General features: G+C 40.4%; 12 protein-coding genes, 1 long non-coding RNA gene and 1 other non-coding gene across 15 annotated transcripts; 7 read left to right on the top strand and 7 right to left on the bottom strand.

Annotated features, from left to right (window-relative positions):
• The first annotated feature begins 19,771 nt into the window (after nt 1-19,771).
• LOC145443841 (uncharacterized) lies at nt 19,772-21,049 on the top strand. Its single transcript, XR_013916555.1, has 3 exons — nt 19,772-19,944; nt 20,261-20,391; nt 20,714-21,049. It is a non-coding gene; the product is annotated as an uncharacterized LOC145443841 (long non-coding RNA).
• Nucleotides 21,050-30,927: 9,878 nt separating this feature from the next.
• On the top strand, nt 30,928-33,745 carry LOC145442319 (tRNA pseudouridine synthase Pus10-like). Its single transcript, XM_080320213.1, has one exon. It carries the CDS (start codon nt 31,166-31,168, stop codon nt 32,876-32,878), a length of 1,713 nt encoding a protein of 570 aa, XP_080176339.1. The 5' UTR covers nt 30,928-31,165; the 3' UTR covers nt 32,879-33,745.
• Nucleotides 33,717-35,072, top strand: LOC145442322 (uncharacterized). Its single transcript, XM_080320215.1, has 2 exons — nt 33,717-34,092; nt 34,312-35,072. The coding sequence occupies exons 1-2, from the start codon at nt 33,717-33,719 to the stop codon at nt 34,905-34,907; spliced, it is 972 nt and encodes a 323-aa protein (XP_080176341.1). The 3' UTR covers nt 34,908-35,072.
• Nucleotides 35,014-56,182, top strand: LOC145442321 (sorting nexin-8-like). Its single transcript, XM_080320214.1, has 13 exons — nt 35,014-35,154; nt 35,219-35,346; nt 36,105-36,237; nt 37,935-38,122; nt 38,991-39,108; nt 39,920-40,041; nt 44,490-44,570; nt 44,632-44,792; nt 51,646-51,778; nt 53,283-53,351; nt 53,414-53,563; nt 54,307-54,456; nt 54,882-56,182. The coding sequence occupies exons 1-13, from the start codon at nt 35,139-35,141 to the stop codon at nt 54,981-54,983; spliced, it is 1,551 nt and encodes a 516-aa protein (XP_080176340.1). The 5' UTR covers nt 35,014-35,138; the 3' UTR covers nt 54,984-56,182.
• Nucleotides 50,320-51,594, bottom strand: LOC145442323 (uncharacterized). 2 transcript variants are annotated; one of them, XM_080320216.1, is made up of 4 exons: nt 51,516-51,594; nt 51,361-51,459; nt 50,533-50,644; nt 50,320-50,470 (listed from the first exon to the last, which is right to left on the bottom strand). In XM_080320216.1, the coding sequence occupies exons 1-4, from the start codon at nt 51,516-51,518 to the stop codon at nt 50,394-50,396; spliced, it is 291 nt and encodes a 96-aa protein (XP_080176342.1). In that variant the 5' UTR covers nt 51,519-51,594; the 3' UTR covers nt 50,320-50,393. The 2 variants fall into 2 exon arrangements, with proteins under 2 accessions (XP_080176342.1, XP_080176343.1); XM_080320217.1 differs by having other exon boundaries at nt 51,529-51,546.
• Nucleotides 56,183-58,715: 2,533 nt separating the features above from the next.
• On the bottom strand, nt 58,716-63,333 carry LOC145442359 (uncharacterized). Its single transcript, XM_080320258.1, has one exon. It carries the CDS (start codon nt 60,969-60,971, stop codon nt 59,262-59,264), a length of 1,710 nt encoding a protein of 569 aa, XP_080176384.1. The 5' UTR covers nt 60,972-63,333; the 3' UTR covers nt 58,716-59,261.
• An 842-nt stretch (nt 63,334-64,175) lies between these two features.
• Nucleotides 64,176-69,524, bottom strand: LOC145443190 (matrix metalloproteinase-14-like). The gene is made up of 10 exons (XM_080321180.1): nt 69,351-69,524; nt 68,278-68,464; nt 68,064-68,206; nt 67,216-67,426; nt 67,023-67,154; nt 66,787-66,955; nt 66,079-66,259; nt 65,840-65,981; nt 65,402-65,558; nt 64,176-64,591 (listed from the first exon to the last, which is right to left on the bottom strand). Exons 1-10 carry the CDS (start codon nt 69,450-69,452, stop codon nt 64,351-64,353), a joined length of 1,665 nt encoding a protein of 554 aa, XP_080177306.1. The 5' UTR covers nt 69,453-69,524; the 3' UTR covers nt 64,176-64,350.
• A 6,537-nt stretch (nt 69,525-76,061) lies between these two features.
• Nucleotides 76,062-83,690, bottom strand: LOC145443618 (acyloxyacyl hydrolase-like). The gene is made up of 11 exons (XM_080321555.1): nt 83,449-83,690; nt 82,610-82,806; nt 82,373-82,551; nt 80,839-81,019; nt 80,631-80,774; nt 79,058-79,127; nt 78,077-78,308; nt 77,730-77,891; nt 77,533-77,665; nt 77,157-77,253; nt 76,062-76,351 (listed from the first exon to the last, which is right to left on the bottom strand). The coding sequence occupies exons 1-11, from the start codon at nt 83,546-83,548 to the stop codon at nt 76,149-76,151; spliced, it is 1,698 nt and encodes a 565-aa protein (XP_080177681.1). The 5' UTR covers nt 83,549-83,690; the 3' UTR covers nt 76,062-76,148.
• Nucleotides 81,437-81,508, top strand: Trnap-cgg (transfer RNA proline (anticodon CGG)). Its single transcript has one exon. It is a non-coding gene; the product is annotated as a tRNA-Pro (tRNA).
• A 272-nt stretch (nt 83,691-83,962) lies between the features above and the next one.
• Nucleotides 83,963-94,246, top strand: LOC145443617 (2-hydroxyacyl-CoA lyase 1-like). The gene is made up of 12 exons (XM_080321554.1): nt 83,963-84,210; nt 85,239-85,389; nt 85,981-86,129; nt 87,115-87,287; nt 88,422-88,670; nt 88,728-88,796; nt 89,361-89,481; nt 90,108-90,221; nt 90,599-90,753; nt 90,822-90,930; nt 92,144-92,313; nt 93,915-94,246. Exons 1-12 carry the CDS (start codon nt 84,157-84,159, stop codon nt 94,138-94,140), a joined length of 1,740 nt encoding a protein of 579 aa, XP_080177680.1. The 5' UTR covers nt 83,963-84,156; the 3' UTR covers nt 94,141-94,246.
• A 510-nt stretch (nt 94,247-94,756) lies between these two features.
• On the bottom strand, nt 94,757-98,348 carry LOC145443615 (ubiquitin conjugation factor E4 A-like). The gene has a single exon (XM_080321551.1). The coding sequence runs from the start codon at nt 98,083-98,085 to the stop codon at nt 94,924-94,926; it is 3,162 nt and encodes a 1,053-aa protein (XP_080177677.1). The 5' UTR covers nt 98,086-98,348; the 3' UTR covers nt 94,757-94,923.
• A 1,473-nt stretch (nt 98,349-99,821) lies between these two features.
• LOC145443619 (phosphoglycolate phosphatase-like) lies at nt 99,822-104,415 on the bottom strand. Its single transcript, XM_080321556.1, has 4 exons — nt 104,196-104,415; nt 103,897-104,038; nt 102,077-102,162; nt 99,822-100,518 (listed from the first exon to the last, which is right to left on the bottom strand). Exons 1-4 carry the CDS (start codon nt 104,413-104,415, stop codon nt 100,136-100,138), a joined length of 831 nt encoding a protein of 276 aa, XP_080177682.1. The 3' UTR covers nt 99,822-100,135.
• Nucleotide 104,416: 1 nt separating this feature from the next.
• On the top strand, nt 104,417-118,461 carry LOC145443616 (uncharacterized). The gene is made up of 15 exons (XM_080321552.1): nt 104,417-104,726; nt 105,724-105,821; nt 105,904-106,001; nt 106,876-107,106; nt 107,672-107,792; nt 108,670-108,747; nt 109,560-109,736; nt 109,807-109,879; nt 110,001-110,120; nt 110,619-110,752; nt 110,821-110,960; nt 111,668-111,767; nt 111,831-111,976; nt 116,475-116,594; nt 117,793-118,461. The coding sequence occupies exons 1-15, from the start codon at nt 104,680-104,682 to the stop codon at nt 118,225-118,227; spliced, it is 2,118 nt and encodes a 705-aa protein (XP_080177678.1). The 5' UTR covers nt 104,417-104,679; the 3' UTR covers nt 118,228-118,461.
• A 2,026-nt stretch (nt 118,462-120,487) lies between these two features.
• LOC145443297 (uncharacterized) lies at nt 120,488-124,961 on the bottom strand. The gene is made up of 3 exons (XM_080321284.1): nt 124,849-124,961; nt 124,286-124,429; nt 120,488-121,446 (listed from the first exon to the last, which is right to left on the bottom strand). The coding sequence occupies exons 1-3, from the start codon at nt 124,917-124,919 to the stop codon at nt 121,293-121,295; spliced, it is 369 nt and encodes a 122-aa protein (XP_080177410.1). The 5' UTR covers nt 124,920-124,961; the 3' UTR covers nt 120,488-121,292.
• Nucleotides 124,962-125,334: the final 373 nt, after the last annotated feature.

The raw sequence follows: 125,334 nt of genomic DNA, 5'->3' as shown, positions 1-125,334 counted from the left end.
TTGAATTGGAAGAAAATCGCGCGTAGCGCGAAAATTTTTTTCAGTCGAGCTCAGCTTCGCGCCCGTTTCAGATGCTTTCACGCCCCCAAGGGGGTGCGCCCACCAGTTTGAAAACCACTGTCCTAGAATTATCATGGTGACATATAATAAGAAAAGTTAATCAAATCCCTGCATTAATTCAATTTTTAGTACGCATTTTATCAAAATTTTGAAAAAGTTTATTTAGACTCTCGCGGGCCGCACAAAACGGCTTGGCGGGCCGCATGCGGCCCGCGGGCCGTAGTTTGCCCACCCCTGGAATAGTGGAAAGCTTACTGCCCCCACGTAATCTCAGGATATATTTAGAGAGTACTTGAGTGTCAGTGCTAGAATTTTGAAATATTCGTGTGGCTGTCTTGCAATGACGGCAATAAATATAGCGAATAAACATTGGATGTTTATTTTAGGGATAGAATCTATCATACCTATTCAGTGATATCGACAGTGCTAATAATCCATACTACAGATACTTCGAAATTGACCTTGGGATTGGTCATCGCTCGAGAGCTGGAGTGCAGACCTCCGCCAAGTTATCTTGTTATTTGTATACCAAGGGAACCGCATAGCATCAGTTCAACCGAAATACACAGTATTGCTCATTCGAAACACACAAACTTCTTACTTAATTACAGTTACACCCACTTCCAATACTAAACGCGACAAGAGATTCAGTTGCGGTCGCCTTGAAAAGTTATTGAAGTGGACTCTGATTTACAATTCATTATTTGCTCGACAAGAATTTGCCAGTAAAAGGGATCTTTTTGCGGGACTTAGAAATTTCATTTGTATAATGCGTCTAGTTGCACTGAAATCGAAAAATTATTTTCGAGATTTACAGCATATCAGGGTGATGGGTCCATGGATCCCTCGTCCATGGCATTGGCTCTTGATGATTTCAAAAAAAGTTACTAAATGTAAGCAATTATTACAAGGAATTATGACGTCTACTTTACATTCCAGTGTCTGTTCAAAGTACAATTTTGGAGAATGCTAATTCTTCTCTTTTTATATGAAGGTGCCAAATCAAGGAAGACTTATAAAAGACGATAAGCAGCCATTACATCGTATAGTTGTCGATTGCAAGCTTGTTGCGATTTACCGTTTTCATCGAAGAGAAGGACCATAATCCTATACTTCCCAAAAGCATTGTGAAGAATACTGAGGTTAAAATCTTGACGCTTTTCAGAAAAGGATTGTACAGTATATTAATATACAGTATCTTCACTTGGGAATCCATTCTTTGTTTCACGGTGCGGTATCATGTATTCCTGACTCAGCGTTATACGCTTTAGCAAAATGAACTGGGAATATTATATGATTGTTTAAAAAGTAAACTGATATTCTATACACATTTCGAACGAAAATCCGACTGCTCTGTTGTTTTCAAAATATGATACAGTTCAGTTTTGCTCTGTTTATTGAAATTTCATCAATTCAAAACACCACAAGATTGCGATTAAATGCGATTGGAATAAATCGAAACGGTTTGGAATGGTGAATGAAATCAAACACCCACCTTAAACATGACTAAAAAATAAAAAGTTAAATATCAGGCATCATGCCGCACACCGAATGAAAAATGACAATAGTAAACATATGATGGTCAAGCAATGAAAATGAAGTGACATGTATTAGTAGGCCGAATCGATTTATGTGATCGTGATCAGGTAATCCCAAGCAGGTAATCCCAAGTTATTTGCTTCAAAACAAGTCGCAAACGAAACCCAACTCAAAATTCTATAGCAGCACTGTTTCATGCGTTGGTGCAGACCTGGGTATTGTGCGGCCCGCGAAACGTTCGTGGGAATTTAGACCAGAAAACATATTCATTAATGTTAATGCCCGGACAAAAAATATACTGTATAAACTGATCCAGAACTGCATTTAGAATGAAGTCTAATTTATTTAAGTAACGCGATTACGTAGCCTACGTAAACGTCGTGGGAGTAGGCTAATCCAGGTTCACAATAAAGCCAATACAGCAAACTATGCCGTAAAGATTAAAATTAAAATTCACTGTTTCCATATTCAGGCTCAAATCTTGTTTGTTGCCATGTCTATGCTTTTGTAGAATCCACCAAGGATGGTTTGTGAACGCGAACCTCCAAATTTCTGCGGTTCGCACACCGAACGCGAACGTCAACCATGCCCACACCATCCTTATTATTTACTGTCATCACCCCAGCTGTATCTCTGTTTCCAGCAAGTGACTTTTTCCGAACAGTATGGCCTGCGCGATGAATGCGATGAAAGCTAGAATCTGGCAGAAAATTTTGATTGACGAATAATGAATTTACTCGGTTTAGCGAGATAGCTGACCATCTGAAATTTTCCGTCATGTCGCTACGACGACGTGAGCGCAACAGGGCTGCATAGTCACTATAATTGTCGGAGTCGGGATTCGGGTCATTTTCGGTTACTTGAGTGGCAATCAAATTTTCACGATAAGCAATTGGATAGTTTTCTAATACAGCTCGTATTGGAATTTTGAGTCAGAATTTTGAGTAAGAGTCGAAGTGGCAATTACGCTTACAGAATTAGTACAGAGTTGTTATCTTAAAACTGAAAACTGGGTCGTTAGTCGGAGTCAGACCCGATTTCGGTATAGCGTAACCGTCGTAACCGTCGTGACCGACATCCTGACAAATCGCGATTCAAGGGACATCTACAGCACCACTGATACTGCGCTGTAATGTCTGTAAACTGGGGTGATTATAAATTGACAATGTCAGCATATACGTTGGTTATATCATCAATGTAATCACTATTCGATTAAGTCATGCTCTTTAGCCATACCGCGATATACGTGTCAGGCATGGATTTTGCTCCGTAGAAAATAATGATCGCCGCTTTTTTGTAAACTGTTTCAGGGTGGTCCGAGACAAATAAGAAATTTTAAACGACATATTAACATCAAGCGCGATTATCAACGCAACGTATCTTCGAGCTTATTTTTTCATTCCGTACTTTTATCATATTATTTGTGTGGGGTTGGAAGTATTTTACGAGAATAGCAGATAGCATGCAAAACACATACAACAAGTAATACTCAGGAAAGTGAAATCACCGGCAAGTTGTCAAATTTCTACTTTGGGCGGGGCCGTTCACAATTCCATTTGTGTGCCTTGGAGTCGACTTTTATCAAAAGACACCAACCAAAACTCTGTCAACAAAAGGAGTTCGTGAATCACCTAAAAATAGTACATTGAACGCTCTCTCAATCGAAATTTCTTGCTGGTGACGTCATATTTTGTGTTACGTGATATACAATGTTCTTTCCAATTCTCTACTAGTTGCTGACGATTACCCCTGACGAGTGTCAGCCGAAAATATTCGGGTTCATTTCAATATGAATATACTATTCAAATTTCTACTTTATACAATGGTCCATAAAAATATCTTTCTTACTTCACGGGAAAAAATATAATAGCTAATACACCAGTCTACGAAGCGCGTTAGTGACGTACTTAGTATTCTGATTGCGTGGTGGATGATGAATATTTACTTGGTGCTAGAATTTATCGTTACATAAGGAAACGATTTATGAGATAGTTACATGGAGTAACAGATTGAGACATTGACAGAACAGAGATGTTGAAATTGTGTGGTGGTGGATGATGATGGTGTGCGAGACGGGTTGGTTGAATTATTGTTACATAACCAAATCCTTTTTGAGTTATTTGTCACGAGAAACAGATTTACACGCTAAGAAAAACAAATATATTGAGTTAGTTTGGTCGGAATATTTTGACATTCCGGCACGGTATTGGGTATTTACGTAACGTGATAACGTGTGGCATCGTAACTAATGTCAGGGGTCACCAAACCTTTCCTTTTGGATGGCGAAATATTTTTGACTTATCTTGTATTTTTGCAGCAATGATCTTTTCAACCCTCTTATAGTGTTGAACATTGTTGCATAACTAAAACGGGGCTTGGGATTTCAAAATCCTGCTGAGCCATATTTTTGCGATCATCAGACTAGGAAATTTGCCCTAGAGACTGAATGCTTCGGGGAATGGGTAAAGTGCTATTTAGCAGTGCCAATAATCGACCGATTATCGACATGGTCGATTATTATCAATGCAACATATCTTGGACTTCTTTTTGTCATTCCTTGTCCACCGTATTATTAGTGTGGGACGAAAGTATTTTAGGAGAATAGCAGATAGCATGCAAAACACAAACAACGAGCATATAATGAGGAAAGTGAATTCTTCGACTTTAAAAATTCATCCATAAAAAAATTCTCCATGGGGAGAAGTATAATCGCAAATACACATGTCTACGAGGCGCGTTAGGGATGCGCTTGGTATTCTGATTGTGTGGTGGATGATGAATATTTACTATATTCGGGTGCTAGAATTTATCGTTACATAAGGAAAAAAATTAGGAGATAGTTGTCTGGAGAAACAGAGATCTTGACATTGTGCGGTGGTCGATGATGATGGCTTACGAGACGGGGTGGTTTGTTTGTTTGTTTGTTTTGTTAACACATACAACGGTGGTGTTTATCGCCTATCAAGGTCATGTACCCCACGACAATGATATTTGTAATGTTCAGGATCTTTGCTTTCGTATTCTTCCCAGACGGCTTCCACACTCATCGCGGGCTCCTAACTTCAGTCTCTCTCTCTTTCATACATCCGGATTTGTTCTTTACTGCCGACTTCTTCCTGGAACGGCTCACCATGATACTGGGCTTTTTGAGACACTGCTTTGGCAGTGAGGTTAGCGATGAGGAGACGGGTGGTTGAATTATTGTTACATAACAAAATAATTTACGAGTTATTTACCAACAGATTTACACACTGAGATAACAGTGTTTTGGCATTCCGGCACGACAACGGGTATTTATGAAGCGTGACAACGTGTGGCAACGTAGCTAATGGCAGGGATCACGAGACCTTTCAAATTTTCAAATATTTTTGACTTGACATGTATTTTTGTATAGCAATTGCAGGATGGAGATCGGTCTGTCAGTCTGCGATTGTATACGGCAAGTCCGTGCTCTACGGATAACAGCTTACAGTATATACTTAACTGGCAGTAGCTGACACGAACGTCCTGTGTAGTTCTTGACTGTATAGTTCAATAGACACAAACAATTGCCTTTTCCAGATATATTGTACGGACGGTTGTATCAATTCGGGTATAAGCAGAAGGTTAGCGTACATGAGTCTCACTGAGTCAATCTTTGATATGCACTGGGTTATAACTATGCGATAAGTCACGTGATGTAGTATTATACCATAACAGATATAGGAGAGAGAAGGGGCCAGAGCACCACACTGTCCCATCAAACTTTTCAACTCTATAATTAATATCGCACCCCTGTAGTGTTAAATATTATTGTACGAATAAAACGGGGCTTGGGATTTCAAAGTCGGCTATCCTTATTTTTGCGATCGTCAGACTAGGAGCTTTGCGCTAGAGCAGTGGTTCTTAAACTGGGGTCGGGGAAGCATCTAAAGGGGACACGAAATCATCTGAGAGAAATAAAGTTTATGAGCTAGGAATGAGTTTCATTTTGCTGAAACTTTCTGGTTTCAACAACGGCAATAACCTGTATTATAATGTGATTGTAAATGTCATAGTAGCATCGTAGTATCCTCACTGTAAAAATGATAACCTCGATTTACTGCGAAATGTTTGAAAGCACGGTATAGACACTAGACAGACACTTCGCGGTGATATAGCATAACCGTCAGTAAATGTAAATTTAACTTACACCCATATCTTAATCTCACTGTACACGACAAACGGTAATGTCACAGCCCCCGTTAGATCCAATCTACATGTTCTCCTGTACATTCGCGACCGAGACTAATTTTACCTGTTACTCGGCAGGCCTACACGCTGTCCGTGTAAATCAAGGATTACATGCCTGCATGTAAATTAACGTACATCCGTACCTATCGCAAAGCAACGCGATGCTAAACTATAGAAAAAATTCCTACACACTCACAACATGACATAGGAACAAACTCTATATTCATTCATTATTCAATATGAAATTACTTATTGCAATACAGAACTGGGTATACATTAAGGCTGTTCACATATGCGGCTACACTGGAATCATAATTCGGTGGCGTTGAGCATGAAATGATAATACAAGAAATAAGATATTTACTCGTAAGGTCATGACATATTCCATGTATAATATGCCTTTTGACTCTAAGAAGCAAGGATTTTTCAGGATTTTCAGACTTAGAATAGAAATGCTCCGAGTCTAGTCTGGATTTCATATTCGAGAGTCTCTCGACAGTGATAACCTTCCATGCCATCTAACTGTTAGTTTGGATTGCAAACATTCTGAAAGCTATTTTTAATAGTTTTTGATATGGCGATAAGACGGGAAGCGAAATTTTTTGCTGTCATCGAGGGGGGCGTGTCGAAAAAAGTTTGAGAATCACTACTCTTGTGGTCGATTGCCACGGGAATGACTTAAGCGCCCTTTAACATCGTCAATAGCCAAGATCCATCCTCGCGGCACATATGCGAGATTTACCAGAATGAATAAGTTTGTATCATCCCAATGTAGGGCAAGGCTACTGCTGAATTTGTTACGGTTCGGGTATGATATATCTATGTGGAGTTACGTTTTCTGCGCCGTCTTACTAAAATGCAAATGCAGATCAAAACCATAAATAAAAGTCGATCTTTGGATTGCCATATAGCTGGCGGTAGACATTCGTTTCAATTCGTCAAGCTTCATTCATTCAATCATTTGAATTTTTATCAGTTCAAGACACCATTTGATGATAAAACACTTGTTCTCACTATATGTTTATTAGGAAAATAGTAAGTGACAAGAGCAATACTTTGATACGACACCTGGCACCTGACAAAATCGAGTGTCAAAATAGCGCGTATCAGAATAGCGAAGCATTCAAAATAGCGAGTGGCGTTCCGTTGGATGCCCCGATGAATAATTGTCAGGCTGGTTTTCTTGTGATCATAGCATATATTCGTGTGTTGCACCTGTAATATGAACATATTCCCGTAGCAAGTTCCACGCCAACGTCGCCTGATTCGCAACATTATCCGGAAGAGGTCGCTACGAGGCAGCGGAGCAGATATCGTTGAGTGAAGCTTGGTTGGTATACCTCCTGTATGATGATCTATAGCAGGGGTAGGGAACTTCTCTGGTCGGTGGGCCGGATATAGGAAAATGAAGTACTTAACGGGCCGGATTGCAGAATGTATTCATGAATCGCGTATTTATCCACCTATACAAGGAATAAATCGTATTTAAAGTAAACTTTAAGTTTGAAGCATAGAGACTAAAAACAGTATTTAATGATTTTATCAGCAGTAGCCTATAGCTGTTGAAGTCAATCAGGCATCTGTGGTCGGTCAAAGTTGTCAACGAATTCTTTGAACTCTGGCTGCATGTAGTATGTAGAAACCCTTAGTAACGACTACACGTGAACAGCAGTTCGCCTATATTGTAACAGCCTTGTCTCGTTAATGTTCAATGGTCGAATATGTATGTAGACCCGAACAGAGCAAGTAGTTTCATGACCATCTTTGTCGGGTTGGCAAACTTGGATTCATTCTGTGACGCATAAAATTTGTCAATACTTTCAAATTAGAATTTCACTTTCAGGGTAGAAACTCTCTGCGGTCCGCTCAAAATTCATTCACGGGCCGGATCCGGCCCGTCGCTGATTTATAGTTTTGGCCGAGTTGTTTCGTTATTAAATATCACAGCGCATATTACCTGTGCTTCAATGGGATGACTGTGTGACGCAAGAGATCGATGATAACTTGCTAATGACCGTAATATACCGTAATATGCAGAAGTGACAAATACGTATCTCAGAAAGAGTACGAAGATCATAAAATTATAAAATCCAGGAGAATTCTGAACAAGTAAAAAAATGCCTATCGGGAGGCGTTTTAGGCGAAAATCATAAAGTTAGCTAATCCGGAAGAATGCTAATCGTGTGAATAAAAACTGCTTATCCCCACGCATACAGTTGAATAAGGTTACGCGCCATAATTACTCGTGGCGTCCTGAGTTTTTTATTAAGTGGTGTTAACTATATTTCATCATAAAGTGAAAACGCGGTTTTGGATGCTAGTTGTCAAATTGTTAGAATGAAACGGCAGTCTGCTGATAATACTGTGACTATATATAGGTAGAATAATCAGCATCGCGAAATGAAAGTGGTGTGTTATCAGTAATGTACAGCGAAGAAACGGATTATAGATTTAGAATATTGATAGATATATCGCTATGCAATGGTGTAGGTGGGTATATAGTTCGTTGATTTTTCTTATCATAGTATCCTACATGGTGTGGACACAAGCAAATCTCGCGGATTGGTCTACGTCACACTTCACATTTGGCTAAAGGCAATTTGACGGTAATTTTTGACCGGCTCGCCGTGTTCAAAATTTGATAAAACGGATATCAATCGAAAGCTACCGCGGTACTGATTGCAAAAATATAAATTTTATTCTGCTCGTGATCCTGGAAACCCCCCAAAATCAGCCTCGAATATTGCATTGTAACGGAGTTTCAACTGCGGCAGTTGTTGGCTGACAACACTGAAGTTGTGCGTACACTGCTGGTGACAAACCGTGTTGCTTCATTCTGGCAATGGTGTCTACATCACAATTTTTCATCACGCGCTTCTTGATATAAGAACCATGCAATGCCCACACCGTCTTGCTTCAGTTGGGATATTGTGGTACGTTGAGCTTAACGCCATGTCAACCTATTTGTTTCATTTGAATTTTTATGATTTACATGAGCAGTCAATGGGCCGTCTACAACGGTAGGACTATAAAGTAGACTGTAAAATGTCAGATGATATGTTCACCAACAGTGCAAAATCTACTATACAAACGAAATGCAGGTTGCAAAAAAGTTTTAACTTTGTAAACAATTTTGACATTTTTTGATCTAACGCTATAATTTTGGCCTAATTTTGATTTTTTTTGACAAGTCAAAAAAATCGCCCTAATGATCAGTCATTATCACTGCGTTACGTTGTGTTAGACGCCACCTGCCCAAATGTGGTAGGATATGTTGAAGTCGCACATCTACATTCTACAAATGCCCATAATGCGGAAAAACCATACCGCGTACATTTATCTTATACAGAATTTGTACGTATGCAGCAATCAAATCGGAAAGCAAAATCCATTTTTCTGCTTTGATAAAAAATCCCGTTTTGTGCATGGCCATGACCAATGAACAATAACCATGGAATGGAAAAATGAATGGAAATACAGACTATAGGGGCATGTGCACATTCCAATTTCATTACGGGATCCAATAAATACTAAATAACTTTACCTAGACCGCATTTTAACATTATATTTCTTTTTACAATCCGACGACGACGATGATGATGCTGAAGGCTATGAAGTGGGGGCTAAAATAGGGAATGGAGTCATTTATCGGCCTCTATTCAATTGTCAACTTTGTCTCTGTATTCGTCAACAATAATGAACATATTTTCCCGCGCTGAGAAAGCTCAATATCGGCGACACTTCGAATATATCAAGCAAAAAATTAGCGAAAACGAAACCGGCCACGGATTGTTGCTGGCATCTCACCAGACGTATGATGATTCACCAGATGTGATATGTTTATTCATCGCGGTAGTATCATGATATGGTTCTTGTCTAATCCCTCATCAGTACCACCGTTCGACGAGAACCGCATTGCGATGCAAATGACTAAGAAAAGCCAGACGGCAACAGTCCCAACATCACGATAAACCTGTATATTGTTGTGTATGTGGTGGGGTGGTTAATGCCGTTTTAAGCTTATAGTCTCGGCAGAAAATTACAGAAATATACGCACAACAATGAGTTCGGAAATACGAATTTTAGGGGAATTGAAATCGCCAGGCGTGCTAATATTGCTTTAAATAAGTAAATATGTTTGCGGAAATCAATATTCATGTATTTCCGAATGTATAACGGGATCTTATGTGATGCAGACTGATATGCTAATTAATTTACTAATAACAAGAAGCCTTATTACCAAATATTCATCCAAATCCCTTTTGCAATTTATTTGTCATTTAAACAATAACAGTTCTTAAAGTAAACGAACTTATCCAACTACATTAATTTTTACTTTTGAAGTTGTCATTTTTTATTTTGGGTGTGTGTTGTGTATATCTGAACAGGGTGCAGCGTGTGGACCGATTTTTTAACATACGTTAGGAATGATTTCTTATAAAGTAAAAATAGCATGCTATCGTACAACGCCATCGGCCGTTTTGCGTTGTTGCAGATATGCATATCATATTTTGAAAGTCGTGCAGAAAAAATGCGGATCGCATTGCCCCAAAGTACGCAACTGTACACATAATCTTGTTACTTTATTATACGGACAATTGCAGTGGACCTGGTGCAACTTGAAAAGCACGCTATTAAGCTACAATTTCTGTAATGCTAGAAAATCCCCAATCAATAACTGGATTTTACCATTTATGTGACGACTTTCGATATTTGCTTCTCGTATTGAGAAGACAAAATGGTATCATTACACGTGAAATATGCATTTATTCATTTTTCTGACACTATTTCCACCTATCTGTCACTTGAAATCGGATTTTCTATATTCATTCCCGTTTTATATTTCGAAAATACGAGAAGATTTCCTGTCATACTTGGAAACATCACACATGACAGAGTTATATTTCTTAATCCGGAATGCGGATACGGAGATTTTGTCTTCATAAGCGCGTTTTTTTTTTATTAATAACCTCCCAGTCAACAAAAGTGTATATTAGGGCTGTTCAAAAATAACTTTTTTTCCTGAATCTTGCTGGTTACTTGATTAAATCGTTAGGTTGCCTTAAAAAACGACGCATACCAAATTTGAATTCATTCCGACAAATATTCGCGGGTTACGTAGAGTTTGAAAATTTTGGATTTGCCCAAAAACGCAAAAAAAATTTTTTCTCAAATTTTTTTGCCAACCCCATGAAATTGTTGGGCTGTCTTCAAAAACTATGCAAAACAAATTTGACTCAATTCCAAGCTGTAGAACCGGAGTTTTTTAAGTTTTTATTCGATAATTCTGGTATTATCCTCGATTGGTGGATAATCCAAGAATTATCACCGAAAAACTGGAATAACTCCGCTTCTACGGCTTGGAATTGAGTCAAATTTGTTTTGCATAGTTTTTGAAGACAGCCCAACAATTTCATGGGGCTGGCAAAAAAATTTGAGAAAAAAATTTTTTTGCGTTTTTGGGCAAATCCAAAATTTTCAAACTCTACGTAACCCGCGAATATTTGTCGGAATGAATTCAAATTTGGTATGCGTCGTTTTTTAAGGCAACCTAACGATTTAATCAAGTAACCAGCAAGATTCAGGAAAAAAAGTTATTTTTGAACAGCCCTAGTGTATATATTCAATGCCGAACCAGGCGAAGACAGTGCAGGAGAGAAGTGAACGCAACCGTTTGGACACTACAGTGAGGCGGCACCTTTGATGTACAAAAACTGATCGCTCTCGAACTCAAAAGATCGATTGTTCTCCTTTCGATCTGTCAGCCAGGCAGATTGGTGTCAGCGTTATTAACCAATCAAATTGCGCATGATCATCACGCGGCTTCACCGTGACGTCTCTGCTGCCTAGCTTTGCCCAAAGAATGTAGAAGGATATGTGCGCATACTGTTTATGCTCAAATCCTATCCTTAACGTCAACGCAATTCTTTGAAACTGGACGGGAGCCGATATTGAATCGAAGACCGGCCCAAATGTAACAGTCAAACGAATTATGCTCTAAGTTTGACACAGGCATGACAGGAAGAGTAGAGCGTCTATAGCCTATAGCCCCTCGATAGGTATATACCAGTTGTTCCCAACCTTTTTCGACTCATCGCCCCCTTTTCAAGCTCAACACCGATCATCGCCCCCAAATTTTGTGAACCGAAAAATGGGCATGCAAACTGCAATCACCGGCGGGTTGACTAAAAAAAAAAGGGTCAACTTTTCGGCTCGTTGTCGAATTTTACACTTTTGCAATTAAATTTTCGTGGGTTGACTAAAAAAAGTTCATTTCTCCAATACAATAATATAATATTATTATATTATGGTAATATAATATAATATTGACTCCAATATATCGCCCACGTTGGGAACCGCTGGTATAGACCGTTGATTCCTGCCCTGGTCGGGTCAGGCCAAATACTTGCTTGCAAGACTGTTATTTATGGCTTTCGCACAAGACGCTCGGCACTATAGGATGCCTTGGACAGAGAAATGTTGGTGCATGCGAGATTACGCAACCCTCATTGCTTACTTCAGATCTAAAATCACGATGATTACATTTACAGACCTAGCATGCATTTTTGTTATTGAAAATCTATTGTGTCTAGAAAGAGACGTGCAGTGTAGGCCCCAAATACTATACGCTATCAGCAAAGTGAAGCTGTACATAAGAACCGTACACGGTAGGTTTAATTGGTTCTTACCCTCAGGGGGTCAAGTAAGCAATAAGTCTACTCAAGTAGAAATAGAAGTAGCGACGCAGAATTCTATCAAAGTACAAGTACAACTAGTGCCTTTCGAAGCACCCCAAAACTATTTAAAGTAGGAGTATACTTTCCTCTCTTTGCAAACTATACTCAAGTAAGTTAATAAATTTGAAAAGCAGTCATAAATACGCTCTCATATACCATAAAAATCTGGAAACCGACATATGCGGACGGTGCTAAGAGATGAGTTTGAATTTCTCCGTCTTGGTCTCCTGTCTCCTACTGGAAGAAGAAAATACCTCTACTTGACAAACTGTAAATAGCGAAATATAAGTAAGTCAGTCACAAGAGTTGATGCAGTAGAAGTAGCGGAAGGTTAGCTTTACTTGAATGAGTACTGCAAGTAGAAGAAAACTACTTGATTATTTCTGAAAAGTAGGAATATTTCGTTACTTATCACCTCTGTTTTTACCAATCTAGGAATCTTCCACTATTTAACTCTATATACATTCATTCAATACGTAATACATGAGGCAACTATGTGCATCGTTGGGCTGTGAAACCCGGAGGTAGCGCAGGACACGGTCATGTCATGCTGTTGCGAGTCAAGTATCTATATTTGTAATGAATTTGGACTCGGTGTGCTATCGCAGGTCGTGCGACACAACGAAAAACTATCAACGATGCCGTGAACATTGCATATTCTAGCGAGAACCAATTTCTATCGACGGACATCAATTCTGTAATCCGCATTTCATCAAATTAGCCGCAAACTTGTTCATAAGTCAAGTTTCGTACCAGTACAGCCTCGGGTATAGTTTCTAGCATATTCAGACTATGCATCACCAAAGATTGTGAAATTTAAGTCCGGGATCCTGATATACTCGAGAATCATGATCGGTAAGTAAGGAAGACTATAAGCGCTTACAACATTGCAATTTGCAATTTGTAGAAGCCACCATCACACACCATTCTCAGAAATCAAATGCGTTAAGACATGTCGGATCAGGTTGTTGTCGTTTTGTGGTATTCCTGGTTCTTTGCGACTAAAATGTTCATTTACACCGGGCTCAGGTAATCAGGTAATCTTTACACAGGTGCAGGTTCACGTGGTTCCCAACTCAGGCCTTGCTCTGGAGAACACAACCTTCATTTTTTTTATATATTATTCCAAGCGATGCTTTTGAACATTAACAAATCATCGTATATGTTGATAACCACATTCGATCTTCGACCAAAACTATTCAATGATGACATCAATTTAATTTTTCGCTTTGCCAACATATGTTTATGGTATGACTGTAACTGTGGCTATAATCAAAGACCCTAAAGCTAAACAGTGTTTCTCAAACTTCTGTCGATTCGGTTCCACATATTTTTGTTTCACTACACTACGTATACCACCGGGCTCCTGAACTACTTGCTTTACCCAAATGTACCGGTATTTGTTAGTTATTGAAGTTATTACTAACACCAATGAATAGCAATAAGGAAAGACAATATAAAATATGACATATACAACTGTTTCTTCTGTTATCTATCTGGGATATAACATTACAGCACATCGGACGGAGATCATGTCCAGAATGAAACAGACGGTTCCGGATCTTCCACCCAATGGCCATCAAGGCTGAGAATGAGAATCCATGCTTACACTCCCATGTCAAGACAGGGATCTCGATTTTTTTTCTGTATGATTCTAATTTTAAGGTGCCATTTTACCATTCTGGACTTTGTAGCCGCGTTAGAATTGGTTTCATCGAACGCACACGCTGTACCAAATGTTAGCCTCCGTATTCGATTGCGATCGATCGATACTTCATTTATTCTGGATTATAGTTTCGTTTCGACATGATAAAATTTCTCATGTTAGTGTACTGATGAATAAGTCTTCCCGAGTTAGCCAATTTCACCAGCTCATTGGTTGTGAGTGAATATATACTGGTACGCAATAATTACAAGACGAAATAGCTGCACAGCTGAAGCAATTATGGCGTCGTGTATTTAAAGTGGTTTCAGTTACTGCAAAGGGCATCAAATTGCACATTAAATACAATTAAAAGCCGCCAAACTTTCCCCAGTGGTACCAGTGGTACGCGTAGGGTTGCATTTAAAACACAAATCAACTTAAAACAAACATGTTTAAAAGATTAGGGCCCTTGTTTAAAACATGTTTTTTATTGCTTTATATGTTTTTTTAAGCCATCACGTCATAAATATTCAATTGTGACGTCATAGTGGATTGACATTGACAATCGAAAATATAGGGTAAATATAGCTCCTTTGAAGAAATATCTGTACTATTGCTGTTGAACCGACTAATTTGAGGGTTCCAACCATCCCATATCGATACACATCGGCTATATCGGGTGACCTTTGTTTAAAACACTGTTTTGTAACATGTGTGTTTCCGTGTTTAAAGACACCGTTTGTTTTAAATGCAACCCTATAGGTACGCGTACCACAGTTTGAGAACCACTTCCCTTCGTGTCGTGTTCTATAGCTACAAAACATTGAAAACAACATATAGATTTTACTTTTCCTGTGTTGCGGCTATCGAGCATGCAATAATTTTCAATCGTATATCTATTATATTACTACACCGGGAGTTGAACTTGGTAATTTGAAAACAGGTGTCCGGTGGTAGTAATTAGTCTTATACTCTCTCCAGACATATGCTTTGAATTAGCCACCGGCTGATTATTCGTGAATGATTTCCTCGGTATTTCAAATCGAAAGGGAAAGTAGTACGTCGTGATTTCATCAAGTTTATATTACACATAAACTTGAAGCAATCTCTTTGTAAATGCTATACGACCAGATGTACGTGTTTATTAGGACGTCTGAATTCTTTTTTTTCGGTACTTTCAATCTTTAGACGACCGATTTGCATAAGGGGTACCAAGAATATATTTTACCTTGAAATTGTAATGTCTATAATGGACGATCTTTAACGTTTCCATGGTATAGTCAACAGTGTGGCTCGTATTTAAAGTCACTGCGATGCGATGATGTGATCGTCAGAAATGTGTCAATCACTGGAATTGCACTCCAACAGTGTATCAGGACAGGTACTACCTCACCCCCACCCCCATTGTGTGAGATCATCGGGCAAGGCGGACAGAAATTGTATCGGTGATCAACATAAAGTAGAGCATTTTTGGAACATTTTTCAATTTTAATTTTTTTTTTTGCGAATCGCTAGATTTCTTGATTATATTATATGCATCCCCCCTCCCCCCCGAGAAACAATATATAGGGTGTTCATCACTGTTCAACCAAACATCAATCCCAAGAACCCCCTTCTATCTACTGGGCATTTCCTGATTGACGTTGATACAGGCTCGACTCAAGTCACGATTTTCTGATGACTCGGATTGACTCGAGTCATTTTCTAAAAATGCAGAAATGACTCGACTCGACTCGAGTCAATCTGTGTATTGACTCGACTTGGACTCAAGTCATTGTGCATGACTCGAACCATGTCATATGACTCGAGACTCAGACCGCCAAGACCGACATTTCATTGTAATTTTGAAGAATAGTAAAGTAACCACCCTTTTGGAATTACGTCTATTGGTACTGGTACTTAAAAATGTGACCAGAAACTGCTAAAAGTAAGGGAAATTAGTATATTATAAATGCAAACCATTCGATATCACCAAATAGAGTTATAAAAGTGGGTTTAATAAGACTTCAACTGGGAATTGAGCAGTCAACACATTGACTTGGACTCGAACTCGAGTCATAATACCATGACTCGGACTCGACCATCTGCTCGATGACTTGGACTCGGCTTGACTCGGTGGTGAATTGAAAATGACTTGACTTGATTCGAGTCAAAACTATAAAAGTGAGATTGACTTATGACTCGGAGCCTTGTAACTTGGTTACAACCCTGCCTTGATACATATACTATAGTCACGTATACAAGCATCACATAATAGATTCTATAAAACTTAGCACTCAATAAGCGACATTCACACAGCGTCGTTGCTGGAAGATCGGTCATTGATTGTGCCCAATTCGCGCCATGCCCATTTGTAGCTATCAGGCAGTTCATTATTTAGACCACATTGATGTTACCAACTGATGGCGATAGGCGTATGTGATGATCTTACTGTGATCCTCTTCATCATTGCGAAAACTGAAATTTATATCAGCTATAATGCATTCTGTGGACCAAGTCCTACCCTCGCAAGTCTAGGAACGGCTGGTAATGTGTGCTCGCTCGGTCGCTCCTTGACTGAAGTGCCTACAGACAGTATAAATATCACAACGTTTCTATGCGGAGTGATTGCATTTCGAACCACCAGCTCATTGTCCATTACCGCGTCCACGATTGAGCTCTCTCACCCTCGCCGCGTAGTCGCTCACTTGCTCCTGAGCTACGGTTTCGTTCTGCCAGACAGCATGGTTGCGTCATAATGCAAAATTTGTGGCTAATTGTGGGGGGTTCCAGGGCCATGAGCGGAGTAAAATATATATTTTCGTAATCAGTACAGCGTCAGCTTTCGATTGATACATGTTTTATCAAATTTAGCGCTCGGCAAGCCGGTTACAAATTGCCGTGAAATTGCCTTTGACCAAATGGAAAGTGTGACGTAACCTAATCGCAGTGAGCCGTGCGATTTCGCTGTGTCTACACCAGCGGTTCCCAACCTTTTTCAACTCATCGCCTCCTTATCAATCTCGACACAAGATTTCGCCCTCCATATTTATGGATCCGGAAAATAGGACCTATAATCGGGAAATTTAAACACCTAGCTCTGATCGCTGGAGAATTTACTAAAAAAGAAGCCATTTTCCGAAATGATATGTGCTCGGAGAATCGGTTTCCGCGTCTACTTTCCGTTGAGTTGACCTTTTTTCGCGTCAAATGCTGAATAAGCCGTCTCGCGTGCATTTTTACCGTGTTAATTAAATATATCTCACTGAACGTACTAACATCTTTGCCCCTTACCGCGCACTCTGTTATTTGCGCCCCTTTGTTTCACAAAATCGCGCACGTTGGGAACCACTGGTCTACATCATTGTAGGACACCATGATTGCACACTTGACAGTGCAGAATGCAGATGCATACCAATAGTTGATCGTCACGCCTTTGGGTGTCGTAGACAGGATTTTCTCTCAAATTTACTCTCGAAATGATCTGATCAGTGATCAGATCACGCGTCGGGCTCAGGAATGAACACAATCGATACTTTTATAGCACTCTGGCTCTTAACACTCCGCTACCCAAGTCTCAAACACCAAAAAGAATGCAGCTATTTTGCATTCATGTATGACATAGAGAACGTGCAGACAACAGTTGTATGCAACGCAGTTCCATGAAACATGTCTGGCGTACGCGATTTCATATTGGGTATGGCCGCGGGCATGGCCGCGGTTGAAATTCGATATCTTTTCTTGCCAAAATATTACCTACATTTCTACCAGAACTTGCGTTTCTGAAAGCCGTTCTTGTACGGATACGCGATACACAATTCTTCTCGGTGGATTGATGAATTGTTTCAACGAATCCCGCGCTCAGGATATGTAAACCTACACTCCGTTTCCATACTTCTCCTATCTGTTCAATGCATTTTTTGGGAAGCACGAAACTTGATATTGAAAGTTGCACTTGCGTGCTCAACACGCGTGTGTCGTCCAATTATTATCTTGAAATTGCATGTTAGTGCCGCACGATGCATCCATTTACATCGTCCTTTAAGAAAGTATTCGATTATATGCGCAAACCGATCGATAACGATAATGATTATTTAGATTTTTCAAATGTAATCGATGACGATTACGATAACGTGAAACTGCTGTGATCATTGTAATCGATTATATTGGAAAAAAATCCGAAGAAATCGTATTCTTAGTCGATGCATTTATAATCGATTACTTTATAAAGGGACGATTATACTCGAACTTTTCGTTAAAACGAAAATTAGTGTCATCGACATATTTACGCAACAAGCAAATGACGTCACAAATTTCAACGCTGTGTTCCCTCCTTTGTTATATTGTCTTCAAAGATTCCAGAGATTTGAAAGCTCCCACGATGGGAAGTATGAGTAATGAGTATGTATGTTGCATCGACGTCGACTCTCACTATACTCGACTTGAATTACCAAAATTGACAATCGATTGCGATTCGGGCACTCGAATCGTTGTGTCCAGTTGGAGCACCGATCTAAGCCTTAAGAAAAATTACCGCAGTTATAATGAAGCAACACTGTATTATATGTATAGCTGGCTATAGATTTTGTTCCCACAGTCAATAATGACGTCAGTAAATATCATTTTGGATTTCCATCTCCATATATTTGCTGGTTTTCGCTCCAGTTGAGGGACATTCGAAATGACTCGATCCAATTCGTACATACAGCGCAGCACACAGGATTCTTGGCGATGAACGACACGCTCCGAGTGCATAACAATCAAGAGGAAGGCAAGATCTAAAATTAATAAATAGTGACTTGGCCCCCTCATTGATGCGGGTTTCATGTAAACTGGAACGTAGATGAAGAAGAGATACACGTAGCCTATATTATTCGCGGCACTACACTGATATTGGTATCGTTTCAGAAACGCGGTCCCGTACATGGGATGGTGTTGGGCGGATCGACAAATTCTCTGGTCCTACTCCGATCCACTTTTTAAAGCTCTGGCCCGACTGCGGTCTGACTCTTAGGCCGGATTCTAGAAATGACCGAGATCCGGTCCGAAAACCTCCGATAATAATTATCTACTCACGGGATAATATTGAATATTGATTGAAACAAAGCAAACAGGAAATTAAAAACTCAAAGATCAAGCCCAATCTTTGTTTTCCATTAATGTTTCACTTTAACTATTGATTCGAGGGTGGAAGAGGGTAAGGCTGTCCTTTTCCTAGTGAAAAGTACTGATCCGGATCCGGCCAAAAATAAGAAAATCCGGGGATATCCAATCCGGCACCGGTCCATGTCCAGCTCTAATATGAGAGTCTGGATAGCGTCTGCTGATCGCATATAGTCCATCTCAATGATGACGATAGTATTATCAAAAATAGTCGACATGAAAGTGTGAAGTTCCTGTTTTGCAACAACAAACAGTTCATCCAGGAAAGGCCTGACACTATAGTTCACGTGCATGAGACGTAATTCATCCGTGAATCACACCTCTTTCAACGACGTACAACGCACCAATAATAGTCTCTTGTATGGAAAGACATTTCGAGAAAGGACTATGCAATCGTATCTCACTTGATCGGCCGCCAGCTTCATAAACAGAAGGCTACTATATAAGTACGACCGACTGTCAGTTACATCAGAATAGAGCAAAGAGTCGACAGAGACATTTTCAATTCAACATGAAGATGGTATTTTACTTCGCACTGTTATCCATGACATTGCTAATGGCGACAAAAGCCGAACGACATAGCGACACTGGACGTTACAAAGTCGCAAGGTAAGATTCGTTAGGACATCATTTATTTTTGTCAGTTGCGTTAAATTCTTCATTAATTCATGTTGCCTTATATAGCATTTAAAGTTTACCTCTAATTAAATAAAATGGAATAACTTATGATCATCGTATCTCAATGGGTTTTTGGCATGAAATATTGTTATTCTATAACCAATTCTATTTATTGGTAAAATTCGATATAAATCGCGATAGCATATTAGTAGTTTCGTTCCGACAAGTTCCGTTGAGATGAGAGCGATTTGTTGCTCGGCCATCGCCTTTACATTATGAAATTATTCATGTGTGCCTGTTTTTTCAGAGCTTGGATAAACATGATGAAAAACTGTCAACCGCGATGGAGAGCCTTCTGTCAGCCCATATTGAAGAAATGCTTAAGTAGTGTATTCCGGGGAAAGCGCAGCTTGCCGAATCCAATATTAAACGCACGAGGTACAGTCGATAATTTGATCTTGTCAGTACATAAACTTAGCTTGTGAACATATATTATAAATAGTTTTTGATATGTATACAATCGTCTCTATCTCGATTTCTTCACATCGGGTAACTATGACATTGTTTATGCATTGGTATATTTGTACCTGAATCAGCAGTGATCCAACATTCAAACTGAACTCACCATCAAGCTATCTGCTGTTAATTTTAGTTTTATACGCTCACAAGGTTAGTGTGACGCACCTGGCCTTACAGGCGAAAAGCGTCACTCATCTTTTCATCAATAATAATAATAACATAGATTCTATTTCGATTACAGAACGACGATACGTAAGACGGATTCGAATATCTGCCGATTGTAAGACTTGCTCAAGCTGCCTGTATTGACAAAGTCGCTGAGACCTTCCAATAGGTGACAAAGCAAAGTCAAGAAAAAGATGGTCATCGTGGATATAACTGCATACGTAAACGCAGAAAAATCCCGAGTATATTCTTCGGCAAAGTGGAATAGTGAATGCGACGAGGAACGCCACTAACCGACAGCGAATGAAGATTTCGATTTTATTATGTGACAGTCAACATATTGTGCAATAAACATCTCAGATTAAAATGAATATTTATATCACATATACGAATATATATACAAATGAAGTTGCACGTTATTAAATTTTATTACGGCGTGCGCACCTACAGTAATATCAAGACGTCCACATATAAATTCATACGGTCCAGAGAGAAATATCAGGTACATGAAAATCGAGGAAAATAACAAGTTGACATCTATAAAAATGCTCTGGTATATACCCAAGCTATGAGGGGGGATCATCCGCGACGCGCAAACACACCATCTCTACTGTATTCGACACATATAGATAGATCGAGAAGATAAAGCGTCACTGTGAAATATTCCTCCAGCACTCAATATCATTGACGAAATTTGTGAGGTTTTACAACGATATCCGATTGACAAATATCACCATCATCGCTAGTTCACTATGTTATTTGTATTGCCTATCGTGAATTGATTATAAATAGGGTTGCATGTAAAACAAACGGTGTTTTAAAACACTTTGTTTAAAACATGTTTAATACAGTGTTATAAACAAATTTCTTTTTTTTCAAGCGTTGTATACTCATGCCATAACTGTGTTAATACTTTCGTAAAACCATGTAGTATCAGCCTACGGACGATTTGCACCCAACATAGTCGACTTATACAATGTGGAGTGGCTGGAACTCTCGAAATCGTCGTCGGTTCAACAGTTATAGCAGATTAGACAAAGATAATTGGTACGGAATGGGAGTTTTGATGATGAAAAACGCCGACCGAAAACTACTGCATAACGATGTAGTCCTGCATGGTTAAAGATATTTTTGGTCTGTTTATGACAGTGGTCGGAAGACCTTTTCGTTGAAGGAGCCATGTTTACCCTATGTTTTCAATTGCCAATTCAATGTGACGTCACAATTAAAGATGTCAATATCAGTGTTGGGCGTAGGCATGCCCAGGGCCCACGGTGTGACCTAGTGGTTCTCAAGCTTTGTGACATCGCGGCATCTTCTGAAAGAGATATGTAGTTCGCGACACCCTTGCACTTTCAGAACCATGAGTGCGAGATTTTGGAAGCTGATGACTCCAAACAAAAAAAAAGTTCCCAACCCGGTCATATATCACTCACTATTAAGCCCTGATTCTGATTATGGCTTCCCAAATGTCATTCATAATCTGGATGATGACAAGCGCAATGACCGCAATTTTTCGTAACACCAGTCCTCAGTTCAAACAACAACATGGTTGAGAACGACTGTTGACCTATAACCCTATAACTGAGTAGCATTCCCTGTCAAATTATAGGACAATACCGAAATACCACCATGGCGGAAAGAATTCGTTATCCGCTAACACTAATTCCACTTGATTTGAGGGGAATCATTATTAAGAATAGCTTGAGAGATGAAATCCAAAATGGCTGCAATGTTTTTCAGATCGACCTATCTATAGCAGCAAAACGTTCCGGTCCAACACGTAGATTATGGCAATATTTACATGGAATGTCAAAATGATATCGTTCCGGTTACAGTATTTGTCTTCAAAACATCATTGAGAGTCGAAAATTCCTAATTCTGTGAAATCCTCGCATTAACTTTGATCACACTTTTCGATACCATCACCACGGGGTACAGTTTACAAATGTAGTATATTTTCGAAAAAGCGTACAAGTCGTTCTTTGTTAGGCTAAGAAGTGTTATCAGGTTTAGCTAATCCGCTGCAATAACCGTGATTAAACTGTTGATTCGGCGCTGTATATTGCTCCTTCAGCTTAGGTTTCAGACATGGAGTCATACTTTGATTATGAGGCTTTCGCAGTGGCCGACATCAAGGTAAACGGTAGATTTGAGTCCTCACTACCAGTTATGTCGAACATGATATGATTGCCAGTGTAGTTTACATACCGCAAGTTATTTAGTGAGCACACACTAACAGATCTAAATGATAAAATTACAGCGACCTGTCTAGTTTTCGGCCGCATAGCAATGTCACGTATAAATAAAGTGCGAGCCATAATTCCGATCAAACTCTGATGCCCGTGGCCCATGTCGTTCACATTTGATAACCGTTTCACGAAAACTATTTATAATGGTAGCTTGGATGGGTTTCAGAAGTGAGGTCAATCATTGAATCGGCGTCCCTTTTATGGTTATACCAGCAGCACAAGACATTGACATATTGCTTCAGACGTGAAACGATTATTCCTTCCATGTAATCCATTACAATTACTTTGGGATACCGCAATTACCATTACGATTACGATAAATGTATCTCGCAATAACTGATTATGATTTGATTACCTTACTTGAATCTTGAAAATCTATTCGGAGACAACACTGCGTCATAACGAAGCGAAACGAATTTTCGAAATTTGTGTAAATATATATCTTGTGACGTAAAAGCACATCATGTTACAAGATATTCATTTACTTAACTTTAACGCTGTCGCATGTCGTTCAATCTATACGACCCTCCCCCTGCAGGCCCCGCTGGAATTCATGCTGACATGCTACATGTGACGGCAGTTTGAAATGGGTGGAAAATGGCGAAACAACGATTGGAACCGGTAGGCACATATGCAATTAAGGCGTAATGGACACGAAATTCTGTCATAACGAATAGCATACATGTGTAATTGTGTAATGTATACATACAATCAACATATAGGGAATGGCTCTAATAGCGAAGCTAGAGATTTCAGTTGGAGTCATTCATGCTCTTTGCGATTTGTTAATCCTGTATAGAACGCGCGGTTATGCATTCACGTGCTAGTTATGCTTCTTATCGGATTATTAAATTCCATAGTACACAAGGCGGGTAAGTTTGTCAAAGCACAAAAAATTCCCGATTTACCACAGGTATAGCTAGTGTTCGCCGCGCGTCATAATTTGTTATCTCTCCTCTATCTTTTCGTGCATCTGGTATCTACGCGGTAAAATCAAATCGAATGCGACACATTGAATGCTGCAAAAAATCCATACGGCGCTGAGTCTGTGCGCATGACGTCAAATAAGTTGCAGTGGCATTCTCGACTTATTATTGTATATACATTAGTGACACTTATACTCATGAATGAATGATTCAGTGACATCAATATGTAAATATGGGTTACATACGTCATAAAACGTACTCATAAACAATGGTTCTGTAATAATCCTTCCTTGATATATGTGATACAGTTAATCCATATGCCGCGCGGCATCAACGGCAATTGTGGTGGCCGAAGTTATTCTTACTCGTGACCAACTCCAACAAATGTACGTCACAGTCGTAAAAGTGCATTTTACCGAAATAGATTCGAAGTTACTGCGATTCGGAGCAGAGTAAAAGTGTGGACAGGAAGGGCCCTCTTGCTAGAACACTACTCAAGTAGTTGAGACGGAAAGTTATGGCGGATGCGACATTGCGACATAAAGTCTTTGCACGATTAGGAAGGCATCTGGAAATGTGGGTAGATCGTATATGATTCCAAACGTTTTCCTGAGCTCTATTTGCTGTGATGAAACTGCCATATGGGCGACTGTGTGGTCTGAAACTGCGAACGTGAACCACGCAGCCGCTATACATAAGGTATATTGATCGAGACTTTCGTGGAAACATATATGTTTCCAGCAAAGAACGACGAAAACCCGGGACTCTTCGCAAAATGGCCCCTGAGTATTTCCGGCGTGGTATCTTTCTCTCTGCTATTGGACGAGCATAATACTTCTATACTCGGCAAACTGTAATTATAGCGAATTAAGTCACAACTTATGACGAAGTAGCGGGCGTGTGTGCGTGTGTTGCGTATATTTGTGTACTGTTATAGATATTAATTGGCACTCGAAGGACTCTAGCCTCTTATGCGGCATATCGTGATCGCAATCGTTATATAATTTCACGGATTAGCTGCAGCACGCGTTTAGTGGCGAGATAGCCTATAGTGGCATAATCCACAGCTGCAACACCAATGGGTTGCGGGTACGAGTCCGACCGAGGTCGACTCCAGAATTCCTACCTCAGAGTTGGAGGTTTATCTAGGCTCCTCCTCGCCATATCATCAGTGTAAGCGGTGTCTTATAAAAAGCCTAGAAGTGGGCCGTGCTACATATCGGCAGCTGCGGAACAAAAGTGAAGAAAATTGGCCTGCTGTAAATGACCATAGTATTCGACAAACACCATGAATACCACAACAAACAAACAGCACGCGTTTTCGTACAACAGTTTGCAGCGGCGTGGTGCGTGGAGTAGGATTTCTTCAAACTGCATGTGTCGAAGAAGAAGATCTTCATGACGGTCAAAGAACATCGAATTCTGTGAAATTTCAGTCGAAACTCCGTTTACTTCTTCTGCGCAAATTATATGGAAATATAAACAACAACAGTTCACACATATCCGATTATGAACGATTCAATGTTAAGCAGAAAGACATGGTGACGCACGTGCATACAGCCGGCATTTTAATTTATAGGTTAACAATCACGATGGTGACGAGAATCCTTTGAAAATAGCTCACGACCATCATAAGCAAGATGGTAAGCGTTTTATCAAATGTCAAATCTGACAGATATTCAACCGTGGGTCAACAACTCCATGCTACAGTCGCAGGATCTCGGTCAGGATCTCGGGCAATAATAGCGCGAAAATGTCCGGGCACGCAGTGGGGTCGCTGACGTTGTTGCGCAATAATACGAGAGAATCACGGAAAACAATTCACAGCACACCAGCATCGCCGATCATCACGATTTTGACAGTCGCTACTTTGTCGGCGACTCAACAGTAGGGCTGAACTAAATCGAGTATCAGGATTCGAGTCCAGTCGAGCATTTGTCATAACAGTATGAATGATGGGAAAAGTTCAAATGTATACCTTTATGCTACCGCAATGAATGTAATGCCAAATTTACATCACATGAAAGATACTTTGGTATATTCCGACTAGGGTTGCATTTAAAACAAAAATATATTTAAAACAATCATGTATAAAACAAGGACCTTGTTTAAAACATGTTATTTAATGTGTTTTTTTTTTGTTGTTTTTTAAGCCATGGCGTCACGAATATTTAGTTGTGTTGTCATAGTCGATCATTGAAAATGTAGGGTAAATATTGCTCCTTTGACGAAATAGGCTTCCAACCCCGGTCGGCAGTCATCATCATCACAACATTCATCCCGTACCAATGATCTATATCTACGTACTATAGCTGTTGAACTGACTATTTCGAGGGTTCCAACCATTCCATATCGCATATGTCGGCTTTTATCCAGTGTAGATCGTCCGTAGGCTAACAAGGTGTTTTAAACAACCATTTGTTTAAAATGAAACCCTAATTCCGACCATTCCTATTTCGTTGAACTTTGTGACAATGCTGTGGGTTAATCACTACGTCGCAGATACGCCATTTCCACTAGCTTTATCGTGTGTCGTATAGGCTATATGCTTTGATACGACATATCGAGGTTTCCACAGTGAAAAACACTATCGAAACATAGTTTTCGTTGGTAAATTACGGGCACGAAACATTAAAATTAATACTCGATTGATTCAGAATCGAGTGTTCAAATCGTTGTGACAAGCCCTATAGTCAGCAATAGCTACGTATTTCATAGCTTTGCTAACCGACTACTACCAGTGAATATGTTGCCTGCTTTTTTCCATTTCGAGTGTTCAATGCAGCTGAGATAGTTGTTATAAAATGAAAATTCAGTACCATCCTCGTTTTCAGTAGCAATATCAGTATATTAAATGAATATTCAGTACCATCCCCATTTTCGGTAGCAATATCAGTATATTCGAACGCCTGGTATGTATTACATAGCGTTAAAATGATATAACTTGTCCATTGATCAAGGAATTCAATTTTTCATTCAAATATATTTATACCGAACACTTTTGGGAATGTCGCACATGTATTTTGAAGGCAAATATACATATCCATTATCCACACTACACAAACCATAGTCATTGGCTTCAGCAAAGGAGACCGGCATGACATCCACTTCTATAGAAACTTACTTATAGAATTCTAATTTCATGAGAAAATGCGACTCATTCACGCCAAGACTATAGGTGTTACTTTGCCTGCATCCGTAAATTGCACTGCATCAATCAACCCAAAATAGGCCCAGACAACAAATTATAATGTCGCATCGCAAACATACCGAACTATCGGCAATGCTGGACGCACATCCATTTGGGGCCTGGCTATGATGCGGAGGTTCTAATGTTGTAGTTCTTGCAGTGGCTTCAGGGCGCTAACACTATCAGCCCCCCAGGACCGTAGCTGACACACCCCAAATCCCTAAGTGAGGGTGGGGCGAGCTCAAAGTGGGCCAAAATTATTTCGTATATAGAGTATTTTTTGAAAATTATTGCTTCTTCAAAATTTTTTTCAAGTTGCCAAATTTCTTGATTATTGGGTACCCTTCCCCAAGAAACAAACGCGTGATTTATAGAAATGAAATGGGCATTTCGTCGTCGGCCATTACCGCACCAAGACATGAAGTCTTAGGACATGTAGCATGCGACTCCGAAAAGTGTGCCAGAACGATCAGTAGCGAGAAAACCTTGGTCGAAAAGGACTACCCTTAAAAGCTGACCGAAAACTTCGATATGTTTAATTGTCCATAGGCGCCTAACTAAATAGCTGGCGCCGAATGTTCATGACCTGACAATCTGAACCCCACAAGACAAATGCCATCCAGAAGCAGAGAAAAATTATTTCCCAGTGAAGAAATACCAATTTGAATTCGTGTGCGTCTTTTAGTTTAGTACAATTGGGCGATTTCAATATATTTTGACATAGCAGACAGGAGGTCACAAAATAACATCATGTAACGAAGTCATTATACCAACGGGTCTGCCCGAATATGTTTAATTATTGTCTACGGCGGGGGTGTCAAACATACGGCCCACGGGCCGCATCCGGCCCGTCACACGATTTCATTCGGCCCGCGAAGCTATTATGAAAAATGGCTGTATTATCCAGCACATGCACTTCTGAAAAATGTTAAGATTATAAGAACGAAATACTTTCATTTAATAATCCCTCAAGACAGAAAATGTTGAGTATGTTCATATGCCACATTATAACCATCCAACAGTGGTGTTGTGTAATCAGCATCAGCAACAAGTCGCTGCCATTGACACACAATTCCGAGAAGAAATAACGTGCACACTGACCTCAGAGTTTTGTGGAAAATGGACAAAAATGTTCATATTTAAAATATCTGTCGACGCACTTCATTTACGCTTATGATTTAACAGCTCCTCGGTTTCCTGAAACACCCGAATCGCAATATAATAATATAGGACCAAATTTGAACGTCTCGTGTATTCGTCACAACGCACACACGGGACTATTGTTAGATTATGACTAGAACAAAGCAATCAAAATAATATATCAATGTATATTGTCGTTAAAGTCACTGTTTTAGCAATTTTTATAACTGTATTCAACCGACCATTCGTGGAAAATTTGCCAATTCCATCGTTTGCGAATAAAGGCGTTGATAGAATAGAACCATATGATCCGTCGGCTGGATAATCGAGTATTCAAGTGGACAACTCGGGCATGGATTTTGAGGTAACATTTGGGAATAATTTGACTGGTGCGGCCCGCGAGCGAATTGAAGGTTTGAATCTGGCCCGCGACGCAACGTGAGTTTGACACCCCTGGTCTATACGAATCCTACATTTTGCAAGACACCAAACTCATCTCTACAGGTAAATCTGATTACGTGAGCGGAGAGAGGATAAAAATTTATAGCAGTATCTATATATGCAATTCCCGGTCATATTGAACGATTTAAACATTAATTATATAAGTCTTAGATCACACACACTTACTCACTAGTGAGTTCAACGTAACTTTGGTGATACTATAGATATAGAATGTAAACGTGGAATGACAACGATCGATTTTGCAGCTTCGTTCCGCTTCGCTGAAGCTTTACTCAGACTTATTTTACGGCAGCCGCTGTAGGATTTCTGGCAATCCAAAAGCTATCTTCAAGAGCTCAGAATCTACTGAATCTGGTCTTGATCGAAAGCTACTGTCACACTGATTCTGAAAATATCAATCAAAATACTATCAGGCTCCGTACTTAGATGAAAAATCACCCACAACATCTAAAATATGCATTGTTCAGAACAATCGGATGACTCTCTCTCTCTCTCTCTCTGCAAAACAATGACCATAACAATGACCCATTGCGGCTCTTCGATTGTTCGGACAATGCCGATAATTCAGACTTGGAGGGCGAATTCTAAGCGGTTCAGTGCCTGATCATATTTTCATTTACATTTTCGGGGTCAGTGTGACAGTAGCTTTCGATCAAGACCAGATTCAGTAAATTCTGCGTTCTGGAAGACGACTTTTGGATTGCCAGAAATCCTACAGTAGCTGCCGTAAAATAAGTCTGAGTAAAGCTTCAGCGAAGCGGAACGAAGCTACAAAATCGGTCGTTGCCATTCCACGTTTACATTCTATAGTGATACACATCGACCAAAACGTACATCCCGAAGGGGGGTCTGGGGTTTATCCCCCAGGGTGGCTCATGACTATAGGGCTGGGCACAATGATTCGAATACTCGAATCTGATTTTCTCTACTTCTACTTCGTAATATTTTGTGATCTAGTTACTTACTTTTCGCTATTTTCAGTTTGTCAAGTAGAAGTAGTTTAATCCCCAAATACGAAAGACAGCCTGAGGAATTTTGAGGCTGTTTTCACGGAGTACCAACATTTCATATTCCTAAAATTCAAGTAAAGCCCAGAAATTTTGTTGCCCGTCGCGCACAGTAGTTATGGAGTTTTCACGAAAGTATCAGTGAACATAATTTAGGTACCGGATTGCTCGGTTCCGCTCACACCGCATTGTCGCCCATATCAAATGTTTCATCACAGCAAATACGGTCAACCATAACGTTTGAAACTACCGTTTCGCAATCTAGCAATTACCTATTATCATATCGTAATCTAGCAGCCCATGACGTGTCCTGCTAATCTGGAAAATCCGGCTTTTTTAACGTTACACCTGTTTTAGCAAATCACTTTTGAATTTTCATGGACAAAAGACATGACATATATTTTCCGATTTTTAGAAGTGGTATTTGTATTTCACTTTCAATTCCGAGTATCATACTCTGAGTTCTATAATTACTTTCAGTTCTTTTGTCTGCAGAACATAAATGTTGAAGCATAAAAGCAAGCGTAGTAATGCCTCTATTTTCCGAAAATAAATCTACACTAAATATAAATTTTACGATCCACAATATTTGTTATTAATGTATACTAATCGCGCAAAGTGTTGAAACCGTATCCGATACAACTTCTCCGTATTGCTTTTCGCCTAAACTTGGGTTTATTTTACGATTTTTATCCGATTTTTATCCCGATTCCCGGCTATAGTTTGTAACGGCTAGTCTTGTGCAATCGTTTCTAATATTATATCCTTGTAATAAACATATGTTGATATAAAGTTCAAGGAAGCAAAATACATGTGATTGTAACCGAAACGCAGCCGGCTATTGCGAGACTTCGCTGTAATCGCAATCGCAATCGCAATCGCTGGTTTCAGAATCAGTCGTAATTGCCAGCAATAATGCAGCAATCGCCCGGGTCTGCTTTGCTCAGTGGCGAGATGGCGCAGTGGTATAATCCACAACTGCAACACCAATGGGTTGAGGGTTCGAGTACGACCGGGGTTGACTACAGAACTCCTACCTAAGTTTTGGAGGTTTATCTAGGCTCCTCCTCACCATATCCCCCGTGTATGCGGTGTCTTAAAACAGCCTAGATGTGGGCCGTGCTACAAGTTGGCACGGCAGCTACGGAATAAAAATGAAAACAATTGACCTGGTGTAAATGACCTTAGTAGTCGACAAACACTATGAATACCCCGAACAACAACAACAACACACCGGCTCCACGAAAACATTTCGTAAAGTCGCGGCACATCGTTCTACTATAGAAATTAAATTAAATTGACCCGACGAAAGAAAGCACTCACAATGAATGGAAAAAGAACTAGTTGAAAGGGTCGCGGCTTCAAACAGATCAACATCGAAAAAGAACTGTGACATCGGGCACTCTAGGCCGAGGTGGATGTTAGAGTAAAGGATCGCTACTGATGCGTGTCGTTCTACATCCTCCTATCTGTTCATGACATCGCATTGTGTCTTATCGCATTGTACATTGTGTGTGACTTGTTCAGATAAAAATATAACCCAACCATGTTATGTTATGTTATGTTAGTTCTACTTTATTACAGAATTTCTTGTCTCACGATGAGGTATGGAACCGGATTTTATTGCGGCTCCGTAGTCAAAAACCGGATTCGAATCGTGCAAGCTATGATTGTTGGCTCTTTAGTGAAGAATCCTTACTTGTCGGCATGGCGGGTGATTGCAAGAGTGAGATCGTGCCGGTATCGAAGATTCGTGTCTGCCCTAGATGTATTTGTTTGCTCGCGAAGCTAGTTGATGACGATTTGATTCGTAAAAAAGAGGTCGCCATCAAGAATGCGCTTCAAGAGAGGTGGCCGTGTATGACGGAATTCCTGAATACAACCTTGACCGACGACGGAGACATTTGCCGCTGCTGCGTCTCTGCACTGCAAGATCGTTTTCTGGATTCGGTTGTAGGGAAAGTGGTCAACTCTTTTCAGTCTGATGGATATATCTGTAAAAGCTTCAAACTCAGTATTTCTCTACCAGTTCAATCCCTGTTATTCATGGAAAATGCGCTACAAACACACAACGCAGCAATTGATCCAATCCGTTGCAATGGCCGAGGGTATTCCGTTAAGGAAATTATGAAGGTGTACTTGGAGCCTATATTGGGAAATCGATTATCACTAATGGCAATGTCTAAAGGCGATGTTGACTTGGACATTTCTGTAACACTAGATCACAAGGAGAGTGAGAATGACCTGTTGCCTCAAATCGCCAAACAATACCCCAAGTGCTTTTCCAAAGCTAGAAAGCAAAATCAATATGCATCCAAAAAACGTGCAAGGAATGAACCATCGATATTTAATGCTACCACTATAAGCAAAGTTATCGAGACCATGACAATAGATGATTTAAGCTTGTTGATAAATCAAACAATTTTGGGACGTCCCATTGAGATTGAAAATATTGGTATGATGAGATCACCTGTCTATATGGGTGGTAGATATCTCAAAATGTCGCGTACCTTATCCCAAACACCCTGGTTTGTGGGCGATGTCAGAATATCTGAAATGTCCGTGCAAGAGTACATAACGGTACCTACACAAAAATTGTTCCAATCGGACAGCTGTAATTTTTCTTCCTCGGGCAGGGAAGATATTGACGTCCGTATGCTTGGAAACGGCAGACCATTTATAATTGAAATTATAAACTCCAGACAATGTCCCACCAAAGAGGAGATATCTACATTACAAAATTTAATAAATAACAGAACGGATTTGATTCAAATCGAAAAATTGACGATGGTTGAGAAAGAAGACACAAAGATTTTGAAAGACGGCGAAGAAGAAAAGACAAAATCATATTCCTCACTCTGTTACACAAAAATCTCGTCTGAATACTCCAAGGAAAATATTCTTGAAAAACTTGCGAGTCTTTCAAATATGAAAAATGTGAAAATCAAGCAAAAAACTCCACTGCGTGTGCTGCATCGGAGGAATTTAGCGATACGTGAGAGAGAAATTTGTTCGTTACATATTTCAGCAGTGTCGTTTGCCGAAGTACAAGACATGGTGTCTGTGGACATGGAATATTCAGATATGGTGGTTCCGTTTAAGCTTGAAATAACCACTCAAGCTGGGACTTACGTCAAGGAGTTTGTGCACGGAGACTTTAACAGAACGTTGCCGAATTTGAGTACTTTGATAGGATCTGCTACTGATATTTTGTGCCTTGATGTTACATCCGTGAATGTGGAGTGGCCTCCAATTAAGCAGTAATTGACTAAGCTATTCTGTGATACTGAATTTTTTGCAACATTGTTGATGTACTGTGGTCATTTAACATGTTTGGATGCAAATCGGTAGTTTCCGAAGTTGTGGAACGATCTATGCTCCGCTCAGAATTTAGGGATGGGGTAACTCAATAGTTGAGTTCCCAAGTGGTGTATAACTTTATATTAAAATAGCTGTCTTGGAGTTACAATCATCTTTAAAAATCAATATTTGTTTTGGACTAATATTGAAATTACGTACCATTCTTGCTGTTTACTGGTGATATTTATTCCTGATTCAACAGTCGAAAGGATGCAAATAAGCAGTAGCAATGCTAGAGACGGTCTATTCTATGATAAACTCTATTGCAGATTCGAGGGCTGACTAAATTTTGATATCTGAACACGTTTTCTAAAGCTAAGATCTCAAATGATTCGGTATATGTTGAGTATTTTTAAAACACCAGTCTCATTATTAGCACCAACGTATCGTTCTAGTATACTCTGCTACCGTCGTTCTTTTTGGTACGGAAATTATGTTGCTACTTGGGTATCTTGAGGTGGTGGTTTCTTATTTAACTTTTTGTTCGATGTGATAAATGCAGCGTACAATTTACCGGACCTGTCCTACTTTTGTTAGCAAGATTCCTCTCCCCTGTACAATGGCGTTCTAATTTATGTCATTTTTAAAGTGCAATCCATGCATGTACTGTCATCATTGTCTTCACTGAAAAGATATCTGCTATACGTAAGAGTCTGTACTAGACCTCGATTTTCTGTGGAATGTTCTTATTGTTGGCCATTTTCCTTCACACGTTGATTGCTGGATTTATATCATTTTAGTAATGGTGTCAACCTTGTCGTATTTCTCCAGTCAATTAAATCAATATCTCCATATTGGCGGACATATTTCGGACTGGATAATATCAACATTATTATACGTACAAAGAATGTCTTCCAAGAAGAATGCTTTAGTGTACAGAGTTCCAAAGCAGGGATACGAGGAAGTGGACCCAGAGGAATGGAGCGACATGGCGATATGCGACGTGTATGATAGTGCTGTCAATGCAAATCCGTCAACAAGGATAAGGAATTCTAATTACGTGAAAGCAAAGCCTGCAAGAAAAGTCAACCAGTCAGTGAGAAATGGACAGGGTGATAATACACTCTCACCTACAAAAAACCCGCACTACGAAAATAAAAAGACCTCTCGAAATCCAGGTATGTATCATTGCAGTGAATTATTTGCTGCGGTATCATTTGTTCCAACGCCCTATATTTTTACAGTGGTTTGTTGGCCTTATGCATAATTCACAGCTGTAAAGTCCTGATTACCGTGCTAGTACGGCTCACGGTATTCTGTCATACATCTATGTACTATAGTTGATTGTTGTGTATTAGCCTTCGAATGTTGGAACTAATTTTCAAAACTCTTTACAGAGACCACTTCCAAGCCATCCACGCACTGTTTCAAATCTGGAGACACATGCATCGCGCGATACAGCGAAGACAACTTATTCTATAAGTGTACCGTCCTATCTGTCGATGATGTTAAGAAAACCTGTCTCGTGGAATATGACGGTTATGGAAATAAGGAAAATGTAAATTATAGTGATGTATACACTATGGAACAGTGGAACTCATCAGGGGCCAAAGACAATCAGCCAGATAGTGTTACTGTTTCCGGCGGCTCTAGTGTTTCCTCTTCCTATACGAGTACAGCAAGCACTGGATCGTCAACAGAAGGAACATCGTCTGATGTAACACAAGATATATACTCCGATTCAAGGGGTCGACGAAAGAGGGGTGGTGGCAGAAGGGGTGGGCGTCACGTTAACCCACCTTTTGATTTTCACGCCCCAAATTTTGGACCGAACCCATTTTTAGGAATGCCACCGCCACCTTTTACCATCCAGTCAACCCCAGATTTAAGTGACGATGCCCTTTCCTCTATGTTGATGTCTTGGTATATGGCTGGATATCATACTGGGTTTTATCAAGGTTCAAGGGTCAGGGGAGGTAGGAAGAAGAAGTGATGTTTAGAGATGTGATGAGGCTTGCCGTGTTAATGGTAACTTTCTTTTCGGTTATCTTTTTTCCTCAAATCTGAAAATCATGATCACTTGCGAGCTGTGAGTTTTGTTTTTCTATACCCGCTTATTGCCAGTCATTTTCAACAAGTGTCTCTCGCCTTTTTTCAGCCATTACTTGGTTAGGCTTGTGATAGTATTGATGTGACAACGTAGGCCTGCAAAAGCTGTACTATCATGGCAGAGCTTTCAGGTATTTTTGTGATTATGGCTTATCGGATTAGATGTGTTATCGCTCAATTGTCTTCTGTTTGTAGGGAGTGTTCCGCCATATTACAGGGACATTCATGACGCTCTGTGCCCTGGTCCTAATGATAAAATTTCGAGAGAATCGTTGACTCAAGTTATGAAAAAATCGGGATTGGAAAGCGGTGTTCTTGGTCAGGTACGATTTGCACTTGACTGGACCGAATTTGTTTATCGGATGATGCGTGGAATGTGGATGCGAGTGTGATTTGCTTTCTTTAAATCCGATATAATGTTAATAAAAGGTATGTCGCGTATGTCAATTGTGATCATCTTTTCTTGAGAAAGTCAACAAATTCAAAGCTCAGTGGTTCTGCTATTTTTACTCTTGCATCCACACAACATGCTGGAAAGCTGACTCTTAATGATAATGAACTGGCTTTCTGGCCCTTTGAACCAGACTCCCGGATATGGTCTGTAACAAAGTAGCCTACTTCAGCTTTTTCGATGCACTTATTAGGTTTTACCAAGGTGCGTTACTCAGGTTGGATATGCTCTTGGACTACTTCAACTTCTACAAAGCAAAATAATTACTTTTTCAGACTTTCGATTTTGTAATATAGGCAGTGGTTTCAAGATAGCTCCTGTATCATGGGAACAGGGTATTTTTTAAAGTGCACCTATTTACATATATTATTTTGCATTAGCCGCGATGGTGGATTTTTTATGATTTCGCCACCTCCGATCAATGACTATAAGTATATGTTTTCTCGACCAAGTCTACTTTTTGAAACTAGCTACTTGATTACTTTTGAGACATTAGAAAGTTGCTACTTATGGGTACTCATAAATTCAGTAGAAATTTATCATTTTACTTACTCCAGTTCTACTTCTACTCTGGATAGGCCCCTTTCCGTGATTGAGTTTGGGAGACTAACGTGTTATACTCGCATTCAGATATGGGAAAGTCTTGGTTGCCGCGATGGCGTAGTAACAAGGAATATTCTCTACAAAACGTTAGCTCTGATCGCTTTCGCGCAACAAGGCAAAACTGTCAGTGACAAACTTTTGGAAAATTACTCAGGGACTGGTGAGTCTATATCTATAATAAGTCGATTCATATTTTGAGTTTGAAAATGAGGGATTTATTTCAATTTCTATGATGACAATCAATTATGCCACGTTTGTTTATGCTTGTGCCCGTGCACTTCTTGACTATTTCCATCACGTATTAGCTGTATACCCACAGTCACGGGGAAGTGAGCCAAGTACTTTTACTACCATAATTTTCCAAGTATAGTACTGGGAAAAACCCTGTACCCATGTATAGTACGCATCCTGCATTTCAGTGCATGAATAGTTCCGATTTAGTACACGATGTCATTCTGCTTTTCGATGTCACTGTTGAACATTCATGACATAACGATCGCTAATCATTATACAATTAACGGGATTGTCTTTAAACGATAGTAGATAGCAGCCAAAGCCTGCGAGGCCGGCGGCGCGATAGTTCAGGCCAACGACACGACATCTTGAGCACGAGACCTATTACAGATGTGATTGCTAATCATTATGCAATTAACGGCATTGTCTCTAAACGATAGTAGATAGCAGCCAAAGCCTGCGAGGCCGGCGGCGAGATAGTTTAGGCCAACGAACCGACATCTTGCGCACAACGATATTACAGATGCGATTGCTCGGGCTAACGGTTATGTCGTGCACACCAGGTCTGTTGGAGATGCGATTGATTACGCAAGCGAGTATATCTTGCGCACATGGCCTCTTGTATACGTCGTACATGCGATTGTTTGGGCCTGTCGTTGACACGATGAATTAGCGAGAATTGCCGCGCATGAGTGCCTGTTACTGACCTAATTTCGCTCGCGTACAAACGGCAAACCAACTCAGCGGGAGATCGCGTGCTTGTGCACACGACTCTCATTAATTGGCAACACGCTTCTAGCTAATTGGCAGCGCGTTACACTCTATAATACGAATTACTGTGCGCGATGGCTGAAAGTGATGCGCGATTGGAAACAAACATGAAGAAAAGTGTGATTTCAAGTTTTTTATTGAGGGAGATTTTTTTCAAGGCTTGTTGGCATGTATAATACGCACCCCCCTATTTTAGGGCAAAAAATCGTGAAAATTTTGCGCATTATACATGGAAAATTACGGTACTCATTTTTTTGCCTTTACCTATACTCATTGCTCAGTTAGTTCTATTCTTGGAGTTCTTTGTACGGTTTTGGAAGCCAATTTGATGGGGTGAGATCGAATCACACCTTGCATTCTATGGAGACGCATCATTAAATTATAAAAAAAAGTTAATCAACTTTGGTAGTATTGAATCTCATATTTCTTACATACACTCAAAGCACTTTTACCAGTTTTGGAGGTAACAATTTTTACTTAGGAGGCACCCGAGCCACCTCTGCCCATGGTTAATTAGTAAGTCTGTGAAATAATCTCGTTTACCGTTTAATTGAATCGTTTTTATCCATATTATCCATGTTTTTATGCATCTTGTAAAATTTAACCGATCTTTTAAATCACTGTCATCGCTGTGGCAACTTCAAATTGAGCAGTTCATGACAGATCACTAGAGATACACTGTGGCCCAGTGGTTACACATTGAGTTTCACAAACCAGAGGCCCAGGTCCGATCTCCGTGAACGTCCCAAGTCCGGGTAAATGATGGGTAGGGTCACGACAGGATGCAAACCATTGTTCAGGACAGCTGAGCAATGAGCATTGTAGAAATATTACCAATCACCATGTTCACAGAACTTCCAAAGCCTGACCTGGGCAGCGTTCACGAAATAAAAGCGATGTTGCAGCTCAAGAAGAAGAGTCCGACTCTGCTGCAAATAACGTTCACGCAAATAAGGGACGTCGATAAAATTCAGGTCTTGAAAGCCCCCGAAAAAAAGGGAATATTCCTGAAACATGTTGAGTACGAAGTGAAGAGCGCGGTGAGTCATGTTTCGCAATACTGGAACGTATTAGGGCTAGGCAAAATCGAGTACCTGAGTGATTCGATTCTGAATCACGCATTGCGCTTCGAGTCGAGTATTCGAGTATCACTCATTATGACGTCACAGCAGAATGCAATATGTCGAAGTTCAAATATATACCTGTTATGCGACCACAAAGAATATAATGCCTGTTATCCATCACATTTAAGATGCTTCAGTATTTTTTCGACCGTGCCGATTTCATTGCACTTGGTGACGATATTGTGGGATGATCGTGACTTCGGAAATCTGCTATTTCCAGTAACGTTCGTAGCTTTGTACTATATGATCCGTATGCTACGATACGGCCAATCAAGGTTACAAGGCTTCAACAGTGAAAATTAGTATCGGGACTATAATTCTCGTTGATAAATTAACTTTCAGTGGCTAGGAGCGTATAATTTCAGTACTCGAAAAAATCGTCTTTTACTACTCGGCCTACCCAGCCCTACTCGGTATATCATTTTGCCAACTCAAATTAAGGTGCTTTGGTGTAATCCAACAGAAATCTTGGGCATAAAATATTCGTCCTCGTAGTTGTGGACAAGTTAATTTTATTATTTTTGATCTCAATGGTATTCTGTGGTTGGGAATGGGATTATTATTTGACTCAGTTGTTAGCACTACCAATTGTATATCTGAGATCATATTTATGGTAGCTATGTAACAGTTCTTCAAACATGAATCATTTTATGAATGGTATGTGCTAAGCTAAAGTGTAAAGCGCACTTGTTTTTTGTGTTGTTGTCTGTGTATTTCATTCTTTCTTGCTGCTGTTTGTCTTTCTGAAGGCAGGCGTAGCTAAATTGTGTCTTTTCGTGTCTAGAGATTCAATAGCACGGTGCTGCGGCGCTACAATGACTTCCTCGCCTTCCACGAGATACTGCAAATGAGGTTTCCTTATCGCATGTTGCCAAAATTACCACCGAAAAAGGTCATCGGAGGTGAATTCGTAGTGGGATTGCTTTTGGATTTTCCTTAGGCTATTTTATGCTCTGCGATGTATACCATGTCAAAACACGTGCCGCTACATATGTGTTGTGCTTGTTTCAATTTCTAAAAGGGCCTAATTTAATGGAGTAATATGACTTTGAAAAGCTTCTTGGAGGTACGGAACTTCAATATACAATTGAATAGTATATTCATATTGAAATGAACCCGTATATTTTCGGCTGACACTCGTCAGGGGTAATCGTCAGCAACTAGTAGAGAATGGAAAAAATCATCGTATCTCAACAATCGTATCACAAAATATGACGTCACCAGCATGAAATTTCAAATATGAAAGCGTTTAATGTGCTATTTTTAGATGGTACGCAAACTCTTTTTGTTGACACAGCCTTGGCTGGTGTATTTTGATAAAAGTGTGCACGCCCCTCCCAACGACCTGAAATCTGTGGCCTGGATAATTTTTCGCACAAGCGGTATTATCCAACAGATGTTTGCCAATGGCAGAATTTATGGCCTGTGATTGCTGAGCATCAAGCTTGAGTGGCTGAGTCAAATATGGCTTTATGTACGAAACTGGGATACTTGTAGATGTAGTACCTCTTTAAATTGAAAAATATATGCTGTAAATAGTTGTTCTGTCATATTCTAGGCCATAGGCCATTCTTTGGTCCTGTATAGTTTGATTTTACCTATGCCGGTAATATGTGCTTCGTCAGCACGCTAAAGTTTTGTGTTCACTTGTTATAATCGTAGAGCCTTCTAGAATTTATTTTTGTCTAAAATGCTGATTTGTTTACATTGTAGCCGACCGTACTTTCATTGAAGCCCGCCGAAAATCGTTGAGGAGATATCTGATCCTAATCTGTACGCACCCAGCCATGCATCAAGATCCGGCGATCCGTTTCTTTATGACTTTCAGCGGCAATGTAAGTGCGAAGATTTCTCGTAGGAATCAATATGTTGTTGTAGTTGTTGTATTTGTTCGGAATATGCTTATCGTTTGGCTGCAGTGTTCCACTTTCTTGGTTGGCGGTGTTGACAATGTTTGTTTTTTACTGCAATGCTAACCGCAGACTGTTTGACTTTGGCTCGTTTTTAGATAACTAGCGTGCAGCAGTAACAGTCAATATTTGGTGATGCGAAGTTGATGATGATAGTTGATATTTTTCGCGCATATTGTTTGAACTCAGCGCTAGGCTCAATGGCAGATTTGAGAATTGGGGACAATTTTGTTTTTCTAAGAAATCCTCTGTTCTGAAATATGGTTTTGCCCACATGAAATAATTTCGTAAAATGTATGTTTTATGATCTTTTATACTTACGGGATAAGCCCAAAATTGAATACAGACCTATCGCATGACTTCAACTGCTATGTTGATATTTATCTATTACACGTGCGTTTAGCTATCGAAATCTTGATTTGCAGAATCATGATGCCTCGGGCAACATGCCTGGTAGTATTCTTAGTTATTTTATGTAGGACATTGCCGTTAAATCTCAGTCTGACTAAGGTAAAACGCCATTGCAGCTGGCAACCATTGGCGCGTAAAAATAAAATTACTTGCGAATTTTCCGATGCTAATTGATGACACATTTTAGATCAGTCAAGCTCAACAATGATGCTTGCAGTATTATTCCAAAAAATTACACAAAATGTGAATTCATACCTTTAGCATCAATCGTTGATAGCATATTGTATATTAGCTGGATGAACAAAATGTGTCTTGATATGAGAAATTGTACATTCAAGTACAGTTGTGCAAAAAGTAAGTTGTATGCAGTGTAAGTGTGTGCTATGCGTAAACACACTTCCTTGAAGATGCATGATTAATTCAATTGATCACAGAATAATGGCACTGTAGCCCAATGCACTTTTCTATGCTATTGTAGGTGTCGTGTCTTCAAAAATAAATCACTTCTTTAGTTATCAATGGCACTTCTTATTGATGTAGCCTACATTCCATTTGTCCATCATGGAGTGAACATTACTAATATTTGCCTAACAATGTGGTAATACGTACTGACGCATTGACTAATAACCACTGCATGAGTGTACTTGAGCAGCACATATTAATCATCAGTGCATTCAGATCCATATAGTTTAATGTGAACATAGCATCTGCTATTGAGGTACAGTAACCATTCCTTCAGTACTGTGGTAGTAGTAGGCGCACTCTCACACTAGATAAAATATGCACCTGAATACTTTATGATAATGCAGACCGTAATTTAGTGACTAATATCACAGCCCAAGTTATTTTCTGTAGGCCAGTGGTTCTCTGCCTTTTCGTCTTTGCGGACCCCTTTTTGACTGTCACAGACCACTGCGGACCCCCAAAGATTTAGTTCAAATTTAGCTCTATTATCGTGCAATCGTCATCTGTCCTGTGCAAATGTCTGCTGTAGGCTAGCGATAAACAGCAACATAATGACCATTCTTGAAAATAACATCATAGCCTACTATTTATGTAAAAATTAGGAATACTTTTATTATTTCAAAGCGAATTCTGTAGATAAATTTCTTAAAATACGCGGTCGTGTCTTGAAAATACACGCGTCCATTTGATACGAACGAGTGCCGAAAATCCATTTCCACAAAGATAGATGGTGGCGAATGTGATAATAACGCGCAATGCTTCCGACTACACCTTTCAAATGTGATCGCAACATATATGACATCAAAATTGAGAAACAGATTTTTAGTGAACATATAGCGTCCACCGTAGTCATTCTCATCTAGCGGCTCATGTTATTGTTATTCTGGAATAGCTGTTATGCATATCAGAGGAGAAAATGGATTTTTGCAGACAAATTTTATCCAAAACCCAAACAAAACATCTCTAAACAGCAGCATGTTTGTATTAATATGTCGTATTATTATTTGTATTAAAATAAGTTTGCACTGTAAAATATTTCATCCCAGACAGGACAGCCATTCTGCTTATGTGAGCTATGAAATTTTAGCAGTTATGAAGCGTGTCTCGTGATTTCTCTAATTTATAAACTACAAATTAGTTTATCAATTTGGAGGTGTCGCGGACCCCCGGTTGAGAACCACTGCTGTACACTATTCCTCAACCTGGTTCACGCCAAATTTGCTTCCCAATGAACAATGAAGAATTTTAGTTGAAGTCCCTTTTTCGCTGAATGAATAGAATTAAGGGGGCACTACTAGTTAGAAATGAATTTTACAGGTGTTCACGTATATGGTCATATCTCCCACAAGGTAGATGCAAGCTCAATGATTCAATGACTCAATATATATTGTTGGAAAGGGCAGGAAATTTCCTTTCCGAATATGGCCTTTACGTTCAACCATAGGCATACCCCCCAAGGGGACAAGAACTCAAAAAGATATGTAAATTTTCACCCCCCATTCACCAAAATCCTAAAAAGTCGAAATGCTCTATATATATTCTATTCAAAATTGGTGGAGGGATAGTACTGACTACTGACACATATTTACAATCCCATGGAGGGATTTTCAAAAAAACGTTTCGTAACAAAATTTATGAAATTTTTGGCAGCGAACCCTAAATTTAGGCTTTTTCGCAACATTTTTTCCTATATAAAAATCTCCACGGAAAAAAATTTGAGAAAGCGCTCCATCGGATTATTATATATACCCAAACCATCATTCCTGCAAAATTTCAGATGAATCGGATAAGCAGGTGCAGAGAAGATAGAATTTGTAGGCAGAAAAAGTAAGTTTTGAGAAAAACGCGTTTAAAAATTTTCAACCACAATAACTCCGATAAACAAGAATATGAACGCTGCTCATGATATCAATGGTCACGTTAGTTGATTGGCATCACACAGTGAACCATTTCTAACAGAAATTGAGCGTTAATACCCGCCAGGCACCTAGTCGGATGTGCCCAAGGACTCTCGAACTCTTTCAGTTTTTTGCTTTTTTGATAGTGAACGACTGTTGAGATGCAGTTTTTATCATTTTTTGTCCACTAAAACCAGTACTTCTTGTGGGAGTATCAACTGGTAAGCTTTAGGCTATCAAAAACATCAAAAAAACCACTACATCCAACATTCCAGTTGAGAACACACAGCGCCACGGCCCGTTTGACTGCTGCAGTTCCAAAGTATCCTTCTTTCAGATACCTTTGCCATAGGGTCATGTTCAATGGCTCATTTTCATTGTGGGCGACTCCACTAATGTATCTCCTCGATAAAGATTCATCTGACAACCTCGTACAGAGCCAGAGTGGCAGAATGTGTGGCAAAAAAGACTCTGGTAGCTGCTTTGCTTGCTTTTTCTTTCGGCCCTGTGCTGGATCATTTGGATGTATTTGCCGACTGCGAAGTGTGCACAAAATGTTTTTGGCTACGTCTAAATTTCCTCATTCGACTCTTTTTAGGCATATTGAAAGCTATAGATATGAAAAGCAATCGAACATAGTTATCCACAAACAGTTAATACTACCTAATATTGTCAGTGATCAGTCAACGAATAGAAAAATAAATAAAAAATACAGCCTTCACACCACCTGTTTTCGGTACTGAATCAGTCAAGCAGCCAGGTTTAGGGAAGCAGCAGACTGGCTAGTAGTGGCTATAATACTTATTTCAAGCTCTGTTTAGTATAGAAATCACCAGATGGCGCTATTTCCTCCAATAAAAGTGAATAAACACGGCTATATTCGAAATTTGACTGTAACTTTTTATTTTTATTTAAAATGGCCACCAAAATAAGGTAGATTTGACCAAGAAGGAGTTGGACTATCAAAAAAGTAGTTACATATTCGGAATCAGCGTGAAATTTCCGTTCTAGATCGATAATAAAAGAAATTTTGCAAAATTTTTATTTCTAACTAGTAGTGCCCCCTTAATCTATCTTGCAAATAAATTAGAGATGGATCTCTCGAATTAAGTTTTCAACTGATATTTGTCCATTTTGACCTTGAACATCGTTACGGACATTGTTTACGTAAAATTTCGAATCCTAAATTGTGAAAATGGCCGACAAGAACTATTCATTTGTGGTGTATGCGAAAGCACCGCTTTAAGCTTGGCAATTTTCTCCAGAGCTGATCAAAGTAGTCATCTTTGGTATTCAACTACAAGAAATAACATCGTAATACTCAAATACAAGTAGATGTAGTGATTTATGTGGTTTCTCAAAAGCATTTCAAATGCCGTGGGGAGTATTTCGCCCTGTCGTTGTGACAATGTAATTAGTGATGCATGCATCCCAAAACTCTTTTACAATAACCAATACCAAAAATGGAAAAAGTAATTAAATATGCCTCAAAACTGTTCTGCTGAAGTGTAGGTATTTGAAAAATGTAGCCACCTGAATAAGTTGTGCAAGCATGCGAATCTTTGTTACTGACCGCCCTGATTTTCCTCTGTTTTGCAGGAAGTCGTACATAAAATCAAGGAGCAATTCCGCGGCGCCGCCGACGAATTCATGATGAGCCCGCACAGTAACGAAGCCAAGGTTTGTCTCTCACCGGTAATTAACCAGGTCAGCCACGTTTTATCGCGAGTGCCCCGTTTAGGAACTCGTGCCTCCCGACACGCAAGCCCAGTTTGCCGTCAGCCGAGATCAAATGCGTCAGGTGACCGGACACGTTATTCTGATGAGGGAGATGACGTCGCGGATCGCCGAACGTTCCAGGGGAAACGCATTTGACTTTTTGGGATTCGGAAAAGAGCTGATGTAAGTAACCGGTGTGTGGTACGGCACTTGAAGATTGCTTCACCCAGAGTGGGTTGAAGCAGCTAGCTTTCCCGCTTGAGTAGAAGTAATGTGAATTTCTCTCAATTACAATAGTTGATAATTCGTTGAACCGATAGCAGATGATATAGATAATAATAATATCTTGGTTGCTTTCACACTTTATTTAACGTCCACTTGCAAAGTAATAATTATATTCTCAATTACAAGTAATAGCAGCAATTTTCAAGTGGCGGTACCAAGTGGACGGTCTGAAAATTACTCGAACTGGTAATTTTAACTGTCGAGCGGATTCATAATTTCAAGATGCATATTCGATAGCAATGAAAAATGGACTAATAACCCTACAAGTAGTGTTGTTATCAAAAATATACTCATAGTTATCGTGACACAGAGGATATTTGACCCGGCTCTCATGACAATGGCACTGATAAAAGGGATGCGAACTTATCCAAAAACTTCAATTCTACTTTACAAATCCAAAATGTGAAAATTAAGTAGTCCTCTGAAAATTGTGCAAAGTATTTTATTGGTAATACTCAGAGACATAACCACTTGAGTAGGTGACATTAACATGGGAGCTCCCAAAAACTGAAAGTGCTTTGTTATTGGCCGCATCTGTTGTACCATAACGTCCCTTGCAAGCATAGGCGCCAAGTTACGGGGTGGTGCGGCCACCCATACAATAAGATTAAACGCCCGACGTCTACGATTTTGAATCATCAGCGCTGTCAATTACCGAGTCCGTGATAGCGCGTAAATGCCAACTATTTACCATTAACGGATAGGCGCGCGAATAATTGAATACGCAGCTTCGCCGGCGACGACGAACTAGTGCTTAAAACGTTTCAATAAATTGTAATCCGTGATTAGTAAGCAGACAATCGAAGCAACCTCGCTTGCGACGTCGATTTTGACACACTTGCGCTTGGAAACACCATCTTCTCTCTCGACCAGACGAGCGAATTCACGTTCTCCTTCTCCTAATTAAATTGTATTTGTGCCCATATTCGTTTACAAAATAATTCTTCAGTTAATTCCGTGATAGTCTCTATAATTTAAGGCTTGGAGCGCGAAATAGGATGCCTGCGAATTGAAAGTAATTCCTGCGCAAAGTGCGCATATTCATTACTCTGACAAAGCTTCGCCAACTCTTATCGGGAAATGCAACAATGCAGCTCAAACGTCGTTATAATGAGAAAATAATTGTTGCAATGTCAGACTCTGAACTCTGTTTTGCTGTACGGAAGTTCAGCTGAGGAAATACTGATTAGATGCGCAACTTCTCATTTGCTATCATCTGTTGGCTATTAATTTTTGTCTTCTTTATACATTCGTATTCCCTCGGTGTCACTTGTCAGTGTTTGATTATTAATACTGATTATTAATTTTGATTATTAATACTGATCATTGTGCAGTGCACGGCGTTGAATTACGTTGTCAAATATTGATGCAACACGAGATTCTCGGTGGCGCAAATTATGAATTTATTCGATTAGTTTGAACGGGAACTTTCTATGTTCCAGCAAACTTTATTGCTGGACGGACTCCATCGAGCGCAACCATATCGCGGATCGAATTTTAAACCTTTGGAATATGTATTCCTATTGATAAGGTCACGGCATGCGCCCATATTGCTCTTACTGCAATAACACGTGGATAATTAAAAGCGCATCATTTTACGATCAAATTTGACTGGCTGATGGGGGCCTACGTAGGCCCCGAGCTGATATTAACCCTCGCGTTGTCGGCATTAAAACCTTCGTATTATCGATTCTGCGTACTGCAAATTTGCGAAAATCATTTGTATGCGAAATGGGTCATTGGTATCTCATATGCACTATCGGCGGTGGTTTGATTTAGTGCGTCCGCATGCAGGCCTGCTACCGTCCGCAGAAACACTTTCGCCAAACAGTAACAATCTCGGAGTGAAATATTGTTTGTGTTTATGTATCATTTATGCCCGCGCCTCAACATATTGTGCTCGTTGCCATTGCCGAATCTGGGTATTTAGGTATAACTAGCGCACCCTGTAATTGTAAATACTGCAGGTTTGCGGCAAGTCTGCAATTTCATTATCAGCGCAACCTTATGGCCGATTGTACAGTCCGATAAAATTGATCACTGCTATGTATTTTGCACAGCGTACTGAGGCTGATTTCAGCAAACTAACGATCCTTATTAGATGTACAAATTCGACCTCATCGTTAAAAACGTATATTTCATCGCGCGCTCTGAGAAATACCATCTCCCATCGCAATTTGACGACCAAGTATACGTTCACCTTCTACAAATTAAAGTGCATTATTTGCATCGATGAGGGCCGCAAGCCGCGTTTGAACTATTTTGTGAACCATTTTTGTGATAATTATTCTCGGAGCGCAAAGCTGAACAGTGTTTTATTGCGTGTGCCTGCTAGTCGGAATTTATTCCAGTGCCCATAATATTAATTCAATTATACTTTGCGAACGTAAATCGGGAAATGCAACAATGCAGTTAAAATCGATGTTTTAATCAGCAACCAACTGTCGCAACGCGAGCTACGCAATACTAAGTAAAAACCCATTGCGTTGGGCGGTAAGGTAAGGGATAGTTACTGATTGCTCGCGCGCGTTTGTAATCATCATCCTTTTCTGTCTTTCATGTTCCAGAATTGTCGCGCCGTGTCACTATAGAAATTAAACATGGAACGGCAACGACCGATTTTGCAGCTTCGTTCCGCTTCGCTGAGTCTGGAGTTAAGAATTGTTTTGCGTAAGCTACTGTAGGATTTCTGGCAGTCCAAAAGCTATCTTCCCGAGTGCAGAAATTACTGAATCTGGTCTTGATCGAAAGCTACTGTTGCACAGATTGCGAAAATATAAATTAAAATATTGATCAGGCACTGATCCACCTAGAATCCGCCCTCCAAGTCTGAAATATCGGCATTGTTCAGAACAATCAGGTAACCGCAACACAATGGCCATAACAATGACCCGTTGTTACTCTCCAATTGTTCGAACAATGCCGATATTTCAGACTTGGAGAACGGATTCTAGGTGGATCAGTGCCTGATCATATTTTAAATTATATTTTTTGGAATTGTTGCAACAGTAACTTTCGATCATGACCAGATTCAATAATTTCTGCACTCGGGAAGATAGCTTTTGGACTGCCAGAAATCCTACAGTCGCTTACGCAAAACAATTCTTAACTCCAGCCTCAGCGAAGCGGAACGAAGCTGCAAAATCGGTCGTTGCCGTTCCATGTTTAATCTCTATAGTGTCACCATAGTGTCCTATATGGTGTCGACACAAGCAAATCTCACGCCTCAGTGAAATTGTATCACGTCACAATTTCCATTTGGCTACAGGCAATTTGACAGTCATTTTTGACCGGCTTGCCGAGCAGTAAATTTGGTGAAACGGGTACCGGTATCAATCGAAAGCTGACTCTGCACTGATTACGAAAATATTGATTTTATTCAGCTCGTGGCCCTGGAACTCCCACAATCAGCCTCGAATTTTTCATTGTTATGGAGATTGGCATTGGGACGTAACAATGCTCTCTGGCTCTTTTTCTCTTGAGCTACCCTCTCGTTTCGCCAGACAGCATTGTTGCGTCCCAATGCCAATCTCCATAACAATGAAAAATTCGAGGCTGATTGTGGGAGTTCCAGGGCCACGAGCGGAATAAAATTTATATTTTCGTAATCAGTGCAGAGTCAGCTTTCGATTGATACCCGTTTTACCAAATTTAATGCTCGGCAAGCCGGTCAAAAATGACCGTCAAATTGCCTGTAGCCAAATGGAAATTGTGATGTAATACAATTTCACTGAGGCGTGAGATTTGCCTGTGTCGACACCATATAGGACACTATGGTGTCACTGCTCAGTCGAGCGACAAATGCCGAGCACGCAGCAATCAATGACCTAATTTAGCAATCACATCAGCCGTGATCGCGTCGCGTTACATTGTGCGATGCAATATGCGTGCACAGACGAATCTCGCTAATTCGTCACGGTCTCGCGTAACACTGATAATATATGACTTGTTGAATGGCAACTGAATATTAGCGTCAGAATGGTCATTTTAAAAGGACGCGGTTTTGCGTTTCAAAAGGAGGGGGTTTCGACACCCCCTGGCTACGCGCCTGCCGCCACCCCATGCAAAAATGAAAGTCGGCGCCTATGGTTGCAAGAATACATGTGTTATAGCTCAGACTTGTCGGGTGCTTCATATCTAAAATTATCGGCACGTTAAAAAGGATTCAGGAAAATTCAAAATTGAGACCAACACGGCAAAGTATGAACCCTGGAGTCGTAGTCCTGCTCAATGTGTGCTAATCCCCGGCACCAATATGCCTATTTCTCTAAAATATGCGCATATCTTATTACCGTTCATATTAAAATGTAAAGACATGAAATCGAGCGAAGTGTGAGGAAGATTTTCAAGTTGATTAGATCTCCTCCAAAAACGACTAACAAAAATAATTTTGGGCTCCCTCAGAGGCCTCCCGCCATTGGGGGGTTGGTTTGGTGTGCAGCAGTTACGGCTCTGGTAGCCCGTATAACTCGTGTGTACATTATGGTCGTCCACGGTTCCACGCACGTCACAAAACTCAATTATCTAACCCCTGGTTTTTGTGCATGTGGCGGGGAGTAAATATGACTTTGATAGCAAAACGATTCTGGGCCAGCTTCCAACAATTGTTAACAGGATTTCAGGGAATGGGGTACTGTAGAGAAGTGGAGAAAGAATTTTTATTATGAAAGCTGCGTCTATTTCTTGTACCTACGGAAGTTGCGATCTCAGAACATTCAATCCAATGGTACAATCAATTCATGCAACTCTTACATTATGCCCAATGATTTCAAGACCGGACATTTTAGACCGGCTGCGCTGAATCCCTGATTCATGGCGGTGGCTGGTGGTGCCCTACTTCCACAGGAAATTGATAAAATGATTGCAATTATGGCTATTTTATTGTTACCAGAATACGACCTGCTGAACTACTGTACCATAAATCTACATCAATAAACTTCAGTCTGAGTTTAATGCCCAATTGCACACCCTTGTGAACGCAATATGACCCATGACCTTGCTGGAATACTTGGTTACTTCAGCATGAACTTCCAGTTATTACACAATCGAAATTATTTTTGTTACTGTAAGTAAGCCATAGGTTGTCATCATGGCCGTAACCGGGGGACGTGCCAATAACTCCTGATAAGATGCGCACGTAAAGTCATCGAGTTATAACGAATGTATTCTGGCAATGGATGTTGTGATAAAAATGTTGATGCAGAAGTGCGTTGTGTAAAGATTTGGAAACATTGTAGAACTTTTTCTTTCAAAGTACTTGACTACCTTTACCCCTACCTGGGCTTAATGGCACCGATTTTAAGCTAAAAGAATGATTTCGGTTGTAACCCGATAAGACTCTCGGTGTCAAATTCACGTTTTGGTCTCCTGTTACATCTTTCTCAAGTTTACTTATCCAGATCTCTTTACCAAGCACAATATAGTATAAGCACGCAAAATTTAGTATTTTAATAAGTTAAAATATAGAGTTGAAAAGAATAACAGCAACTGTAGCATCTGCTATCGAGGTCCTTTCATGTTTTTAGTGCAATACACCAAGAAATCTTTCTTCTTGTACGTGAAATACATGAAATGTTCTGATAAAAGAAAGGCGGTGTCAGGATCACTGTGTACTGCTCTATAAATATTGGGTACCCACTCGGAATGTGTGTCACTACTCCGCCAAATCTTTCGCCGACTATAACATTCCATGGTCCGCCGTACATATCATCTAATGTCACTTTCAAATGCTCAGCTATGTCTTTTTCCGTCTGAAAATTTAATGGTCGATTAGCATTGGGTGGTGGGGTGGGGGTAACATTATCTCATGACGACACAACTGGCTAGTTAGAGAATGGTTGGGATCCATTAAAGATGAATTTGTCAAAAACTGATGTCTTGGCATTGAGTATTTTGAAATTGGTTTATTGTAAATGTGAAAAACGGGCAACTCCATAACAAGAATGGGCATGCTACACTTCAGCATGCGACAATTGGGCATGTGGGTTGAAGCTAGGATTAGGGTTGTTCGATTTAGGGTTAGTTTATAGTTATGGTTGGGGGTTAGTTTTTGGGTTATAAAGCATCATCGGCTCAAATGTCTGACAACCACGATAGTGAATAATGCAACACCTCCAAGAAGGGAGAAGCGTGGCTGTAAGCTACAAATTCGTCTCACAATGCATTCTTATCTAGCTCGACACTCGTAAAATGTCATTTATTGTTTAATGATCTGCGTTTTTTAATGTGCACCGATATCATTAGCCTAATTGTTGGTTTTGCATGATCAGTACCAGTAGTTCGCTACTATTATTGAGCACATTTAATTTATGAGCGATTCGTTATGGTCGTCCGCAGCTCTGACTCTCACACTAAACTGCTGACGAACTGAACCACTCTACTAAAAGTTATTACAACTGGAAATATTGCTCACAAATGCTCATCCCCTTTAGCGTATCTTAATCAGTCTCGTAGGATAGGAAGTTACCTTGCATCTTTTAAACGAATCCTTTACAACCTCCATAACCAACTTCTCTTCCCGCTTTCCGATGTCTTTCTTCTTCATGACTGGCTTCACAAATCCAACCTGTTGGAAACCATAGTTATATTTCTCTGAACATTCACCTTCTACAGTACTCTTACCATATTTATTCACCTTCTATGCAAGCGCTTCCACTGAGAGTGAAATTGGTGTAAAATGTTGATTTCAGTGTGTAGTTTCGTCATTGTTCTGTCACAATGCGTTGATTTTGTTTTATCGATTGTTCTTCAGAGCACTCGCTGCTGATCAGTCTTCGATGTCTCCTTGGGCCACCGGAGGCGGGAATGGCTTTGAGACACTGAAGCAGACATTTCGAGGCCTTTCAAGTGAATTTAGTGCAATATCGGACAAACACATGCTGCAGGTATCAAGTTAATTATACAGTAACATGGTGCGACTTTGTATCACTTTTCTGATTCAATGCTAAATAACTTTATAATATGTTATGATTTCTGCCTTCTGTTTCATGGATGGATGAGTTGCATCTATATGCAGTATTTTGCAGTAAACATGAAATAAATATTATTTTCATGCTTCTTTCCTGGAGGGGTTGAAGTTACTCATACCCAAATAGTCGCCGTGTCACAAAAACAGAAACCTACCGCAATATACATCTAATACATTACTACAGTATACTGATCCGCAAAACAAATGTGTTGAAAGAACAAAACTATTGAAACATGATTTTAACTCAAATGAAATAGATTATGATGAATATTTACTGCAAATAACTGTGGTGGATGAGTTTGGCGTGTGTCTTACCTTTGACGAACTCCCCGAGACTGGCTCAGCAAACCTCGGATAAGAAGTACTGCTCTACAGACACATAAAATAGGTCATTCCATGTCAAATCAACCAAACATACAGAATTGGAGCACTTTTTGTGTTTTTTAGAACAATGTTAAAATGCCCTTTCTGAAAAACTTATTTTGTTTAATCCTTGTACTGTTGTACAACATGCTTGAGTTTTCTTGGGTGAATCAACGCTTTTTAGACTGCTGCCAAGCGAACTTTGAATGTTAACAAGAATCGGCTGGATTTACAAAAAACTCATGGGTCGAATGAGTGGATAAGGTTAGGGGTCCCAATGAAATCAGTCTTATGTGACAAATTTTCTAGGCTGAATCGTGAAAAAAGGTGTACTTCAAATTCATTGAGTAAGGTATCATGTGAAAGCTAAGAATGCGTACAACGCAGTAAAATGAACACCAATAGTGATTTCAAGAAACTAAGCAGTGCTGTAGCAAGAAAATTATGTTCATGTATTTCCCATGTGTCAAAAAGTATCTTAGTTTGTAAATTTACATCTTGCACAGCTTTTTGATTTGATAGGTTACTTGATTAAGTACAGTAATCAGCTCTGAGCTCTTATCCACTTCATTCAATGGTGCCATTGATATGAAACATTGAACCATGTTATCATTCAGTCGAAGATATAAATAAAGAGACACCCGATTTGGCAACTTAGCTCATAGTTCTATCATATACATGACATTTCATAATTGATCTCCAAGTACACATACAGTCATGGTAAAAGGATCGATAAGATGAGAACATGGGTAATTCCCAGGAGTCGTTTAGCAGGTAGCAATTGAAGTATCATGGTCCAGTCCACAGAATATTTGGGAATATTCTCAGTAATATTTTCTCAAACTAAGAACCATGCATATGTCCTCAACGACCTCAACAATCTGTCAAATCTCATACATATATATATCAATCCAATAGTGAATTGTCTGAATTGCATTCAATGTACGCGCTGCTCATGGCAAGCACCAAGTGAAACTACCCGTCCTTTATATGGCTGGACCAACTTGACTGGACTGTCCTATTTCTGATTCAGTCAGTCACTGTTCAACCCCTTACAGGCCACCCGTGAAGACGAAGGCATCGTGGAGGAACTGAATCTCCTCTATGACCTCTTGCAAGCATACCACGTGAGTACACATTGTGGTGCGTCGCGTGTCGCACACACCACAACCAAGTTCTCGTCGCGCAGGACCTTTGCGATCGTCACGAGCGTGGCGTGCTCCGCGAGCACCAGTCGGCGCTGAAGAAATACGGAGCTATGAAGAACAAACGTATGGCGGCCACCATACAGAATTCCGAACAGGGCGCCATCGACAAGATTGAGTCGAAGATTGTCGCCGTGAGTATGAAACGGATATTTTCAAATCCTAATCACGTCCTGGATTTAAGATTTAAATCGAAGTCCAAATCCATACATGGAAACCTTTCTTATACAATGTCCAAATCCTGCTTCACTAAGTTTGTAAATCCGATTCCAGTCCTCCATAAATCTTCAAGCTGTTGTTTTGAAATCCTAACCCAAATCCATGTTCATCTCCGGCTCAGTAACGACGTACTTGTCTCTTTTTCGTGTACTCAAGTAGATTTTGCGTACTTGTGCTACTTGTTTTTTAGATTACTTATACGTCTGCACTCTGCAGTTTTCTAAACAATCAATTCAACTACTTACTTTTTACACTTAGGATTTTGTGAGGTAGAAATTTTTTGAATATGTTAGTGTCGCATTTACGGGCGAAACTGTCGTGACTGCCGGACTGAATAGCTCCCGTATTGCGGTGAACGAAGATATTATTGAAAATTGCGCATCTTTTGCAACTCAGTCTGCAATTTCGAATGTGCCCGCCTCCAATTCTGCGATATAAGTATGCGACCCCTCTACCAAATCTACTTTATAAGATCCCTTACTCAGGTGCTTTTCTGGCCGTCTTCTGCATCCTCTCGGAGCAGTTATTTTATAACTCAGTAGAAACTTATAGCATCACGTCCACTGGTACTTGTAGCACCAACGCCAACTACTTTGTTCGCCTCTAATGAAGCTCGCGTCATTTTTGACGAATCTTACCCGAATAATCTGAATTTCAGCAAGAGAACGAGATAGTGACGCAGGAAAACAGGAACTATTACTCGTTGCACTGCATACACCTTGAGACGCAGCTGGTTCACGCGTACCTGCAGATCTTGGCGGAAGTCATCACGATGATGGTGGCCACTCAGGCGAAAGGTCACAGGGAGGTGAGTGTGGTAGCCTAGTGATAAGGTATTTAGTCCCGATCTGTTTTTCATTTTATATTTTTCTTTATTCGCACTCCACCGGAAATTATCACATACTCTTGCTCACAACTTATAAATCGGGCTGGACGCAACGGTTCGAGTACTCAATTCCGTTGTCACAATGCATAACTGTCAAATTTATGATAGACCTTGACTTTACCAATTTCACTTATATGTGTATGACTTCATGAAAAATACTGGAAGTCTCCTCGACCCGATGCTCAGTACTCCAGTCTTAATCAAATTCCTTGGGTACTTGATTTTGCTTAGTTCCAATACAGTAGAAGTAGTAAAATAATTTCCTGTTCTACTTTTTGAGCTAGGCCCCATCCGCCTTTGTAAGCCCTCCCGATTAAAATCAGTTTCATATTGTTATCAATCTACAGATTTCGGAGTTATGGGAAACGCTGACACCACGTGTCAGCGCATTGCTACCGGAAACGAATTCACCTCCGAGCCCAAGACCGACGTCGCCAAATAGCTATTGAGTTACTGAGCATTATTCATCATGTTGGTGTTTCGAAGGTAGCTCCTTGCAGATTCCATGATTTTAATTTTAATTTTTTGTGTATTTCCACGACGCGGCAATTCATCAGTGTTGCAACCTCGTTTCCGTGATTCGTAGTATCGACGAGCGTGTCTCTCGATGATTTTTCGTGTAATGTTCCCGAACGTTATCCACGCTATGCCATGAATTACCTGCCGCGCGGTCCGGCAAACATTTGTCGCGGAATTTTTTGAGTAGCAAGCTCTTTGCATCGCTTGTTGGTGCAATAGATATGGAAAAATTGCGGTCTTAATCATTGTGCTATGTATCAAATTATATGGACTACGAATGTCGTTTTCGTAATTGTTCGACCTCTCAATCACGTGTATAGCCTTAATGGAATTGGGGATTGGCCAGCATTTGTCACTACTTATTTAGCACGAATGGTGATGACATCTCACGATCACACTGTACGTAAACCAAAATTTGGAGAGTGCGCTAGGCTATTGTCATGTCCGCAGTTTCTAATTCCTAATTTGCGGACGACTATCATCACAGTTGCAGTATTCCAACTTATGAAATAACACTAGTTTTGTATGCCTGTGGACCGCTGCGGTTTTGTTCCATTACGCTACGTCATCCAACTCATACGAACAGTTATATAATCGCAATTCAACTGTTTCCATTAATGCATAAGCTTTTGCTTGGGTAGTGTTTTTTCCCTCAATCTTCTCATTTCTATGCCTTGTCTGTTTACCCGCGCTGGGGTAGACGGAAAATGATTCGACGCCGGGCAAGCTTTTTCAACTATAGGTGTGAGACGGCTCTTTGACTATTAAACACTGATGCAGTGTGCCGATTTGATTTGTGCAATACTATTCTGTTTACCGCCGGCGCGCCGGTGCTAACAGCGAATAATTCTCAGTTACTTGCCTCGAGACGCCAAAGCGAATCATACGCAGTGCGCAATTATTGGCGATTTCTCGGTGGACAATCACCTCTTTTTACTGTTGATCTCTATTGCAATTGACGAACGGGTCGGCGGAGTAGATAGTTTTCTTTCGATCCCGAATCTGCGCGCTGGGAAAACTCGCCTGGTCTTGAAATTTTGTATTCGCTATTTGATTTCGGATGTCGCTTGTAAACCGATATGTGTGTGTTATATACCGACAAATTGTATTGATATATATCTTTATCATCCGTTGCGTGCGGTTTGCTCGATCTCTTGGTCGGTGGTGCTGGGCGGAGCTGATGTCTATAGATAGACGGCTATCACGGGAAACTGTGTCATGGAAGTAATATGCCTTGCGGTTAAAGGCAATACTGCGGGTCTGTCATAATATGGCAGAAATGTCGTTACCATGAAAGTGAGCGTAGTAATATCTGATGCATGTATTGAAGGATATACTGCCTCGTCGATGTATCAATGCTACCAAATTGACTTTACTGACAAATCAAGTTGATAAAGTAATATGGAGCGTACAGTTTCAGGATCTCACACTGCACGAAAATTATGTATTTAAATGATTTCCCCCATAACGTGGACTGCAAGTCAGATAAACTGCACTTCGTGGTTCAAAATCGTGCTTTCATACAAGCTGCAATGGGTGGGAACGAGTCAAATTTTTATGGAGATATACCCTGGGCCGGAGCAGGTTCAGTTTTCGTGCATAAAAGGGGTATTGTAGGCTACACAAATATGCAACGAACTGTACAATCCTGCCGTAATATAGGAAACTCATGTTGATGAGATTATAGGTAGGCCTATATCTTCCAGTTAGTCATTTTGCATTAATGGCGAAGATCACCGTGCCATTTCGAAAGCGGCCACCTCTACCCATCGATAAATCGCTGCCTTTCATTAATCACCATAAAGTTTAGATTTGTAAGGCAAACTAACGCTACCAATATTTGGTGATATCCGTGTTCGGATGAAGTAGTGGGCAATATATTATTAGCCTCTTTCTCGGGAGAGACATGCATTTGGGCCTGTCTCCAGAGATCCTACTCTTCTTTCCCTTGATCCGAGAAATCGGTCCGTCGCTCTTCCATAAGGCTTTTATTGTATCTTATTAAGGGTTGTAGAAGGCGGATGTCGTCTGATAACCTGCTAGAGTTGTAACCCGAGTTCCACGTAAGTTGTGGCTAGGTAGCAATACTTAGCTCACTGGGGTAGACGCACGTTCCTTGCGTTAGTCCTCGATCTGACAACTTCGACGTGAATGCAACGACAGTATTGCCTCAGATAGATAAATTGGTCGAATATGTATGGAATATACAGCAGGATATCGCAAATGAGTCTGGCGTATATTTCAAATACACGGGATGATAAATGGTAAGTCACGCGGTACGAGAAGAAAGTAATAAATCACGTGATATACAGATGTAGGCTACCATAATGATGTTATATCTTATAAAGTGTATGAACCGTGAGAGGGCGTTCCACACGGTGCATGAATTTTCTTTACTGTTCTGAGTTCACTATGCAATTGAAATGAGGTGCAGCCTACGCGTGTTACTCGATCTCGATCAATAAAGTATATAGTCTGTGATTATAGCGCATTCCCACCGTGTCTGCATGCAGGAAATGTCATTTGATATTATCAGAAACACAGATTCGATAATTAAGAAATGCATTTAGATTAGGGTTGCCATACGTCCGGAATTTCCCGGACATGTCCGGAATTTCACTGAAAAATCTGCGTCCTGGAGGAATTTCTAAAATATGCCTAAATGTCCGGAATTTTGAAGGCCTGAAGCAGGCTCAAAAGTTTAACGTAAATCAACATAAACAATATTATTTTTAAGCAGATTTATGCTATTCAAAATTGTTCTTCGCCCCGCGCGCGAGTTAATGCAACGCATAATGATATTAGTATGGGCACCAGGCACCACCCTCGCCAAAAATGCAATCAAAATAAACATAAATAACCATCATTTACTGAAATAAGTCCGATTGTAATCACAATTATAAGCTAACGGTATATTCCTAGAGTTGGTTAAGGCCGATTGGATGCTTCAGTCGCAGACACTGGTTCCAAATCTTGGGGTCGTTCGCCTTTATCTAGGGATCGCGATGATGTTAGGCGTAATCACCTTCCTAGACCGTGAGTAAGTTTAGGCAAGCTGAATTTGTTTAGTAATCAGCTTACCAAGTTTTGAGCTTTAATTGCCACGGAACATTTTCAAGTGGGAAATGAGGTCGCGACCATGAAAGGTTGGAAATCACCGGTTGTGCAACCTGCTGGTAAATTTTATAGCGGCCTAATATATGGAAAAATCAATATTAATGACATAATTCATACATAAAATTTAACAGCCAAATGCATATATAGTAAGTGCCCAAAATGTTACATCGACTACCTATTGTAGGCCCAAGATCAGCGCTTTTTTTGGCGGAAGGGGGCAGAAAAATGTTGTTTCGGACCTGATTAAAGCATATAAACATATAGCCGCTCCGACCTAACAGTATAGCAGGGCTTTCAAACACAATCTTTACAGGCCAGACACGGCCCGCCAGATGATCAATCACCAGAGCTCACATTACAGATGGTCCAATTCATGACCTATGTTCCACTCCATTCCTGTATAGTGTATACAGGCGATGGGCAATGCTTTGCTAGTGTGACGTCATATTGACGGTCAATGTGATACATCTCATTTTGAAATCCGCTAGTGGGCGCTAAAGACTGTCCGGAATTTGCTTCACCAAAATATGGTAACCCTAATTTAGATGAGTCGCTAGTTTTTATAGTTATGCATTCAAAGTGTCGATATGCTTTATGTTAAACGTGTTGCTAATTATTGGGACTTTGGCCGACAGCTGCTGATTATTGATATCACCGACGCGTACGCACCGCTCTCTGCGATCAATGAAGTACGGTATGTAAGTCCCCGGTACATGAGGTAACGGCATGTAATCGAGTTCGGATATGTTTTGTGGCCGAATCAACAATTCATTAACGTGATGATGTTCGCGTTGAGCATCAGCATTCATCAGTCCAGCGCATTCCTCCACTTTGACAGCTCCAGACATTTTCCGTCGCCACGATATAGCTGCACCTGATTCATTTGGTTTTGAAGAGATATGTACTTGACTTGGATCGGGATGCACAGAAGTCACATACGGTTCCTGGTTGAAGTATATTGTTACTTTGATTTCACGATCAATCGAATTCAAACCTTTGACGTAGAACACGTTGTTAGCCGCCTCGGGCATGAGAACCTCCCATCCATATACTGTGAGCAGCAGTCCCGTTATATTTGTCACGGAAAATGACTACGAATAAACTCGCAAATCTACCCCGGGAGCTGTGTCGAACGACATGAAAAGTATACGAACTGGGTTGTCTTTGGTCACGCTTGGATCGTCGCCAGTCGTAAGTATTTGCACACAGTTTGCAATCGTTTCCAGGATTTCTTTCGCCGCTTCCAATCCGATTCCATCAATGCTCCCTTGCATATTGAACTTTTCGGGTACTGTGAGGAATTTCTTTTTGATTTTGTATCTCTTTCCATTGCCGTACTCCAGAACTGCTCTACAGTCATCCGCGTACCCGACGAGAGTAGATTGATGTGTTAAAGCGTAAACCACGTCGACATGTGCAGTAGATTCCCTCAACACGGCTCCTACGAAGGTCGGAGGTCCTATATCCAAGAAGACGGTGGAGCCTACCTTTATATTCTTCACGTCTTGTTTCACTTGTAAGTGGTGCGCTCTCTCGTCCGGCGTTGCTTTTTGAATAGTGGAGGAATAAGCGGACACGTTCTGGTCGCTATTGAATTTGATCAGGTAGTCGAAATCGTCATCGACAAGTTGCACTTTCGCCGTAGCTCGTAAGTAGTCCAGGAAGATCACAGGTACATTTTTCTTTTCCAGTAAAAATCTCACGTTACTGGTCGTACGAACTTTCACAATGTCACCTCTCCTGAATTCGCAGTCTTCTTGGGGCATCACCTTCCTTGGTCCGTGGTAAAGTGAATCGGGGTTAAAAACCCAGTTTTTTCCCAGTTTGTGTTGTATGCGCACCTTCTTACCGTCCTTGCAAATGTGGATAATGGTTACTTTCCTTCCAACAACCACTGTCATGGATTCGTTCCAGCCACCGTGATCTTTTTGATTCGCTACAAGCTGCTTGATGTTACTCAAAACCATTACTTTATCGCCAAGTTTGAACTTGTCATGCTTTCTTCGCCTAACCTCAAGTGGCTGTTGATCAGGGCACCTCAGTAACAAATAGGAGTTGATATCGAAACTTGTGCGTTCATTAAATGTAACAATGATGGCTGCTCTAGTCACCGCGATAATCCTACCCTTTCTTCCCAGATATCTTCGAGGAATCGTGTCAAGTCGCCTCTGCATGAGTTGGACTATTTTTTCATCCATTATCGTAGTGACATAGTCCCCAATCTTCCATTGTGACGAAAATGATGTGTCTTCCTCAATCTCACCATCCAGGATTTCTTCTACCAGACCGGCGTAGATAGTGCTAGTGGATAATCTGGACGGCATACATATGGTAACGCCGTTTTCGTATTTGCTCCATCTCGCCGTCACAATTCCCTGACAGCCGTAAATTATGCGAAGTCTTGCGTTCCAACCGAGAGTTCGGCTTTGGATGGATTTAAAATCTTGTAAAGAATACTTGTTTTTTATTCTTACGCGGGCGCCCAGTTTGAAATCCCAAACTTCCTGCTTGGGAATTTCGGGCTGAATCTCCTGTTCCCGCAGCGTCAGCACTTTGGATATTTCGTTAGCAGCGATTTTATCGGCCACCTTGTAAATCCGTAGCCTACTGGCCGCATAAAGAAGGTGAAGAGTTTGAGAAGTTTTATTTGCGATGGTGTCTTTCTTCTCTTCCTGACCTTCCTTGTCAGGTTTGTCGCTATTACTCTCGCTTTCTAACATTTTATTGAGAGCTAAAGCTAATTTTAGCTTGGTGTCCAAATTGTCCATATTGCTGAGACTTTCAAAATCCATTTTTATCATATAATCCTGAAAAAGCGCCGATGTTAAATGTTGTGGCAAAAAACGCCTTGTCGACCGTCGATTTTCAAATTCACAACTCAGGCCTTCTCCAGCCTGCGGGTTGCAGTTTGGTGACAGCTGCTAGAACCGGATCAACCGTCAGGCAATAAAGGCACGGACCTTCGGACAAAGCGACAAATCCAGGCCATACAATATTAAAACCATTTTTTTCGCATTGATCAGTTGGTGATGAAACGTTTGTCTACATAATTTTATCTTAATTCATATCTTGACCCCCCTCAATAATTCTTATTTATTAGTAGGGCAAGTTTTTGTTGCACTAAAATCGCGAGAAATTAGCACTTATTTTTACAAAAGTTGCAGTAAAAAAATGTATTTATAATGTTTGTTGAATTAGTAGAGTAAGGTATGCTCGAAAGGTTCCGTTGTAGTACCTATAGTTCCTGCAGAGCTGACAAATTTGTTACTTTGTCATTTAACGGATATTCTGGCGAGACCACCCAAATTATATTTTTTCCCGGCACACGGCAAGAAAATTAAGCAATTCGGGAATAATTTTCCACATAAAAGATTAACAGCATAGCGATAACTCATCCCCCTAAAACAAGTCTAATATCACACCCCAAGCCGCCTATGTCTGGAAACTTGACCCAAGGCGTTGCAGAAAAACTCACTCTTGACTACATTAACAAAATCAATAGCCTGAATAAGGTGACCCAGTGAAAATGTAATTTTCGGTGGTTTGCCTGGGTGTTCGTGAAATGGGAAACTATCTCAAATTTAAACAACAAAATTAACAAAGCGATCTATTTACATATTGTTCGGGCACGGTCGTGCTTGGCCGGGGTAGTTGATTGATCTTTTTGCTTGCAAGCCATTGTGTCATAGATATCACAGTGAGATGCAGCTAACCCATCAATAGCTCTTTGTTATGCAAATCAATGAGAATAGAACCATACAGAAAATATTTTATAGCATGTTTCAAAGAACTCCTTTACATTTTGACGCAATATTTGATAAAAGTTGCAGTAAAAATTGGTATGAAAAATAGAGAAAAGTTGCACTATAAAATCCCTCTAAACAGCTTAAAACATCATAGTACATAGATCCTGAGTAGCCTATCTAGGACTCTGTCGGAAGCTGTAAAAAGAAGTTGCAAAAGTTACAAAAACTTGCCCTATTTATCAGTCATTCCGAAATTATTTTTCCCACAACTATACTATGAGGCCATGTCGAATAAACAAGCCCTATTCAAATTTAGTGACACTTTAGCCTACCAGTCTTCGGGTCACCCGTCCAAAGTATTTTCGGTCAGCCATGTCCTGATCCAACAGTGGGTCCGCCACGTTAACTTGTAAAATTAGAATAGTATTACACTTGCAATTGCCGCATTATGTATGTTGTTTGTTGATAGATAGATTGTTGCTTGAGTATAGACCTAATTTGGCAATTATTCCTTTAAACCTGTATGATTTAATTCGTTTGATCGATCTTGACAACATAAGGCAAATTAGGGTAACATTTATAACAAAAAATCATTTTAAAACAAACATGTTTAAAACATGGCCTTTGTTTAAAACATGTCGTTTATTGTTTTTTTTTAAGCCATGACGTCAAGAACATTCAATTATGACGTCATAGTGGATTGACATCGACAATTAAAAATATAGAGTAAATATAGCTCCTTTGACGAAATAGGCCTCCAACCCCTGTCATATACGGACCAAAAGTATCTGTTACCAACACTACATCGCCATGCAGTATTTTTACGGTCGGCGGTCATCATGATCAGAACATTAATTCGGTACCATTGATATATATCTACCCTAATTTACGTACTATAGCTGTTGAACCGACTATTTCGAGGGTTCCAACCATTCCATATCGTATACGTCGGCTATATGGGGTGGTAATCGTCCGCAGGCTCATACAACATGTTTCTTGGAAAGTATTTACACAATTATGGCATAATTATGCAACTTGAAGAAACGCAAATTTTTAAGGTCTTTGTTTAAAACACTGTTTAAAACATGTTTTAACAACCATTTGTTTTAAATGCAACCCTAAGGCTAATACTTCGAACGCGTGATAATTAGGCTACTTTACCGCACCACCTCTCATGTCTGAGTATTGATGAACTCCTGTAACGACCTCTCCACGTTGATTAGAATGTTCACAACAATGTTGTGGGAAGGCATCGCAAGATCGGCTGGGATGGGATGAGACGATGTGACGTTAGGTAAGTGCCCTGAAATGTAATCGACTCCCTTCCCTCTCGCAATAGCGCCTTGTAGAGCGAGTGAAATGATATATACTCTCTTGTAGATATATATTACGTGACCTAACAATCCGACCTATACCAGTTTTGCAATCCATCTGCCTTTATATAATAGCAATACAGCAATAATATTTCCTCTTCCTGTTCCATTCACATCATGTATAATTGTATATACTTTCGCTACCATATACAATGCATACATAGTAATGTCATATTCTGTTCAAATGCGTCAATAAATTTCTGCTCACTCCGCAAAATACAAGTCGCCAAATTCGACTCTCTTGTACAACAAGAATATTCTTTTGCGACCTGGGAAGGCAGCGACTACCAATTCGAGATGGTAGTGTCTCGTATATAGGTGACTGCACAAATGGCGGTGCAAGTGAAGTTTGGAGTTTGTGTGTGTGTGCGCTTGTTTGAAAATCTGACTTTCCAGTTCCACCCTCATCTGAGCAATGTGAATATTAAATTAACCTTATTGTTATCGCCACCCCAGAGAATCATGCCATTGGGTTCAATCACCTCATATTTTAAATCGCAATTTACATCATAGAACGCAACAATAGCGCCATAATTTTTAATTAACCTTCCAACAAATGAATTAGTGATGGAGAAACCGGTACCTATACCGATTTTTATTTGCATTTTGTGCAGTTATTGAAAAATTCACACCAGATCTGCATTGAGCAATCTTAGAATATCTTTAGTAGGTCAAGTAGGTCAACTTTGTCTGCATTGCTGTGGCGGTAACATAAAAAACGGCATTAACACGGGAAAGGGAAGTTACATTGCTTTCCAAATCTTTCACTCATGGTACTAGAAGTGCTAGGGTGCCGCGAACTATTTATCCCTTTCCGATGGTGCCGCGAAGTCAAAAGGTTGAAAATCAATGCCTTACACAGTACAGCAGAATTCAACATCCGTCGCAAATGTGTGTGTTTTATTCGTAAAAATGGCAAGTGGAAACAAAAAATAGGGCATAAATATGTAGATTGTAAAAAATGTTTGTAACGGGAATGCAAAGCGACCAGCGCCCTGTGCGATAATACTGTTCGGTCTAATCACTGAACTACAATGCATAGTTGAATAGCATTCCGTGGCTCACGAAAGAAACCTTGCACCTAAAATAACCGAAAGTGTTGAGAAAAAGACATAATGCAGTGAAGCGACATGTAGTGAAGGAGCCCCGTTCTCGGGGAGATCGTCTTCTTCTTTGCCGGCTAGAACATCCGCGCCCGACATCCGAAGTGAATTATCTTTGCATCCTAACCACCATTCGTCCGATCTTCGTGGGTACGGCGTCTTTAATGACTGCGCTACCTCCACCTTTTCGTCATTAAATCTGCAAAATAAGGGATTCCATTCAACTCCGTGCAGGCTCCGCTCTAGATAGAGCCTGGGAACAAATTGTTGGTCAGGTGCAACTGAGTGGATGCCACCACAGCTATCACACACATGTAATGCTGCTCAAGCGGGAATTATACTGAGAACGCATATTCAATGCTCGAATATCGAGACTACTTCAAATAAACGTAGGAAATGTAGGCAGTGCATACATGTGCGTAACGTTTAAAATAAAATTACCACAGAGTAATGCGAACCCAGTGTACTATGAGGGCATCTTTGAGGGACAAGTAGAATCAATCCTTCGGCTCAGTTAAGTAATAATTACATAAGTTCAAAATACCAGAAGTGTTGATACAAAATATAGGAAGGAGTCAAGTCAGACGACTGGCAATAGTCAGTCAAAAAAGACATAATATTATGTCTGTCGCCTACAGATAATAATTCAAGAACATGTAAACATGAGTTGCTCCATTAATCGAGCCGCAAAGATTTCCATAACGATACAGGCTATCCGAGGGCCTAGACGACCAGTCGGAGATAGTGGATATATGAAATTAAACCATCGGCTACTTTTCACAATATAGTCAAGCTCATGAGATTCAAATGATGCATCTCATGCGCAATTTACAATTGTGCATCTTACGTGATAAGGCATAGGGGCTGATGGGGCCGCAATTTTGATAATATGCGTTTCCGCTCTACATTGAACGCGGATAAAGCCGAAAAATATTGAAGGTAAAAGTATAGGAACAAACAACTAAGGCTCACCAGTATGATATATATATATACTATAGGCTATACATACCTCCAATAGTAGCCACCCTTGAAAAAATACGTTCTATCTTTCCATTGCAACGCCGCGTCTAAGCCTTTCGGTAGGCCTTTCCAAACCGACAACAACGATTTCGGATACCCGCTGTCAGCCTTTCGCAATGTAGGGTTGTAACGCCAGTACTTATCGCCTGTAGAACAAGGAAATTATTGATAATGTGATCCATTTTTTGGAGGATTATCGGCAGCGTTATAGCTCCTCTTGAAGCTTAGATATTCCTATTTACGGCTTCCATATCCCCCATACAAATTCACTTGAATTACAGCGAAACCCAACTTTAAGTAGTTTAAGAGCATCATTTTTACTTGGCCGAGGGTTTAATCAATTAAGTAAATGTACTGCTGATTATGATGATGTTAAGACCACTGTTCCTAATTGTTCACGATCATGAATGATATCCAATACACTGACCTTTCATGAAGTAAATTCTTCCATTCCCACTCCAAACATAAGCGGTATCAATGTTGGAGGGAATGCCACGGTAGACTAGAGAGATTCGCTTTGGGTAACCGGCGAGTGCACGCCCGTTGTGATACCGCCGCACCATGCTGCCCTACATGTGAAGGTACAATATCAGCATCGAAATTTGATCAACACCAGATATTACATATCTTTAGGCTGTACTGAGTAAAAATAACTGAGGTTAATACCTGAAAAAAGTCCGTATAGATTCCATATGTTAAGGCGGCGTCAATTTTTCCTGGGATTCCCCATTGGGTCTGGATTGATTGCGGGTAACCTTTTTCCATCCCCTTGTCATTTAACCGCCAGTAGATGCCTTCTTTGAAAGCAAATGTTGTGCCGTTTCTTACGGTTGTGATCGCGTCGAATCTGCAAATGCATGACATATTTCGCACCCACTTTTCCTGAGATTCTTGCCTGTATTATGCCATGTTTCATGCTGAGAAACCTATGCGGATTTACTACGAACACGCCGTTCTCCTTGGCCGCACCGTTTATTTTTAATTGACTCTAAGGGTGAATTTATTATATTCAAATCCAGACAATGTCAGGCCATAACTGAAATTCGCTGCAGTACGAAACGAATATAGTGAGTTACGCTCAAACCCTAGCCCCTTATCACGCAAATTTTACAACCAAACCTTATATTCGAATCCAGCTCAACTATCCGCTATCCAGATCCTGATTTTTCGGGAGTTTTTACATAGATTCACACGAATCGTGAGACTATAATTTACGAATCTACATTGTCGGCATTTTAGTTATCAGAATATTAAGCAATTACTATCAATTCTATTTACATGGGATATTATTAGGCGTTGAATTTGAACGCTATAGGCCAGATGATAGACATTAGATTCAAAGCGTAATCTCTGGTGAGTTAGCCCTCACAGTACCTTCCATTGCATGCTCCCACTGGTGGACTGTCGGTAGTTGTTGTTCTTGTTGGTCTTGTAGGTCTAGTAGGTCTGGTGGGTCTGGTCCATCTTGGTCTGCGCGTCGTTGTCTTTTGTGTTGTCGGTGGCTTACTTTTGTCACGAGGCGCACCGTATAAACGCCGTATCGCTAAAATATGTGTTAACGCAGGTTAGTCCATATATCTTTAAGAATACTCACTTCGATTTATGCGCACCTCGGATGTCATCTTTATCCAAACCTTTGTAGTTGGGGTTGTAAAACGGCGCCATTAAAGCCGAATTAACGTCACTGTGAGACAGGCCCAAGCTGTGCCCAAACTCATGCGCGGCGACAATGAATAGGCTTACTGTTTACGAAAGACAAAAGTTATACACCATATATATAAATGTTTCGGAGCATTGTCAAACCTCCTTTAGACGGGCTTGTTGCCCATGGCTCATCCTCGTCGAAATGAGCGTCGCCTCCGAACTGCGGAAAGAACGCATGTGCCAGCGTTTTACTTCTACCGTCAAAAGGGTCGCCGTCGCCGTGGGCACCCGATGCGAACTTGATTTCAATATCAGCCTTATCGGAAGGTCGGGATTTCTTGAACGTGAGTCCAGACTCTTTTTCCCAAACCTGCGGTAACGGATAAATATTTGCTATTCGATTGCAGTTCCAAACAACCCGGCATATCCAATAGCCAGAAAATCACCACCAGAGGTGGTCAAGATATTCCACGTTGATATATGTAAGTAGAAGTAATGTGGTGAATTCCTTGTCGATTACAAGTAGAAGTAGCGATTTGAAAGACATGCCAAAAATACTTCAAGTAGAAACAGAAAATTCAGATATCAAAAGTATTCGAGTATGTAGTTTCAAAAATAGATTAGTTCGATGGGTCGCAATTTATTAACAGTTGATCAGGGGGTCCAGTTGCGACTTTCAAAGTTGCAGGGTGAAATTATCGTAACTATACCGTAAAACGAACAAGGACACTACATATAGGTGCAATTTTTAGAAATATATTCAGTTAACCTGATACAGGGATTCTTTCGCCTAATTGTCATGACAATTCCGGTCATGAAAGTGATGAAGGCATATCCATAGGCTACTTTCTACTTGGCAAAATCCAAATTGTAAAAAGTACGTTGTTTTGCTTAAAAAACCGCGAAGTAGAAGTGGAAGGATTCTAAAAATCTTACAACTGAATCTACTTGAGTACTCGTAGAAAGTAGAAATTCGTCGTTACTGATCACCTCTGGAGATCGCATACCTTGAAAGCATCGGCGATATGCTTTTCCGTGACTCTCTGGGGCAAATCGCGGGTGAAACTTGTAAGTTTGTAGGTGAGTTGTGATTTTTGCCACTTGCTCCCTTGGAGAGCAAATCGCTTTTTTCTGGCTGCTGCCTCTGTTCCTGTTGCGTGAATTGAATTCACGTAAGTCTCAACGCGTATGAAGGCAGCGAATTGATCAGGCAAAACTTACCTACGATATCTGGGACGCCGCATCTCGGTTCTCCCATTTTAGCTAGAGTCGCTTCATCCAGTTCGCCGGTTTGCTCAAGTCCAGCGAAACGTTGAAACGATCGTATGCCCTCCGATAGATCTTGTAGGCTCATGATGTTCCCCAACCTGGGATCGGAGCGTGTGTACCCGAATTGATTGAGGTATTGCTGTGGAGAAAGAGAACAGTTTCTATCAATCGTGTTAATCACATATTATACGCCCACCTATAACATGACAAATATTGACTAATCGCTGACGCAATTGAAATAGGAAAATTCAGTAGTGCTTCTACTTCTCGTATGAGTTGTATCAACCCTGAACGTAGTGAGTCATACATGTAGCAAACGCATATGCACTATACACTTATACAGCCATATTAGTACCCGTGCTGCCATCATAGCCTGTGTCCACTCATTCGCGCACGGAATGTGAGGCAACATAACTACTTACATCGCGAAAAGGGCGAATACCGTTTTCAATACACTAAATATGTGAATTAGGTTTTAGAGATGATGTGGTATTAAATATATGGTGAAATGTGGGGCAATACCTGTTCATAGCATTTCGGAAGAAGCATATCTGTAGCTGCCACTATATAGCATACATATACTTGAAGTGTGAACTATAGGAACCGAGAAATCAGAATTATGATAGGATCAGCATGTCGCCGCAGCTAAGCCGGGGAACTAAACGGATAATAACATTGGACTCATGTGAAATTTCAAAGTATATATTCTCAGGTATCGTACTGCCCCCATATATGGGCTACTTATTATTCAATGCCAGTCTTAAATTATTTGACAGATGACTGCATGCACTTATAGTAACACAGTTGTTATCGTTATATGTATGATTCGACTTTGAAATTTCTGCCCTATGCAGCGGAATGTTGGACCGACGCTGTTATTCTAATTATATATTTTGGTCCTAATGATAGGCCACTACTAAATCATTAAACAATAAAGCAAGTGCACAAATTTGACAGTATATAATGTCGATCCGGAACCAATATATTCCAATTGCATGCGGCCAGGATACGCAAATTAAACTTACCGAGCCTTGCGCTGGGGTTAATTGCGTTAGAGTTCCTCGAACACAGAGGGCAATTGAAATTGTCAGTGCAATGTACATATTGTACAATCTGCTACAATCCATTTCTGGATATATGTGTGGAATGTGAACAGTAATTTTAACTTTTAATCCTGTAAAAAATCAACGGTTCATAAAATAGATGTTGCATTGGTTGTAATTCGATCTAGACCGCATTACGTAACTTCTTACGAAAGACATGTAATCTCTTCAATAGCCAGTCGTTAAATTATAATATTGTATTTTATATCTCGATTGCTTGAACTCGCTAATCTACCTGGATTCGAAACGAAACGCGACTGACAACAAATGTTCGAAAATGGAGAATATATAGTGTTCAGTTCATGTTACGAGTAAAAAAGATATCTTCAAGATCTTGAAGAACTTTAGTCAGAAAATTCTCTTCTCGAGATGTAGTAATTGACGTCTGATTTTACGTAGTAGTGTCTCGAAAACGAGAGATTGCCTTATAAGGTGTTTATATTTTGTTGGAGAAGCGTTTTCTCCCTACACGTTCAAGGTGAATGAGCCTGTCGATTTATCAAATTATCGCCCACTATCCTAGTCACTACTAATTTTTTACCTCAGGAATGACGAAGTAAAAACTGTAAACATACCATACCAGGTGGTTGCGCTATGTCTTACACAGAACCATACATTACCTCGCACCAGGATGTGATGTATTTTGTGAGACTGCTGGTATGTTTGCAAACACGTTGTTTGTTTGTTCCATTTCTTCTCTCATTTATCATCATTTGCTTTTTTAATATGTTACGATTTATTGCCAATTCGTGAAATTGCAATTTGCGTTATCAGACAGAAAATTAGTGATACGGACTCTACACACTCTATTGATATTGAAGGCATCAACCCATAATGTAGAGTGATAAGTGTTGTGGTCAGTGAACACTATTGGTTAAAACGGAAATTGGAATTGGAATTTCAAATTCCAAAAGGGATTGCTATGACTTGCTAGATAAGTCTGAAATAGAACGCATCATTTCTTCGTCTGTAGATCATGCCAGCGACTCAAGTTGGTACTGGCAGCTATTGATTTGAGCTTGTAATAGCTAGCTGACAGCTGGATCCATCGATTGACCTATAGCTGACTCCTTAAATATACTATCATCAATGAGGGTCAACTCATGAGTGGGAAGCTACAAAAGCCGGCGATGGAAATAATCCTTCATGAAGTAATAACATAACCTCATATCGCTATTTCGTGATATGCTGAATAGACAATATACAACACGTATTCAAAAGGATGAAGTTGCTACTCGCTATGCCGAACTCATAGTTGATATTTTCCTAACGCGATTGCCCATTATAGCTTCCCGGTGATAATCGACTTGACCACCGCGCATTGTAGCCTTTACGCATTGCAGCCTTCACGCATTGCTCTACATAAAATAAAGAAGTGCAAATGCTCCATTGCTACACTGCGGCATGCTATCACTTATATATGTGTTTGACATACATGCGTGACAAATTCGTTTCAAATAAGTGCCTAAAATGGCGATATAACCGAGATCTGAAAAATGCTATTTTTACGTCATAACCTGCTAACAAATATAATGCATTCCACGTCTCACGTCAATTAAAGTTCAGTCCAACCGTATCGCGGCAATCACCGCATGGCCGATGCGTTAGCATTCAATATCCCATGACTATTCAATGCTTGCAGGCGTTAAAAAGTAAACGTGATGTGCTAATTGTTGCTAAGATTTCGATCATGTGATAGTCTGGAATCAGGACGAGCAGCCGAGCCTGCCGATGCGCATATATGGCTAAATAAAGAATGAGTTAGAGATAGTCATATCAACAGGTACGTGCATCGTATACGTTGCATACGTTGCATACATTGCAATGCATTCATTACAAGCATTGGAAATTCCAAGAATATGATTTACACAATTGTATCTTTCATGTGTAATAAAAATGCGTGAATAAAAATTCACCGTACTGGAAATATCCAAATCATTGTGATATACATAGGTGTGACCGCCAAGAAAAGGCCCGTCCGCCAAAGAAATTGAGTTTCGTACATAGCGTGACATGCCCACAATATGCATATTTGTGCCGTCACAAAGTACGCGTGTAGTCGTTTCAACGCAGATTTTGTTTAGCTCGATCACAAATCATCCTTGCTGTTTGGCGTTTGATTGATAGACTTTACGAAGTCGTTTCGACTCCTTCCTGTCGTCTCATTGTATCGTAATACTCGTTCTGTTTTAAGTTGCGAAATTGTTGATAAATAGTTGATTTGAGCTTATAATTTCCTTCGGATGAATATTTACACGAACATAGAGATTTTTGATTGCACGGGGCCATGTGATATACGGAGCTGGGCATCGCGATTCGCTATGCCCTCGAACGTCAATATACCGTGAACAATATATTTCCCCTTGGGCTACACATGCTGGTTTTAATTAGCTGGGCATTGGGCAATGATCAGTGATTAGTGCAAAGATGTCTCTTATTCTCAGATCGTAGCAAGAACATTTGTGTATGTACTCAGAGAAATGACAGTGTCTGAAGACCAACCGACCTGTCGCTTGAACTGTACGATATTTGACTCATAATATCTACAATTTCGATCCCAACCTATATACAGCATAGTTCGTGAAGAATTACCGTGCTTGGAAATCATTCCAATCGCATCCAAAGTCCACTTTACCTCGGTTAGTTCCAGATAAAAATGACGTATGAATTGTAACAGTGATTCAAACGTTTTACAATCTCATGAATGAGTCATATGACTAGGTAACTTGGACCTCTTGTAAAATTTATTGTACTAATCTTTACATATGCGGTACTTTCGAATGACTCAATTGTTGCAAAGTTACACCAGGCGGCTAATATACTGCAGTATATTCATTGTAGCGAAAAAGAACCTGCTTATTCGAATTAATCGGACCAAGCACTCAAGATTAAATCTTGTAGGATAATTCAATACACAGGATGTGCGTTGTCAACTGTCACAATGGACCTCAGATATGCACTCATAATTATAGTAGAAGTAACGTGGGATCTGATAATTATGAGATTGATTCTCACTGTCTGGAATAGCGATATGTCGGGTGGCACTACGTCATCGATATGACTATGAGGCGTCAATGAGGCCTGATTATACACCTACTTCTTGAAGTTGCGTGGAGTGTAAATACAATATTCACATATAAAAACATCGCTCAACCCTTGGGAAATTTATTCGATTATCATGCCTGAACTACACATCGGCCGATGTTCATAACTGTGGTGCATTGGTATCGTCGTATCGACAGCTGATGACATTGCGAATAACGCGGTTTGAATGACGATAATTTATAGCAGGGGTGGGCAGACCTGCCTCATGCGCGAACCGCATATCAAAAATCTTAACTTCAAAAAGAGCCACAGCATAAAAATTAAAAAATACGAATTTATGACGTCACAATGAAATGTATGCTATCGAATGAAGTTTATTATTGTATGCTGATAGGGTGTGTCGTGTCCCCATTGTTGAGGGTGAAACGTTTGTATGAACGCGATTCGCGAGTTCAATTGCAATTTTTTCACCCTGTAGTGCAGGGACGGCAACATACGGCTCCCGGGCCGGATCCGTCCCACGAAGGGATTTTGACCGGCCCGCAGACAGTTTCTACCCTGAAAGAGAATTTCTATACTGAAAGTATTGGCAAATTTTATGAGTCACGGAATGCATGCAAGTTTGCTAAACCTGAGAAAGATGGACAATGGACATGAAACTATACTTGCTCTGTTCTGGTGCACAAATGTTCAGGTGCAGTCTTTAATGAGGGTTTCTACATACGATATGCGGCCAGAGTTCAACGAACTTGTTGACAGCTTTGATCAACCACAGATGTCCGATTGACTTCAACGGCTACTGTTATTAAATTGATTAATTACTGTTTTTGGTCTCTATGTTTTGAACTTCAAGTTTCCATTAAATACGATTTAATCCTTGTGTAGGTGTATAAATACGCGATCAATCTATATATTCTGTAATCCGGTCAGCCAAGTAGTTCATTTTCTCATATCGCGCTCGCCGATTGGAGAATTTGCCGCCCCTGCCGTAGTGCCACCTTCCACTAAATTTTACAAGTTTTGGCGTGAACCACAAGGAAATAAACAACACGAAAACAATGCGCGTATTGTTAATACGCTATACAATGCATCAATATATAATCAGGGTAAACATCCCCAGCAAAATGGCGAAACGCATGTGCAATATTTAAAGAGCCGTGATCAAAGGCGGAAAGAGCCGCATGCGACTCGCGAGCCGCAGTTTTCCCACTCCTGATTCATAGTAATAAATGCCAACACTGCTATCATGCCTATCATATGCGGTATGCAAAATAATATTACGGGAATTAAATGTGTTGCGGATTAGCTTATTATATTATACCTCGTCAACGTACAAGTCGTACATCGGTACATGGGCTCATATAACGTTCTCCCAAACTAAAGTCATGCACGCTGAATTATGGACGCATTTTGTGATCTGGGCCGATCCAATATTTCAGTAAACTTAAACTTCGGCCTATCCGTTTATCAGTTCCTGTATGATACTGATCTATATCGATCAATTAACCAGCACACACATTAGTAAAGCCGCATGCAATCACATACCCAGTCAGCAAAACGGGAAACGATCGCCGGCGTATCATGCGCATTCGATGTCAAAATGATGCTTCAAAAGATACAATTTTCGCACGTCAGCTGCAGACTCATTCACCTTTTGTTGCCGTCCATTAACCCTCTCGCTACTGCAGCTTACAACCGCTATTAGCCCTATCGCTACCTGAATCATTGCTGCATTCTGGCAGACATACTGACCCTTATGTTGTAAGTAGGGCTGGGCAAAATCGAGTACCTGAGTGATTCGATTCTGAATCACGTATTACCAGGCCTGTTTATTTTTGGATTTCTCCAAAAATAACAAAAATAGCTTAGTTTTGGATGTTTTCAAATTTTATTTTTGGAGAATCTCCAAAAATAAGAAATGAAGGTGTTTTGAGTCCTATTACTACTGAAAAACTCCACCAAAAGTATGTTATTATCATGTATTCCAGTCCTCGAACACATAGATATCATCAGTGATCTTGATCTAACTTTCCAATACATTCTTCACAAATTTTGTCTCTGGCCTGAAGAATGCCTTCTAAAGAATATCAATCATTGCGAGACGCCCCGCCGAGACCCTCCTCCCACTTGATTTTCGAGATATCGGCCTCGAACGTCGCAATTGTGGGAAACATCGAGGTTAGGGGTCCAAAAATGAAGGAATGTCTAATTCTTCAAACTCTCCAATCTTCCAAGCCTTTGCTCCTGACAAGCGCTCGTCAGTAATGCGCTTGAAACCTCTGATCCTCCACGAAGTTGCGTGCCTCATTGAACTTGACAGCCCAACACCCTCTGACCATAAAACCTTCCTTGTGGCGGTCCTCTTTGTCCCAGTACTCGCCCGGACACAGAGCTCGAAGGCGTTCGACAAGGCGCATGAGCTCCTGCTGCTCCATGATCAGAACGTCAAGACCATGAAGCTTCGTGACGGTGGTGCTCAGCTCTGTGAGACCGTGACCATGCGATCGAGAGAGATCAGCTGGATTCACCACTGCAGCGAAGGTGCACACTCCGGACTGTTCTCGTCCATAACCTAAAGGAGTTTGGTACGGTTTCCAATCAACCAAGAGGCCACCCTCTTCATTGACAATAAACGAGCGACAACAAACTTGGGGCGCGCACTTTCCATCTACTGGATCAAGTTGTGTTGCCGTCTGAAGCATCAGCGGATCAGTCCCGTCATCGTGTGGACGAAGTCATCGTGACAGAGGTGGCGGTGTATGATTTCGCCGTTCCCTTTGCCTCACTCAAGCTGCCTTCCCGTCTTCTCTATGTGTCGCACTGTGAAACTAGGAGTACAAAGGTGGAGGGGAGGAAGGGCAAGGTCAGCAGAAACGTGAAGTGGATTTAGTGGAAGTAGTTTTAGCGTTTCGGTGACCCCTCCCTCACATACATGCTGTTTATGTGTGTTTCCATGAGTTTTCTGGTCGTTTACATCGCTCTGACTTGTTTATTTTACTGAAAAACTTGAGAAAACATCATCCAAAAAAATCTTATTTTTGGAGAATCTCCAAAAATAAAACCCATTATCCAAAAATAAACGGGCCTGCGTATTACGCTTCGAGTCGAATCGAGTAATCGAGTATCCCTCATTATGACATCATAACAGAATTTACTATGTCAAAGTTCAAATATGTACCCTTTATGCCACCACAAAGAACATAATGCCTGTTATCCATCACATTAAAGTTAGGCCTACTTATCGGTATGTTTTCGACAATACTGATTTCATTGCACTTCTTGACAATGTTGTGGGATGATCATGACTTCTGAAATGAGTTATTTCCAGGAACATTCGTAGTTTTGTCCTATGTCTCGTATGCTGCGACACGGCCAATCAAGGTTTCAAGATTTCCTCAGTGGAAAATAGTATCAAAACTATAATTCTCGTTAGTAAATTAACTTTCAGTTACGAGGAGCGTATAATTTCAGTACTAGAAAAAATCTCATATTGATACCTGGAATATGCTATATATTCTGCAATGCAGCCTATATGGTGCTCCGTGTAAACCCACTCAACTCTGACATTTCTATATTTCACAAGAACAATTTATATACTCTCCACACGATTTATTCAAGGAAATCAACATAATTTACATTCGAGAGAAAGCATAGCGGCGACCAATTCGCCAATCGTTAATGTCCCCCTTGGTCGCCGAAGACCTCTTTAATTTTGTTGTTGTTGGGGTTGACCGGTCCGAGTACGTTGGGATACATTTTTAGCTGGTCCCACATATACTCGGCGCTCAACGCTTGCGCAATCTGCCCGGGATGGAAACCGTCGACAGGTTCGATGACTTCCCAAGCTTCTCCGCCTTGAGCTTGCCACATTTTGATGACTATATGAAACAGGAGATACATTATCATTTGAGATACCGCGGATAAATCAGGAAGATATCCATAAAATACATACGCTATCTCGACAATCATTACTAAAGGCCGATAAATAATATTCATCGCCTCCATAAACATGACCATGGAGAGGGAACGACATTTTTTAATAATGACGTGACGCCACGAACAACCACAAAAATAGCCATTCGTTTTCACTGCGTCACCACTCACAACATCGGAGTGACACTGGTGCCTTTCATACGCCTAACTATCCGTCACTAAACCCATCTGTATTATTTAGATTCAAGGTTTCCAATTACATGATGATGAATTTGAATTTGAAATATGCAATTCGTTATTACATTGTGGCGTCACATTTATTGCGACGTGGACGCGGATGTCACACTGGAAATTGACTCAAAGCTTGCATAAATGACGGCAAACTAACCGGTTGCACAAAATACCAACCAATGGCACCTACAGTTTAGCAGATGCATGAAATCAAGGTCATAGCCGCCGCTGCCCTAACCCCCGAGGGGCAAGCTGGGAAGGGAGCCCAAATTCGTTTCTATCAATATAAAATAGAGTACATTGCATGCCATTCGCGTTGCTGACAATATTATGAGAACAACATTCGAGGACTGTCATGTTAGAGGGCTCTGCATGTCCTCGCCCTATAGTCACTACTATCGAACGCAAGTCTAATAATTTTCAGCCTCGGAAATGCCTTGGTATCTGGCAAATTGAATAATATCGGAGTGTCTTAATTCCGATGGAAAAAATCGAGTACGCCGATATCGCAACACGTACTTGCGTGAATGTCGAAGTCTACGTAGTGGAGATTGAAGTTAGCGAATTTCGCGGTTTTCGCAATACTTTGTGCAACAACGCTTAAATTTGCTGCTCTCTGCAATAAAATCGTTATTAGGCAAAAACATTTGATAACAACTCGTTTAAGCGACTCGAGCCCGTAAGAGTAAGTGGTATGTTTACGATGTCTTGATGTGCATGAAAACTTTCTAGTGCATTTGAACCATGTTTAATGGGAGCATAGCAATTTAGGTCAAGTACATTGAAAGTGGTTGTATTTTTGGAGCCATACATAATACATATATCCATTGCTAATTCACAAAAGTGTATATCTACAGAAGCGGCGTAATAACGATAGTTATAACGATGGACTCACTTCAGATGTAAAATTTCTTAGAGTAGCATTATTACTCATCCAACCGCTACATGGAGAAACTTCTAGGCAGTTCAGAAATTCGTATAGATCCGGGTATTTCACATCTCGATTCAATTGCCCGATAGGATGATACCTGTGCAAAACAAACCAAAACGCGGTTCATTAATGTTCATTGACCCGTGTCAGTTCAGACTGACCTCTTGGAAAGAAGATCCCACAACACCCGGCCGTCTGCGAGTCCGGAGATGAGTACTGAGCTTCCGTTGGGCAGAACAGTATCCAGGTATTTTAGCGTTACCATGGTGTTATTTCCGAATTCGGGCGGTGTGGTCATGTGAGCGATGGTATCATCAACGTGACTGAAGAGATAGGCATATATTCGGCAAATCCTGACCAGGATACATTGCAGGGCGGCTACACATCATGTAAATTGTAAAACAATCCAGCCCATACTCCAAAATCATTTACTGTGCAGCGCAGATTTAAGACAAAAGCCTTCATGGTCTCTACGGTCCTGTCTATGCTACGATGCATGCTTGCTTACCCATTGCACACATCATTCCCAATAAGAGACAAAAATACAATCTGAGGTTTGTCGAACGGTCTTCGTCTGGCAAGAGTTTTCACGATGTCATTCATGGTGGACGATCGCGCCCCGTTTACCCCGATGTTTTGGTAGTCTCGATGGTTGCATAAGTTGTGTTCGCGAAGCCTGATGTACAAGGAATCGATCGGTCCGTGAATCGAATGTGGCCATTTGTTTTCTTTGCTGATTGCTACAATGCGAAGAATCGTCAATTTGCACTCTCATATGACGTAATGCCTTTCGTCAAACGATATCACTGTCTCGGCATATAGGAAAACAGTGGTGTTTTCTACCGGAATATCGCTCCAGACCACATTTAAACAACTCACAGTTAGATACTACTGGTCACGAGTGCAATAAATCGCAATAAAAAGCTGCCGATGTTCAAGACGGGCCTACGATATAGGTATCGTTCCAAATGTACAGTGAATGCCATTACCAACGGCAACAACAATATTATTATAATGCAGCCTATACCGCATGTGATCACTAACAATTTCGAAGCAGAAAGAAAGAAAGAAAAATCAATATATAAATATGCTATTGGATTTTGCTCGGAATCTAAAGGTTGAATTCAATTAATCTCGTATCCGAAACCAAAACCGACAAATTAAACTTGAAATTCTGAAAGTACTGAGGAAATTCTATATCTTTTAATTACACATATCACTTTACAAAACGGTTACGTAACTTCGAGACTTACCAATGTGGCCTGTGTTCATATTTTATCGCAAAGCATATATAATTAGGTTTCTATGGCAATTGTGACAAACATATTTGCGCCGTCTTATAAAAGTTAACTCACTGAGTATGTCTCAATCATCAATTTTTCACCAGTACATTCGAGGTTCTAGGCTCGATTATAATAATAAAGACCTGACAAACATCACAAATGGGTATTGGGTATATTGGACCTATAATAAACATAAGGACTTTTACCAGTTGTACTTGATAACATGGGCCAGTCTCCTTCATTCGTGAGCAGTGTCAATATATCTTCAAAAGTATTCTAAACGAGAAATTCATTCATTCACTTCCATCGCGGTCAATTTTTTCTTCCATACATGGTGAAAATCGTTATTGTCGATATTGTATTGTCCCACATAGCTGCAACTTACAAAGTTCACAGATTATGACGGCATCAAATTTTGGCGATGTTTTCCGATTTGCGTATTTAATCTTACTTAGCGCTACTGACTAAAGGGTGTCACGAAATTTAATTTCAACACTGCCTGATGCCTGTGGTGGTTTAAGTGCTGCTATTGAAGAAGAAGTAGAAGTAACGTTGTATGTTTCTGCTCAATTATAAGTAGAAGTAGTTATTTTCAAACCCTGTCACAACTACTTCAAGTTGAAGTAGCAAATAAGAGGCGTGGAAATTACTCAAGTAAGCAGTCTCTGAAAGTAGAGTTGGTCGAGGGATAGCATAATTTTTGCAGTTAATCGGAGGTCGATACTTTTGGAAATGCAAGATGCATATTCGAGACTAACTAAAGTGACTAATGGAACTACAAAGATAGGTGCACTCGTTTCGGATATATGTTCAGCTACCGTGCTACAATGGCTATTTAGCCCCGACGTTATGACATTTGCACTTCTTGATTGAGTGATACCAACTTGTCCAAACTACTTTCTTGTTCTAAAAAACGAAAAGTATACAAAAAAACAATTAAACCTAATAAATGGGGATAGGAAATGGTCGTTTTATATCTTTGTTCTTGATGACTTTGCGGCTGAAAACTGATGCCTAGGGAAAGTTTTTGTTGCAGTCAAATCCATGGAAAGTTGCATTTATTTTTCACAAAAGTTGCACTAGAAAGTTACATTTGAGGACAAGTTCCTTGAAATTATTAGGGTATTAGATACTCGAATCGATCCATATCCAAGGCACTGTTGCAAAACTCGGTGTTGGCGACTTCAACAAAATCAATAGCCTGAAAAAATTGACCCAGTGAAAATATTATTTTCGGCAGTCTAGCCTCATGAATGTACGTCAAATCAGAAAGGACCTCAAATGTAAACGACAGAGAAATAATCAAGATAGCTATTTACATATAGTGTCAAATATTTCCAGTGAAAAGTTAATTGCATGAGAAATCGAGAAAAATTACAAAAGATTGCATGAAAACTCATAAAAAAAAGTTACAAAAAGTTGCATGAAAAAACGGAGAAAAGTTGCAAAAGTTTGCAATATAAGATTCCTCCAAACAGCTTAAAACACCATCGGGGCCTACGATATAAATATCGTATAAATATCGTAGGCCCCGACACCATACTACATAACTTCCGAGTATTTATAGGAAGCTGCCGGAAGCTGTAAAAAAAAGTTGCAAAAACTTGCCTTGATAACTATGTGAAAGTCTTAAAACCACTCGAGAAATCATTGCAAGTGGGCAAATCTGCTTATGTAATCCGAAAAAAGTACTTCTTGAAGAACTCCACCGCTTGACAGGCGGTAGTGTGATTAGGACGGCGAAAACCAGCAAAGTCATTGTTAGGTGTACGTACGTACCTCATCCAATACTTCTGCCATCAGGTAATTTTCAGGGATTCTAAAGTGGGCCGCGGCCGAGTCGCCCAGAATGACAATTCCTCGCTGCTGAGTCTTGTTGCAATACAAATCTTCATACGGTACGCCCGAGGTAGGATCAACACCCTGTAAGATGTAGATTGTTAAGTGGGGTTTCGTGGCGTGAAGTTCATACGCGACGTTTGCTTACGTGTATCCCGTTGCAATTTGAATCAGCTATTTTATCGCTGTCGATGGCCACCCTTCCGGGGTAGTAGATCGGGTTTTTGTCTTCGCAGTCTCGCCCTTTCCAAAATGCTCCACGCAGCACGTTCACGTCTCCACTGAAACCATCGTCGTCGCTATCTTGTATCGGCTTGTGATCGGAAACCCTGCGCATTAAATACAAAGACATCGGTTAAGCAGAGTTTCAGATTTTCAGATGAAAGTCGATGTGGACAATTGCTGAAGAGAAGTGGTCAGCAACAAACTTATTTTACTTGTTACCAGAGCACAAGTAGTTTTGCCTACTTGCACTACTTACTCATGGAGAGTATATCTACTTTTTCAGGGTACTCAGTTTCGAATACTTGCTATTTTGCTGACTTGGAGCGCACTATTTCATAAATCTACCTGAGTATCAACGATCACTACATTGACCCCCAATGCGCACCTTAGTCAGAAGTTTTATGGGCCTAAAGATGCGAGAGGACCCGAGTTTAAATCCATGACGTGACCGTGTAAATATTGTATTTTGTTTTTAACGAAACTCATGAATTCGAGGTATTTATAATGCCACCATGTCCGCCGGCTCGTTGGTCTAGGGGTATGATTCTCGCTTCGGGTGCGAGAGGTCCCGGGTTCAAATCCCGGACGAGCCCGTCTGTATTATTTCCCGCGAACCTTCATATTTTGAAACTATACTCTCGGATTCAGGTGGTGCTGCAAAATTGGTAAAATATACTCATCTCCAATACCCGACGGCTCGTTGGCCGAGGGCAGTCATAATTTTCTTGGACTGTATTATCGGACCCCAGGGGTTCCGTGAGTCAGCCTCAGGGGTTCGGGGTTCAACGATGGCCAAAAACATACGCATTAGTTGCAGTTGGTAACACATTGCTAGCTGGAAGCAACACGGTCGGTCGACCGTCGAAGAATGATTTGTGAATATATTATGTTATTAGACGAGTTTCAGTTATAGCCTACTTCACAGTTTTGCCGAGAAAGCCATTTACTTTTTTCACTGTGGATTTTGTAAAGTAGTAAGTAGTTTATGGGTAAATCTGAATCACTTTTGTGATGAAATTGTCGTATCACCAAAGCATCATGCGAAATTATTAATATATATTACTATGCACCATGGGCAACTTGGCATATTTTCGAAAATTACACCTAATTGTATTTCCGTTTTAGTCATTTAGTGTCATTCACGAAAATACACCGTGTAATTTTGGAATAAGCCAACCCCGAATAACTGCTAAAATTATGCGACGCCTCGACCAAATCTACTTATTGAAACTACTGAGGTAGGACTACTCTTCAGATTTTCATTTGGTACGTCTACTTAAAGTAGTATGAATAGAAATATGGGCTACTTATACTTCTGCTACATAACGAACGCTGATTACCCCTGTAGAGAAGTCCCACACTGCTGAAGGATCAATGGTTCTAAATTTTAGTGCGGTCTATATTAGGACGTGAACAAAATCATCACGTTTGGTACGCAAATAGAAATTGAGAGCCACCTGTTGATTCCATCACAGAGATCCTTCACTCCTGGTAAATCGCAGACGTTAAATTTCTTGGTTGGATGCAGCCGGTATGCGGCGGGCCTGTTCGCCAGATATTCTCGTTCATTGAACGAGGACGGCAACGGATAAAGATGACAAAAGTCCTTGTTAGGATCTTGGGTACAGATCCCAATCTGCGAAAATGGATTGCATGTTTTGTAAAAAGGAGTGTTGGTTACATGAGATTCTTACATCGTGACAAATTAAGTCAGCGGTTTCATGTTTCTCCACCAAATCAATCAGTGCTTGTCCATATTCATTTAACACTGCTCGGCATGCTACGTTGAGTGGTGACGGGAGATAAGAGCATAATTTATCAGCAGCTGTGACGATATCAGTTGCATGGACTTGTGCGAGTTGTTCTGTGAGACTTACGAGAAGGACACACGCTGAAATAGAAGTGACAGTTATGCTAACAATATACCAGTGACACGTACAACAACACCATATATACGCTGGTGAGAAATATGCAGGTGATATAGAATACTACGTAGATTGTTTACATCCCGGTGAAACATGTTGATTTGCGTTGTATCAATATCCATAATCATGCCGCATCAAAATTCGCGTTCTCCAATCTACAGCTATGAATATATCGGAAGCATGCTATATCAGTATATATATTACATGCCAACGTGAATAAATCGACGCTTGACCAATATTCTTGCTTCCAGTGCTTAGAGTAGAAGCACACTACACTGAATTTCTATGTATATCGCAACTGATGTCTGACTCGTGTCTTCGCTCATTATCACCATGGATTTTCAGGGTTTTTCAGCAATTTTGTAATGTATATCAACCAAGAATCTATTTTATACCTGAGAATTATTGCGATTTCACCTTGATTTCAAGACGGATTACTTGCTTGAGGATTCAAAGTCGTATCATAGCGATATTTTCGAACAAAATATTTAAAGGATTTAAAAGTATTGAAGCGAATCGGTAAAATCATAGCCTTTATAAGGGCTTATAAAGGCTATGGTAAAATGTATTCTTGAAGACCAATCTATGCCTACGACAGTCAGCATTACCTGCACAGTCTGTCCCTCCATTGGCCGAAGAAGAAGATGGATGGATCGTCGACAATGAAATAATTAGTCCTAGCAATGAAAATAGTGATCTTTTCAGCATGGTGTTGCTATTCGTTCACCAGATGATCCTGACAACACACATCCGTATGGAACGACTATGTAGTATAACTAATATCCCGTATCATATTGACACAAGTTAAATTCATCTGTTATCTATTTTACAATAATTTAAAACAGGGAGCTATTCTGGGAGCAGTGTTTTGTTATCAAGTCGTAAAAACCTCCATTGCAATAGCTACAGCGATGTCACAGCTTTGCGGATATCACCGAAGCGTGAATGCGGCAATGCATAATTTGCTCATCATAGTCATTTAGTATTGGAAATATCACTATAGTTTCTTCTATAACTGCCGGGATTTCTGGGATTAAAATTTATAATTTATTGCTCAGAACAATGATCAATTGCACACATGATTTTGATTGACTTTTGTAGGCCTATGTACGGCTTACGTAGTTTATTTTTTATTGCACGCATGACTACACACGATCTGTTTGTATTAAAACTTGTTAAATATTAATTCATGGCAGCGTCAGAATGAATATCGGTAGTCAACTTGGCCAGACAGTTAAAGCTGATATCGCGGAGGAATTGGACGACATCTAGAATTTGAATATTTAATCTGGACATCGATATAATCTACTAATAGAATGGGCGAGGACGTTACGGGATCCCAGGTCCTTGTGGAAAGTCTGAAGTCACAGGTATGGAGACCGGAATATCTAAATTCCAGTAACATGTCACCGAATTTTAGCTATGGTATAGTATATTTTCGTCTTGAAATAGGTTTTTTTTTGCAGAAATGAGCTCCAAACATTCACATAAGGCCAGACATTCCCCTAATAATGTACCTCTATCGACTACTCAAGACCTATCATCTGGAATGAATTGCCACAGCATATCTGTGAATTGCCTTATAACAGATTCAAAAAAGACCTACTTGATCACCTCTTGTCGTTATATTAACACTGTTGTCCTACCTTCCCCATACATAGCTTCATTAATCATTTGCTACCATCGTATAATTTCTTCTTTATTTTCCTTTTTTACCTAGCATTTTTTACAGCGAGACTGTAAAGAGCCAAGTATACCTGTTTGATACTGGTGTGATCAGACAAGTTGACCCTCATGGTCGTATCGATAATTCCTATCTGATACCGAATACTGTGCATGCATATTTTCTGTACCACCATACCATCGTTGCTGTCTGTTTTCATGTATTTTGGTTGGATGAGAATAAAGACTCTCTCTCTCTCTCTTTCTATTGCATATACTGCATCAGTACCTCTGTTCTTTCTACTGCTCATCATTGTGCAACTCCATCGCGATTAGTATCAAAAACTCACCCCCCCCCCTCAAAATTTAAATCAGGATAATGTGAATTTCTATTAGATCAATATAGGATCTTAAGTATTTTATTTTTTCTTCTTATACTCATTCTATTTGTCTATTTACTAATATATTATAATTTCATTTAGCCTATGTGTATTTTCCTTTGCTCTTACGAGTAGCCTATAGATCTTCATAAACTTACGAAATAGTGCTCATTGTAGACTTGTGTTGGTAGGCTAGTATTTGAATTTACGTTTTATATACTTATTAGTGGGTCTCGACTTTAGTATATATTCACCGATAGCCATGTTATTTTTCATTGTTTCTCTTTTTTATGATCGATTTACTATGATAACTAAATTAATTTGGTTTAAGATTGATAATTGTCATTGCCTTCCAGGGCGTTGAATTCATGTTTGGAATCGTTGGCATTCCAGTGATTGAGATTGCAGTGGCAGCTCAAAGTGTTGGAATAAAATACATTGGCATGAGAAATGAACAAGCCGCGTCTTATGCAGCAGGGGCTATAGGCTATCTGACAGGACGACCAGGTAAGCCTGCAAAACATTGTGGTACCTCGCGGAGCGCGACATAATGCGGGGATTGTGGGTCTTATATTCAGAGGCAATCAAGTAGTCATTAATTTTTGTCCTTGATATTTTTGCGGCATATACACCGACTCATGATATCTATACATATGATTTGATCTTGCACTCATTGTATGCAATATACAATATGCATATGCCGCTGAACAAGGAAGGTGCAGATGTAGCCTTGTATGGCTTTGTAAGTCTTGCACAATGCTCATATCATGCGCCGATAGTTCTAAAAAGTAGATTGGGATGACGCGTTGTAGAACAGATATACAACCAACAGGTTCAATTTTGACACAATTTTCCACATGTCAATACTATTAAATAAAAAGAGAGCACTTCTAAAACTGTTGAATTAATATCAACCCTGCTTCATTATATGCCGTACTCTGAAAACATACTTTGTTACATACCGCCCTTGAATTTTTTTCTGGAATATATATGATTAGCAATCACGATTCATAGATTTTTCCAAGTTCTTGCTAAGATTATTCAATTTCACGTAAATAAATGTATATTGTGATCAGTTACTGTAAACCACTTTTACAGGAGTGTGTTTGGTTGTGTCTGGTCCCGGACTAATTCACGCACTCGCCGGTCTCGCCAATGCGCAAGAGAACTGTTGGCCTATGATTGTCATCGGTGGGTCCAGTGATCAAGATCAAGAACAAATGGGGGCGTTTCAAGAATTTCCACAGGTGTGTTTTCGGGTGACGCCATCTGCAAGGATGCAATTGTACCGTGTTTATATGTAGGCCTTGATGTCGAAAATTCATCGTTTGAAAATATGGAATAAGTCGGACGTGGATTTGCATGCTGCGGCAGATTGTATCGAACTAAGAAGGCAACGTTTATCATACCAATAGCTCATGTTGAAAATAGCAAGCATCAATATAAATCACAATGTTGTGGCATTGAAAATAGTGAGTGTCAATACAGCAAGTGTCATGATAGCAAAGTATTTAAAATTATCCAAGCTATCTACTAACGGTAACACAACCATCATTTTATTACCATTTTTCTCGATGCAAGACCCCACAAAATCGCAATAAAATGATGCAGATAAAAGTCCATTTAAAGATGAAGCAAGCACACTGAATGATAAGTACCAGAACTGAATGATAAGTACCAGAAGATAACATAGAAGAGGCAAGCAATGAAAATTACTAGATATCACCTGCATAAACTTATTTTGCTGTTCATTTACAAGATTGGCTAACGTAAGTATAATTTTGTAATACATGGAATTACCATTTGATTTCGTTATGACTGTGGAGTATTGGCAATGGTGAGGTGGTATAGTAGTATACGCATCAATCACTCGGCACTATGCATCCCTCCAGGGTAACCGTTTATTGTTGATGGCCAAAGCCTTACATATAAAAGCACCAAGTGTAAGTGGTACACCAAATATCGCTACACTATAACATAATGCAGAAACAACAAATAATCAATCATTTAATAACTATATAACGGTCTCAATGCAACTAATTTAAGCCTGACAAATTACTACACTACACATATCTTGTTAAAAACACGAGGCCGAAGGAAATAAACACCATAGTATTGAGTGCAGAAAATCAGTTAAGTATGACACCCATTGTTACGTTGGAGCGACAATGACATCAGGGTATTATGTCGTATCACGTCGTATTGGTATGATAGAACATTTCATTACTCAAGGTGGAAGCATGCAGGATGTACACAAAGTTTTCGGCAAGACCGCAAAGTATCGCAGTGATTCCGCAAATTGTGGAGAAGGCAGTTCGAAGCACGATATACGGGAGACCTGGTACGGCATACATTGATATTCCAGGAAATTTTGTGAACGCTCCTGTGAAACGGAATTCCTACAGGTATTTACCTGATTTTTCACTGTTATAATAGCCTTCTTCATTTTCAAGAATTCTGGGTAGGCTACTGCATCTCAAATGGTTTTTGTTCCATGCACAGTTGCGAATAACAGTATTAATTCTACTCTACCTGATTGGGGACGTGCACTTTCCAAAAATTTTGATATGATAGATTTTTTATATAGAACTGATCTATCCAATGATGCTGTCATACACTTTTGACCAGTCTATTATTCCTCAAGCTAATGCAGTGAAAAAAATATTTTGCAACTACTAGTTTCACTGCGTGATGTATATCTCGTAACCCGCCTGTCAAAAATGTTGCACACCCAAGCTTTATAGCATATCGTAATAATGTTTGTATCCACTGAAGAGTTCTAGTGGAAATGAAGCATTAGTTCTGCACCTTTCTGCCCCCACCTCTCGTACTAATATGGACATTAGGGCTGTTCAAAATTAACTTTTTTTCCTGAATCTTGCGTGTTACGTGATTAAATCGTTAGGTTGCCTTAAAAAACGACGCACACCAAATTTGAATTCATTCCAACCAATATTCGCGGATTTCGTAGAGTTTGGAAATTTCGAATTTGCCTATGAATGCAAAAAAAAAATTTTTCAAATTTTTCTTCCAACCCCATGAAATTGTTGCGCTGTCTTCAAAGATGATGCAAAACAAATTTGACTCAATTCCAAGCCGTAGAAGCGGAGTTATTTGAGTTTTTCGATGACAATACTGGGATTATCCCCCAATCAAGGATAATCCAATAATTATCATCGAAAAAGTCAAATAACTCCGCTTCTACGGCTTGGAATTGAGTCAAATTTGTTTTGCATCATCTTTGAAGACAGCGCAACAATTTTATGGGGTTGGAAGAAAAATTTGAAAAAAAAATTTTTCTGCATTCATAGGCAAATTCGAAATTTTCAAACTCTACGAAATCCGCGAATATTGGTTGGAATGAATTCAAATTTGGTGTACGTCGTTTTTTAAGGCAACCTAACGATTTAATCACGTAACCCGCAAGATTCATGAAAAAAAGTTATTTTTGAACAGCCCTAATGGACATGGACAAGCGACTCTGTCACAGTTTTTCACTTGAATAATAAACTCATAAATTCCGCCCGCGTCTTTTTCAGGGAATCCATTCGTTGCCCACCGCCGCCTGCTACACTGGCTGACCCTGCAACAGTTGCCAAGGCTTGCCAGCTGCTCCTGAAAGCAAAACGGCCGCTCGTTGTGATAGGAAAGGGTGCCGCTTATTCCAGAGCAGAGCGGGTTATCACTGAATTCGTAGAGACGCATGCATTGCCATTTCTTCCAACACCCATGGGCAAAGGTGTCATCAGGGATGACCATCCGCTCTGTGTATCGGCTGCGAGATCAAAGTAAAATGTATATATTGTATTTGTTTGTGGATTGCAATACATTGCTTCTTTCATTAGGGCTTTACAAAACACTGATTGTGTGTTACTGCTAGGAGCAAGACTGAATTGGCAATTGCATTTCGGAAGGTTTGAACTTTTTCTATATAGAATTTGGTTCATGTTGTTGTCTTTCCAGTAAGTAGTGCAAGTTGGCAAAATCTACTTGAATAGAAAGACATAGTACTGTAGTAATACTTCAATACTGATCACCTCAAATAAACATGATGTGTTTGTTCTATTGAACTGCGGTACTCTGTATTTATTCTGGTGACAAGTATCATTGTTCAAGTATTAGGAATATCAATCCGTGGTAGGCTACCCAACGAAATGTTTGAATATGGCTAAAGTATATATATATATTATTTCCCAAATTATGTGAAACTGTTACAATCTGAGATTGCTTCTTTCTAATGGATTAATAATGAAACTGGTCTCTGTAGCATTGCAAGTACCTGCCAATGCTTTGGACATGGTGACACACCGACATTAGGCAGTTGGCGTGAAAGATTGGCCGCATTGTGAAATTCAATTGGTGTTTATTATAAATATTAGAATGCTAATTAACTGGCATTATTCAAGCCGGTCTTCATCTGAATTATAAATACATACCTTGCTCTCCACTACTTCTGTACTGGTACATCTTATATCCAGACCTCCACGCTTCAATGCAAATGTTAAAGTTATTCAAGTCGAAATACAACCGGAAGAGTTTGGAAATAATGTCCCTGCCGCTGCTGCTTTGCACGGGAACATATCGGATGTTGTGAGACAGGTTCGGCATATTTCGGAGTTTTTTTTACTGGAATTGTCATTATTTCGCACTGTGTCCGTTATCAACGATAAAGTGTAGCGGAAGAGTGCCCGACAGGGTTGTAGTGACTCGAGTCATTTTTTCAAATGCGTAAAACGACTCGAACCAAGTCATGACTCGATAATAGGAAGGCCAAGATAGACATTTCATTGTAACCTCGAAGAATAGTAAGTACTAGATTATTGGTATTTCGTCTATCATACTTGGAAAATAGGGCCAGAAACTGTTAAGGCTGAGGAAAATTACTATATTATGAATGCGGGCCATTCTCTATCACTCGAGCAGAGTTGAAAAAGTGGATTGAACCGGATTGAACTAACAGCTGAACAGTGAACAAAATGACTTGGACTCGGTGGTGAATTGAAAATGACTCAAGTCAAAACTATAAAAGTGAGATTGACTTGTGACTCGGAACCTTGTGACTTGGTTACAACCCTGGTGTCCGACTTGCCGATCAGTAGGCCGTGGGTTCATTCCCCGGCCAGGTCAGACCAAAGACTGCTTATAAAATTGGTAGCCACAGCTTCCCCTTTCATCCAAGCACCTCAATGATACAGACAAAAAGAAACATTTTTCTTCTTCTACAGATGCAAAGACACTATTTCTCAACACACAGAAGTGTGATGTGGAAACACCCTTCCGACTCGGACTGGTGGGGGTTATTGAAGGAAAAAATATCACAGAACGACAGAGCAGTGAAGGTAAATAAAGAAAACCGGTAAATAAGACTGACATGTTTGTCGAAATATTAAGTCAGGGTTCATGATACCTCATATTTTATGTTGTTAAATCTTTGTCGATTAATATGTGTCCTTTTGCGGAGTTACCCATTCTCTTCATAAAATGCTATGAAATGGATGACAATAAATCTTGTTATAGTCGCTAGGCGGCGGCAGATGTTCAGTGCTTGAGCTCATATTGCACCAAAATATCAGTAATGCGACACTAGCATAACTGAAATATTTCAAATGTTGACCGCCATAAGGCTCCTGTAAATAGCAGGATCGAGTTATGTTGCAACTAATGCTATAAATACGTTGCAAGCAGTTGTTTTACTGTCATTTTCATTACTCTTCAGGCGATGTGCGCAGATCAGACAGTGCCAATGAGCTATTACACAGTCTACGGAATACTAAACAAGTACCTGTCAAACGACTGTATCATAATCGGCGAAGGGGCTAACACCATGGACATCGGCCGCACTTTAATGAAAAATTCCCATCCAAGACATAGGTGGTAGATTTTCGATATCATACATGAGTACTGAGTAGTATGCCGATGGACATTTGCAAAATTTTCAGATTGGATGCAGGTACCTTTGGCACGATGGGCGTTGGAGTGGGTTTTGCCATTGCCGCTGCTCTGTACGCACAAAGCATCGCTAAGGATGGACAAAAGCCAAAACAAGTGGTATGTGATTATTATCAGAGGTGGTCATCACTCTAGTCACGATTTTTTGATGACTCAAGTCATTTTTTCAAATGCATAAAATGACTCGACTCGAGAGTCAGTTTCTGTGTTGACTCAACTTGTACTCGAGTCATTGTGCATGACTCGAGACTAGGACAGCCAAGACAAGACATTTCATCGTAATTTCAAAGAATAGTACAGTCACCACATTGTTGGTATTTCGTCTATCAGGCCTGATACTTTGAAAGTAAGACCAGTAACTGTTAAGACTCAGGAAAATTACTATATTATGAATGCAAGCCATTCTATATCACTCGAGCAGAGTTGAAAAAAGTGGGTTGAACCGGATTGGTCTGAAAACTGAACAGTGACCATAATGACTTTGACTCGGACTCGAGTCGAAACGCTATGACTCGAACTTGACCCTCTACTAGCTGACTTGGACTTGGTGGTGATTTGAAAATGACTCGAATCGAGTCAAAACTATAAAAGTGACTTTGACTTGGTTACAACCCTGGTGGTCGGTAATGAAGTACTTCTACTTTTTCGAAGCTATCGGGTAGATTTTGCGTTCTTGCTCAAGGGATTGTGTTTGCAGACCACTTCCGCTTAAAAGTTTGTTAGGACAAACTCTGGATTTGTTAGACTTGTGATTTTGTGAAGTAAAATTATTTTGGGGTGTGTGACTGAAATTTTCACACCAACCCGGCAAAATATCTCCCGTACCCTGGCAACTGAATTTATCTTTAAAAAGTGCACCTATCTGTACTGTCATTACTGATTTTTCGTTAGTCGCGTAGACGTACCCTGCGATTTCACAAGTATTCACATTTGATTAACTGCTAGAAGCGTGCGACGTATCGACCAAACTACTCTTTGTAACTACTTCCTTGAGTAGTTTCCAGATCTTCATTTTACCATTCTATTTAAAGTTATTTTGATGTCTTGGAAATTGTTACGTATGCTGGCGTGGAGACTTACAACCTTACATCGACCTGCACTAAAGTACTAATGACTAGTTTGAACACCTCTGGTGATGATTGACGAAAAAACAATGCGACATCACCACTCTATTATGATGTAGGGAAAATTCATGACTTGTCAATGCACAGACCTCGTATTCAGGAAGGGTAAAAGCCAAGCCGCCACTTGTGCCTTCATCGAGCAACATGTTAATCGACATGTGACTTATGTGTGTTTGTTTCCGCATTAGGTCTGCGTGCAAGGAGACAGCGCCTTTGGCTTCTCTGGAATGGAGCTTGAGACTGTGATAAGATACCGTTTACCGATTGTATTTGTAGTCGTGAATAACTGCGGAATATACAGCGGTGGACCGAAAGAATTTTGGGACAGTTTGGAAACTTCCGATGACGTCGCTACCAAGTAAGATTCGGTGCTATGGATCGTGGGTGGTTGCAGATGTTGCTCAGGCCACACAAAACTCACTTCAAACGAAAGTATGGAGTTAATTGTCAAAAACAGTTCTTTGATACTCAGAAATGTTTGGTATAGAATAGGGTTACCATTTTTTTTTGTGAAGCAAATTCCGGACACTCTTTTGCGCCCACTAGTGGATTTAAAAATGAGGTATAAAGCATTGTCTGTCAATATCACGTCACACTAGCGAAGCATTGCCCATTGACTGTATACACGAATGGAGTGGAACATGGGTCATGAATTGGGCCATATGTAATGTGAGCTCTGGTGATTGCTACTTGCTAGAATCTGCAATATATTTCTTCATGGGCCTGATGAAATGGTCTGGTGGGCCCGTGTCTGTCCTGTCGGGATTGTGTTTGACAGCCCTGCTATACTGTTGAGTCGGTTCGGCTATCTGGTTGTGTGTTTTAACCAGGTCCAAAACAACATTTTTTCAGCCCCCTTCCGCCCAAAAAAAGCGCTGATCTTGGGCCCACCTTAGGGTAATCGATGTAACTTCTTGGCCACTTACTATATGCACCTGGTTGGTAAATGTTATGAATGAATTCTGTCAATAGTATTGATTCTTCCATTTATTAGGCTACTATAAAATGCACCAGCAGGTTCCACATCTGGTGATTTCCAACCTTTTATGGTCGCGACCTCATTTCCAACTTGAAAATGTTCCGTGGTCCAGCTCAAAACTTGATAAGCTTATTACTAAAAAAATTCAGCTTGCGCAAACCTACTCACGGCCTATTTTGGAAGCTGATTACGTCCAACATCTTCAAAATCCCCAGATAAAGGCAAACGACACCAAGATGTAAAACCACAGTCTGTGACTGAAGCATCCAATCAGCCTTAACCCACTCTAGGAATATACCGTTATCTTATAATTTCGATTACAATTAGACTTATTTCAGTAAATGATGGTTATTTATATTTACTTTTGATTGCAATTTTTGCAAAGGTGGTGCCTGGTGCCCATACTAATATCAACATACGTGGCATTACCTCCCGCGCGGCGCGAAGAAAAATTTTGAATAGCATAAATCTGCTTGAAAATAATATTGTTTATGTTGATTTACGAAAAACGTTAGAGCCTACTTCCAGCCTTCAAAATTCCGGACATTTAGGCATATATATATGAGTTTCTTTCCGGACGCAGTTTTTTCAGTGAAATTCCGGACGTATGGCAACCCTAGTATAGAATCAGCAGATATCCCTGGAATTAGTCTGATAACAACGGTGTATACCAAATCCGAAGGCGGTGCGCTAATCGAGGTTGGGGTGTTGGAGTAACACATTTCAATTTGTGATGAAAACTTATCACAACACTACTTTATACAGAATACAAATTGTATAAAGTATTATTGCCTAAAAACTGATTAAGCAGAAGTGGAAGTAGTATAAAAACATAACCACTCAAGTAATTTGGCAAATCTACTTTTTTGGGAAAAGTAGTACTTTGTAACATACCACCTCTGCTGAAATGGAGGTAACGGTTGTAGCAATGAGTCGTAGTTGTACGACTCGGCAGCCTTGATGTTGATTTACTTTTTCAGCGCTCTTCCTATGTTCCTCTCTCCAAATTCACGCTACGAACAAGTGATGACTGCATTTGGAGGAAACGGATACTTTGCCGTGAAGCCCGACGAATTGGACAAGGCTTTGAAAAATTCGTTCGACAACTCAAGTCGTGGATACGCAAGCCTCGTGAATGTCATGATCGACCTGACGTCCGAACGTAAACAACAGGACTTCATGTGGCTTACTAGAAGTAAATTGTAGAAGGGCAATGACTCTGTTGATGTAGCCACACTTTAATCATGTGCAATGCTTTTTAATACCGTGAATTATTTTATCAATAATGCTAATATACTTTGAATTTGACGCATATCAGTGTCTTTTGATACGGATTTCGACACTTGGAAAAAGAATGTTTAGTTATGGCAGGGATAACCCTGGTTATGGAGAGACATTTTCACATCTGAAAGAGGCATGTCCTTACTCCATACACCACCAGTGTTTCTGAACTGGGTTGCCACGAGAGAATTAGGTAAAGGCGAAAATGATGACCTCTTCTTCACCAAGGGAATGTAGGGCTGAAGTGACCTTCCTTTCCTTTTAGTCATCAGCTTTCAAAAGTTTGCACTCGGTTACTCAACGTAGCCTACTAGGTTGGCGCTAATTTCATTTTCGGTGGGTGCTGCACGGTCAAAAAGGTTGAGAACCTCAGTGTTGTCTCTGACATCATCGTAAATGTCAATGATTTAGCTAATGTAGTGTCAAATCTCAACCAACCGCTCATGCAGTTGGTAAGTTATATGGTGGGATAAATTATTATACAAAAACAAAAGAACCGATCTCCACGAAGTCTGTGTAAAACATGTCGACCAAACGCTGATATCTCGAAGTGGATTTAATAACAACTAAAACTTCAACACCCGGTTGTTGACAACTACATTGCACAATTTAACCACGTAAATCCAGCTTCAATACCAAGTATGCATACACATTACACAACGGTGAATAATTATCTGAATCAACATGTAGAACATTGCAGAAGCCTTTTCACCCTTTCGTACCATCTCGATTCTCGCGTTTCCCTTCAATCCATTTCTGTATTTTATCTTTCAATTCCGTATTGGGAATCACGTCCATCATAGTCAGGGGGTTACGGTTGAAGGGATCTGTCGGATCGCTCATCAAATGCCTTGATATCGTGGAACGATCGACCACTTGCTTGGATGTAGGCAATATCACCGGGTCCCGCATGAGGGTGTTCATAAGGGGGTCGCAAAATTCGTCTGGCACGTCTTTAAACATCTCTTCGTCCTCGGCATCCTGGTCGCTGATGAGTTTGATTTTTTCCGACACCTCCCACATTTGTTCTCTCACCCCCTCGTCTCCGATACGCCTCAACACCTGACACGCCATCGGAAAGAGTTTCGCGCTGTACGACCGACCGTCTCTGGAAATGGCACGGCAGAATTCTTCCCGGACACAGAGATTGATGTAAACCTGGCACAGGTCCAAAACAAGCTTTTTCGGCTTGAACTGATACTCGGACAGGTCCTTTACGCGTAGCGCGCTCATCCGCGGTCCAACTAGTTTTAGCAAAAAGTCGTCGAGCATTACAGCAACACGGTCTCCAAGAGATTGATTGCTGAACAAATCTTTGACCGCGGGCGCTGTGGTCGTGTACACGAGGGTGTCAACGGTATCATTAGATAATATGTTGTGGTATCGAGCCATCGTTCCGATCTGCTTCAATTCCGCTTCTTTCGCCATTTTTTCTCTCTGACCCAATTCCTCCCAGTCTCCGTTGTCTCTTTCTTTCTCCATGCCTTTAATTTGAGCCAGAAAGCCCATTGCTTCGTCGAGCAAGAAAATGAGATCGTTAAGCAGCAGGTTTGTGAATTGCAGGAACAGCGGATGGGTCGGATCATCGATCCGTTCGATCGCATACCGGACTTCCTTGATGATCGCGTCGTGGGCGGGCTTTTTCTCCCACAAATACTTCAGGATTTTGTACAACGGTTGTCGGTAATGGAATTTCTGTTCAAACTGATGCGGGTCACCGGTGAATTCAATATCAACAAAAAGCTGTAACGTGGAAACAGCGATGAAGCCCGTGTAGGGAAACGTGCTGAAAAGCTCCTCGTGATCAGTAAGCATTGTTCCTGTCCTACCGGGTAGAGGTACTAGAACTTCTAGGACTTCGGCTAACGATGCTCGCAAGTGCGGGTTTGACACACAAGTTTTGTTCCCCATGTATACCGAGATATTTAGAAGGAAGTCGTGGATGTAAGGTTCGATAAGCATCATATTTGAACGCGAGAACCTCCACATTAGCAAAATTATGTCTGTCATATTTTCAATTACATACTCCGGTATGTAGTATAGAAACTTCGACGGTTCGTTCTTTGGCAATGGAAGAGTAACAGGTGCAAGTTGATCCATGCTGTCAGTCATTGCGACTTGGTTGAGATACTGTGCGGTGGTGCCGTATAGTCGGATGCAAGCATCGAGGAATGTGGGCTCCGTCATGAAGGCTTTGATACTCAAATAAGTGCGCATTCCCGCTTCAAAGCGCTTAGTTATGATGTCCGCCATGTCATCGGTGTTGCCGCTCTCACGGACTTGTCGATACAGTTCCCCTTCACGGTTCAAACTCCTGTTCAAGCGATAGAACTTCTTTATCAATCCGCGTGCTCCAAGGTAAATGCAACGATGGGCCATGAAGAAGCATTCCGATATGAAGCTGTAGGATTGCGATGATGGCAGCGGAAGAGGGCCTTCATTGACCGATTGCAGGCATGTGTCTTTATGCAAGTTCACACAATGGACGCCTTTTTCACTACCATTTTGCTCGCTTGTAGCAAATGTATACGTAGCGTCAATTTTTAGAAATTTTGGAGTGTTGGCCGCTGTTTTGTTCACGTTATCAACACAAAACGGTAGACACAAGCGCAGAAGCACAGAGCTCAAATTCAAGAGCGCAGCATCAGGACCGTACACGTTCATTAACACGTCTGTCTGTTCTTGCGTCCACATCTTTGCCAAATACTCGTGTCTCTCTAAATATTGACCGATCCAAGACAGTACCTTCGCTCGCGTTGAACGATGTTTGATCAAAGTATGAAAAATCCTGAAGAGTTGAGATTGAAAGCCAGCTGTTTTTGTATGCAGCCGAAAGTCTTCCGACTCGACATCAGTTTGACGCATTCGTTGCGCTTCTTCAAAAAAAGGTAGCAGCCTTGTCTGTGGGTCTGGGGTTAGGCATGAAATGTTTAGCAGTAGTTCCAACAAGGTATGTTGCGCCGTGACAAACAGACTCGGATTTGGCATTGAAAATTCAACACAGTGTAACGCCAGAATTGGATGAGTGACGAAGGCTTCTAACACACACATATTCGAGGGAAGTTCCGGTTCGATTAATTCACACGATAGTAGTTCCTTGCCGAGAATATCCAGAATCGGATGAAATGCGGTGGGCATAAGCTCGGATTGAGTCGTGGTTATGTAGTCGGCCACTTCATACAAACAAACACGTGACGAACTTTCAGGATCAAGACAATCGTTTTCAAAAAGAATACCGTAAAACTGTTTGTGAACGTCAGACCTTGTTTGGCCCAAATCTGTAAATATCTCTGGGCTGATCAGAGCAGTGGAAATATTCACTACAATCAAATTTCGCAACTCCGATATGGTTGCGTGCAAATTTTCAGACGAGTGCCGTGATTCATGCAACACCCTATTGAAACACTGTAATAGATAAACTAACGGACGCCCCTCTTTGGCCTGTTCCCGTGTATTATCATCATCAGAAGCACCCGTGACTGAGAGAAAATAACGTCCCGGATGCTTGAGAAGTAAACGATTGAATAGAAGCTGTTCCATAATAGAATGCAGGGGGGCCGTTTCATCATTTTCCACGAAAACACTATGCCCAGGCAGATCTGAGTTCATATTCCAAGACGCATTTGTGCTGGTGATTAGAAAAATTCGCTGAGCCAGTTCATCTTTCTGTTTGCTGAAACGTTCTTCTTCGTTCAATATTGGCACGTTTGAACTTGTATCGTCTTGTGACATCGTCTCAAATGCATCACTTGATGAGGTAGTATCTTCGCCTTTCCTCAGAACATCTCTGTACTGTTCTGCAGCTTGAGCAGATGGGAACAATGCAGCAAACGGATTATCCACCAAACTTGATTTTTTTTGTGGATCCATAACAGTGCATTAGCTGACCGTTATCCAAGATAACTTTCACCGGCGCCGCGGAATAGCGAGAATTGGCAATCGCCAATCGCAAACGACAGATATCTCGATAGAATCGCAGTCTTTTTATGCCAAGGTGCCAGTTTGGAAATCACGTAATGATCCCAGTATTTAGTTTTACGTCAAAAATCAACTGCGAATGGCTTCACTCTTCAGGACGACGGTCGACAATACAGCAACTCGATCGCTCATTCCAAATAACCTGACGCTGACGAGCCGAATCGGGTTCCTACAAATCGGCGACGTCAACGATGTCAACAGATGTCATCCGTATATATTGGCGATGGCATCGATGTAACTCCAGAGATTACCGATCAGATCTAAAAATTATTGGTAATCTCTATAATGTAACCTTATAATTTGAGAATGTCATCCATATATTCTTTTACTATGGTCATCGATGGAGCAATATCTCATCGCGAAATCAGAGCATGCTTCGGGGATGTCGCGATACCTACTGTCAGCATTGCCCACATCACCAATTTATATCGTATTCACTCTGCAGAACCCAGTTTACGTGATCAATGATCATAATATACATTCTTTATCTAATATAAAATCAATCACAGCCTGAATCCGCCTAGCCAGGCAAACCAAGCACGCTGAGCTCAGGATTACCGGAGCACGACCTAACATCGACCTCGATCGCTTTCCGCCACATTACTTCCATTACTTTTCATTCAGTGTGCATGCGTCTTCTTTACTTCGCCTAGACTAAGGTGGGTGTCTGATCTTAAAGGCTACTCCAAGTTGTTTCGACACCATCCTATCCTTTCATTGTATTGCAGTCTTGTGATGTTTTGAAATGATGAAAGTATTAATAAAAACTGATACTGATACGACGCGTGGTAGCCTATAGCCTACGTAGAATATCAACGATGGCGACAAACAAATTGATTCAAGCAGTAGAATACATATATATCATCGCATGCGAGGTATGATGCGACGTAATCGAACCATCATTACAGTGAAAGTCCATAGCACCAGCCAAATGTATGCTTTGAAACGACCGATACTCACTCGAGCTCATATGGAATTGTTTTCGATTATACCGAACTCTTGATATCGGCAGACGTGGTCAAAGTAGTTATCATCGGTACTGAAGAGGAAGTAACGCCGTCAATTTCTACTGAAGTAGAAGTTGCGATTTACAAGTAATGAAAAAAGTAAGTATTCTAGTTTTGCCTAAAATACTGAATCTGTCAAGTAGAAGTAGGCTAAAGTAATAACTACCTGAGGAAGTAGTGCTAGTTGGAAAAATTTACTTCAAGTAGGCCTACTTGCAAAAGTAGAAGTACTTCGTTGATAGACGAAATGCAAATAATGTGGCAACTTTACTATTCTTCGAAGTTACATGGAATGTCTGTCTTGGCCGTTCTAGTTTACTGACCATCTCTGGATATCGGATACCATATGATTCTGCTTCACGTGCCCAGTTCAGGAATCATTTCAAAAGACCGCAAGATTGTTATACAATGTTAATGTTAAGATAGGAAGACGTCGAAATGAAAATGACTAGAAATCATATTTGCAATCAGTCTCAACTTGGCCACATCTGTAGTGTCATCCCCGCTCCCTATATCGTGATTAGACCAACTTAGATCCCTCAAACCATATAGGCTGTACTTGTAATTTGATCTCTTACACGGCAGAAACCATGAGACACTTGCATTCGGTTCCTCGCCGTCTCCCAATTCACAAGAATAAATTTATTTTTCTTGGTGTAAAATAAACTGATTGATTGCTTGCATGCACCCAAAAACTTACAGACTGCTTCACTGCGGTTCTATTTTACAGGCTTAGGAAACGAATCTGCAAAAGACACGAAAGAATAGACACAACAGACATGATGAAACATACCAGGAATACTGTGATGAAAAAACGAGTTTCAACGAATTTGGATCATATGAAACAGTGCATGATTCACAATTGGCTCCTAACCTAAATCACCTGTATCCAAGGGAATTTATACAGGCGTCGGCAGTATTCAGGAACACAACCACTACTTTTTCTGTGTCTCTATAATAGCTTTGATGCTCTCGTCAATATCAACAAATCCATCTTTTAACAGAAAGTCTGCATCAGACAATGAATCAACTGAGCACGGACCGGTACCAACTGCCACACATGCGACGTCATTGTCATGCGCACACGTTATATCCTTTGGAGTATCGCCGATAATAACCATGTCTCCGGGCGAAACTGGTTGTCCCAACAGGTCGGCGTAACGCCGCTGTGCAAACGGCACTAGCTGACTTCGGATTTCATGGTCGTCTCCAAATGCACCGAGCAGTGCTTTGGAGCCAGTCGGGTCGATCATTTCAAACAACGAGATATCAACTGAAGCTGATTCCAGTTTTATTCTGGCGTCTTCGACGATGTTCCCTGCAAGTTTAATATGGTTTGTAGAATCTAACCTTGTAAACTGATGATTAGTTTACAAAAGCATGGGTGGAACTTTTCCCCGACACTAATCCCGGTTAATATGAGTCATTGACATCATACATGTAACATCTAAATCTGTTTGGTGTTACTGGAATGTGGGATGATATGATCAAAAGAAATTGTGAAGTGGCAATACATCACTTCAGCACGAGGATCCAAGGCAAAACAAATCAAGAAGCAGTGCGGTTAGAAAAATGCGGTGAATTTATTGCCAGCATTAACGTGAACTGCCATTTCAATATTGGCGTCTAGACCGTAATCATATCACAATATACACGATCCCAGATAGACAGCCTGCAGGGTGTGATTTTATATACAATGGTCGGAAGTTGGTGGTAGCAGGATTTTGCAATTATTTTGAGAACATCCCACTGGTTTGGTACAATGTCCAGCACTGTGTGTAACAAGTTATAAGTGTTATACAAGTGTGACAAGTGATACGTTGGCTATCCATTTTCAGAGAACATGGATGAGCAAATCACCTAGAGCTCTTATTCAAACATCAACTTCCTTGAACATCGGCCAATATCTCGGTTAACTCCCTTACTTGGTACATTAGTTGCATGTTCAATCGTTCATGTAAAATAGTTGACAAAGAGTGTTAGAAATGTCAAGAAGGAACACCAACACTTTGAAACTGGAAAATAGTGCTAATAACTCATGTCAAAACAAATTTGAAACTATTGTTGAGATGCAACTCACTTTGAGTCAAGTCTCCCAGATATTCAAAACGTCAACTTAAATTATCTAATTTTGAGTCAAGTTGAAGTCACCAAATATTTCCAGTTCAAGACACTCGAGTTGATATGTGGATGCAGATGCATTTGTTGAAATGTGTATTAGGTAAAGTGAGACCACTTCCAACTTGGTGTCATGCTGTTTCAAAACTACCATGATCATACGAATCATGGGTTATATACTGAGAATGATGTTCACAGGGTATAATCCTTGCCATGTACAATGGGACTATAAATCCAGGTAATGCAATTCATCAACTCAAATTCTGTATGTGGGCTATAGGAAACGCCAGTCGACAACCTTACATATTGCGAATAGAGGAGAAATAATGTTTGAGGGTATATGAGAAATTAATTACGGTACCAAATTTCCTTGAAAAGGCCCCGAAAAAGTTTTTTTAAGCATACAGCTGTTCATACGTACATCACATATACACACATATTTCTTGCCGCTGAACAACTAACCACATTGAGAGCGTGAATGGAATTCAATACAAGACAGATTAGTATTGATCACGTGGTAACTTCTAAGTGTGTCTGATAGGCTCAGAATGCATTTGGGAAGGAGAACATTCAATGACTTGGTAATTGATTCGAAAATTTTTCTCTGAGTCACGAGTCATTTCAATTTTTCACATACATTGAGTTTCAGTCAAGTTATTCAACAAATGCAACTTGAGTCCAACTAAGACATGACATCCCAACAGCGGTCTACATACCTGAAAAGGAATTACCAAAAACTTAATATACCGGTACGGTACCTGTGAGTAGAGCCAAACGTACATTTTGCAATTTCGACAATCTTCGGAGAAGCTCATGCACACCGGGTAATGAAGACCACCAGTTCCTAAATGAAAGGTCCATAATGCACACATCTAGCAGTCATGGATCTGCTAAGAGAAGGGAACAGAGATGTTCTAATTTCGTGAATTCCAAATAAAAAATAGCAGGATACTTGTGATTTCAATTCTTGTCTAGTCAAGCTTGAAAATATTCCTGGCTGTCCACTGGATACAGATGCAATCTAACAATAGCTTATGCATATAGGAAGTTAAGAGTCCGAATTTTCTGTAAATCTCTTGAGTTTTTGTTTCACCACTTGTAGGTATCCGCAGATACGTTCAGTAATAAGGTACTTATACATAATTGTAGTGCTCAGTACGTTTTGTCTGCTTACACTAATTGCTCAAGTGGTTATGATTTTAGGCTACTTCCACTTTTATTTAACAGATTTAGTTTTTTTTAGAAGGAACTACTAGGCCTAGAACACTTTTTACTTACTTGAAAAACACTACATCTAGTTTTACTTGAATAGAAATTATGTTATTTCTACTTCTAGGGTGCCAAGGACCAACGATAGCTACGTAGACCGCCTTTTAGATATCATTACTACAAACTACCGGTGTTGGGATCAAGTCACTGCCTTCGAGTGACAAGTCATCTCGAGTCATTCCACATTTAGACTCGATTCAAATCACATGGTTTTCGAAGGTGACTCGAGTCAAGTCAAGTCACTAGATTTTTGGGGGTGTCCCGAGTTAAGTCACTAATCAAGTCAAGTTGAATTTTCAAAGTACGCCTACGAGGCCTAATTCATATTCATTGTTGAATTTTGCTAGCTGTGTGAAATACAGATTTAGTCCCGATTTATCCTAAATCGAGTTGAATGTACACGCAAAAAGGCGTCGTATCGCTCACGCAGAACTGCCAAACTACACAAGTAACGATGTAGCCCTAATCTGTAATTATCAGCCAAAATACAGTACCTCAGAAAGATGAAAAATTGATATGAACATCCAAAATGGTTGTCAGATTGGTCAGATTAGCATCATTGCCTTCTGCGAAAGACACTACCCACTTACACATACTTAAGCCTGCTCCAATTGTTGATGAGTAATACTAAAGTTTAAACCATATTTGTTCGATTTAAATCATACAAGTGGGTCAGTTATATTAGCAGTTTATAGAAAAGAGATGCACTGAATATCAATCTAATATAGATAACTTTACTACAAGTTTATGACTACGTAAGCTGTACGCCCCAATCACTGCGTTTACGGTCAATTTATTCGTGATATAACAATGGAGGCTCGATTAAACGGAAAATCATTGAGTGATTGCGTGCGCCTACAGGCCACACAAGCGTACCGTTAACAACCATCGAGATACAGCAAATTAGTTGACACTGCTCACTTGATGACTTGAAATTGACTCGTAAATATTGCTTCGAGTCACGAATCAATCCGCATCTCTGAAGCGCCAGGGCCTACCTACATGAAACTTGGCCGCATAGAGAGATGCACATAATGTACAATAATTGGGAACATATTCATATGATTTACATGAATAAGTCACAACCGCGAGTCCGAGTGAGTATATGGCCGTCATATACTATACTACATATATATACTACGGTCATATACTACATATACTATTAACCAAATTTCTAAAGAACTATATTTCCATTGAGTAGTACCGGTGGGCTATTAACTACTCCTTCAAACATCATAGAAAAATTATTGAGAGCATACACCCGGCCCACGATCAAGGGCTGCTCCATTTTATAAATCCAAAAACTTACTGGCCTTCCTTCACACCCCTTCTCATATGCGCTGGTAAAATTTGTAAAGCTTTAAGAACACATTTTTCGTAGTCAGGAGTGTTGCTTTCAGTGATTCCATGAGCAGATAAAAGCTCTCTCATAATCGATCTATCAGTTCCACCTAGAAAGCAAAAGATCTTGAAACATAGTTAATTTTGAACAGTTGACAGGTTTTTTATCAATAATCATAAGATATCATCAAGTCGTGAGCCATCCATAGCCGTAAACAGTCAGAACAAAAGAAAATGCAGCAGTTTATAAAATGTAAAGCACGATACCAGCAAACTTGATATTATTTCGTCTTATGTCTTTTTCAAAAGCTTCAGAGAGAGCCGTCGCTACCGGATGACTCATCACAGGATCCTTGTAGTGTGACGTGACCAAGGTGCCGTCAATGTCAAAAAGAAGAAGTCTTGGTATCTTTGAGAGCGAAGTAGCGCAGTTTTGCTGCATCTTGATTCTACTTGCAACAATATAAGCGCGAGTACTGAAGTGCATGCCTGTAAAGTCAAGATGGAAATAATTTCAGAGAAAGACATCATCGGCAATATATGGAAAAAAAAAACAGACTTTGTTAGAGGCACAAAAACTGAAAAAAATTGTAAGTTTACCAGGGCGACTAAACATGACTAGGGTCTGGTCTTACGACACGGTCATTTTATGCTGTCATATCATTGTTCAACATTTAACTTGAAGTTTGTATAACTACTGTTGTGTTATCAAATCATTTACATTTACATTACATTTGATTCAAGTGTAAATATGTTAATGTGCCTATGGTTTTATCTGAATGCCCTACTGGAATCTCGGTAAGCTTTGCCTAATATAACAGGTTAGAAGCGATGATTCTCCAAGTTAAAGTAATTTAATAAAAAAATGTGTGTGTACAGGACAACGATTCCATGATATAAGTCTAAATGCAGCATGTCCACATTGAAGTCGAAATACATGCAATTTCTACCGGATTACCGGACCACGACCTGACCTATCGATCTCGCCTTCCCTGACATGCCATCCCACTTTTTTCGCTTGCTTTTCTATACTATCTTCTTATACTTTTCATTCAGTGTGCAATCGCATGCTGTCTCCTCTTTTAGGCTCTTTACATCGCCTAGCTAGGCCAAGGTGGGTGTCTGACTACTCCGAGTCGTTTCGACACTTACCTATCTTTTCATTGTATCGCAATTTTGTGGTGTATTGAACTGACAAAGATTGCTAATAATTAATAAACAGAACCGAACCGTATGCAGCATTTAGCACAGCAGACAACATAAAAATCCCGGCAATTGTTTACATCTAATGAGCGGTGGTGCCAATTTGTTGACGAGACAACGTAATGAACGGAGCTCACGGTCCGATGTGCACCATCGAGAATGACGTACATCAAAATAAATCAAAATAAAGACAATGTAGATACAGTTTGTTATCATAATATTAGGACTAATCTAACTAAGCTACATTCCTTCTTAGTCTTTCAAGGCAATGTCATATTTTCGCGTTTCGAAGTGTTGAATATATTCATATCTGGAACAAACAAAGGAGTCGCTGGAGTTTCCTCTGACCGGATTTAAATTTAAAAATATCACTAATTTAAGCGTTTACTAATTAATTGTTTCCAATTATTCCTCAATATCGCAAATTATCCATGTAAAACTGAATCCGGTTTCATTATTTGAGATTCGGATATATTCCGAGTTTAACCCCGGAACTCCGCACCTTCCTCTTCCCGTTGACCTGATGCGATTGTTGTTGTGCTCTGCCCACTGCCCCACTGATATTGATGTAATATACATGACTCTTGCTAAGGCATTTTTACGATGGACTGAAGGTCAGCGGTTACCGAAGGGCGCATAAGAGGATGGAAAATCGACAAAATGAACGTATCGATCTTCTTCTGCAAGCAGGTACATATTTAAATACTTGAAATGCTATAATGTTTCAGTTGTTACCTGAAATTTCATGTGTTGAGCTTATCTTTGATTTTAGCCGAAGCAAGCTCCGTTTCAATGATGGAAAGAGATGCATGTTCCCTAGATGACGGAAGTGCGACTCTAGATGATCGAGATCCTCACATGCCTGTTACAGTAAGTTAATATCAGATTTCTGACTTACTCAGTCGTAATTTGTGGTAACAAGTCTTACTTGACCAAATAGATACAAAGATGGGGATTGTCAGTGCATTTTGCGGCTCTGTTTGCAAACCTTAACACGTTGACAGCAGTGATATGACAAATCATTAATTATAGATGTACGTATTTGGGTTATATGTAATTGGTTTTGCATATGAGCCTATAATATGACTGTCTGTATAATGTAGAAGGTGACCAGCTGACTTGAAGACCCGATGGTCGTATCGCTGGCCACCATTTCACCACATTACTTTCTTCCTTTTGGAAATAGACTTCTGTCTGTCTGTCTTCTGTTTTATGGGGATTGACAATTTGACATGTATTTTGTAGCACGATTAGCAACGCTTTACTTAAAAAAGGCATGTCATGTATTCCTAACTAACTCTGACTATGGAAAGAACACTCCTCCATAGTCCCTATTTATATATACCCTTATGTGCATTCATTCTTGAATATGTCCACAAATCGTAGACCCTAACCCTTTAAGCCTAGCCCTATTTTTAAAAGGATAGGATCCAAAGCTATAGTCACCACTCACCAGCAGGTGTGTGATATAAAGCAGGCTTGAAATCACTCCAAACAGTCAAACGTTATCGATGACCTGTGATATGCACTTTCAGGGTCTGTTACGTAACAGGCAACTGAGATACAGTTTCAGTACTTGTATCATCATCTCTGACCGCCCTTATCTCAAACCATTCAATTAATACTCGATTCGAATTCAAGGACTTGGAGCATTGTGCCCAGTCCATACTTATGAGGAACCCTCCTATGCTAAAAGCCAAATGGTTTACAATAAGTAAATGAATACTATGGACCATATTTTCAGATTGGTTTGAACAACTTCAGCGACGATAAAGATGTCTTCAACTGTATCGGCTTGAATGAAGACGTAGTGACGGAAGTAGCGGTCGGTGAGAGTACGAGCACCATCCAAAATTCTTTGGAGGGCGATTCTGTTGAGGAGATCATCGACCGAGATCCTTTGTCGTGGTCGGATGACCACGTGTATGTTTGGATGCTTCTGGTGGCGCAACTTTTCCATCTTGATAAATCCAAGGTGAGGGAATTATGCACATGCACAGTTTGCTTTAGCATCAGTGCAATGATGTTGTATTAACGCAAATCATTCTATGTTTCTATATTTTTGCTTCAATATATGTGACGGAATCGAATAGGGACTGCTCTACTACTCAATTTCTATGGTTTCACTTGAAATTACGAATCTCAGCAAATGCACTGCGTAGATCCCAAATACTTTGCATACACCCAATATCCATCCACGAATTTCATAATGTAACAGGCCTCCATTCAGTCTGTAGCTGATTCGATAATCACCCGATCCTTTCGTTACAGCCTGGTACTACATTGAATTATATTTCGCTATTTATATATTTTGATGGAACCAAATAAATTCTCTCTCGCCGCAACTTCCTTTAATGAAGCCTGCTATAAATGTGGTGTGGAAAGTGACTGACCTTTTCGGTTTTATAATACCTCTGCGAAATATACATGTTTTAATTGTAAAACTACGCCATGCGAGGACTGTAAAATCAGTTTTTACCTTGCCTTCAAGTGTGATCCTAATGTTTCTTATGCCTTATTTTTGTTTTTGCTCATTTCAGGTTAAAAATCTTCACATCAACGGAAGAGAAATCGCTACCATGAGCAAGCAGGAATTTGTAGAGCGTTTGCCGCATGGCGATGTCTTGTGGAGTCACCTGCAGTATCTTTACCGACAACATGGTATTAACGCTGAAATTATGATCTCTCTTATCATAATGTAGAGTTAACAGAGTGGTCTCTTCCAAAACAGTCCTTCTGAACCTCGCAATTTCAGTAGCCCCTTTCTGCACAATAGATGACGTCCTTTGCCCCCCCCCCCACTCTGATCTCATCACATGTAGGGCTGGGCACAATGAGTCGAGTATTCGAATCAGAATCGAGTATTAATTTTAATGATTCGAGTCGAGTATTTAAATACTATTTTTTCGAGTACTGAAATTATTCGCTCCTCGCAACTGAAAGTTAATTTACTAACGAGATTATTGTTTTGATACTATTCTCACCATATTCTTTGTGGTGGCATAAAAGACGCATATTTGAAATTCGACATAGTATATTCTGGTGTGACGCCATAATGAGTGATACTCGACTCGAAGCGTAATACGTGATTCAGAATCGAATCACTCAGGTACTCGATTTTGCCCAGCCCTAATCATATGTAAGCAATAAACACCATAAATTGGCCGATAAAGCTTGTGACCACTCAAAGAAATCAACTTGAAGTACTTTTCACATATCTTGAATACCGTGAGGCCAACTTCTACTTGCAATTGAGTCGAAATTTATGGCATTTCTGCTACTCCTACTCCAGTACTGAAACTGACTACTTTGATCACCTCTGATTATATGTGAAGGTGTCTTTGTGATTTTGAAGTCACAGCACAGCATCTGCAGTGCTAATTAAGGATGAGAAATTTGTTTACTAATTCAAGCAGACAGGCTCGAATTCTGAGATCTTTATGTTAAGAAAGAATTAAACAGAATTCACTGGCTTATGATAGTCGTCACGGTTTGCTTTTGTGCTGTCTTGTCGAGAAAATGCCATGCGTTGTTACAGAAAATGAGAGAGAAATCGGCAATAGGCGCACTTCTGATCAGCATCCTGTTAACTCGTTGGACAGCGATATCGATCCAGGTATTTGGGATTTTTTCGCTTCAATCATTTGGTGCCGTTTCGTGTTAACTTCCGTTACGGAAAGAGACACATATTATACGCTATGGCAGTGGTTCTCTAACTGGAGGGCGTGAAAGCATCTGAATGGGGGAGCAAAGCTGTGGTCAATTGAAGAAATTGGACCTCAAATTCACAGTTATTGCTCTGTATATGGTCCGAATTTCATATTTGAGAGTTCTGTCATCAACAGTCGTAACCTTCCATGCCATCAAACTATCCGTTGGGATTGCTAGCATTCAGGTTGCATTTTGTAATATCACGATAAGGGGGCGCAAAATTGTTCACTATCATAAAGGGGGGGGGGGGGGGGGGCGTGTCTAAAAAAGTTTGAGAACCACTGGTCTAGTCTCTGGTTCAATGGTTTTCAAACTGGAGGGGCTCCAGCTCGTATTTGTTGCTCTGTGGGTGGTCCGAATTCCATGTTTGAGAAGTGTCTCAACAGCCATAATACCTTCTATGCCACCAAGCAATACATTGGGATTACAAACATTCTGATTGCTCTTTATCATATATTTTGATATGACGAGAGGGGGGGGGGGGGCGCGAAATTTTTCACTGTCAAGGGGGCGTGTCGAAAAAAAGTTTGAGAACCAGTGTGCTATGGTGTCAATACTCATCTGATATCTTACTTTCAATTATAGCTGGACACAACAATTTCTAGTACAGAAACAAAACATATAATGTACATTTATTAATAAATATTTCAAGTTTTTTACCTCGGAACATGGTACCGGATTCCAAAATCACAGCCTCAAATCTCATTCTTACTGCAGAGCCGGAGCCGAAAATCCAAAAGCTCTCTCAGGATCAGCTTGCGCTTCAAACCTTGAATGAGATTATGCAGCAGCAGATGACCAGCACCAGGTCGTCTTGGGGAGATTCGAACGTAAAACGAGATAACATACGTCCCAGGAAATCCGTCGACGGCAAAAGACCGATTCGCACCAGGAGTACGCCGAAACGTGCCTCGCTGTCGCCAAAATAATGCGCGCTCAATCCATATTCCTTCCGCTATTTCAGATTCTACATACTTCTTGTGGCAGTTTATGATGGCCCTTCTGCAAGATCCCTGCACTTGTCCGAAATACATCAAGTGAGTAAGGCACATTCACACAGTCCATTGCTAAGATCGCTAAAATGTCGATACTGGTGTCGTGTTTCACTATAAAAGATGCAATGTTCAGGTTTGGATAATTGTACTGTGTTATTCGCAGATGGATCAACGTATCGATGGGCGTCTTCAAATTGGTCGACACGAAAACGGTGTCGTTTTTATGGGGAAAATTGAAGAACAAACCGGAAATGAATTATGAGACTGTCGGCAGGGCTTTAAGGTGAGTGATAAGGGGTTGGTTATGAAGCCCTTCTTTTTGAGCAATCTCTACTCAGTATCCCTCGTTTCTAGGCTGCTTGTGGTTTAGTTTGAACTTTTGGAAGTACCTTCGAGAAATTTACGCAGAGTCACAAAAGCAAAAATCTACCACACTAAATACTTGATAAATTACTTCAGAATAGTGGTGTGCAAAATCAATTGTGCATCAACAACACTGTTAAAAGAACAAACCCATTCAATCACGATTTCCAGGCAAACATAAAGATTATATTGAATATTTACTCCTAATTAATGTGACTTCAGCTGTATGAGTCTGATATGAATCTTGACCTCTGCCGAGCTCCTGCGGTTTGTTTGAAACCCCGTTTGAACTAATGCACTAGTCGTACAGCCAGCCAACCTAAACCTAACCCATGCCAACCAGACCTCAACACTAATCCTAACAAAGCTAGCCTAAACCATGACTACCCGATGCCGATATCTCCCACCTTACCTTCAGGTACTACTATCAGAAAGGCATACTGCGCAAAGTTGACGGCAGCCGTCTCGTCTATCAATTTCGATTTCTCCCAAAAAAGCTTCTTCTGATCCCGTCCGACGCCGCGAAAAATCCAGAACCGGTGGACCTGTCGCGTGAGGATTTCGTCGTTGTCGTATTCGTCGAATTAGTTTTTCATGCAGCTACATCCGTTCGATTTCAGGGGTGTCACCCTGGCCCGAGGACGAGGAGAGTTACGTGCGGCACATTCTGCAGGACTTCTCCGTGCCGCCTTTTTCCGAGGGCGCACCCGAGCTTTTGAAGTACATTCAGAGTGTGGCCAAAGTGAAACGGTATCAGAACGTGAGTCGACTGAATGCTCGTGGGTGACATTGGTTGTGTGTGCTACGCGGGTCGTAACTGCAGCACCCTCTACCCTCGATTGTATGGGCTCAAGCTCGAGATGAATCGAAAGTACTTTTAAAATCAATTTGAAATCAAGCATCCTCTTTTGTTTTATTTCTTCCATTCGGTAATTTTCTTCGCATGATTTTCTGTGTTAATTATTTTTCAGTCAATGAGTATGCTGTATGATTTCTCATGTCGTCGATAATCGAATCTCGCACGTTAATGTAAGTGATCCGAGGTGTCTGAGAATAAAGTTGGTGAATATTGCAGTGTCTTGCGGAAACTTTACATTGTGTCGGTATTTTACCGTCAGAATTGCAGCGATAAATTCTAAACTCGATTTGTGGCATTTTTCATAAATCCACTAGAGAACAGAACCAAAACTTTAAGATTTGTTAGGGATTTTCACTAAAAACGTAGTGACAACAAGGTCATGATGCTGCAAAATCGGGCAAGGGTGCTGAAGGCGTTCACCATAATGTACAGATGTGCTTCGAAAAACCGTATCTGGCCGTGATGTTTGCAACGCTGTACGTTTATGACTGTGCAAAGTAGGGTGATCACTTGGTCACCGATAAGACCCACAGGGTGCTGCACCCACTGTTGGCGCGTACAGTAGACCTTTTGTTTTTCAATTGTATTTTTTTTCTTGGTGTTCACAGATAGCTCCCTATCACAAGCCCGTTCAGACCACGTCGTTCTTCACACATATCGGGAAGGAATTCTGTAATCTGAAAGTGTTTACAAGGCCCACAACCACAGGTTTGATCGTGCGATCGCCTTACGGACTGAATCTTTGTAATACCAGCTTTAAAATGTTGGCAGGTTCCCGTACCGATAACGTCGACTCCATCCAGGTCGCTGTCGTGGATCAGCCCGGGTCGTCACCGCCTTTGAAGAAGCAATCTGGCATGTCTAATGTGGCAATCGACGATTCGGGGAGGAGAAAAGTGCAGTCAAAGTCGACATGGGTGGGTCATTGTTCAGGCTTGCATGATACAAATTTCCGGACTGTAGACCAAGTTTTATAGAAAGATCATTGTATTGGAGTCGTGACCTGAGATGATTAAAGTAGTCATCGTTGGTACTCAAGTATTGTAACACGAGAAATGGTCAAGTGATTGTGAGCCTCACAGCTCAGTAGTGCCCTCTCTGGTTGGATTTTCCCCTCGTGTCTTGATAGTCACTTGTTGAAGTTTAGTCGCTTTGTTGCTTGTAATATCATTGGATCAGTGATTGAAGTTAGGCTAAATTTAGTGATACAACGTGTCATTTAGGGCATTATTTGTATTGTGTAAGTATTGTTTAAGTTTAGGCCATCATTCAGGTGATTGTATTTTGTTTAGATTGTAAGTTTAGAGCCTAGAGAGTTAACTGTTGTTAACCGCTATTGTGACTATTGCCTCGACGTTGACGTGATCTTTCTATGTAGTAAATTGCTATCCTATTCTGTAACTGTTTGAGTTACATTTGACCGGGTCTCAGGGGTAGGCTCGGATTGTAGGAAGCAAAGAAAGTGAGGTGGTAGTCTCAATTCGAGTTGGCAAGCTACTCGACAAGCCTAAAAGTGTTACAGCCAAAACTCTAATCAAGTAAATATAACGAACTATCGTTTGAGCTAGGCAACGACCAAAACGTCCGTTACATTTAAGTTAACAACAATCTTGGAAGTAATTTGAAGACTATCAAAACAGAAACTTTTGATAGAAACGGTCGTCCACAGTTTGATATATCCAAGTCTATTGTATAGACTTGGCCATTGTTGAATATCAATTGCTGCAAGTGGAGTACCGGTATTGTACCGTTGACAACTGCTAGTAAAAGTATTGTATTGGAAGAGCTGACATTGAATTGATTGTTAGAATCAGCTTTAGTAGCAGTTGATACAAATTCGTAAGACTATTGAGGCTGGTGTTCCCAATAGAAAATTTGACTGCTAAGCCAAGGGTTCTCAGCAGAAGTATTTTGCATTTGAATGAGATATAGGTTCTCATATGAGGCTAGTGTCCTCCATACATGAAATTGTCCTCGTTGTAATTGAAAGTAGAAGCAAGTTCAGGAGTTGGTGATTGGCCCAGCCCTAGGTAAGCAAATAGTTAGTTCACGCCAGTCAAAACGGTAATGTGCAACTGAGGTTTCCAACGTCTCTCCAATTCGTAACTGATGAAAAACAACAATGACCATGGCAAGAATTAAGTGTGTGTCTGAAGAAGAATTGATTCAGAAGTTGGCCGGACTGCATAGAAGATATGAAAGCATTGAACACGAAATCTCGACCCAAGACGTAAATATCAATCTTCTGAGACATCAAAGTGATCTACAGTGTATGTTTCAAGAATATTCTACACTCTGGAGTTTATATCTCCTCGGAGTCGAAAATGATCTAGAAAAGATTGCATGTCATAAAGATCATGATGAACAAGTGAGATTTTATCATGAATTCCAAACTAAGTTGGAGAGATGCATGCAAGAAAGATCGAAACATACACGTTCGAATTATATTGGAAGCAGTCGTCATGTGTCTCGGCGATTTAGAAATGCATATTCTGCCAGCATATATGATAGTGTAAACGTGAAGAGAAAAGAAGCAATAATTCAAAAGAAAATGGCTCATTTGAAATTGGCTCATCAGTTCAATCGCGAAGTTTTGGAAGATGAGAAAGTAATGATTGAACGTAAAACGTCACGATTACGATTGAAGCAAGACTTTGAACTTGCTTGCGTTGAAGCAAGTATTTGGAAATACTCAGCTAACATGCACAAGTTACATTCATACTCGCAGAAGAATACTGAAGAAATCACTGTTTGTCAAAATACTGCTCTGAAGCAAAGCAGTGTAAATACAGAGACTCCAGTTTCTCCTGCCCTCGTTGGATTGGCTGTGAAAGGCCTTGGCAACACTGCACAAGTATTTGTCAATGGGACAAGCAAAGACAAATGTGATGTGAAAGGTCAGGATGTGGAATGTCCAAGTAATTCTGAAGCTGCAGTATTCAATTCCACTGAAGTCGATGTTATCGTCGATCCTGTCAATGCGCCACACCCAATTGAAGATTGCATCAATGCAAATACTTGTGTTCAGGACCTTGGTATTTTGAAAGGAAACTATGACAACGTTGAGGACTGTGACACAGAATGTTCTCAAACCACAATGGTTAAATTTGACAGTGCCAGGTCTTGTAAATTTCCTGATATTGGAAAGGCGCTGAAATGTATTCCGGAAGACGTTCTCCATGTGAACAGAGTTGATAATCATATTCCGGAAGATACATTGTTGAGTGAACACTCGGGCTGTTCACGTGATGCAAAGTTTGAAGATGAAACCGAATCACCTAATGCGCATGATGAAGTATCAATACTTCTCAAGTCAAGTCATCCTGATCCAACTGGTAATGGTCAGGTAGCAAAGATGCCTGTGCAATTTGTGCATAGAGAAGTGACAGGAGATCAATTCACATTTGAGAAACGATATTCTCTTGATGCCAATATTAAAAAGTTGATGACACAGGTGTCAATGGATTGCGCATTGGATTCAAAGATTGAAGCATGCTCTCGTTCCATAACTGGTGACGATCGGATTCGCGATGTGAGTGCTAATTTCGAATCGCAATTGTTGAAGGATCCACAAGGGTATTCTGACGGCACTGAATTTTATGAAGAAGCATCTCGTTATAATGGGGCTTGTTTTCAAGGGCTTGCTCGGTTTGGTAGCATGGACAAATCAATGTTGGAGTTGGCTGCCATTTGGATTGGCACTGACATATTGTCATTATCCTTCTTTTATAAGGAGGTACAAACCGAAACAGCTTTGGAGACCTTGAAGAAGATTGAGTGTCTGGTGAATGCCATTGTGCGATGTGGATCGAACTCCGATGTCTCCCAAAGAAGAAGAGTGGAACCTTTCTTCATGAAGTTCCAGTTTTTCGTTCGTACTTGGTTGATTGTACAGCCAGTAAACAGATGGTTGTTCGAAAATGTTACTTGAAGACTGTTGATATATTTGAGAGATTTACTGAAGTCTCACAAACCTTTTGAAGAACATTTGACCTACATTGATAGTGACATTGTGGCATGAGTTGATTGGTAATTTGAATTACTTTTCTTTGGCTTGATAATATCTCGTGCTATTGGGTTAAGTCGATGTATTCTCGTAATTCCTACATCTGTGGGGGGGAATGTAACACGAGAAATGGTCAAGTGATTGTGAGCCTCACAGCTCAGTAGTGCCCTCTCTGGTTGGATTTTCCCCTCGTGTCTTGATAGTCACTTGTTGAAGTTTAGTCGCTTTGTTGCTTGTAATATCATTGGATCAGTGATTGAAGTTAGGCTAAATTTAGTGATACAACGTGTCATTTAGGGCATTATTTGTATTGTGTAAGTATTGTTTAAGTTTAGGCCATCATTCAGGTGATTGTATTTTGTTTAGATTGTAAGTTTAGAGCCTAGAGAGTTAACTGTTGTTAACCGCTATTGTGACTATTGCCTCGACGTTGACGTGATCTTTCTATGTAGTAAATTGCTATCCTATTCTGTAACTGTTTGAGTTACATTTGACCGGGTCTCAGGGGTAGGCTCGGATTGTAGGAAGCAAAGAAAGTGAGGTGGTAGTCTCAATTCGAGTTGGCAAGCTACTCGACAAGCCTAAAAGTGTTACAGCCAAAACTCTAATCAAGTAAATATAACGAACTATCGTTTGAGCTAGGCAACGACCAAAACGTCCGTTACAAGTATAAGTGGAAGTAACGTCGTAAGTCTCCACTTAAGTACAATTAGAAGTAACGGTTTTTCAGACATCAAAGCTACTTCAAAGGGAAGTAGAAAAAGAAGGTGTGAAACGTGCTCCAGTATATTCAAAAAGTAGATTTAGGTGAGGGCTCGCGTACTTTTAACAAAGGTCATTATGTATATTTGTCCTTGATGTTGTTTTCTGGCATATACACCGACTCATGATATACATACACACGATCTGTGCATCTGCATACCACGAGTGCATGATGTGCATATGCCGCTGGGCAAGGAAGGTGCAGATATAGCCTTGTAAGGCTTTTTAAGTCTTGCACCACCCCTCCATGCTATCCTGGTAATGCTGAGCGCCAAGCGGGGAAGTCATAGATACAGGTGTTACTAATCAGGTCTTCAGTCAGACCCGGCCGGGGATCAAACCCACGACCTACTGATTAAGAAGCCAGACGCCTCATCATTACGCTATCTTGTCAGCTATCTTAACAATTAGCCGGAGGTGACTTCTTTTGTAAGTGCTGGGCGGATCTTCGCGACCGACGCAAAGTTATTAACAACACAAGTAGGTGCAATATTCGAAAATAAATTTGGTCACTGCTGCGCATGGGACGTTTTGCTCAGTTGTTATGACAATTTTACTCAGAAAAGGGACGCAAACAGACCAAAAGTGTGATAGTTTGCTCAAAAATTTGTTACAAGTAGTATAAATACATAACCACTTGGTTTTAGGTGCCAGGAACGAAAGCGAACCCTGACGAAATATCCGACTCCGAGAAAGAACGGAATGTCGCGTCGTTCTTGTTGTTGCAAGCTTCCAAACGTGTCGAGCAAGAGCAGAGATTGCAACAGGTCTGTACGGAATACAATGTGTTCGAACTTGATTCAAAGTGTTTTCACGGGGGCCATGCGTAACCTCTTGCGAGCCGGATAAAGTGACTGAACCGGGCTCCCGCCTTTAGCTTTGACACTTTCATGGTTATTATTTGGCTCAATCAGCTAAATGGGTGCAGTGGTACAGACAAAGATGGTGTCTCAAATGATTTGATTCGATTTCCAATATTCATGCCCAAATCGATTTTCACTATTTTAAAATAATGATGCCATACCTGAAATAAAGTACCAATGGCATTTGAAAATATCAGTGTATGGAACCTGTCGAGGGGCAAGTCATTCGGCTCTCTGCAAATTTGTGCTCGAATTGAGTTCAGTACGATGATTCCTTGGAACGTATATAAGCTCCGTATTTAAACTTTCCGTATCATCTGTGTTGTTACAACGTCATAGGGAAGAAAGGAACTTTACGTATCTTTGTCATTGGCGTTTTTGCGGCTTATACACTGACTCATGATAGACATACACACAATCTTTTCATACGTATACCATCAGTGCATGATGTGCATATGTGAGGAAGGTGCAGATATAGCCCTGTAACGCTTTCTAAGTCTTGCACCACCCCTCCATGCTATCCCGGTGATGCTGAGCGCCATGCGGGAAAGTCATGGATGCCGGTTTTACTAATCAGGTCTATGGTGTGACCCGGCCGGGGATCGAACCCACGACCTACCGATCAAGAAGCCGAACGCTCCATCATTACGCTATCTTGTCGATAAATAATGAGGGATACTCCACTCGAAGCGTGTTACTCAAATTCGGAATCACTCTGGTACTCGGATTTGCTCAGCCCCAGCGGTGACAATTCAGAGAAGGCAGTCGCTGCAGTCATTGTTTGCACTCCAGTAGAAGTACAATGTTTTCGTGAATTTCCAGTCAAATACAAGTAGATGTAGCTATATCTGAGTGAGTAAAAAAGTAAATATGTGTGGCCTAGTTATCTAAAATCACAACGAGTAGGTAGTGCAAGTTAACAAAACCTACTTGAGTTCTCCGGAAAAGTAGCAAGTTATAAAAGTTTTCGTTGCTGACCAGTGACCACCCCTAAGTAATATCGAGCCGGAGTTAACATGTATCAATCATTACTTCTGCCAATAATCCCAAAAAACTCTAATGGAAGTTCTTCGCACCTTCGCTCAACCGATTCTCTTTCCAGGCCCAATCGCAACGCCCGCAGCCCGTCGACGCCTCGAAATGTGAACAGAGACACGCCAGAAACGGTGCCACTATCGCGTCGCTCAAGCGACAAATAAAAATATCGCCGAGGGTCGTGACCTCTAGAGGGGACTCATCGGCGGGCTCGCCGGAAAAAACACGCCGCCAGCCGATCGCGCCGAAAGCTTCGGAACGCGTGAAAAACCTTGCTTTCTCGCAGAACTGTCACGTAGTCACCTCGGGTGCGTTGGCGCCTGCAGACTCCGTAGTGACTTTGCCGCTTTCGACCGACAAGAGCGGGAAACACATTTTGACGCTGCCGATCGGCGCTTCGGAAGAGGTAGGCTCCGGCAGAGACCAGCGCAGCATCTCCTATCAAGTCACTCTGTCCAATAATCAGATAATATTAAGCTTGGACAATGAGTCGAACCCGTGATTTTTGAGAGCGGGCGTGATCAAAGGCTTGATGCGTTCGGCCGACTCCCAGAGGCGACGCAACTGTGGGGAAGTGAAGCGTCTTTCCTCACAATTTTCGGCTTTGTCGTCGTGACGCCATCAAGTTCAACCCCGTCACAATGGATCCGTGGCCCATCGTTGTTGTTTTTGAATTTTGGCACTTCGTATTGTTCAATCACATCGGCCGAATTTTCATCCTGGGTATGTCTGTGACGAAAGGTCGGGTAGTCACATCCGAGTATTCAGAGGTGGTTAGTGATGGAGCATTGCTACTGTGACGGAGTACTCGAGTAGGTTTTGTCTATACTCCAGCTTCTTACTCGATTGGATGTGTTTTTAAACTACTTGCACCTCTACTGAAGAGTTTTTGACTGATGCAAAACTACTTTATACACTTTGGCTTTTTTCCCAATCTGATCATGTACTTCGGCTTTTGTAAAGTAAAAAGTGGTTTCGGGATTGAACTGTGTCGCTACGGTGAGTGAATAATAAATAGCCCCTGTACGATAGTATGAAACTTTAGTGTCGAAAAATGCTCTGTCTGTATGGAGTCAACACTCAAAAGTGATATTGCCTTGGCTCGAAGATGCATCTTGGCAATGCAGCTCGCTTCCAATTTTTGGTAAGAGTTACTGACACGTCCGACTTGGTGCTTTTTCGATTCATCCGTTTCCCACCTCTACTTGAGATAGTTTTGGCGTGTCTTCGAAAGAGCTAATTCCACTTGTGCTCGAGTAGAAATTCATGTCATTACTCATTGCCTACTTCTGCTTGAGAAGCAATGCTGACAACTTTGCCCACTTCTGCTACTGTCGCACCCAAATGCAGACATTCTCATAACACATCAGGCCGTATGGTTCTGCATCGTTCTGTACAAGGTTGCGATGCTTTGTCGCCGGCGTTTATACGCTCCGTTCGTTTTCAATCTGTCAACGCGTCTGTGTGGCGTCTAGTGCCGCTGGAAATGAAATCAAAAGCAGAACGTTTCTTCACGAGTCCTATCAGTCCGTGTTGGAAAAGGTTTCCGCTACACAAAATACGTTACCCAGCCTACCAGGGGTGTCCCAACAATTCAGCATGCAACACAATAATAACGACAGTTATTCATGCGACACTTTAGCATGCAAGTTTGTACCTCCCAAACTAACGCCAAATCTAAATCTAATCCTAACGTTAACCCACATCCTAAAGTGTCGCTTGCGCGTGTGTTCACTGTCCATGTACCTACCATTGAAGCATTATTTCTGAACATTGTATTGCTCGCTGCTTTGATCCGGCTAACAATATGCATAATCAGAGTCGCCGGTAATAGATTGCTATATTTCGTTGCGTTGTGCGATGCTACAATGTTATAAATTCAAAAATCTTGCAGCCGTTGATGGGCTTTTGCATTCTCCTCCGCCGATGTATACGTGCGCGAATGATCTGAATTATTCCCTTGAAATTGTACCAAACTGAGGTCGCGAGCGTACCCGGGTATATTTCGATGACGGGCCAAGACAGAGAAAACGGTTACAGCTCGTGTGCGTTGCCCACGGAAAAATAATTCGGAATATATGGGTCACGTTTACCTGAAGCTGGACAGTATAATACTGAGGAAATCTACATCCGGGCCGCAAATTCTTTTGTTTCTTGATTCTCCATATTTGCTCGCAATTGTTCCTCTACCTCTGTTACTGGGTCTTTGTACGATTGGGGTGTTCAGAAATACATCTCTTCTGTCGGTTTAGCCAACATCTTGTCCTATTTTCTGAAGCTTTTGGGGAAGTTTAGACTAGTGGTTTTCGATTTCTGCGGGGAAATATAAGTTCTGCGCAGACATAAAATCTCGTCTCGTATATGAGAATTGCAGCAAACAATACGTTCATATTGTCGTATTTATTCCACTGGAAGCTTTTCGACTGGCTCTCTTCAGCAGTGAACGCCAGTAAATAAGGTTAACCAAGTTCGAAATGTAGAAAGAATTCTGTCGTTGTGACGTAATAATGACAAGTACACAAGTCGTGAACGGCGTTCACTGCTGAAGAGAGCCAGTCGAAAAGCTTCCAGTGGAATAAATATGACAATATGAACGTATTGTTTGCTGCAATATTGAAGTTCTGTACTTCGAAAAGCCTATATTTGAGAATTATATGCTTTCGATCATGAATGTCATTGTTGTATGCTCTCCTCAACTGAATAATTGAACTTTTACCAAGTTGTCTTTTGCCACTGTCCTAATATCGAAGAATCCAGCTGTAATTTCAGAAGATGTATTTTTTAACACGCCCAACGTGAAAAAAACTGAGCTGATTGGTCTAATCATAAATGATTTTTGTATAGTTCTGTTTTCGTATTCGAAAATTGCAGCATGTTATTGTTTTATACTGGATATCGGGCAGGAAACAGGGAAGAGATATATAAGTATCATTTTTTTACATTTCTGTTACTAGTTACTAGCCGCTCCACATTTTGTGGCTATCAAGAGTATTGCGCACTGATAAATTTTCAATGTCAGGATTGTTTGAATACAGAAAGTAATACCTTTGTCCACTTGAAATATTTTGCTTAGCACTCTTGGAACTTATCGTAGATGAGGCGGCGGATGTGCCGAGATGGCAACCCTTTTTTGTCTATCGCAGCCGGTTTGCAAATTGGATAACGGAGTATAGAGGGAGGTATATTCAGTGGTAATTTTGATGTGATACAACGTATGCGTGTGCACGACATCGCAGTCACTATAGTGCGGTAGTGAGACTGCTTGCTTTACCAAGATTGGCACGTCGGGGCAGTATATCGTCAACCAATATAATTTACAGGACACTTTTAACCGCAGTCATTACGATTTGCTAGAGACCAGTTATACAAGGAAAGCAGGGTAGCCTACGGCTGAGATCTACATGCCTATTGCCTTTTCAAACAGACAGGAGGCCGAGGAAAGATGATTGAATTCGTAACGAACTTCCCACGGCTTCGACTTATCGTGGCCACCCTGGCCGCACTTATCGTCACTATATAAAATCTTGGGTCTGTGCATATATATAGTTCGACGATATTCTGTCAGAATCAGCATATGACGCAGTCGGAGCCGTTCTTTCCGCCCTTTTTCTTTCCGCTGCCAGTGTGGTCTTTCGGAAGGTATCTTGTTCCAACACGACGCTTTTCCATCTCGGCCAAACGGTTAGCAATGATCAAATGTTGTTCCTTGTAGTCCGACATCCTGTGGGTATATATAGTAACTGTGATCTATTGCGGTTTGATAAAAGACATTCTAATATGCTGCACGAGGTACGCCATCCCTAACATATGCAAGTTGGATACAGCCAAACTTAAGGATAACATTATGTAACTCCGTTGTCGCGTTAGATGTCTATATCAGGAGATATCCTCGCTTTAGATGCCCTTGGGTTATTTTTAGAATTTTTTCGTAATATAGTCCATTCATCTTCAATCATAGGCTATACGGTCCTGCGCTACCGAGTGCATCAATATTCAATACCGAGCCGACCCTTGTATCCATACTCATATGTTTGAATAGATTGTAATCAATAAAACGACTTGCTTGGTATCAATCTTCGCAGCCGTGATCCATATGCCCAAACCGCGTTTTAAAACACACATGATTAAAATATATTTTAATCAAATGTGTTTTTAGAGTGTTCTTCTTTACAAAACCGCGTGATTAGGTAAAAATGACTCTTGAAAGGCCGCGTAACATGCTCGTGACGTCATCTTGCACTAGAAATAGCGGCAGTATGCGAAATGAAACTACGACACACCCTGGATATAACCAGTTCCTTACGTAGCTTCTATCAGTAAATCCAGAATCAATGGGTGAAAATAATTTTACCAATAGTGATGGAACTTTATGGAATTATTACGTCGTAGTGAGCACATACAGATGAAAAACTGTCACTGGTCTATTTGTTTAGGGGGGACAAGCCATATTTTCGTCCCCTTGGAGACATCAACGGTATCATTGAAAATCAAGATGAACTTTCGGGCATTCTATGTCATGCAGATGCATACGAAGGAGCCGAATATTGTAATTTTTTAAATAAAGAGAGGCGTAGCGTTGCATTTAAAACAAAAATTAATTAGAACAAACATGTATAAAAATTGTCGTTGTTTAAATCATGTTTTTTATTGTTTTTTTAGCAATTTAGTCAAGAATATTTCAGTGTCACGTCACAGTGGATTGATATCGACAATTGAAAATACAGGGTGAATATGTCTGATTGATGAAAAAGGCCTCCGTACCCCCGTCTTAAACGGACAAAAAATATTTCTGACTATAGCAATACATCGATATACAGCATTTTTACGGTCGGCGGTCATCATTATCAGAACATCCATTTTGTACCAATCATCTATAACTACTATTGCTATAACTGTTTCAACCGACGATGATTTCGTGACTACCAACCATTCCACTCGTATGAGTCGACTATATGGAAATCGTAAACGGTTCATACTGCGTTTTATGAAAGTATCAACATAATTATGGTTGCCTATGGCATAATTATACAACATTTGAAAAAGACACGACTTTGTTTTCATAAAAAGGCATTTATTTAAACACTGTTTAAAACATGTTTTAAAGCACTAGGGATGGTGTGAGCGTGGTGTTCACGTTCGTGTTCTGTGTGTGAACCTCGGGAATTTAGAGGTTCATGTTCACGAACGAACCTCGGTAGGTTCTGTACTATGAACCTTTTTCATATATTACAATTTCCACTTCTAATAACATCTTTGGCTGAACTTTATTCCATTTCAACAGCGGGCCACTCTTTGCATGGCGCTGGTATAGCGTAAAAAAATCAACACTAAACGAGCATGCACCTTGACCTAATCTCAAAAAATTTACTTGCTTTGTTGCAAAAGTCTGCTCAAAATATCCAGCTTTCCGTTGGTGAATATTTAGTGACTCGTCTGCTGTGAGCTTGACCCGCAGTCACACAACATCAAGAGCGACGTGCGTCATACTCGCGCCGAATACATTGTCCGGTCTGGCCTAGACCGTTAAGGCGTAAGCTTATATTCACTTGCAAGTAATTTACGAAATTCTTGGCAAAGCGACGGATGATATTGATTTCATGGGATTATTATATTTGATTGTCCCAGTTGATACATTTGGCGACGTTTAAAACGTCAATATGTTCTTCAGCCTTGTGTCAATATGAGGCCCGAGTCATCGCTAGCCACTGTGTAGTGTGTACAACTGTGTCATTGGACACAAAGCACCCATTAGGTTGCTTCTTCGTTTACATTTTTCCTTCCTGTTTCTCTTACAAGTTTAGGTGCAAACGGCTGGCACAAGTAGGCTTTAGAGGGGGCGTCTGCGGCCACTGATCCCTCCGCCACCGTGCTTGTGCCATGTTATTACCGTCGAAAAATTTGGATTTGAATAAAATAGTATTTACGGTCGGCACACCCATAATAAATAATTAAAAAATTGGTCACCGAAAATACTATTTTATTGATAATCAAACTTTTTCGGCGGCAATAACTCCGCTTCCGCTGGTTGAAATCGTACCAAATTTGGTGAACATCGTTTCTATAGACAACCTAACTCTTTCATGGGGTGAATTGAATTAGGTAACCAAACAATTTTATCAAGTAGCCAGTACAATTTGAGAAAAAAAGTCATCTTTAAACACCCCTAATGTACATTAATATAGGCTATCACTTCACTGACATGTAGGGTTGGAATTAGCAATATTACGTCACGTGACGTCATGAGGTTCACGTTCGGAGTAACACAGAACCTGAACATTTCAGAAGTTCACACCATCCCTATAAAACACCTTTTGTTTTAGGTTCAACCCTAGCTGGACGTGGTTAAATTAAAATATGGCCCATGTTTTATGCATTTTTGGTTTAAAAGCATTTTTAGGAAATAATTTTCGATACTTGAAGGAATCAAATATTACCGACTGTCACACTTGATTCCTAAATCATTTTAATCGCTGCTCCACGCGACCCTAAATAGAATTCAGACATGACAAAATGCGGATTATCGGTGCCAGAAATTTGATGACAGCCAGGCTTCAACGTACGTTGTGGGGACGTTTTTCTGTTTCCTCTTTTGCTGACGGACATATCTGAAGTCCTCGATCGGCATCGTCTCTTTCCAAGCTAGCAAAGTTCTCGACCTCGGGTTGGTGTGATGTGGGGACGCTGCCATTCTCATTTTGAAAGTTCTGGGAATGAGAAACCACCATAAGAAACTGGATGAATGTAAAGATCATAGTTGCGCGCTCGTATGCCATATTACTAGGCGAGCGTAGCTATACTACATAGAAAGTTTGTGTTTGTCTATTCACTAAGTAGGCGCATGGGATACAGAACTATACCACAACCGACCCTCTCCCGGAAGAGGCTGTTGGCTACACAATCGGAAACTCAGCCTCGCACCTAGACTATACATAAAAAGTTTGAAGACGCCAACTTAATTACTGATCTCCTCCGAGCCGTGATCAAATAGCTGCCAAACGGCCATGATCGTCGACTGTTCAAAAAGTATTGAAACAAAGTATTTGGTGATATCCGAACAAGCAAATTGCGTATATACAATGGTTGTCGGTTTTCTGGTTCATTGCTATATTTTTAAGTAACTTACTCTTCTGCGGGGTCGTCTTCCTGCTCATCTTCAATCATATCCGGAATAGGCGATTTTTCTCTTATAGACATATTGATAATACCCGGCTATATGCAATCTATAAGGATCTAGATCTGCGAAAATATTCATGATATTGGATGTATCACCAAATAGCGGTAGTTTTCAATATTTTGCAATGGTAAACTGTGATCAACGACTCAAATTTTGTAGATAACACACCGCTGCTATACATGGCACAGTCTGAATCCGTGTTAAATTAAATCCTGATCAGTTTCCACGGGATTCATAGGTTATGCCTAAATACATTTTGACAAATTGCCGTCACAGTCTCTTCTCCCGAAAAAACCTCTCTGCTATGCACCGGGAGTGAGAAAACTGCTTGGTTCGTCTTTACCAGCTTCTGAAATCCTATTCACCCGCAGGCGAAACATTTCGTGAGTTGTACAACCACTTTTCAAACCGGCTGATCTTATATATAAGCGTAAT

This window comes from Botryllus schlosseri, chromosome 7 (genome assembly GCF_051294905.1).
Source record: "Botryllus schlosseri isolate E-star chromosome 7, Bs_hap1, whole genome shotgun sequence".
Classification (NCBI taxonomy): domain Eukaryota; kingdom Metazoa; phylum Chordata; class Ascidiacea; order Stolidobranchia; family Styelidae; genus Botryllus; species Botryllus schlosseri.
This window is presented reverse-complemented; position numbering and strand designations above follow the sequence as displayed.

What these genes read in the sequence shown, in the direction of transcription:
- LOC145442319 (XM_080320213.1), top strand. Translation starts at nt 31,166, where the DNA reads ATGTTATGTTATGTTAGTTCTACTTTATTACAGAATTTCTTGTCTCAC.
- LOC145442322 (XM_080320215.1), top strand. Translation starts at nt 33,717, where the DNA reads ATGGTGTCAACCTTGTCGTATTTCTCCAGTCAATTAAATCAATATCTC. An exon ending in AAAGACCTCTCGAAATCCAG is followed by an intron (nt 34,093 to 34,311) that starts GTATGTATCATT and finishes AACTCTTTACAG; the next exon opens with AGACCACTTCCAAGCCATCC.
- LOC145442321 (XM_080320214.1), top strand. An exon ending in AGTACGAAGTGAAGAGCGCG is followed by an intron (nt 38,123 to 38,990) that starts GTGAGTCATGTT and finishes TTTCGTGTCTAG; the next exon opens with AGATTCAATAGCACGGTGCT. An exon ending in ACCGAAAAAGGTCATCGGAG is followed by an intron (nt 39,109 to 39,919) that starts GTGAATTCGTAG and finishes TTTACATTGTAG; the next exon opens with CCGACCGTACTTTCATTGAA.
- LOC145442323 (XM_080320216.1), bottom strand. An exon ending in ATTCGTTTAAAAGATGCAAG is followed by an intron (nt 50,645 to 51,360) that starts GTAACTTCCTAT and finishes TTAAATTTTCAG; the next exon opens with ACGGAAAAAGACATAGCTGA. An exon ending in AGTAGTGACACACATTCCGA is followed by an intron (nt 50,471 to 50,532) that starts GTGGGTACCCAA and finishes TTCTTTTATCAG; the next exon opens with AACATTTCATGTATTTCACG.
- LOC145442359 (XM_080320258.1), bottom strand. Translation starts at nt 60,971, where the DNA reads ATGATAAAAATGGATTTTGAAAGTCTCAGCAATATGGACAATTTGGAC.
- LOC145443190 (XM_080321180.1), bottom strand. Translation starts at nt 69,452, where the DNA reads ATGGATTGTAGCAGATTGTACAATATGTACATTGCACTGACAATTTCA. An exon ending in AAGAATTTACTTCATGAAAG is followed by an intron (nt 65,559 to 65,839) that starts GTCAGTGTATTG and finishes CTTGTTCTACAG; the next exon opens with GCGATAAGTACTGGCGTTAC. An exon ending in AAGGGTGGCTACTATTGGAG is followed by an intron (nt 64,592 to 65,401) that starts GTATGTATAGCC and finishes CTTATTTTGCAG; the next exon opens with ATTTAATGACGAAAAGGTGG.
- LOC145443618 (XM_080321555.1), bottom strand. Translation starts at nt 83,548, where the DNA reads ATGCTGAAAAGATCACTATTTTCATTGCTAGGACTAATTATTTCATTG. An exon ending in TAAGAAATTTTACATCTGAA is followed by an intron (nt 77,254 to 77,532) that starts GTGAGTCCATCG and finishes ATTTTATTGCAG; the next exon opens with AGAGCAGCAAATTTAAGCGT. An exon ending in AGACTTCGACATTCACGCAA is followed by an intron (nt 76,352 to 77,156) that starts GTACGTGTTGCG and finishes TGTTTCATATAG; the next exon opens with TCATCAAAATGTGGCAAGCT.
- LOC145443617 (XM_080321554.1), top strand. Translation starts at nt 84,157, where the DNA reads ATGGGCGAGGACGTTACGGGATCCCAGGTCCTTGTGGAAAGTCTGAAG. An exon ending in TATCGGATGTTGTGAGACAG is followed by an intron (nt 89,482 to 90,107) that starts GTTCGGCATATT and finishes CTTCTTCTACAG; the next exon opens with ATGCAAAGACACTATTTCTC. An exon ending in TCCGATGACGTCGCTACCAA is followed by an intron (nt 92,314 to 93,914) that starts GTAAGATTCGGT and finishes TTACTTTTTCAG; the next exon opens with CGCTCTTCCTATGTTCCTCT.
- LOC145443615 (XM_080321551.1), bottom strand. Translation starts at nt 98,085, where the DNA reads ATGGATCCACAAAAAAAATCAAGTTTGGTGGATAATCCGTTTGCTGCA.
- LOC145443619 (XM_080321556.1), bottom strand. Translation starts at nt 104,415, where the DNA reads ATGCACTTCAGTACTCGCGCTTATATTGTTGCAAGTAGAATCAAGATG. An exon ending in AGGGGTGTGAAGGAAGGCCA is followed by an intron (nt 102,163 to 103,896) that starts GTAAGTTTTTGG and finishes CCTTTCATTTAG; the next exon opens with GAACTGGTGGTCTTCATTAC. An exon ending in ACGTTTGGCTCTACTCACAG is followed by an intron (nt 100,519 to 102,076) that starts GTACCGTACCGG and finishes TTAAACTTGCAG; the next exon opens with GGAACATCGTCGAAGACGCC.
- LOC145443616 (XM_080321552.1), top strand. Translation starts at nt 104,680, where the DNA reads ATGTTAATGTGCCTATGGTTTTATCTGAATGCCCTACTGGAATCTCG. An exon ending in TGCAGTCAAAGTCGACATGG is followed by an intron (nt 111,977 to 116,474) that starts GTGGGTCATTGT and finishes ACTTGGTTTTAG; the next exon opens with GTGCCAGGAACGAAAGCGAA. An exon ending in AAGAGCAGAGATTGCAACAG is followed by an intron (nt 116,595 to 117,792) that starts GTCTGTACGGAA and finishes TTCTCTTTCCAG; the next exon opens with GCCCAATCGCAACGCCCGCA.
- LOC145443297 (XM_080321284.1), bottom strand. Translation starts at nt 124,919, where the DNA reads ATGTCTATAAGAGAAAAATCGCCTATTCCGGATATGATTGAAGATGAG. An exon ending in GAAGACGACCCCGCAGAAGA is followed by an intron (nt 124,430 to 124,848) that starts GTAAGTTACTTA and finishes TCTCATTCCCAG; the next exon opens with AACTTTCAAAATGAGAATGG. An exon ending in CAGAAAAACGTCCCCACAAC is followed by an intron (nt 121,447 to 124,285) that starts GTACGTTGAAGC and finishes ATATACCCACAG; the next exon opens with GATGTCGGACTACAAGGAAC.